At 45.8% G+C, this 121896-nt stretch overlaps 2 protein-coding genes across 2 annotated transcripts in view; both read left to right on the top strand.

Moving 5' to 3' along the window:
• Positions 1-1222: 1222 nt before the first annotated feature.
• LOC143775090 (uncharacterized) lies at positions 1223-68372 on the top strand. The gene is made up of 6 exons (XM_077262929.1): positions 1223-1391; positions 16832-16953; positions 66609-66698; positions 66797-67010; positions 67104-67263; positions 67375-68372. Exons 1-6 carry the CDS (start codon positions 1223-1225, stop codon positions 68345-68347), a joined length of 1728 nt encoding a protein of 575 aa, XP_077119044.1. The 3' UTR covers positions 68348-68372.
• Positions 68373-87853: 19481 nt separating this feature from the next.
• RBM27 (RNA binding motif protein 27) overlaps positions 87854-121896 on the top strand; it is a 107334-nt gene continuing 73291 nt past the window's right edge. Inside the window, exons 1-3 of the mRNA XM_077265831.1 lie at positions 87854-88158; positions 109459-109577; positions 114372-114508. Of these exons, the coding sequence (XP_077121946.1) occupies positions 88100-88158; positions 109459-109577; positions 114372-114508 (315 nt within the window). The 5' untranslated portion in view covers positions 87854-88099. The remainder of the gene's footprint in view (positions 88159-109458; positions 109578-114371; positions 114509-121896) is intronic.

Below are 121896 nucleotides of genomic sequence, written 5' to 3'. Positions count from 1 at the left end.
TTTATGTGCAAGTAAAGGATTTTATTCTGCACACTCTTCCATAAAGGCCACCTCTGCGGAGGGTACGGCTTATTGTGGTCGTATGCACAGATATTCTAGTCTCTTGGATTGCGCACAGGTGGACTTCCTTTCACTAAGCATGTGACTTATGAAAGTAATTGCTTACACCAGAAATTTTTAATGGCTTCATTGCAAAAGGGGTGAATACATATGCACATGCCAATTTTTAGTTATTTGATCCCATAAATTTAATTTATGCCTATATTTTTCTCATTTAACTTCAACTTAGACTTTAGTGTTGATGCATCACACACGTCAGATTATAAAAATACTTAAACACAGGTTTTAATGTAACAAAATGGGTAAAAAGCCAAGTGCAGGTGAATACTTTTGCAAGCCACTGTAGATTTAATCCTTTAGATATTTTGTTTCTTTTTTTATTTCATCACTGTTTTGCATAATTGTGTGTTGCATTATTTTCTTTATCTTTTTTTGTAACTACTGTACTTTTATATTAAAGTCTAAAACTTTTAAGAAATGTGGTCCTTTGTCTGCTCTAAAAGATCTGTAACCTTTCCGAGAGTATTTGACCTTTTTAATGTCTGAACTCAGTGTGTGTATTTTTGGATCTTCTCACCCCTATGTTTGGTGAGTGGTGGCAGCGTGTTGTGTATCAGGTATGTGGACTGTGACTGAGAGTTGAGTTTAAGATTGAGTGAGGGGAGATAGATTAACCTTTTGTAGTTGCAGTCATGTCATGTGCAGAGAAGTTTGTTCATGACATCAAATATATTTAAAAAAAAAAAAAAATGTAATTACTTTCTTTTCCCACACTGAAAATAATGAAAAAAGGCATATTTTTTTATCACTGCATCCATAAGTCTGATCAAAATATAAAACTAGTTAACCAGTAGTATAAACAATATAAAGGAAAAAAAAAAAAACCTAAACAAAATTGATATTTTTCAGTTTCAACACTTACCAAGAAAATGCAATAAAAAGCGATCCAATGATCAATTGTACTACTAAAGAAACCCACTACTTGCACAACTTCTTCTCTTACCCCTTACTTGGCCCCTATAACATAATAAAGTGTATACTCCCCTCCCGCGTCGGCGACGTTTCCATGGTGTCAGTCACTTTCCCTGGAGCTGTCGTGCGGTGTTATGCTGGCGCCCTATCAGCGCTGATGTCACTATCCTCGCCTTCGGACGTTTTGAGCATGAAGAGGAAGCCTGAGATCAACTACAGACCGGACTTCGTCTTCATCTTCAGAATGTCCAAAGGCAGAGGCAGTAACAACGGCGCTGACTGGGCACCGGTATCACTTGTCACAACACTGCACAACAGCCCTGGGGAGAGCAAATGCTGGAACGGCGCCAACACGAAAGGTGAGAATAAGCTTTAGGCTATGTGCCCATGTTGCAGAATAGCTGCAGAATTTTCCTGAGCTAAACATAACTCCCTGCACAGGAAATCCACTTGCGTTATTTTCGCATTTTTCTCACTTTTTTGTGCTTTTTTTTGCGTTTTTTTCTGGAGCTTCCCAATGCAATAATAGAGCCGCAAAACAGCGAAAAATCCGCAAAATTAATAAATGTGCTGCGTTTTTTTTCCGCGATGTGTTTTTTTTTTTTGCGGAAAAAAAACGCAGCATGGGCACAAAAATTGTGGAATGCATTAAAATGATGGGATGCTTAGTTTAAGCGTTTTTGCGGGGGAAAACCGCCCAAAAAATTGCTAAAAATCCTGAACATGGGCACTTAGCCTTAGTATGTTATCAGGGCCAAGCAAGTGGTATGAAAAGGGGTTGTCAATCCCTTTAAGCTGTCAGCTGTGTTTATAAAAAAAAAAAACATTCTTATTGTTATAAAGTTCAGATTTTTTTTTAAACCCACTAAAATAAAAGCCAGCAACATAAATTTAATGATGCCGTAATATACTGACCTGTAGAATCTACTTGCCATGTCAATTCTACAGCTCAGTGAGCGCTAATTGCGAAACCTAACAAACATTGGTGAAATTGTGTTGCTGTTTTTTTGCAACATGTCCCTTCAGGGACAGGAAACCTACAGATACAAAAGGGCGGCACCTCTTCCACGCATCAGTTGGTTTCCTGTCCCTGACGGGGACCCTGTTCCTACAGATACCAGTAAGGAGTCGTCGGATCCCAGGCCCAGCCGGTTGGTTCAGGTAGCGGGGGTCCCCTGCCTTGGCCGGTGCGGGGTCCTTGGAGGCGCCACGGTGGGGGTCCCGTGAGGATTCCATGGCAGTTAGCGGGCAGGTGGAGCGCTGTCCGAAGGATTACAGTCTCCGGAGGGCCAGTGCCGGAGGGTAAGTATATCCTTATGGTTCTGTGCGGTCTCCTGGGGGGCGCTGCCATGTGCTGCGGCGTTTCCGGTCCAGGGGCGGGCCGGGTGTGATGGCCGGGCATCCGGGAGCTCGGCTGTGGCACGGCCTGGGTGGTCTGACACGGCGGCATCCCCGGCTGGGGTCGCCGTAGCGGCGCATTGGGGGTGGAACCTGGGTGTGTGTCCGGATGCTGTGTACCGGTTGGCTTTTTGGAACGACGCTGTGGTCGCGTGCGCTCCACGGCGCCTGGGGCTGCAGCCGGTGTCGGGGTTGCCAGGGTCTGGGAGCGTGCCGGGTACAAGGGAAGAGAGCGCGCCCCAGGCCAGGACCTGCTGACCCGGATATTCCAGGGCGAGGAGATGCATTTATAGGAGCATGCACTTGCATCTGTGCTTCTGAGACATAGGTCATAATGCACATAGGTGAGCAGCAGCAGGAGAGCCCTATACAGTAGCATGCTACTCAGAAACCCCGTACTGCCCGGTGAAAGACCCGTGTTGAGATTATTTTCACAGCTTAACGTTATAAACTTCTGTGAAGCACCTGGGGGTTCAAGGTGCTCAATACACCTAGATAAGTTCTCTTAAGAGTTCTAGTTTCCAAAAGGTGTCACTTGTTGGGGGTTTCCACTGTTAAGGCACATCAGGGACTCTCCAAACATGACATGACGTCCGCTAATTATGCCAGCAAATTTTACATTCAAAAAGTGAAATGGCGCTCCTTCCCTTCCGAGCTCTACTGTGTGCCCAAACAGTAGATTTCCCCCACATATGGGGAAAAAATGGTTTTGCTAATTTTGTTGTAAAAATGGGAAATCGCTGGTCAACTTTTAACCCTTATAACTTCCTAACAAAAAAAAAGTTTCAAAAATTGTGCAGATTTAAAGTAGACATGTGGGAAATGTTATTAATTAACTATTTTGTAAGATATGACTCTCTGATTTAAGTATTGTAAAACAATGGGGAGACAAAAAGCGCATTTCCCTTTGAAGACATTATTTTCTCTGATTTAAGGACATAAAACATAAAAATTAAAAAGTTAGAAAATTGTGAACATTTTTGCTAAATTTCCGTTTGTTTTTTTTTCACAAATAAACGCAAGTCCTATCAAATAAATTTTACCTCTATCATGAAGTACAATATGTCACAAGAACACAGTCTCAGAATCAGTGGGATCCATTAAAGCATGAAAATAGGCTTTGGGGGCGAAGGGGTTAATTAAAGGGGTTGCTCCATGAACAAAGTACATTTTAATCAATAAATATTAATTTCCACAACTGTATATTTTAAAAAAATGTTCCTGTGCTGAGATAATCTTGTAAATGTGCCCTTGCTGTGTACTGTGTCTGACTATGCAGGAACATGGTCTGATCATACACCACCTCTATTGGATGGAAAACGCAGAGAGTATACAGACAGGACAGCATGGGATCGTATCTGATTCTTTCTATGATGTACAACTAGTTTTTAAACAGGCAGACAAATATTTTTCCTTACAGAAACCAGCAGCTGCAATCCCATGCTGTCCTGTCCGTATACTCTCTTTTACCTGCACCACCACTTTCCATTCTGTAGGCTGAAGGCCCCTTTAGGCACGCAGAATACCAGGGTCACGTACTGCATGCATTCTGGGTGGAGCGATGTGTAATCACTCTGATGTCCCGTCGGTCGTCAGCACCTTGCCAGGATATGGATTATGTGAGTATATGAAGTTAGTTTTATAATTTTATACTTGCTAACCAGTTTAGATAGGCTTGCTCATTTCTGATCATTGACCTATGAACACTTGTGACTTTTTTTTCATTCTCTTGGTTTTTCACGCCAAGTGGAACATGGTAAATTGATACTTTTCCAAGCATGAAATTTTGTGATTTCTGTTTAAATAAGCGCCTGTTTGCACCATGCTGAAAAAACAATGATTTTTAAAGCTTGTTTATAAATCGTCGCCCCTGACAAACAAGCGTTTTTATTGTTTGTCAGGTGTTTGCTCATCAGTTTAGATAATTTAGATAATCAGCTTATCAATACCTGTTCTCCGGTCTGGCTACCATCTGTCAATTATTTTGCAACTAAATGAAAAACGTAAATTTTCCCACCTCATTTATGTATTTTCTTCTGTTTAAAGTGGGAATGAAAACCAAACAAGTCAAAATATACAAAAACACATTTTAAATTTTTGATGTTTAACAGAAAAAAATCAATGACCAATATAGCCACACTTCTTTTAACCCCTGTCTGCCATTAGACATACTATTCCGTCCATGGGGGGTGGGCTCTACTTCCCATGGACGGAATAGTATGTCATAGGCGATCGGCCGCGCTCACGGGGGGAGCGCAGCCGATCGCCGCGGGGTGTCAGCTGATTATTACAGCTGACATCCGGCACTATGTGCCAGGAGCAGTCACAGACCGCTCCGAGCACATTAACCCCCGGAACACTGCAATCAAACATGATCGCAGTGTTCCGGCGGTAAAGGGAAGCATCGCGCATGGAGGGGGCTCCCTGCGTGCTTCCCTGAGACCCTTGGAGCAACGCAATGTGATCGCGTTGCTCCGAGGGTCTCCCACCTCCTTCTCCCTGCAGGCCCCGGATCCAAAATGGCTACGGGGCTCCTTCCGGGTCCTGCAGGGAGGTGGCTAGCAAGCGCCTGCTCTGAGCAGGCGCTTGCAAGCCTGCAGCACTGCCTGTCAGATCGCTGATCTGACACAGTGCTGTGCAAAGTGTCAGATCAGAGATCTGACACTATAACATGATGTCCCCCCCTCGGGCAATGTTATAAAGTTAAAAATATATTTACATATGTAAAAAAAATAAAATTCCTAAATAAAGAAAAAAAATATTGTTGCACTAAATACATTTCTTTATCTAAATAAAAAGAATAATAAAAGTACACATATTTAGTATCGCCGCGTCCGTAACGACGCAACTTGTAAAACTGTCCCACTAGTTAACCCCTTCAGTGATCACCGCAAAAAAAAAAAGGCAAAAAACAACGCTTTATTATCATACCGCCAAACAAAAAGTGGAATAACATGCGATCAAAAAGACGGATATAAATAAACTCTTGCCACCTCCTGTCGCCTCCAACTCAAAAATATTGCCAGAATCCGTTCCTTCCTCAGCCCTCAATCTACCAAAACTCTTGTGCATGCCCTCATCATCTCCCGCCTCGACTACTGCAACACCCTCCTCTGTGGCCTCCCCGCTAACTCTCTTCCACCACTCCAATCTGTCCTCAACTCTGCTGCCCGGCTAATCCACCTCTCTCTTTGCTACTCCCCTGCTTCTCCCCTCTGCAAATCCCTCCACTGGCTCCCAATTCCCCAACGAATCCAGTTCAATCTACTAACACTGATCTACAAAGCCATCCACAACCTGTCCCCTCCCTATATCTCTGAACTAATCCCCCAATATCTTCCTTCATGCAATCTCCGATCCTCCCAAGACCCCCTACTCTCCTCCACACTTATTTGTTCCTCACACAACCGCCTCCAAGATTTCTCCCGAATATCCCCCATCCTCTGGAATTCCATGCCTCAACACGTCCGATTATCCACCACCCTCGGATCCTTCAGACGGAACCTGAAAACCCATCTCTTCAAGAAAGCCTACAGCCTGCAATAACCATTCTGCCGCCTCGCCATCGCCAGAGCCGCCGCCTCGCCCCCTACCTTCTGCCTCTTCTCCACTATCCCATAGAATGTAAGTCCGCAAGGACAGGGTCCTCTCCCCTCTGTACCAGTCTGTCACTGTAAACTTGTTTACTGTAACCCCTTTCTCATGTACAGCACCATGGAATTAATGGTGCTACATAAATAATAATAAAATAAACATGGTACCGCTGAAAATGTCATCTTGTCCCGCAAAAAACGAGCCGCCATACAGCATCATCCGCAAGAAAATAAAAAAGTTAGTCCTCAGAATAAAGCGATGCAAAAATATATTTTTTTTATATATAAAACAGATTTTGTCGTATAAAAGCGCCAAAACATAAAAAATGATATAAAAGAGGTATCGCTGTAATCATACTGACCCAAAGAATAAAACTGCTTTATCAATTTTATCAAACGTGGAATGATATAAACGCCCTCCCCCAAAAGAAATTCACGAATTGCTGGTTTTTGTTCATTCTGCCTCACAAAAATCGGAATAAAAAGCGATCAAAAAATGTCACGTGCCCGAAAATGGTACCAATAAAAATATCAACCCGTCCCGCAAAAGACAAGACCTCACATGACTCTGTGGACCAAAATATGGAAGAATTATAGCTCTCAAAATGAGGAGACACAAAAACTATTTTTTGCAATAAAAAGCGTCTTAGTGTGTGACAGCTGCCAATCATAAAAATCTGCTAAAAAACCCCGCTATAAAAGTAAATTAAACCCCCCCTTCATCATCCCCTTAGTTAGGGAAATATAAAATTTAAAAAATGTATTTATTTCCCTTTTCCCGTTAGGGTTGGGGCTAAAGTTAGGGTTAGGGTTGGGCTAAAGTTAGGGTTGGGGCTAAAGTTAGGGTTGAGGCTACAGTTGGGGTTAGGGCTACAGTTAGGGTTGGGGCTACAGTTAGGGTTGAGGCTACAGTTAGGGTTGAGGCTACAGTTAGGGTTGGGGCTACAGTTAGGGTTGGGGCTACAGTTAGGGTTGGGGCTAAAGTTGGGGCTAAAGTTGGGGTTGGGGCAAAAGTTAGGGTTTGGATTACATTTACGGTTGGGATTAGGGTTGGGATTAGGGTTAGGGGTGTGTCAGGGTTAGGGGTGTGGTTAGAGTTGGGATTAGGGTTAAGGGTGGGTTGGGGATAGGGGTGGGGTTGGGATTAGGGTTAGGGGCATGTTCGGGTTAGAGGTGTGGTTATGGTTAGGGTTGGGATTAGGGTTAGCGGTGTGTTTGGGTTTCAGTTAGAATTGGGGGGTTTCCACTGTTTAGGCACATCAGAGGTTCTCAAACGCGACATGGCATCCGATCTCAATTCCAACTAATTATGCGTTGAAAAAGTAAAACAGTGCTCCTTCCCTTCCGAGCTCTCCCATGCGCCAAAACGGGTTTAACCCAACATATGGGGTATCAGCATACTCAGGACAAATAGGAAAACAACTTTTGGGGTCCAATTTCTCTGGTTACCCTTGGGAAAATAAAAATTTGGGGGGGCTAAAAAATCATTTTTGTGGGAAAAAAATGATTTTTTATTTTCACGGCTCTGCGTTATAAACTAATGAAACACTTGATTGTTCAAAGATCTCACAACACATCTAGATAAGTTCCTTGGGGGGTCTAGTTTCCAATATGGGGTCACTTGTAGGGGGTTTCTACTGTTTAGGTACATCAGGGGCTTTGCAAACGCAATGTGATGCCTGCAGACCATTCCATTTAAGGGTATGTGTCCACGTTCAGGATTGCATCAGGATTTGGTCAGGATTTTTCATCAGTATTTGTAAGCCAAAACCAGGAGTGGAACAATTAGAGGAAAAGTATAATAGAAACATATGCACCAATTCTGCATTTATCACCCACTCCTGGTTTTGGCTTACAAATACTGACGTAAAATCCTGACCAAATCCTGATGCAATCCTGAACGTGGACACATACCCTAAGTCTGCATTCCAAACAGCGCTCCTTCCCTTCCGAGCTCTGCCATGCGCCCAAGCGGTGGTTCCCCCCATATATGGGTATTATCGTACTCAGGACAAATTTTACAACTTTTGGGGTCCAATTTCTCCTGTTACCCGTGGGGAAAATGCAAACTGGGGGCTAAAATATTTTTTGTGGGAAAAAAAATAATTTTATTTTCACGGCTCTGCGTTATAAACTGTAGTGAAACACTTGTGGGTTCAAAGTGCTCACCACACATCTAGCTAAGTTCCTTAGGGGGTCTACTTTCCAAAATAGTGTCACTTGTGGGGGTTTCAATGTTTAGGCACATCAGGGGCTCTCCAAACGCGACATGGCGTCCCATCTCAATTCGTCAATTTTGCATTGAAAAGTCAAACGGCGCTCCTTCCCTTCCGAGCTCTGCCCTGCACCCAAACAGTGGTTTACCCCCACATTTGAGGTATCCGCATACTCAGGACAAATTGCACAACACCTTTTGGGATCCAATTTCTTCTGTTACCCTTGGTAATATAAAACAAATTGGAGCTGAAGTAAATTTTTGTGAAAAAAAAGTTAAATGTTCATTTTTTTTTTTTTAAACATTCCAAAAATCAAAAATTCCTTTGAAATACCTGAAGGGTTAATAAACTTCTTGAATGTGGTTTTGAGCACCTTGAGGGGTGCAGTTTTTAGAAAGGTGTCACACTTGGGTATTTTCTATCATATAGACCCCTCAAAGTGACTTCAAATGTGATGTGGTCCCTAAAAAAAATGGTGGTGTAAAAATTAGAAATTGCTAGTCAACTTTTAACCCTTATAACTACCTAACAAAAAAAAATTTTGGTTCCAAAATTGTGCTGATGTAAAGTAGACATGTGGGAAATGTTACTTATTAAGTATTTTGTGATTTCTCTGTGATTTAAGGGCATAAAAATTCAAAGTTGGAAAATTGTGAAATTTTCAAAATTTTTGCCAAATTTCCGTTTTTTCACAAATAAACGCAGGTAATATCAAAGAAATTTTACCACTAACATGAATTACAATATGTCCCGAGAAAACAGTGTCAGAATCACTGGGATCCGTTGAAGTGTTTCAGAGTTATAACCTCATAAAGGGACAGTGGTCAGAATTTTTAAAAATTGGCCCGGTCATTAACTTGCAAACCACCTTTGCGGGTAAAGGGGTTAAATAAGTCATAAATCATTCTTGATGAAAGGGGAGAAGCCAGCACTGCTTGTGGTCAGAGCACAATACAAAAGTGCACATGCACATATTAATTTCTAACTGTATATCAAAATGAGACATTTAGCAAACAATTGATCAATTCTTTGAGCCACCCCGCCACGCCAAGGCATTCTCATAATGGGGCAGTCCTACTCTACGATTTTTATATTCGCTGTGCCATTACGGCCTCCTGAATGTATTAAAAGCGGGACCATATTGAATGCAAACTGTACCTGTAGTGTTTCAGAATCACTATCACTCCCACGGCACCAGAAAGGGTACGCGCAGATAAAGGTTGACCAGGTCCAACCATAGACATTTCAGATCTGACCTCCACACTGCCTGACCAGCACCACAGGCTTCTCCCCTTTTATAAATCATTCTTCCATGGAATCTGTCAGTTTCTTAAAGGAATTGTCTGGCCTTAGGCTACAAGTCTGCAGTCACTGTAGGTGATGGCAGATTTGTAAATCCTCACATATGTTGCACTGCAAGTTGTGAGAATTCTCCGCTGGCGGGCATCTGACCGCAAGCGTGAGATTTGGATGCATGCGGCCATGGGCCGACTAGACTTGTCTGGGCTCACTCAATGCAAGTGTATTTAGTGAAGCCATACAAGTCTAGTCAGAATTTGACCGGAAATATGCTAATCACATACTTGCGGTCACATAACCTCCTTAAGCAGAAAAATCTTCACAGCGAGCAATGTGAGAAATCACATGTCCGCAGTCACATAGAATGACTACAGACTTGTAGTTTAAAGGGGTTGTCCACTACTTGGATGAACCCTTGTTGATCTAAATGTTTGTCCCCCCCGATAAAATAAAAAAAATAACCTGTACTTTTCTCCCTTGCTGACGCTGTTCCAACAGTGTCAGCACTCGGGGTTCTGGGGCTATCGTGCAGTTGCAATGACATGTTCACTGTGCCCGCCTTTGGACAAATTGAATTTTAGGATTATGTCCAGGCTGCAGTTTCTTTCTTATTTCCTCTTCATGCGCTGATTGTGCGCCTTGGTCATGTGTCACATCAGCACAGGAGCCCCGGGAAGAGCGAGTGCCGACACCACGGGAACAGCACCAGCACGGGAGGTGAGTTATAAGCCTTATTATTTTATCACGGCCAAGTGTGGAATATGAGATGAAGTTGTACAAGTAGTGGACAACCACTTTAATCAGTTGACTATCAACTTTTTGGGCAGCACCATCGTCTCCCAGACACTGATCAGAGAGGTGTAGTGTTTTCTTAACTGTAAATCTCCCATTTAAGAAGAGGTTACAAGTTCTAAATTGAGTAGGTCAGATTAGGAAGGGGGATATTTCACTATCCTTTCATCTTTCAGGCCTTTACTGACTAGCCAAGCAATGGAGTACTTCAATGCATGCGATGGAGCATTGTCCTGTATGAAAATATTGGTTTTCTTGAAAGAAACAGACTTTTTCCTTTACCACTGCTTGAAGAAAGTGTCTTCTTAAATCTAAAGAAAAAAAGCCGCACCACTCCCAACTTTCCATATAGTTTAAAAACCTTTGTCCTTTATTTCTTTCAATGTGGTATGGACATGGTTACAGAGGGCAGTACGTTTGCAGAAAATGCCGGTACAAGGAGAGGACTACGGCCGTTTCATGTATTACACGCTTCTACAGGTCCATTATATTTGATACATGGCGGCTTTTTTTCTTTGGATCTTTGTACATGTGTCTCCAAGCAACCACACCCACTACCGTGGATTCACCGGGCAAGGTGACGCTGACTCAGAAATTACCTTCTCCACCAGTTGTTTTTCTTTTTTCACTATGTCTTCTTAAATCTGGCAGTAGGTTTGGGAGTGGATTTTGACCCTATCTTCAACCCGAAAAGGTCCAGCTAGCTCATCATTAAAGGAGATATCTGAGACTTTGTAAATAAAAAAGTTGCTACCTGCCTGTTGTGCCCGGCATTGTTCTTCGCTGATAGAGTGGTCACATACTGCTCCTGTTGGAGATTCAGTTGATGTCCTGTCGACAGAGTAGCGACTTCTTTTCCACCTTGCTCTGCTTGCAAAGCTGGACTGCCAACATCATTCTGATAGACAGCCTGATCTCTGCTGCCTAAATGAGGGAGCCGGCTGTCAATTAGAATGAAGCTGGCAGTCATGCCCCATTGACAGAGCAAGGTGGAAAAGAGGCCCCTGCTCTACCAACATGACATCAGCGGAGGCAGCTGAATTACTGGTAGGAGCGGTCTGTGACTGCTTTGTGCTGGCGAAGAACTGTACCTGGCACCACAGGTAAGTAGCAACTACCTGCCTGTTAGTGCTTCTGCACTTTTTTTAATATAACCCAGCTTGTTTGCATGCTTGCTAGTTAACAGGTCTCCTGTTCTACTTTATCTTCCGGTACCTGCATGTGTATCTGCCAGTGTCCTACTTTATATCTGCTGTAACTGCTTGCACCTGCCAGTGCCCGCCTGTACACCAACCGCATCTGCCAGTGCCCACCTGTATACCAGCCGTACTTGGTGCACCTGCTATTGCCCATCTGTATAACAACTGTCTGCATCTGAAAGTGCCTGTCTGTACTCCAGCCTTCCCCATTCCAGCTTCTTGTGCCTCTGGGGGTCTGCTGCCTTGCATCCTAGACCTATCCTGGTGTAGCACCTGGTGTCCTTCTTGAGCCAAGACTAACTCTACCATAAGGGGCTCTTGCGAAGAGCCACGTGTTCACCTAAATATGCCCCTCCAGGCTCTCCTCAGACCACAGCACGGTCATTCCACCACCACTCCCGTTCAATGGGAAGAAATCCCAAATATTGACATCCCAGTGGCCAAGGTGGTAAAAAAGACACCCATGCCATTTGAAAACTCAAATTTAAAGCATCCTGTGGACCGGAAACGGGATGGTTTACTTAAGAGAACATGGGAGCACTTGCATTATCAAAATCAATATAGCCGTTGCTAAATCTATGTATCTGCGGATTGATGAGTTGGAAAATCATTTAAAGACCCTAACATGAGAAGCAAGACTAAGACTAAGTACAGTAGAATGAATCAATAAAAGGTTAAAAAAAAAACAGACAAAAGGAAAAATGGTCAGGATAGTTACTGTAGTAGCCCCAAGGAATGTCACAATGCAGATGGGTATGTGGAGCCCCCAAGGGCTAGGGGAACTCGGTACCAGGTCCTTCGGTTCACGGGGGGATGTCACGGTGGCTGACCCGGTCCGTGGCCCTCGGGAGGTCCGTTGTAAAAGGGAAAGGTCTTTAAAGGGATATGTTCGTGACGCCACCTGTGGTATTCGGTCAGGGTGACCGACGCTGCTTAGGGGTCCGCTGGGGTGATGTTATGGCAGCTAGATGGTGTACCTTCCCACAGGTGAAGTATGTCCCCAGGGCTTCCCAGTGTGTAGATGGTGAATGATGTAAGGCGCAGTGAAGAACGAGGACACAAGGTTGCAGTCTCTTTACCTTTTACTGAAGGTTCAGCATCCACAGTCCAGAGCACCAGATCACAGGGCAGGCAGAGTCCGGCCGGTTTGAAGGCAAATCCAGAGTCCCCTTATCCAGGTGGAAATCAGTAGCCTTCCTCTAGCGCCTGGGTGTTGTAGTACCTTACTGCTGAGCTTCTCATAAGGTCCTCACAACTGTGATATATGTTATGTCTTTCTCTCTGTCCCCCAGATGGATAGGAACAAACCCGTATGACTGATGGCCTAAGGCTTTTTACAGGGACTCTAGCACGCCCCAGTCCCCACAAGTTGCCACCATGCCTCCTGGGTATAGGGCGGATCAGTAACTTGGAATTAGCTGTCCTGCTGGTCTCTGGAGCAAGGCATGGATCCTGCGCCTCAGAAGGAGGCAGCCTATATCAGAGCAGAACTCCTTCTGGTTTCCTCTCCTTTTGCTATGATTTTGTTTCTCACCCTCTACAATACAATTTGCTGTTCGTGTCTCTTTCTTAGGATACTGCTGCACGTGGGGCAGGCGCAGCACCGTGACCTTCTGTCTAGGCCTCTGACAGGATTCCACCCCTATCAGGGACCACCCTGTCAGCAACTGCTCGATGTTCCTCCTTTCTCTCTGTCTGCCTGACAGGAACTGCCTGGGTGAAGCCCAGCCAGCTTCTGACTAACTTCCTATCCAGACCACCAGTTTTACCTAATTGTGAAGAGTGCCCTAATAAATAGGAGCATAGCTCCCCCTGGTGGACTGGAGTGTGATATGTGTTATGTGGTTTGTGATACCTGGTAGAGAGATCTCCTTTATTGCCTTCAACCGTAACATCACTCCCCCCCCCCCCCCCCCTAGAGGAGAATGATATTACTGCAACGACAAGGACCCTGGGGCGCCACATATGCATGAAGGAATGATGAATCCGTAAATGAAGTATATATAAATAAAAAAGGTGCAATAGTTGATTGAGTAATAATAAATGTAAAAAAGCAAGAGGAAAAGTCCTGAATGACAGGTATATGTCACCTAGGTGGCTGGTGATGTATGTCCCGGACTTGAAGGCTCCAACAACGGTAGGTTACTGAGGTTTTTATTGGAATCGGATTTTGGATTCTGGATTCCCATACCTCCGGTCTGGGCTTTACAGATCCTAAAAAAGGCAGCTGAAGTGGCTTAGGTGTACCTAACGTGGGAGATAAGGTGTGTTCCTTAGGGCTGTCCCACACGTCCAGATAATTCCGGTACCGGAATAAATCGGTACCGGAGTTATCCGTGTCCGTGTGCCTGGGAACTCACGGAGGCCATACCTGCGGCACACGTGTGCCGCCCGTATGGCGAGTGGGTACCACACGGAGCGTGTGGTACCCACTCTGCATGGTGCTGAAGCTGCGATTCATATCCTCTCTGCAGTAACGTTTGCTGCAGAGAAAATATGAAGAATAGTGTTAAAAATAAAGATTTAGGTGTCCGCCGCCCCCCCACCCCCTGTGCGCCCCCCCGCTGGTCAGAAAATACTTACCCGGGTCCCCCGTCGGCTGTCGCTCCTTCTTGGTCTTGCCGCGGCTTCTCCTGCATGCGGTCACGTGGGCCCGATCATTTACACTCATGAATATGTGGCTCCACCTCCCATAGGGGCGGAGCCGACTATTCATGATTGTAAATGATCGGCCCCACGTGACCGCATACAGTAGGAGGCGCGGCCAGACCAGGAAGGAGCGACAGCCGACGGGGGACCCGGATAAGTATTTTCTGACCAGCGGGGGGGCGCACAGGGGGTGGGGGGGCGGCGGACACCTAAATCTTTATTTTTAACACTATTCTTCATATTTTCTCTATAGCAAACGCTGCTACAGGGAAGATATGAATACCGGCTTCAGCACCATGTGGGGGGGACAGCGCTTACTGTAGCGCTGTCTCCGGCACGCACACGGACCCCAGACGGAGAATGTCCGTGTGAGGTCCGTGTTTTACGCGGACCCATTGACTCTATTGGGTCCGTGTAAAACGTGCGCTCCCACGAACACTGACATGTCTCCGTGTTTGGCACACGGAGACACGGTCCGCACACGGTCCGCAAAAAATCAATGACATCTGAACAGATGCATTGATTTTTATGGGTCTACGTGTGTCAGTGTCTCCGGTACGTGAGGAAACTGTCACCTCACGTACCGGAGCCACTGACGTGTGAAACCGGCCTTATCGCTGACCAAACTGAGGGAGAAAGCAGTGCCTGGATTCCTGCACAGGTGAGACGTGTATCTTTTGCCTTCTCAGAGAAGGGGCTGTCTTCTTCTTGTGAAATTATTCGTTTAAGGCTTTTATGTGAAATCATTGGTTTATGATGTACAAATAAACATAAGACTCTTTTAAACCAGAACCATGTGCCATTGTGTACCCAAACCGCTACCCAAAACCGTGAACCCCTACATAAGGTAAAAGTGTGTGTGTATAGTGTGCTGGCTATAATCAATAAGCATAAATGAAGATAGTAATGCTTGACATCCAACATATATAAATTAGTGACTGGAATCACATACAGAAGAGAAAAGCACCCAAAATATCATTTAATTTAAACTGTTAAAGTATGGTCAAATGCATGGTACTAACCAAAGTAACGGGACTCCTATTTTCTGGCCAACCCGATGTGTGTTTCACACAGTGTGCTTCATCAGGGGTCATGAAAAAGATGTCAAGAAAAGACATCTTGGAATCCTTACCTTTACTTAAGATGGCAACAGGCTTCACGGCAGACGCCTCAGTCGGTATGATATGCTGAAAAGCTGGTCGGGAGATAATCATTAAAAAACCAGCTCTGCTCAATTCCTTTTTCTGGTCTTCAGGTTTTAGTTTCTAGATGACATAGTGGAAAAAGCCTCTGATAACAAGAGGTTTTCCAGCTGAAAGACCTAGCAGACAGCTTTCCTTTTGTAATACCCATCTACATCAGAGACGGGACTATAGAGCAAAAGGAAAAAGTACAAGATAGAGCTACTCCAAAGTTGGTAGGGGAGGAGGTGTGTCACGCTGGTGGGTTGTGGACCTACTGTGCTACAGGCCGGGCTTACCCTGGAGAGCCATAACTAAGCAGTTACTTGGTCTTCACTAAAGATAATCGAATTTGTTCGGCTCCCTCCTTATTCGGCAAGCTATAGCACTTACTGAATAAGCTGCAGAGGGAACCCAACTACCTGGACCACTCCTGCTGATCAGCTGTTCTGCGCCGCAGCTGCATATGTTGCGGCTGTTTCACTGTCACAACACATGACACAACTGTGACAGGTTCACTTTAAGGGAAAAAGACATTTTCCTCATTCCATAACCAGATGATTTTCTGCTAGTTGCAAAATCGTGTCAGGAGCTACAGATCTATCTAAACACAACCATCTCCATGTTAAGACATGATGGATCATAAATTGGAAAAGTTGGATCTGGTGCTGGGAACACAGTTTTTCTAGGGGTTAACATTGGATTTGGATAGTTTCTTTTTTTTCCCCAAAATGGAAAGAGAAAGAAATCAGAAACCTGATACAGGATACAATACTTTCAAATGAAGAGACAGGGTTCCATCAGAGAATTAAGGATTCAAGGCTTGGTGATGTCCTGTATACCAATTGTGTAGTGGAGCCAGCTACACACAAGGGTTCTTCAACAGACAATTCCACCTTGGAACAGACAGCCTAGAAAAGAGAATAATGTTGGCAGCAGTAAAGAAATCTCTAGAGTGATGGATTTCAATTTTGAACCTTCAGAGGTGAAATCCATGGCCTTTATTATGGTACGTGATGGCCATTATGGATGCAAGCCACAGTGGTTTTGGATCCCATTAGGAAGGTTGATGCCTTCAAAGCACTTGCCAACACTAATTCGTCGAATGTCCTCAAACTACACAGCTGCTATCTGTGTGTGAAACATTGCAAATTTCATATTTATGTCAGGCAATGTGACAACAATATTCTTTCTTCATCACCAAGGAGGGCTGAAACATCTTCAGTCCTTGATCTCAGAAATATTCCTTTGGGCAGAGAGAATGGTTCTTTCTATTTCAGTAGTGTATTTGAGGTTTTAGGAGAATCAGGTTGTGGATTTCCTCAGCAGAGAAAAGGTGCACCCAGTGGAATCGACTGTGAACATAGAAGTATTTTACCAGTTGACTTAATGCTGGAGAACCACTTTGGTAGATCTTATTGCTTCCAGAAAGAATGCGAAGGCAATTTTTTTTTCTTTTTCACTAAATTAAGGAGACATTCCTGCTGAAGTTGATGCCTTATCCCAGAAATGGGGCAGGAACCTGGCATACGACTTTCCACCAATTCCCCTGATACCGATGGTGCTGAAGAAGTTTCAGAAAGATCAGGCCAGGGTAATTATGAAAGTCCCATTATGGTCAAAGAGAAGATGTTTTCCCTACCAAGAATGCTGGCTCTGGCAAGTCTTGTCCTTTTACTGCTAAGAAACGATCTTCTGTCCCAGGGTCCTTTAAGTTATCAGGATCTAAAGAGATTGCAATTGTCTCCTTGGATCCTGAGATTACAAGGTCTGTCTGAATCGGTTATATCTACCATACAGAAGAGCAGGTTACTTTGGCCATATCTGTAAAATTCCAGATGAAGTGTTGTTCACAGTACAGGGGGATCCATCATGGATCCCTCATGATGTCCAGACATTCATAAGATCTTTGACTTTCTCCAGTCAGAATTCTACAAAGGACTGAGGCTTAGTATCTTGAGGGTCCAGGTATTGGCCTTAAAGAAAGACTCCCATGAAAATGTTTATTCTCTTAATATATTGCAGTCATCATATTATATAGCATTGTGAACTTTCAATTGCTCATTTTGCCTTTCTACCCCGCTAATTCTTTTTTCCATTAGGTCTATGACAATAATAATAATAATCTTTATGTAGCGCCAACATATTCTGCAGCGCTTTACTGTTAACCAGTTTCAAACACAACAGTCATAAGTAACAGCGTTAACAATAATATAAGGATTAATAAATAAAATAACCCTGCTCGTGAGAGCTTACAATCTACAATGAGGTGGGGAGATACAAAGTACAGGTGTGTATTTACAATGATGTATTTACAGGTCCAGCCATCCTCGGGGTTGGGGATAGGTGGAGATAGTGAATGGACTACACACACACACTTGCACATAAATTACTTTGATTAGGGAACATGATGGGCAGCACTGATCAAATGTGTTTTAAGGGAGCGTCTAAAACAGTGCAGGTTGTGGCTGGTCCTAATTTCTTGGGGTAGAGCAATCCAGAGGATTTGTGCAATGCGACAGAAGTCTTGGGGTCGGGAGTGGGAGCTACAGATTAATGCAGAGGTTAGTCGAAAGTCGTTTACAGAGCGCAGCGATCGGCTAGGCCGAATGGCAGAAATTAGGGAGGAGATGTGAGGGGGTGCCGCACTGTGGAGAGCTTTGTGGGTGAAAACAAGTATTTTGAATTGGATGCTGTAATAAATGGGCACCCAGTGTAATGACTGGAAAAAAGCGGACACGCCCAAGTAACGATTAGCCAGGTGGATGACTCTGGCTGCTGCATTAAGGATGGACTGGAGAAGGGAAAGTCGAGTAGGGGGTGGGGGCAAATAATAGTGTTACAGTAGTCCAGGTGGGAGTGGATCAGGGTGACAGAGTTTTTGTTTCGATGGTGAGAAAAGGGCGGATTCTAGAGATGTTCTTTAGTTGTAAGCGGTAAGAGGGGGCAAGAGATTGTATATGGGATGTGAAGGAGAGATTGGTGTCAAACATAACACCCAGCGCCCGCTGCCGGTGCGTTATTATGGTGCCACCCACCGAGAGGGAAATGTCAGATAATTTAAAAACTGACTAGCTGAATCCTTCTAATCTACCATATATGTAGAAACACGAGGTCAATTTTCCCTTTGAGACATAAGTCACTGCAAACATCCTTGACAGGGGGAGGAGGGAGCAGATGGGTCAGGAGTTGAAGAGAGGGATGATGAATGCAGGGACAAGATACTTCCTGTTTCTATATAGTTCTGAGAAAAAAGAATTAGCTGAGTAGAAAGGCAAAATGAGCAATTGTAAGTACACAGTGCTACATAATCTGACTTTAATATATCAAGGGGATAAAACCTTTGATGGGAGTGCTTCTTTAGGCTCTCTCTTTGACTTTCCTCTGGCGAATCATTTCTGGATTTGGAGATTCATAAAGACTATCAACAGGCTTAGGCCCATAATAAAAAGTTGTATTCCACCATGGGATTTAAATTTGTCCCCATATGAGCTTCTCGGAGAAGCAAAACTGAATTTTTTCTCAGTGAAGACGGCATTCTAGATGGCTATCACTTCTGCAACACAAGTGAGGGAAATGCATGCTTTGTCAATCAGAGCTCCATATCTAAGGATACTGAAGGATCGAATCATACTATGGCTGGATCTCGCATTCTTTCCTAAAGTTGTAATGAAATTCCATAGAAATCAGGAGATTATCCTGCTTTTCTTCTGTCAGGATCCCAAAAACCAGCAATAAATTCTGTTACATTCATTAGATGTAAGAAGTGGAGTTCTGCAGTATATGGAAGCTACAAATAATGGTGATTGGATTCCAATCTTTTATCCAGTTTTGTGGAAGAAACAAAGGCAAATAAGGCTCAATAATCGATACTTACAAGGTGGATAAAATCTACAATCAGCCTGTCTTATACCTTGGAAGGAAGGGCTCATCCTGACAACATTATGGCCAGTCCAACAAGCGCTTTAGGATCAGGTCTGCAAAGCTGCAAAATGGTTGAGCTTAAAAATCTTCTGCAATATTACAAATTGCTGGTCCTTTTTTTTCTATTGAATCATAGCCTTTTGGACATGTGCACTCCCATTCCCATTCGCCACAGGTGATTTCAAGCAGGTACATTCCAGCCCCATAAATTGTTGGCTTTTTTGCTCAGGAGAGGTGACATAACAGGACAGGGACCCAACTTACGAATACACCTTGACTGGCAATTGGGCTCAAATAGATTGGCCAATCTATGCACAAAGTACCCTCCTTTTTTATAGCAATTTTTGCAGATGAATATTTCATTTGTACATAATATAACGCTTTTTTTCCTATGTCAGCGATGCAGTTTCAATGTTCTAGAGTAATCCTTCTTTGTATATTATGGTGCAACCTTACTATTTGTTGCTTATATGCTTTTTTTGGTTGGCGCCTGTTCACACTAGTTTAGATGTGCTGGTCCTTTTGTTCTATTGGATATTATGAATTGGACATTCTATCAAACCAACTATCTTTTGGGAGGAAAATCCTCCAAGCAGTAGTTACCGCTCTGAATAGTTTTAGGCTACGTTCACATTTGCGTTGTGCGCCGCAGCGTCGGCGCCGCAGCGCACAACGCAAACAAAAACGCAGCAAAACGCATGCACAACGCTGCGTTTTGCGCCGCATGCGTCGTTTTTTTCATTGAATTTGGACGCAGCAAAAATGCAACTTGCTGCGTCCTCTGCGCCCCGACGCGGGCGCCGCAGCGACGCATGCGGCGCAAAACGCAAGTGCGCCGCATGTCCATGCGCCCCCATGTTAAATATAGGGGCGCATGACGCATGCGGCGCCGCTGCGGCGCCCGACGCTGCGGCGCTGGCCGCAAATGTGAACGTAGCCTTATTTGGTATTGCTCCTGGTATGCTGTCAGAAGGGACTTCCTGTAAAGAGGAATTAGTCCTACCAGTAATTGTATTCATAGGAGTCCATTATGACAGCACCCTTACATTCCTTCCCTTGAATTTCTTTTTTGCTGTGTGAAGATCAAAATACAACTCTAGCAAAAATTAAGAGACCACTGCAAAATTTTCAATTTATTTGATTTTTCTCTTCATTGGTATACTTTTGAGTAAAATGTAAATTGTTCTTTTATTCTATAAACTTCAGACAACATGTCTACAAATTCGCAAGCAATACATTTGGTATTTTTTTCTGAAAAGGAGAAATGGTCAAAATTAAAAAACAAACAAACAAAGAGTGCTTTCAGACCTCAAATAAGGCAAAGAAAACAAGTTCATAATCATTTAGAAACAACTATAGTAATGTTTTAACTCAGGAAGAGTTCAGAAATCAATATTTTGTGGAATAACCATGATTTTTAATCACAGCTTTCATGCGTCTTGGCATGCTTTCCACCAGTCTTTCACACTGCTTCTGGCACAAACATTTAGGCTGTGTGCACACGTAGCATATTTTTCGCATTTTTTTCGCGTTTTTTCGCTATAAAAACGCTATAAAACCGCGAAAAAAACGCTAACATTAAGCATCCTATTTAATAGAATGCAATCCGCATTTTTTGTGCACATGCTGCATTTTTTTCCTGAGCGGAATCGCATTCCAGAAAAAAACGCAGCATGTTCATTAAATTTGCGGAATTGCGGCGATTCTGCACATATGAGTGCATTGATCTGCTTACTTCCCGCACGGGGCTGTGCACACCATGCGGGAAGTAAGCAGATCATGTGCGGTTGGTACCCAGGGTGGAGGAGAGGAGACTCTCCTCCACGGACTCGGCACCATATAATTGGTAAAAAATAAAAGAATTAAAATAAAAAATAGCGATATACTCACCTTCTGGTGGCCCGACCTCCTCAGCGACTTCCGTGGTGTGTGTGAAGGACCTGCGATGACATCGCGGTCTCATGACCGGTCACGTGACCGCGACGTCATTGGAAGGTCCTGAACACACAGCATCTATAGGAACGCAAGCCGCTGATGAGATCGGGCCACCAGATGGTGAGTATAACCATTTTTTTTTTTTTTTTTTTATTATTTTTAACATTATATCTTTTACTATAGATGCTGCATAGGCTGCATCTATAGTAAAAAGTTAATCACACTTGTCAAACACTATGTTTGACAAGTGTGACCAACCTGTCAATCTGTTTTCCAAGCGATGCTACAGATCGCTTGGAAAACGCTAGCATTCTGCAAGCTAATTATGCTTGCAAAACGCTAGTTTTCTGCGGGTATATGCATGCCAATTCTGCATGCGATATACCCGCGGCAGGAGGCGCAGAATTGCCGCAGAAATTTCCGCGGCAATTCTGCAACGTGTGCACTTAGCCTTAAGCAGTTCTTTGTTTGATGGCTTGTGACTATCCATCATCCTCTTGATTACATTCCAGAGGTTTTCAATGGAAGGTTTTTTTTGCACTTTATCTTGCAGGGCGTAGTCGGACCAAGATGGCTCTGTAAACTGTAGGCCTCTGTTCACACAGCATGCATTTTGTAGCACTGGGCAGCCCGCCTGTATGTGCGTTAGTATTAGGCTGTAGACCAGATGCTCTGCATTGCTTGTGTGAACAATGCCACATACAGACTATTATCGCTTATCTTTTTGTGCACTAATGCCAAACAACCAATACTGGATTGAAAGTGGTTGTTTCATCGGTATTTTTTGCACCTGTGTTTTTGCCATCATTAATCGGGTCCGATGCGCTCTGCTGGTGCATTTGTTTGGAGGCTTCAGCAGGTAACCATCTCTGCTTTTTTCTCTGTGATTTTTTTGTCAATTTTCTGGAGGATTTTTAAGTCCTCTTTGGTGCGTCTGTGAGCTTTTACTCAATGTTTGGCGTTAGGACCAGCAAAAATGTAAGGACCCTTGACGTGGGTTGCCGGCTTACGTATTGAGGCCCCAATATAAACTAATACCTTACATACATTGATATGTGTTTTTTTTTTTGCACTTTATCTTGCAGGGCGTAGTCGGACCAAGATGGCTCTGTAAACTGTAGGCCTCTATTCACACAGCATGCATTTTGTAGCACTGGGCAGCCCGCCTGTATGTGCGTTAGTAATAGGCTGTAGACCAGATGCTCTGCATTGCCTGTGTGAAAAATGCCACATACAGACTATTATCGCTTATCTTTTTGTGCACTAATGCCAAACAACCAATACTGGATTGAAAGTGGTTGTTTCATCGGTATTTTTTGCACCTGTGTTTTTGCCATCATTAATCGGGTCTGATGCACTCTGCTGGTGCATTTGTTTGGAGGCTTCAGCAGGTAACCATCTCTGCTTTTTTCTCTGTGATTTTTTTTGTCAATTTTCTGGAGGATTTTTAAGTCCTCTTTGGTGCGTCTGTGAGTTTTCAATGGGGTTCAGGTCTGGAGATTAGGCTTCCCATGACAGGGTTTTGATGTGGTGGTCTCTTAATTTTTGCCAGAGCTGTATGTAGAAGGAATTTCAATAAGTAAGTTACATCCATCCTTTTGAGATCCTTGGAAAAGACACGGGTGATGGTAAGACTGGCTATTTAACTTCTACTGTATTCCTGCCCCTATAGAGCAAGGGCATGGAACCTCTGGCCTGCGCTGTCCTTCTCTGCAGCTCCCGGGAGACCGCAGCATTTGGGCCGGCGGACACATTTTGTCAACTGTGAGCCCTTTAATTGCTCCTGCACAGCGTTCAGTACAGAACGTAGTGGCACCTGCATTGAAGATGCTGACATATTTTGGAATCCGTCCGCTCCTGTCCTACCAATGACCATGACAGCAGCGGCAGCTCCAGCCCTTCCTGAGATGCGTACATGCCCCCAGCCCTTCCTGAGATGCGTACATGCCCCCATCCCCTCCTGTGATGCGCACATGCCGCCATCCCTCCTGTGATGCGCACATGCTGCCAGCCCCTCCTGTGATTTGCACATGCCCCCAGCCCCTCCTTGATGCGCACATGCCCCCAGCCTCTCCTGTGATGCGTACATGCCCTCAGACCCTCCTGTAATGCGTACATGCCCCCAGCCCCACATGTGATGTGTACATGCCCCCAGCTTTTCCTGTGATGCGCACATGCCCCCAGCCTCTACTGTGATGCGTACATGCCCCCAGCCTCTCCTGTGATGCCTACATGCCCCCAGCCCCTCCTGTGATGTGCACACGCCGCCAGCCCCTCCTGTGATGCGTACATCCCACCAGATCCTCCTGTGATGCGCACATGCCGCCAGCCCCTCCTGTGATGCGCACATGCCGCCAGCCCCTCCTGTGATGCGCACATGCCGCCAGACCCTCCTGTGATGTGTACATTCCCCGAGCCCCTCCTGTGATGCGTATATGCCCCAAGCCCCTCCTGTGAGGTTTACATGCCCACAGTCCCTCCTGTGGTGCGTATATGCCCACAGCCTCTCCTGTGATGTGTACTATCATACCGCAACTGCCGCCTCCTCCGCCCTGTCATACTTACCTGTCTTCGGCGTCCTGGCGCGCCTCTCCTTCTGCAGCGTCTTCCTCTCTGCGCTCGCTCCCGGTCTCTGCTTCTTGTGCGCGCGCACTTCTAATCTTCTGTCGGCGCTCCTTATCGTCCTCTCTATGGTTCTGGAGGACTAGTACCCGGAAGTTGGCACTCCTTATCATCCTCTCTATGGTTCTGGAGGACTAGTACCCAGAAGTGCCACGCTGCATTAAGGTATTTAAACTGCTTCCTGCCGTCCCTCTGTGCCTGATGATCATTTATGCCCTCAAGTGCTCTTGGCCGCCCTTGGTCTCTGTGAGTTCTTTACCCTCTGACTTTCGGTTGTTCTTGTCTTTGCAGAACCCTGCCAGTCTCTGTGTTTCAGCAGTATCTCGCCAGGTCCTGTGTCTCTACAGCCTCTCTCCAGACCTTGTGTCTCTGCAGTCTTCCCGTCAGTACCTGTGCCACTGCAGTACCTCTGCCTTTGCAGTGCTTCAGCAGTGTCTGTGTTGCTGCAGTGTTCCCGCTATCCCTTTGTCCCTGTCATACCCGCCAGCTCTGTGTCTCTACAATACTCACCTACCCTGTGTTCCTACCGTCTCCGCCAGTACTTCACCTATCCTGTGTTCCTACCGTCTCCGCCAGTCCTAGGTCCTTTCCCGTCCCGGTTCTCCAGCTTCCGTGGCGATAGTCCCTCACGGGCCTGCCCTTAACTCTCCCTGTATAGGGGGCGGTCTATCTGGTCCGCTCGTCAGTGGGGGGTTCGTCGTCGCGGTCCAGAGGGTCCACTTTCAGTTTTCACCCTTTGCACAGTCACAGTATCATCAGGCCATGGACCTCGCTGGTGTCTCTGCCACTCAAAAGGAATTACTTTTCTTGCGAGAGAACCAGACAAGAACCATGTCCTTTCTAAAAAAAATATGGAATCTCGTCTCGTGGCTTTACAATCTTCTGATCCGGGTAACGCCTCACAGTTGGCGGCTCTTCAACAGGAGCTTGGTCAACAACGGGACACTCAATCCCATATTTTGACTTTTATGGCCTCTGTGGATAATCGGCTTTTCTCCCTTTAAGGTTCCGCCTCTGCTCCTATCCAGGCCTTTGCCCCACAACCCTCGCCCCATCTTGCCAGGCCACCTCGGTATGGTGGGGATCCTAAATTATGTTGCGGGTTTCTCAACCAGTGTCTTACTACATTTTGAATTGTCCCCGCTACTATACCCTACCGACTGAGCTAAAATAGCTTTTGTGGTTTCCCATTTGGAAGGTGAGGCTTTGGCCTGGGTGAACCCCTTTTGGGAGCGAGATGACCCGGTAGTTTCTCAACTTATTCTTTTTTTGGATACCTTTTGTAAGGTATTTGATGAACCCGGTCATTTGGTCTCCACTATAGAGTCCCTTTTTAACCTCTACCAGGGTACCCTCTCTTTAGCTCAATATGCCATCCGTTTTCAGACGTTGTCTTCTGATTTAGGTTAGAACAATGAGGCGTTGGTTGGAGCATTTTGGCAAGGTCTGTCTTCTTGTATTAAGGATGAGCTGGCAGAGTGGGATACTCCTACTGCTTTGGATGACCTTATCTCTTTGGCGACTCACATTGACCTGCGCTTCCAGGAGCATTCTCGTGAGGTTGTCAGAGAGAGGAGACCACCTCGTTTATCTTCAGTTACACGAGGTACTTCTTTTTCCCAAACCACTTCAGCTTCTTCCTCTTCTTCTGCTGAGCCCATGAGGGTAGATCGCCTCAAGCCTGCTGAACAACGCCATAAGGAGAGACTCGCGCAAGGCTTATGCTTCTATTGTGGCAGCGCTTCTCATCTTCTGCGTTCCTGCCCCCAGAAGCCAGGAAACGCCTCCGCCTAGGATAGGTAAGAGAGGCCTCCCTAGGTAGCTATGATTCCTCTCCACCTTTGATTTTGTCTGTCATTTTACACATGGGTTCCAGTCGCTTCTCTCTTGAGGCTTATGTAGACTCAGTTGGGCTGGGAATTTTGTTCAACTTAAGCTGGTCAAGAAGCTTGGGATTCCTGTCAGACCCTTGGAGGTTCCTACGCAAATAGCTTCTGTCGATGGTCAGCCTTTACGGGAGGTCGTTACTTCTGTCACCGAGGAGATTGAGATTCAAATTGGAGCTCTACATCGAGAGAAGTTTGCTTTTTATGTTTTACCGTCTTTATCCCATGTGTTTCTTTTGGCACTCCCCTGGCTAAGAAATCATGAACCTACTCTGAACTGGCGTACTGGAGACGTCCTATCCTGGGGACAGTTTTGTCAAAACAGATGCCTGCTTCCCGTCAAGCCTGCTAGTTTCTCTCCCTCGGCTCCGGAACTAGCGAATCTACCTGCGGCTTATCACTCTTTTTCGGACGTCTTCAACAAAAAGGAGGCAGAAGTCTTGCCTCCGCATCGCCCATACGATTGTCCGATAGATCTTGTATCCGGCTCTACTCCTCCTAGAGGTCGTATTTATCCTCTGTCACCTTCTGAGACTCAAGCCATGTCCGAATATGTTCAAGAGAATCTGGCCAGAGGCTTTATTCGGAAGTCCTCCTTACCAGCAGGAGCTGTTTTTTTCTTCGTCAAGAAGGACGGTTCCCTTCGCCCCTGCATTGATTACCGTGGCCTCAATAATATCACCATTAAGAACAAGTATCCACTTCCTCTCATCCCAGAACTCTTTGATCGTCTGCGTGGAGCACGAGTCTTCACTAAACTGGATCTCAGAGGAGCTTATAACTTGATCCGAATTCGTGCGGGAGACGAATGGAAGACTGCGTTTAACACCAGAGATGGTCATTATGAGTATTTCGTGATGCCCTTCGGCTTATGTAATGCTCCTGCAGTTTTTCAAGAGTTGGTGAATGATGTTTTTCGGGACCTACTTTACTCTTGTGTTGTGGTGTATTTGGACGACATCCTTGTGTTTTCACCGGATCTGCTTTCTCATAGGAGAGATGTGCGGCAAGTTCTTCGTCTGAGGGAGCATCGTCTGTATGCAAAACTTGAGAAGTGTGCCTTTGAACAGTCGTCCCTGCCATTCTTGGGTTTCATCATCTCCGATTCTGGTCTGTGTATGGATCCAGGTAAAGTTTCTGCTGTACTCAACTGGCCACGTCCGCTTGGGGTTAAGGCGATTCAGCGTTTTCTTGGATTCGTGAATTACTATCGGCAGTTTATTCCTCACTTCTCCTCCTTGTCTGCTCCCATCTCCTCTTTGATAAAGAAGGGCGCCAATCCTCATCTCTGGCCAGCAGAGGCTGAAGAGGCTTTCCAGTCTCTCAAAGAAGCATTCGCCTCCGCCCCTTTACTCCATCGCCCTGAAGCTAATAAACCCTTCTTCCTAGAGGTTGATGCCTCTATCGGGGCTGGAGCTGTGCTTTCTCAGAGGTCCTCTACTGGTCACCTTGTGGTTTCTTCTCCAAGAGTTTCTCATCTTCTGAAAGAAATTATTCCATTGGTGACAAAGAACTTTTGGCCATCAAAATGGCATTGGAGGAGTGGAGGTATCTGTTGGAAGGAGCCTTACATCCTTTTGTTATCTATACGGATCATAAGAATTTGGCATACATCTGTTCTGCGCACCGACTGAATCCACGGCAGGCCAGGTGGGCCTTGTTCTTTGCCCGATTTGACTTTGAACTTCGCTTCCTGCCTGGAGAGAAGAACTTCAAAGCCGACGCTTTATCCAGGTCCTTCTTGTCGGTGGACACTGAGGAGGAATCCACGCACATCATTGACCCCGCTAGAGTCATCACACTTGCTCCGGTCTCTATGACCTCTTTACCTCCGGGTAAGACTTTTGTTTCTGAGAGGAACAGGAGACGTGTGTTACTCTGGCGGGCCATGTTTGTTTCAAGAAAACTCTTGATCTAATATCTCGCTACTACTGGTGGCCGACTCTTTTGAAGGATGTCCGAGGTTTTGTCGTCTCCTGTCCTTCCTGTGCCAAGAACAAAGTGCCTAGGCAGCTACCTTTCGGGCTTCTACATCCTCTTCCGGTGCCTACTGCTCCATGGCAACATATTGCAACTGATCTGCCTCGTTCCTGCGGTTGCACCATCATCCTCGTGGTCGTGGACCATTTTTCTAAAATGGCTCTTTTCATTGCTCTCCCTGGTCTGCCTTCGGCTCCTGTGTTGGCGAAGATTTTTGTTCAACATATTTTCGCATTCATGGTCTTCCACAGCATATTGTTTTTGACCGTGGAGTTCAGTTCACCGCTCGATTCTGCAGATCACTCTGTAAGTCATTGAACATCTCGCTTGATTTCTCTTCGGCCTATCATCGTCAGTCCAACGGCCAAGTGGAGGGTACCAATCAGATCCTGGTTACTTATCTCCGGCATTTCTCCAACGCTCATCAGAATTATTGGTCTGACTTACTACCATGGGCCGAGTTTTCTTATAATAATCACACCAGCGAAGCTTCTACCAAATCTCCATTTTTTTGTCATCTACGGACAACATCCTGGTCTTCCTCTACCGGTTCCTCCTGTCTCTACTGTGCCGGCGGCAGATCTTCTGTCTAGAGAATTCTCCAGGGTCTGGCAGGAGACCCAGTCTGCTCTTGAACTAGCTCAGCTTAGGATGAAGAGACATGCAGATAAAAGGAGTCTCGATTCTCCTGTATTCCATCCTGGGGACAAGGTCTGGCTTTCTTCTAGATTTATTCGCCTTAAAATCCCTTCTCATAAACTGGGTCCCCGTTATATTGGTCCTTTTGAGGTTTTGGCACGTATTAACAACGTTTTTTACAAACTTAAGTTACCTGCCTCTCTTCGTATCCCTAATTCCTTTCATGTATCTCTCCTTAAGCCTGTAGTTCTTAATCAGTTTCATACCTCGACCCTTTCTTCACCTTCGCCTGTTTCCGCGGACAATGTTTTTGAGGTTAAGGACATTTTGGCCATGAAAAAATTTAGAGGGAGAACTTTTGTTTTTGGTCGACTGGAAGGGTTTCGGTCCTGAGGAGAGATCCTGGGAGCCTCAAGAGAACATTCGGGCTCCTCGAATTTTAGCTAAGTTTCTTTCTAGCCTAAAGAGGAGGGAGGGATGTAAAGACCGCCCTGTCATACTTACCTGTCTTCAACGTCCCGGTGCGCCTCTCCTTCTGCAGCGTCTTCCTCTCTGCGCTCGCTCCCGGTCTCTGCTTCTCGTGCGCATGCCAGGTTCAGAGCTGCACGCGCACACTTCTAATCTTCTGTCGGCGCTCCTTATCGTCCTCTCTATGGTTCTGGAGGACTAGTACCCGGAAGTCGACGGAAGCCTCTCCTCAGTGCAAGAAATATGAAAGCCCACATAGTTTGCTAAAAAACACATGAAGGACTCTCAGACTATGAGAACTATGAGAACTAAGATTCTCTGATTTGATGAGATGAAGATAGACCTTTTTGGTGATAATTCTAAGCGGTATGTGTGGAGAAAACCAGGCACTGCTCATCACCTTCCCAACACAATCCCAACAGTGAAACATGGTGGTGGCTCCAGAGTGCTCTGGACCTCCGACGTGGCCGAAGGTTCACCTTCTAACAAGACAATGACCCTAAGCACAAAGCTAAAATAACAAAGGAGTGGCTTCAGAACAACTGTGACCATTCCTGACTGGCCCAGCCAGAGCCCTGACCTAAACTCAAAATGGGAAAATTGGGAAAATGGCTGTCCACCAACGTTCACCATCCAACCTGACGGAACTGGAGAGGATGTGCAAGGAAGAATGGCAGAGGATCCCCAAATCCAGGTGTGTTGCATCATTCCCAAGAAGACTCATGGCAGTACTAGCTCAAAAGGGTGCTTCTACTCAATACTGTGCAAGGGGTCTGAATACTTATGACCATGCGATATTTAAGTTTTTCTTTTTTAATAAATTTGCAAAAATTATTACATTTCTGTTTTTTTCAGTCAAGATGGGGTGCAGAGTGTACATTAATGAGAAAAAAAAAAGAACTTTCTTTTTTGAATTTACCAAATGGCTGCAATGAAACAAAGAATAAAAAATTTAAATGGGTTTGAATACTTTCCGTACCCACTGTATGTAAATCTCTGACATGAGAGAATCTTGACAGTGTCCAGTGCACAGTATGAGAATTCAAAAGTCTGCAGTCACATAGAATGACTGCAGACTCATAACAAACCTGGACAACCCCTTTAATGTTCCTAACATAAATAAAAATATGAGCATTAGTATCACAAAACTTTTTTACATCCATATACCTTTTTAGATGAATGACTCCAGAGACAACGTCTTTCTTTTAATCTTCGTTTTGTCCAGACTCCATGATGACTCTTCTCTACCACAGCTCGTCTCCGCATACTTCCATCTTCTCTGGTTTCCTGCAGCACATCTCCACACGATGCCCTTAAAGATAAGTGTCATTATAATGATCCCAAATAAAAATATCTGCGGTACGCTGAGCCTCTGAATAAATGCCCCCTCACTATATTCTCTGCTCAAAATGACCCCCCACACTGTCCCTTTTATGGTACATGCCAGCCACACTGCCCTCTCCTCTCTATATTGGGGCTTCTCTTCACTGTGTACTCCCCAGTCTGTAATGATTATAGAGGATAACTCAGGAGACTCTTTGCATGGAACAAGACAACTACAGGACACAGTTTTATAAGTGGTAAAGTCTATATTATCACATGGTGATTCAAACAGGTGCAGAGCAAAGCTCAAGTCCACAACACTTGGTGTAAATATAAAATGCAGCTTAACAGTCTATAGGAACTTTAGAGGAAAAACGCAATCAAGCAGAAAGTCTATGAAGCACAGTTGTACTTGAGGAAACTTGACACGAATAAGTCCTTGTTTAGTCCAAACACAGATAGATATGCTTATAAGACAGTACAAGCAATGTCTTAGCTCAACCAGGAAGGCCTGGGTGATAATCTCAGGTTTAAGCAGAGCAGCAACAGCTTACATGTCCAGCAAATGCAGATGGAAACAAACACAAGCAGCCAGATGGAGGAGGATTACTGGAAACCGATGTATTCAGCAGAAACTCAGAGCTGAGTAGCAGGATCTCCACACAGGTTCACAGGAGCAGGTGCAAAGCCAGGGCGTCGCCAGGGTCAGGAGCTGGATGCAAGGCAGAATACTCTAGCACAGACTAAAGGCTGGGGTGGAGTTATATAGCAGGAAGACACAGTGCACATGAGACCAAAGACGCCATCTTGAAAAAGGGCAGTAATGCACAAAAGGTAATCAAAATGTTCAGAGTCCTGACACAGTTTCTATACTGTGGCCCCTCATTACCCTCCCCCTCCAAGGCTGTGACCTTACACTTTTCCCCCTTGCTACCTCCCCACACTACTCAGTCTTTATTCTGTGCCACTCACACTCCCCCCCCATACTGTCTCCTCACATTATTCCACTCAATAGTCTCCTCATTAGTGATGAGCAAGTGTACTTGTTGCTCGGGTTTTACCGAGCACGCTCGGGTGACCATCGAGTATTTGTTTGTGTTTGGAGATTGTTTTCATCCAGGGGTGGATTAAGGGTAGCCAGGGCCCCGGGCTGTTCAGACACTGTGCCCCCCCCTGGTCATGTGACGGGGGTCATGTTATACCCGAACCAGATTATTCCAGAAAAATGGCTCTACTGTAACCTATTAAATATTTGTTAAAATCTGCAATACAATTTAGGTATATTTTGACCAATAATATCACATACAAGGAACAAATACCACCGCACCATGTCAAGACCACATATTACCACCACTTGGTGACCAAATAGCACATTCAAGTCACAAATACCACAACACCATTTCCAGACCACATATTACCACCACATAGTGACTGAATACTACAATACTGATCAGTAATTTAAAAAAAAAAAACAAAAAAACCCCCACAATACTATCACCATAAGTGCCAGTATTCACAGGAGATCTGTACTTAGTATGCAGTGTCTGTGTAGAGGTAATACAGAGATCACTGCTGACATTATACACAGGAGCTCTGTATATAATGTATAGGTAATACAGTGATCACTGGTGACATTGTACACAGGACCTCTGTATATAGTATTCAGTGTATAGTGTCAGTGTAAAGGTAACACTGACTCAGCAGTGACGTCTCTAGGTGAAGTCCTTCATCTTTCATCCAGCACAGACAGCCATTATTTCTTCCAGCCAGGAAATAACAGTTATCTCGAGCTCTGCTTGCAGAACACATTACATAATTTTTCACAACTTCTACATTACACCACATGGAGAAAAAAAGGTGATATAGTGTCACTCTGCACAGTAACAGGACCGCCCCTCCATTTAAAACAGTGTCCTCAAAAAATAAAATAAATACATCACTGCAGTAATAATATCCCTTAATTAGCCCCTATGGTAATAATATTCCCCACCCTGGCCCCGTGTGTCTCATTCCTGGCTCCAGCCATATGTTCTCCCATCCTGAACTCATAAGTATCCATTCTACCCCATATGATCTCCCCATCCTGCCCCATCTGTCTCCATCGTATTTATCCTGCCCCATGATCCAATCCTGCCCCATGATCCAATCCTGCCCCATGTCTTTCATTCTGCCCCGTGTCTCCAATCATGCCCCGTGTCTACATTCTGCCCATGCCTCCAGTCCTGCCCCCAGTGTGTCCAGCAATCTGCCCCAGTGTGTCCAGCAATCTGCCCCAGTGTCCAGCAATCTGCCCCAGTGTGTCCAGCATTGCCCCCAGACAGTGTCTCCAGCAATCTGCCCCAGTGTCTGACTCCAGCATATTGCTCCCAGTGTGTCCAGCATTGCCCCCAGACAGTATGTCCATTGTCCAGTGTTACGACCTGGTGGGTACGGATCGGTACTGAGATGACCTGGCGGGCAAAACCAATCATGGACTCACTACGGAGCAGCACTGAAATGACCTGGTGGGTAAAACAAAAATAGGACTAGCTCTGAGGAGGTGGTAACTTTACTGACCGCAATCCCTACTCCTAACACCAACACTAGAAATAGCCGTGGAGCGTACCTAACTCTGCCTAGACGCCTCTGCACAGCCTAAGAACTAGCTACCCCTAAAGATGGAAACGGAAAGCTATCTCGCCTCAGAGAAACCCCCAAAGGAAGATAGCCCCCCACAAATATTGACGGTGAGTGGAGAGGGAAATGACAAACTCAGAAATGAAACTAGATTTTTTAGCAAAGGAGGCCAATACTATCTAAATAGACAGAGATAGGATAGGTTGCTGTGCGGTCAGTATAAAAACTAAAAGTCCACGCAGAGTTTACAAAAATAACCACCACACCGACTCACGGTGTGGAGGGACAAATCTGCGACCCCAGAGCTTCCAACTAGCCGAAACATTTCATAATGACAAGCTGGACAAAAAAGACATAAATTGAACTGAACAGAAGGTCATAAGCAGGGAAACACCCAAAAAGTAGCAGACTTATCTTAAGCTGAAAATGGACTGGCCAACAGAGAACTTCCAGGAAAGGACTGAATCCACAGGAAATACATTGACAGCTGGCATCCACTAAAGCCAAAAGCCCAGTTAAATAACAAGGCCAGGAAACCGATTAGTGAACGCAGCTGCTAAGTTCCACTTGAAACCACCAGAGGGAGCCCAAGAGCAGAACTCCCAAAAATACCATTCGCAAACACAGGATGGAGCCCAAGAACGGAATTCACAACAGTACCCCCCCCTTGAGGAGGGGTCACCGAACCCTCACCAGAGCCTCCAGGCCGATCGGGACGAGCCAAATGAAAAGCACGTACCAAATCGGCAGCATGGACATCGGAGGCAAAAACCCAAGAGTTATCCTCCTGGCCATAACCCTTCCACTTGACCAAATACTGAAGTTTCTGCCTTGAAAGACGAGAATCCAAAATCTTCTCCACCACATATTCCAGCTCCCCCTCAACCAACACCGGAGCAGGAGGGTCAACGGAGGGAACCATGGGCACCACATATCTCCGCAACAAAGATCTATGGAACACATTATGAATGGAAAACGAAGCTGGAAGGGCCAAACGAAAAGACACCGGATTGATAATTTCCGAAATCCTATAAGGACCAATAAAACGAGGTTTGAACTTAGGGGAAGAGACCTTCATAGGAACATGACGAGAAGACAACCAGACCAAATCCCCAACCCGAAGCCGGGGACCAACGCACCGACGGCGGTTAGCAAAACGTTGAGCCTTTTCCTGAGACAATGTTAAATTGTCCACCACATGAGTCCAAATCCGCTGCAACCTGTCCACCACAGAATCCACCCCAGGACAGTCCGAAGACTCAACCTGCCCTGAAGAAAAACGAGGATGAAAACCGAAATTGCAAAAAAAAGGCGAAACCAAAGTAGCCGAACTAGCCCGATTATTAAGGGCAAACTCGGCCAACGGCAAGAAGGTAACCCAATCATCCTGATCAGCAGACACAAAGCATCTCAAGTAGGTTTCCAAGGTCTGATTGGTTCGCTCCGTCTGTCCATTTGTCTGAGGGTGAAATGCCGAAGAAAAAGACAAATTAATGCCCATTCTACCACAAAAGGACCGCCAAAACCTAGAAACAAACTGGGTACCTCTGTCAGACACAATATTCTCCGGAATACCATGCAAACGAACCACATGCTGGAAAAACAAAGGAACCAAATCAGAGGAGGAAGGCAACTTAGGCAAAGGTACCAAATGGACCATTTTAGAAAACCGGTCACAAACCACCCAGATGACAGACATCGTCTGAGACACAGGAAGATCGGAAATAAAATCCATGGAAATATGCGTCCAGGGCCTCTCAGGGATAGGCAAGGGCAAAAGCAACCCACTAGCACGAGAACAGCAGGGCTTAGCCCGAGCACAAATTCCACAGGACTGCACGAAGGAACGCACATCCCGTGACAAAGAAGGCCACCAAAAGGACCTGGCAACCAAATCTCTGGTTCCAAAGATCCCAGGATGACCAGCCAACACCGAACAATGGATCTCAGAAATCACCTTATTAGTCCATCTATCAGGAACAAACAATTTCCCCACAGGACAGCGGTCGGGTCTATCAGCCTGAAACTCCTGAAGCACCCACCGCAAATCAGGGGAGATAGCAGAAAGAATCACCCCCTCTTTGAGAATACCAGCCGGCTCACGGACTCCAGGAGAATCAGGCAAAAAACTCCTAGACAAGGCATCAGCTTTCACATTCTTAGATCCCGGAAGATACGAGACCACAAAATCAAATCGGGAGAAAAACAAAGACCACCGAGCCTGTCTAGGATTCAAGCGCTTGGCCGACTCAAGGTAAATCAGATTCTTATGGTCGGTCAAGACCACAACACGATGCTTGGCTCCCTCAAGCCAATGTCGCCACTCCTCGAATGCCCACTTCATAGCCAACAACTCCCGATTGCCGACATCATAATTACGCTCAGCAGGCGAAAACTTTCTGGAGAAGAAAGCACACGGCTTCAACACAGAGCCATCAGAGCTTCTCTGAGACAGAACAGCTCCTGCCCCAATCTCAGAAGCGTCAACCTCAACCTGAAAAGGGAGAGAAACATCTGGCTGACGCAACACAGGGGCAGAAGTAAAACGACGCTTAAGCTCCTGAAAGGCCTCCACAGCCGCAGAGGACCAATTCACCACATCTGCACCTTTCTTGGTCAAATCGGTCAAAGGTTTAACCACAGTAGAAAAATTAGCAATGAAGCGGCGATAAAAATTAGCAAAGCCCAAAAATTTCTGAAGGCTCTTCACAGATGTGGGCTGAGTCCCATCATAAATAGCCTGGACCTTAACAGGGTCCATTTCAATAGCCGAGGGAGAAAAAATGAACCCCAGAAAAGAAACCTTCTGAACTCCAAAAAGGCACTTAGACCCCTTCACAAACAGTGTATTAGCACGAAGAATCTGAAATACCATCCTGACCTGCTTCACATGAGTCTCCCAATCATCGGAAAAAAACAAAATATCATCCAAATATACAATCATAAATTTATCCAAATACTCCCGGAAAATATCATGCATAAAGGACTGAAACACAGATGGAGCATTAGAGAGCCTGAAAGGCATCACAAGATATTCAAAATAGCCTTCGGGCGTATTAAATGCTGTTTTCCATTCATCACCCTGTTTGATGCGAACCAGATTATACGCCCCTCGAAGGTCAATCTTGGTAAACCAGCTAGCCCCTTTGATCCGAATCTATACAGGGCCTCAAGGAGCCATCCTTCTTGGCAACAAAAAAGAATCCCGCTCCCAACGGTGACGACGACGGGCGAATATGCCCCTTCTCCAAGGACTCTTTTACATAAGTCCGCATAGCGGCATGCTCTGGCACAGACAGATTGAAAAGTCGACCCTTAGGGAACTTACAGCCCGGAATCAAATTAATAGCGCAATCACAGTCCCTATGAGGAGGCAAAGGACTGGATTTAGGCTCCTCAAATATATCCTGGAAATCTGACAAAAACTCAGGAACTTCAGAAGAAGGGGACGAGGAAATTGACATCAGAGGAATGTCACTATGTATCCCTTGACAACCCCAACTAGTCACGGACATGGATTTCCAATCCAGCACTGGATTATGTACCTGTAACCATGGAAACCCCAGCACAACCACATCATGCAAATTATGCAACACCAAAAAGCGAATATTTTCCTTATGTGCTGGAGCCATGTACATGGCTAACTGTGTCCAGTACTGAGGTTTATTCTTGGCCAATGGCGTAGCATCAATCCCCCTCAAGGGAATAGGACTCTGCAACGGCTCCAAGGAAAAACCACAGCGCTTGGCAAATTCCAGGTCCATTAAGTTCAGGGCAGCGCCAGAATCCACAAATGCCATTACAGAAAAGGACGACAATGAGCAAATCAGGGTAACAGACAAGAGAAATTTAGGCTGTAAAGTACTGATGGTAACCGACCTAGCAACCCTCTTAGTTCGCTTCGGGCAGTCAGAGATAGCATGAGTAGCGTCACCACAGTAAAAACACAGCCCATTCTGACGTCTGAACTCCTGCCGTTCTGCTCTCGTCAAAACTCTATCGCATTGCATAGGCTCAGAACTCTGCCCAGAGGACACCGCCATATGGTGCACCTCCTTACGTTCACGTAAGCGCCGATCAATCTGAATGGCCAGAGACATTGATTCGTTCAAACCAGCAGGCGTGGGAAACCCCACCATAACATCTTTAAGAGCTTCAGAAAGACCCTTTCTGAAAATAGCCGCCAGGGCATCCTCATTCCATTTTGTAAGCACAGACCACTTTCTAAATTTCTGACAATATATCGCTACTGCTTCCTGACCCTGACACAGAGCCAGCAAAATTTTTTCTGCCTGATCCACAGAATTGGGTTCGTCATAAAGCAGTCCAAGTGCTTGAAAAAACGAATCTATATTGAGCAATGCAGGATTCCCTGGCTCAAGGGAGAATGCCCAGTCCTGCGGGTCGCCACGCAGCAGAGAAATAACAATCTTCACCTGCTGAATGGGGTCACCAGAGGAACGGGGTCTCAGAGCAAAAAATAATCTGCAAATATTTTTAAAATTCAAAAACCTAGATCTATCCCCAGAAAACAAATCAGGAATAGGAATTCTAGGCTCAGAAACAGGAGTTTGAACAACATAGTCTTGGATACTCTGTACCCTTGCAGCGAGATGATCAACACGCGCAGACAGACCCTGAACCTCCATATCAGCACCAAGCTCCTGCACCATCCAAAAATCAAGGGGAAAAAAAAGGACAAAACAAGCAACACAAACAAAACAAAAAAAAAAACATGACTCAGAACTTTCTCTTCCCTCTTTTGAGATGCATTTAACACATTGTGGGCCAGCTGTACTGTTATGACCTGGTGGGTACGGAGCGGTACTGAGATGACCTGGCGGGCAAAACCAATCATGGACTCACTACGGAGCAGCACTGAAATGACCTGGTGGGTAAAACAAAAATAGGACTAGCTCTGAGGAGGTGGTAACTTTACTGACCGCAATCCCTACTCCTAACACCAACACTAGAAATAGCCGTGGAGCGTACCTAACTCTGCCTAGACGCCTCTGCACAGCCTAAGAACTAGCTACCCCTAAAGATGGAAACGGAAAGCTATCTCGCCTCAGAGAAACCCCCAAAGGAAGATAGCCCCCCACAAATATTGACGGTGAGTGGAGAGGGAAATGACAAACTCAGAAATGAAACTAGATTTTTTAGCAAAGGAGGCCAATACTATCTAAATAGACAGAGATAGGATAGGTTGCTGTGCGGTCAGTATAAAAACTAAAAGTCCACGCAGAGTTTACAAAAATAACCACCACACCGACTCACGGTGTGGAGGGACAAATCTGCGACCCCAGAGCTTCCAACTAGCCGAAACATTTCATAATGACAAGCTGGACAAAAAAGACATAAATTGAACTGAACAGAAGGTCATAAGCAGGGAAACACCCAAAAAGTAGCAGACTTATCTTAAGCTGAAAATGGACTGGCCAACAGAGAACTTCCAGGAAAGGACTGAATCCACAGGAAATACATTGACAGCTGGCATCCACTAAAGCCAAAAGCCCAGTTAAATAACAAGGCCAGGAAACCGATTAGTGAACGCAGCTGCTAAGTTCCACTTGAAACCACCAGAGGGAGCCCAAGAGCAGAACTCCCAAAAATACCATTCGCAAACACAGGATGGAGCCCAAGAACGGAATTCACAACAGTACCCCCCCCCTTGAGGAGGGGTCACCGAACCCTCACCAGAGCCCCCAGGCCGATCGGGACGAGCCAAATGAAAAGCACGTACCAAATCGGCAGCATGGACATCGGAGGCAAAAACCCAAGAGTTATCCTCCTGGCCATAACCCTTCCACTTGACCAAATACTGAAGTTTCTGCCTTGAAAGACGAGAATCCAAAATCTTCTCCACCACATATTCCAGCTCCCCCTCAACCAACACCGGAGCAGGAGGGTCAACGGAGGGAACCATGGGCACCACATATCTCCGCAACAAAGATCTATGGAACACATTATGAATGGAAAACGAAGCTGGAAGGGCCAAACGAAAAGACACCGGATTGATAATTTCCGAAATCCTATAAGGACCAATAAAACGAGGTTTGAACTTAGGGGAAGAGACCTTCATAGGAACATGACGAGAAGACAACCAGACCAAATCCCCAACCCGAAGCCGGGGACCAACGCACCGACGGCGGTTAGCAAAACGTTGAGCCTTTTCCTGAGACAATGTTAAATTGTCCACCACATGAGTCCAAATCCGCTGCAACCTGTCCACCACAGAATCCACCCCAGGACAGTCCGAAGACTCAACCTGCCCTGAAGAAAAACGAGGATGAAAACCGAAATTGCAAAAAAAAGGCGAAACCAAAGTAGCCGAACTAGCCCGATTATTAAGGGCAAACTCGGCCAACGGCAAGAAGGTAACCCAATCATCCTGATCAGCAGACACAAAGCATCTCAAGTAGGTTTCCAAGGTCTGATTGGTTCGCTCCGTCTGTCCATTTGTCTGAGGGTGAAATGCCGAAGAAAAAGACAAATTAATGCCCATTCTACCACAAAAGGACCGCCAAAACCTAGAAACAAACTGGGTACCTCTGTCAGACACAATATTCTCCGGAATACCATGCAAACGAACCACATGCTGGAAAAACAAAGGAACCAAATCAGAGGAGGAAGGCAACTTAGGCAAAGGTACCAAATGGACCATTTTAGAAAACCGGTCACAAACCACCCAGATGACAGACATCGTCTGAGACACAGGAAGATCGGAAATAAAATCCATGGAAATATGCGTCCAGGGCCTCTCAGGGATAGGCAAGGGCAAAAGCAACCCACTAGCACGAGAACAGCAGGGCTTAGCTCGAGCACAAATTCCACAGGACTGCACGAAGGAACGCACATCCCGTGACAAAGAAGGCCACCAAAAGGACCTGGCAACCAAATCTCTGGTTCCAAAGATCCCAGGATGACCAGCCAACACCGAACAATGGATCTCAGAAATCACCTTATTAGTCCATCTATCAGGAACAAACAATTTCCCCACAGGACAGCGGTCGGGTCTATCAGCCTGAAACTCCTGAAGCACCCACCGCAAATCAGGGGAGATAGCAGAAAGAATCACCCCCTCTTTGAGAATACCAGCCGGCTCACGGACTCCAGGAGAATCAGGCAAAAAACTCCTAGACAAGGCATCAGCTTTCACATTCTTAGATCCCGGAAGATACGAGACCACAAAATCAAATCGGGAGAAAAACAAAGACTACCGAGCCTGTCTAGGATTCAAGCGCTTGGCCGACTCAAGGTAAATCAGATTCTTATGGTCGGTCAAGACCACAACACGATGCTTGGCTCCCTCAAGCCAATGTCGCCACTCCTCGAATGCCCACTTCATAGCCAACAACTCCCGATTGCCGACATCATAATTACGCTCAGCAGGCGAAAACTTTCTGGAGAAGAAAGCACACGGCTTCAACACAGAGCCATCAGAGCTTCTCTGAGACAGAACAGCTCCTGCCCCAATCTCAGAAGCGTCAACCTCAACCTGAAAAGGGAGAGAAACATCTGGCTGACGCAACACAGGGGCAGAAGTAAAACGACGCTTAAGCTCCTGAAAGGCCTCCACAGCCGCAGAGGACCAATTCACCACATCTGCACCTTTCTTGGTCAAATCGGTCAAAGGTTTAACCACAGTAGAAAAATTAGCAATGAAGCGGCGATAAAAATTAGCAAAGCCCAAAAATTTCTGAAGGCTCTTCACAGATGTGGGCTGAGTCCAATCATAAATAGCCTGGACCTTAACAGGGTCCATTTCAATAGCCGAGGGAGAAAAAATGAACCCCAGAAAAGAAACCTTCTGAACTCCAAAAAGGCACTTAGACCCCTTCACAAACAGTGTATTAGCACGAAGAATCTGAAATACCATCCTGACCTGCTTCACATGAGTCTCCCAATCATCGGAAAAAAACAAAATATCATCCAAATATACAATCATAAATTTATCCAAATACTCCCGGAAAATATCATGCATAAAGGACTGAAACACAGATGGAGCATTAGAGAGCCCGAAAGGCATCACAAGATATTCAAAATAGCCTTCGGGCGTATTAAATGCTGTTTTCCATTCATCACCCTGTTTGATGCGAACCAGATTATACGCCCCTCGAAGGTCAATCTTGGTAAACCAGCTAGCCCCTTTGATCCGAATCTATACAGGGCCTCAAGGAGCCATCCTTCTTGGCAACAAAAAAGAATCCCGCTCCCAACGGTGACGACGACGGGCGAATATGCCCCTTCTCCAAGGACTCTTTTACATAAGTCCGCATAGCGGCATGCTCTGGCACAGACAGATTGAAAAGTCGACCCTTAGGGAACTTACAGCCCGGAATCAAATTAATAGCGCAATCACAGTCCCTATGAGGAGGCAAAGGACTGGATTTAGGCTCCTCAAATATATCCTGGAAATCTGACAAAAACTCAGGAACTTCAGAAGAAGGGGACGAGGAAATTGACATCAGAGGAATGTCACTATGTATCCCTTGACAACCCCAACTAGTCACGGACATGGATTTCCAATCCAGCACTGGATTATGTACCTGTAACCATGGAAACCCCAGCACAACCACATCATGCAAATTATGCAACACCAAAAAGCGAATATTTTCCTTATGTGCTGGAGCCATGTACATGGCTAACTGTGTCCAGTACTGAGGTTTATTCTTGGCCAATGGCGTAGCATCAATCCCCCTCAAGGGAATAGGACTCTGCAACGGCTCCAAGGAAAAACCACAGCGCTTGGCAAATTCCAGGTCCATTAAGTTCAGGGCAGCGCCAGAATCCACAAATGCCATTACAGAAAAGGACGACAATGAGCAAATCAGGGTAACAGACAAGAGAAATTTAGGCTGTAAAGTACTGATGGTAACCGACCTAGCAACCCTCTTAGTTCGCTTCGGGCAGTCAGAGATAGCATGAGTAGCGTCACCACAGTAAAAACACAGCCCATTCTGACGTCTGAACTCCTGCCGTTCTGCTCTCGTCAAAACTCTATCGCATTGCATAGGCTCAGAACTCTGCCCAGAGGACACCGCCATATGGTGCACCTCCTTACGTTCACGTAAGCGCCGATCAATCTGAATGGCCAGAGACATTGATTCGTTCAAACCAGCAGGCGTGGGAAACCCCACCATAACATCTTTAAGAGCTTCAGAAAGACCCTTTCTGAAAATAGCCGCCAGGGCATCCTCATTCCATTTTGTAAGCACAGACCACTTTCTAAATTTCTGACAATATATCGCTACTGCTTCCTGACCCTGACACAGAGCCAGCAAAATTTTTTCTGCCTGATCCACAGAATTGGGTTCGTCATAAAGCAGTCCAAGTGCTTGAAAAAACGAATCTATATTGAGCAATGCAGGATTCCCTGGCTCAAGGGAGAATGCCCAGTCCTGCGGGTCGCCACGCAGCAGAGAAATAACAATCTTCACCTGCTGAATGGGGTCACCAGAGGAACGGGGTCTCAGAGCAAAAAATAATCTGCAAATATTTTTAAAATTCAAAAACCTAGATCTATCCCCAGAAAACAAATCAGGAATAGGAATTCTAGGCTCAGAAACAGGAGTTTGAACAACATAGTCTTGGATACTCTGTACCCTTGCAGCGAGATGATCAACACGCGCAGACAGACCCTGAACCTCCATATCAGCACCAAGCTCCTGCACCATCCAAAAATCAAGGGGAAAAAAAAGGACAAAACAAGCAACACAAACAAAACAAAAAAAAAAACATGACTCAGAACTTTCTCTTCCCTCTTTTGAGATGCATTTAACACATTGTGGGCCAGCTGTACTGTTATGACCTGGTGGGTACGGAGCGGTACTGAGATGACCTGGCGGGCAAAACCAATCATGGACTCACTACGGAGCAGCACTGAAATGACCTGGTGGGTAAAACAAAAATAGGACTAGCTCTGAGGAGGTGGTAACTTTACTGACCGCAATCCCTACTCCTAACACCAACACTAGAAATAGCCGTGGAGCGTACCTAACTCTGCCTAGACGCCTCTGCACAGCCTAAGAACTAGCTACCCCTAAAGATGGAAACGGAAAGCTATCTCGCCTCAGAGAAACCCCCAAAGGAAGATAGCCCCCCACAAATATTGACGGTGAGTGGAGAGGGAAATGACAAACTCAGAAATGAAACTAGATTTTTTAGCAAAGGAGGCCAATACTATCTAAATAGACAGAGATAGGATAGGTTGCTGTGCGGTCAGTATAAAAACTAAAAGTCCACGCAGAGTTTACAAAAATAACCACCACACCGACTCACGGTGTGGAGGGACAAATCTGCGACCCCAGAGCTTCCAACTAGCCGAAACATTTCATAATGACAAGCTGGACAAAAAAGACATAAATTGAACTGAACAGAAGGTCATAAGCAGGGAAACACCCAAAAAGTAGCAGACTTATCTTAAGCTGAAAATGGACTGGCCAACAGAGAACTTCCAGGAAAGGACTGAATCCACAGGAAATACATTGACAGCTGGCATCCACTAAAGCCAAAAGCCCAGTTAAATAACAAGGCCAGGAAACCGATTAGTGAACGCAGCTGCTAAGTTCCACTTGAAACCACCAGAGGGAGCCCAAGAGCAGAACTCCCAAAAATACCATTCGCAAACACAGGATGGAGCCCAAGAACGGAATTCACAACAGTACCCCCCCCTTGAGGAGGGGTCACCGAACCCTCACCAGAGCCCCCAGGCCGATCGGGACGAGCCAAATGAAAAGCACGTACCAAATCGGCAGCATGGACATCGGAGGCAAAAACCCAAGAGTTATCCTCCTGGCCATAACCCTTCCACTTGACCAAATACTGAAGTTTCTGCCTTGAAAGACGAGAATCCAAAATCTTCTCCACCACATATTCCAGCTCCCCCTCAACCAACACCGGAGCAGGAGGGTCAACGGAGGGAACCATGGGCACCACATATCTCCGCAACAAAGATCTATGGAACACATTATGAATGGAAAACGAAGCTGGAAGGGCCAAACGAAAAGACACCGGATTGATAATTTCCGAAATCCTATAAGGACCAATAAAACGAGGTTTGAACTTAGGGGAAGAGACCTTCATAGGAACATGACGAGAAGACAACCAGACCAAATCCCCAACCCGAAGCCGGGGACCAACGCACCGACGGTGGTTAGCAAAACGTTGAGCCTTTTCCTGAGACAATGTTAAATTGTCCACCACATGAGTCCAAATCCGCTGCAACCTGTCCACCACAGAATCCACCCCAGGACAGTCCGAAGACTCAACCTGCCCTGAAGAAAAACGAGGATGAAAACCGAAATTGCAAAAAAAAGGCGAAACCAAAGTAGCCGAACTAGCCCGATTATTAAGGGCAAACTCGGCCAACGGCAAGAAGGTAACCCAATCATCCTGATCAGCAGACACAAAGCATCTCAAGTAGGTTTCCAAGGTCTGATTGGTTCGCTCCGTCTGTCCATTTGTCTGAGGGTGAAATGCCGAAGAAAAAGACAAATTAATGCCCATTCTACCACAAAAGGACCGCCAAAACCTAGAAACAAACTGGGTACCTCTGTCAGACACAATATTCTCCGGAATACCATGTGTCATGGTTCTCAATGGCAAGAGAACATAGTAAAGCATACAAAAAGGACTAGCTCTTGGAAGATGGGAACTCGAGCTGACTGTGAGCTAAACCTACCGCACAACTAACAGTGGCCGGGTAGCGTGCCTACGTTTTAACCCTAGATGCCCAGCGCCAGCCGGAGAACTGACTGACCCTAGCAGAGGAAAATACAGACCTGGCTTACCTCTAGAGAAATTTTCCCCAAAAGGCAGACAGTAGCCCCCACATATATTGTCGGTGATTTCAGAGGAAATTGACATACGAAGTATGAAGATAGGTTTAGCAAATTGAGGTCCGCTTACTAGATAGTAGGAAGACAGAAAAGGGAACTTCACAGTCAGCTGAAAACCCTTTCAAAACACCATCCTGAAATTACTTTAAGACTCTAATATCAAATCATGACACCAGAGTGGCAATTTCAGCTCACAAGAGCTTCCAGCCTCAGAAATAAACAATCACAGAGAACTGGAACAAAAATGCAAAACAAACTTAGGACTACAAGTCCAACTTAGCTGATAGTAGTCTAGGAGCAGGAACATGCAACAGAAAGGCTTCTGGTAACATTGTTGGCCGGCATAGAAATGACTGAGGAGCACGGTTAAATAGAAAACTCCCACATCCTGATGGAAACAGGTGAACAGAGGAGATGAAGCACACAAGTGCAGTACCACCAGAAACCACCGGGGGAGCCCAGGAACCAAATTCACAACAGTACCCCCCCCTCAAGGAGGGGGCACCGAACCCTCACCAGAACCACCAGGGCGATCAGGATGAGCCCTATGAAAGGCACGGACCAAATCGGAGGCATGAACATCAGAGGCTGTCACCCAAGAGTTATCCTCCTGACCGTAGCCCTTCCACTTGACCAGATACTGAAGTCTCCGTCTGGAAACACGGGAGTCCAAGATCTTCTCTTTCTTTCAACGTTCTTTTTATTAAGTAAAAGATAACAAGGAACATAGAAAATACAGTAATATTGATCATAACAACAGAGGATTTTAAACAATTGTGGAGAAAGTGTCAGAGCAAAGTCCTCCTTAAAAAGCTCTAACATCCATTATAGGTCCAGGAGTTATGAAAACCAGTAGTATCAAAGGAAGTTGATTAGATTTCCTGGAACAGTTGGTGATATTAATGGTAATATATAACAAGACATTCAAGAGGTAAGGGTAACGAACAGGGAGTAAACAGATAAAGAAAGAAAGGGAGGTAAGAAGGGGGGGGGGAGGAGGAAGACAATAGGGGGGGGAGGGGGGAGGGGGTAGCCCGGTGGAGAGTAATCAGGAACCAGGTAAAGGTAGGGTGAGAGATTTTAATTATCAGAACAACTATCAGATATAGCTAGCATAAAGTTAGGATGGGATCTGAATTGGGTCCAGGGTTCCCATGTTTTGCGGAAGAAGAATGATGATTCTTGTGTGAAGGCTACTAATTCAGCTGTGTGGAACAGTAGATCAATTTTTTCCAGTACTTGTTTTTTGGAGGGGGTTTGGGTTGATTTCCATCTAGTGGGAATTAAGTATTTGCCGGCAGCTATAATAATATTAGCCATCTTGGAAGCTGAGGGATTTTCTGGCCATAGAGGTAGATTGAGGAGAGCAGATTGAGGTGTCAACAAAGGGGTACGGCCAAGAACCTCCATAATTATTTCACCAATCAGTTTCCAAAAGGTCATAATCACTGGACATGTCCACCATATGTGAAAATAGGTGCCTACGTCTGCCTTGCATCTCCAACATTCATCCGAAATGGAGGGATGCCATTGATGCAGTTGAGCTGGTGTACGATACCACCTAGTTACAATTTTATAAGAATTTTCTTGAATTTTCACACACTGGGAAGGGCCGTGAGACCTCCTATATATAGAGGCTATTTGATCTGGTGTAAAATGAACATTCAAGTCATTTTCCCAAAGTCCAACAAAAGCTCTCTTAATGTCGGCTTTTGAAGGGTCAGAATTGGAGAAAGAGGGGGGGTGGTTTTAGGGAATTCTGTCCTCCATAATTTAAGTGTTGCCAGGGTGATTTCGTTTGTAACTAAATGAGGTAGTTTAATGTAGTCATGCAGAAGAGCCATAGATCTCAGAGGTGCAGGAGCTAGATGTTCCTCAATAGATAGCCAAAGTTTATTGGGTGGGTTCCTGATCCAATCCACAATCCTAGTTAACATTGCAGCTCTGTAATATTTAAAAATGTCTGGAACCCCCATTCCGCCCTCAGATCTGGGAAGAGTAAGTGTTCTGGTGTTTATTCGAGGGCGTTTATTATTCCAAATGTAGTTAACAAAAAAGGAGTTAATTTTAGATAAATAATGGTTGGGGATGTGAATGGGGAGCATCTGGAAAAGGTAAAGAAATTTGGGAAGTATTATGCTTTTTAATAGGTTTTTTCTCCCCATCCAAGATAGGAAGGGAGCTCTCCAGGAGCCAATTGTTGAAGTTGCCTTGTTTAGCATAGGTATAATGTTGAGGTCAAGAAGCTCGCCTGCAGATCTTCCAATTTTAATGCCTAGATTTGTTATGAATTTGGGCGGCCAATTAAATGGATAGAGTCGTTTCAGATTGTCTATTGCAGACATAGATATGTTTAGGCTAATTGCTTCAGATTTAGATGGATTCACCTTAAAGTTAGAAACTTTTCCATAAGCATCTAATAGACGGACGAAGGCAGGGATCCCTCTATGAGGTTCCGAGAGGAATACAAGGAGGTCATCAGCAAACGCTGCAGATTTGTGGTGGAGACCACCTATTTGAACTCCTTTAATCTCTGTGTCTTGTTGGATACTCTGAATAAGAGGTTCCATGGCAAGCACGAAAAGAAGCGGGGATAGAGGGCAACCCTGCCTCGTGCCGTTTCGAATTTGAAAAGGTTCCGATAACATATTATTAATTTTTAGACGAGCTGAAGGACAAGAGTACATTTGGAAAATAGCATCGGCAAATTGTCCAGGTATTCCAAATCTGATAAGCGTTTCATACAGATATATCCAGTCCACCCTGTCGAAGGCCTTCTCCGCATCAGTTCCGACCAATACCAGAGGTGTTTTATTGATTTTTGCGTATTGAATCAGGTGTAAGATTCTACTAGTATTATCTTTCCCTTCCCTTCCAGCTACAAAACATGTCTGATTGAAAGAAATAAGGTCTGGTAGTATTGCGCCAATCCTCTTGGCTACAAGACCTGCATAGATTTTTAAATCGACATTCAGCAAGGAGATAGGTCTGTAGCTTCCACAGCGTCCAAGATCTTCTCGACAACGTACTCCAACTCACCCTCAACCAACACCGGAGCAGGAGGCTCAACGGAAGGCACAACCGGTACCTCATACCTGCGCAACAATGACCGATGGAAGACATTATGAATAGAAAAAGATGCAGGGAGGTCCAAACGAAAGGACACAGGGTTAAGAATCTCCAATATCTTGTACGGGCCGATGAACCGAGGCTTAACTTAGGAGAAGAAACCTTCATAGGGACAAAACGAGAAGATAACCACACCAAGTCCCCAACACAAAGACGAGGACCAACACGACGACGGCGGTTGGCAAAATGCTGAGTCTTCTCCTGGGACAACTTCAAATTGTCCACCACATGCCCCCAAATCCGATGCAACCTCTCCACCACAGCATCCACTCCAGGACAATCCGAAGACTCCACCTGACCGGAAGAGAAACGAGGATGAAACCCCGAATTACAGAAGAAAGGAGAAACCAAGGTGGCAGAACTAACCCGATTATTGAGGGCAAACTCCGCCAAGGGCAAAAAGGCAACCCAATCATCCTGATCCACAGACACAAAACACCTCAAATAAGTCTCCAAGGTCTGATTAGTTCGCTCGGTCTGGCCATTAGTCTGTGGGTGGAAAGCAGACGAAAAAGACAAATCAATGCCCATCCCAGCACAGAACGCTCGCCAAAATCTAGACACGAACTGGGTTCCCCTGTCAGAAACGATACTCTCCGGAATACCATGCAAGCGCACCACATTTTGAAAAAACAGAGGAACCAGCTCGGATGAGGAAGGCAATTTAGGCAAGGGAACCAAATGGACCATCTTAGAGAAACGGTCACACACCACCCAGATGACAGACATCTTCTGAGAAACAGGGAGATCAGAAATAAAATCCATGGAGATGTGAGTCCAAGGCCTCTTCGGAATAGGCAAGGATAACAACAATCCACTAGCCCGAGAACAACAAGGCTTGGCCCGAGCACAAACATCACAAGACTGCACAAAACCTCGCACATCTCGCGACAGGGAAGGCCACCAGAAGGACCTAGCCACCAAATCCCTGGTACCAAAGATTCCAGGATGACCTGCTAACGCAGAAGAATGGACCTCTGAGATGACTCTACTGGTCCAATCATCAGGAACAAACAATCTACCAGGCGGGCAACGATCAGGTCTATCCGCCTGAAACTCCTGCAAGACCCGTCGCAAATCTGGGGAAACAGCAGATAATATCACTCCATCCTTAAGGATACCTGTAGGTTCAGAATTACCAGGGGAATCAGGCTCAAAACTCCTAGAAAGGGCATCCGCCTTCACATTTTTAGAACCCGGTAGGTAAGAAACCACAAAATTAAACCGAGAGAAAAATAACGACCAGCGCGCTTGTCTAGGATTCAGGCGCCTGGCGGACTCAAGATAAATCAAATTCTTGTGGTCGGTCAATACTACCACCTGATGTCTAGCCCCCTCAAGCCAATGACGCCACTCCTCAAAAGCCCACTTCATAGCCAAGAGCTCCCGATTACCAATATCATAATTTCACTCAGCGGGCGAAAACTTACGAGAAAAGAACGCACAAGGTCTCATCATGGAGCAGTCGGAACTTTTCTGCGACAAAACCGCCCCAGCTCCGATTTCTGAAGCGTCGACCTCAACCTGAAAAGGAAGAGTAACATCAGGCTGACGCAATACAGGGGCGGAAGAAAAGCGGCGCTTAAGCTCCCGAAAGGCCTCCACAGCAGCAGGGGACCACTCAGCAACATCAGCACCCTTCTTAGTCAAATCAGTCAACGGTTTAGCGACATCAGAAAAACCAGTTATCATACCTCCCAACTTTAGGGGAAGGGAAAGAGGGACAAAGTCAGCGGCGCGCGTAGCGCGCCGTGGCAAATTTTAGGCCACACCCATTTCACAACTAGCCACGCCCCAACCACACCCATTTAGCACTTCTGATCACAATGTTTCGTTAACAATAATTATGAACAAAAAAATATGGCCACACACGACGCTCCATACTGTACAATGGCCATTGGCCACATTATGCTCCATACTGTATAATGGCCCCACATGATGCTGCGTACAGTATACTTGCCCCACGTGATGGTCCATACAGTATAATGGCGCCACATGATGCTTTGTACAGTATAATGGCCCCACACGATGCTGGGTATAGTATAATGGCCACACAATGCTGGGTACAGTATAATGGCCCCACACAATGCTGGGTGCAGTATAATGGCCACACATGGTTACCCCACCCCCATCATTGCCTTCTCCATCAGTACACACAAACACCTTTCACCGCGCTCCCTCGCAGCAGCCGGCAGCTTCCACTCCCACGGCGCTGAATGGTGTCATCCAGCTGCGCCGCTGACTGCTGTATCCAGCATTACAGCTCAGTCCCCATAGAATGTAATACAGCACAGCCCCATAGAATATAATGCTGCACAGCCCCCATAGAATGTAACGCAGGCAGGTGGCAGCCCCCATAGAATGTAACGCAGGCAGGTGGCAGCCCCCATAGAATGTAACGCAGGCAGGTGGCAGCCCCCATAGAATGTAAGGGGTGCTGCACCAGGTTGGTGGAGAATCCGATGGATGGGTACCAGGGGGAGAGTGGGAGCGGGGTGCGCGCACCATGGGGAGACAAAGTTTAGTTTGTCAGTCCTCCTATGCTGTCAGAGTCTCTGCTGTAACCGCAGCAGGGCAGCGCTGCATGGAGAGGGGGAGAGACACATACATTCACTTACAGTCTGGAGATCCGCTCGCTGCTCCCGCGGTCACACAGACACGGAGTGTCTCACAACTCTGCCCCCGTGCCAGAAACCAGTCCGGGTGCTGCCGCTCTGTCCTCAGAGTCCGCCCACGTCTATAGTTGAGGAGGAAGCCGGAGGCGGGCGGTGAGGCAACTCAAGGGGGCGTGGCTACAACGCAGTCCCAGGGAACGGAACGAACAGCGGGTACTAATCGGGCTCTCTCTACGTCCCGGAAGTGGGCGGGGCTTCACCGGCGGCCGCAAATTCGGGATTTTAAATGCCCGAAGCGGGACAGCGGGACCCCGGTGCCAAAGCGGGACTGTCACGCTGAAATCGGGACGGTTGGGAGGTATGAGTTATAAATCGACGATAAAAATTAGCAAAGCCCAAAAACTTCTGAAGGCTCTTAAGAGAAGAGGGTTGCGTCCAATCACAAATAGCCTGAACCTTGACAGGGTCCATCTCAATGGAAGAGGGGGAAAAAATGTACCCCAAAAACGAAATCTTTTGAACCCCAAAAACGCACTTAGAACCCTTTACACACAAGGAATTAGAGCGCAAAACCTGAAAAACCCTCCTGACCTGTTGGACATGAGAGTCCCAGTCATCCGAAAAACTCAAAATATCATCCAGATACACAATCAAAAATTTATCCAAATATTCACGGAAAATGTCATGCATAAAGGACTGAAAGACTGAAGGGGCATTTGAAAGACCAAAAGGCATTACTAAATACTCAAAATGGCCCTCAGGCGTATTAAATGCGGTTTTCCACTCATCCCCCTGCTTAATTCGCACTAAATTATACGCCCCACGAAGATCAATCTTAGAGAACCACTTGGCCCCCTTTATTCGAGCAAACAAATCAGTAAGCAGTGGCAAAGGATACTGATATTTAACCGTGATTTTATTCAAAAGCCGATAATCAATACACGGCCTCAAAGAGCCATCTTTTTTAGATACAAAGAAAAAAACGGCTCCTAAGGGAGATGACGAAGGACGAATATGTCCCTTTTCCAAGGACTCCTTAATATACTCCCGCATAGCAGCATGTTCAGGCACAGATAGATTAAATAAACGACCCTTTGGAAACTTACTGCCCGGAATCAGATCTATAGTACAATCGCACTCTCTGTGCGGAGGTAGTGAACCAATTTTAGGCTCCTCAAAAACGTCACGATAATCAGATAAAAATTCCGGAATCTCAGAGGGAATAGATGACGAAATGGAAACCAAAGGTACGTCCCCATGAGTCCCCTGACATCCCCAGCTTAACACAGACATTGCTTTCCAGTCGAGGACTGGGTTATGAGATTGCAGCCATGGCAATCCAAGCACCAACACATCATGTAGATTATACAACACAAGGAAGCGAATAATCTCCTGGTGATCCGGATTAATACGCATATTTACTTGTGTCCAGTATTGTGGTTTATTACTAGCCAATGGCGTGGAGTCAATACCCTTCAGAGGTATAGGAACTTCCAGAGGCTCTAAATCAAACCCACAGCGTTTGGCAAAGGACCAATCCATAAGACTCAAAGCGGCGCCAGAGTCGACATAGGCATCCGCGGTAATAGACGATAAAGAGCAAATCAGGGTCACAGATAGAATAAACTTAGACTGTAAAGTGCCAATTGAAACAGACTTATCAACCTTCTTAGTACGTTTAGAGCATGCTGATATAACATGAGTTGAATCACCACAATAGAAGCATAACCCATTTTTTCGCCTAAAATTCTGTCGTTCGCTTCTGGACAGAATTCTATCACATTGCATAATCTCTGGCGCCTTCTCAGTAGACACCGCCAAATGGTGCACAGGTTTGCGCTCCCGCAAACGCCGATCAATCTGAATAGCCATTGTCATGGACTCATTCAGACCTGTAGGCACAGGGAACCCCACCATAACATCCTTAATGGCATCAGAGAGACCCTCTCTGAAATTCGCCGCCAGGGCGCACTCATTCCACTGAGTAAGCACAGACCACTTACGAAATTTTTGGCAGTATATTTCAGCCTCATCTTGCCCTTGAGACAGGGCCATTAAGGCTTTTTCAGCCTGAATCTCTAAATGAGGTTCCTCATAAAGCAACCCCAAAGCCAGGAAAAACGCATCCACATTGAGCAACGCAGGATCCCCTGGTGCCAAAGCAAATGCCCAGTCCTGAGGGTCGCCCCGGAGCAAGGAAATTACAATCCTGACCTGCTGTGCAGGATCTCCAGCGGAGCGAGATCTCAGAGACAAAAATAATTTACAATTATGTTTGAAATTCTGGAAGCGAGATCTATCCACGGAGAAAAATTCAGGTAAAGGAATTCTAGGTTCAGATATAGGAGCATGAATAACAAAATCCTGTAAACTTTGAACCTTCACAGCGAGATTATCCAAACCTGTAGCTAAACTCTGAGGATCCATATTAATCAGGTGAAATCAGAACCATTCAAGGATTAGAAGGAGAGCGAGACGAAGGCTGTAGTAACAGAGATGCAAGTGAATCAACTAATGAGCAAACTCAGGAAAAAAAAAAAAAATTCTCTGCAGAGTTCTTTTCTCTCCTTTCTTCTGCCAATTATTTAACCCTTGGCCGGCCAAACTGTCATGGTTCTCAATGGCAAGAGAACATAGTAAAGCATACAAAAAGGACTAGCTCTTGGAAGATGGGAACTCGAGCTGACTGTGAGCTAAACCTACCGCACAACTAACAGTGGCCGGGTAGCGTGCCTACGTTTTAACCCTAGACGCCCAGCGCCAGCCGGAGAACTGACTGACCCTAGCAGAGGAAAATACAGACCTGGCTTACCTCTAGAGAAATTTTCCCCAAAAGGCAGACAGTAGCCCCCACATATATTGTCGGTGATTTCAGAGGAAATTGACATACGAAGTATGAAGATAGGTTTAGCAAATTGAGGTCCGCTTACTAGATAGTAGGAAGACAGAAAAGGGAACTTCACAGTCAGCTGAAAACCCTTTCAAAACACCATCCTGAAATTACTTTAAGACTCTAATATCAAATCATGACACCAGAGTGGCAATTTCAGCTCACAAGAGCTTCCAGCCTCAGAAATAAACAATCACAGAGAACTGGAACAAAAATGCAAAACAAACTTAGGACTACAAGTCCAACTTAGCTGATAGTAGTCTAGGAGCAGGAACATGCAACAGAAAGGCTTCTGGTAACATTGTTGGCCGGCATAGAAATGACTGAGGAGCAAGGTTAAATAGAAAACTCCCACATCCTGATGGAAACAGGTGAACAGAGGAGATGAAGCACACAAGTGCAGTACCACCAGAAACCACCGGGGGAGCCCAGGAACCAAATTCACAACAACCATGCAAACGAACCACATGCTGGAAAAACAAAGGAACCAAATCAGAGGAGGAAGGCAACTTAGGCAAAGGTACCAAATGGACCATTTTAGAAAACCGGTCACAAACCACCCAGATGACAGACATCGTCTGAGACACAGGAAGATCGGAAATAAAATCCATGGAAATATGCGTCCAGGGCCTCTCAGGGATAGGCAAGGGCAAAAGCAACCCACTAGCACGACAACAGCAGGGCTTAGCCCGAGCACAAATTCCACAGGACTGCATGAAGGAACGCACATCCCGTGACAAAGAAGGCCACCAAAAGGACCTGGCAACCAAATCTCTGGTTCCAAAGATCCCAGGATGACCAGCCAACACCGAACAATGGATCTCAGAAATCACCTTATTAGTCCATCTATCAGGAACAAACAATTTCCCCACAGGACAGCGGTCGGGTCTATCAGCCTGAAACTCCTGAAGCACCCACCGCAAATCAGGGGAGATAGCAGAAAGAATCACCCCCTCTTTGAGAATACCAGCCGGCTCACGGACTCCAGGAGAATCAGGCAAAAAACTCCTAGACAAGGCATCAGCTTTCACATTCTTAGATCCCGGAAGATACGAGACCACAAAATCAAATCGGGAGAAAAACAAAGACCACCGAGCCTGTCTAGGATTCGAGCGCTTGGCCGACTCAAGGTAAATCAGATTCTTATGGTCGGTCAAGACCACAACACGATGCTTGGCTCCCTCAAGCCAATGTCGCCACTCCTCGAATGCCCACTTCATAGCCAACAACTCCCGATTGCCGACATCATAATTACGCTCAGCAGGCGAAAACTTTCTGGAGAAGAAAGCACACGGCTTCAACACAGAGCCATCAGAGCTTCTCTGAGACAGAACAGCTCCTGCCCCAATCTCAGAAGCATCAACCTCAACCTGAAAAGGGAGAGAAACATCTGGCTGACGCAACACAGGGGCAGAAGTAAAACTACGCTTAAGCTCCTGAAAGGCCTCCACAGCCGCAGAGGACCAATTCACCACATCTGCACCTTTCTTGGTCAAAGGTTTAACCACAGTAGAAAAATTAGCAATGAAGCGGCGATAAAAATTAGCAAAGCCCAAAAATTTCTGAAGGCTCTTCACAGATGTGGGCTGAGTCCAATCATAAATAGCCTGGACCTTAACAGGGTCCATTTCAATAGCCGAGGGAGAAAAAATGAACCCCAGAAAAGAAACCTTCTGAACTCCAAAAAGGCACTTAGACCCCTTCACAAACAGTGTATTAGCACGAAGAATCTGAAATATCATCCTGACCTGCTTCACATGAGTCTCCCAATCATCGGAAAAAAACAAAATATCATCCAAATATACAATCATAAATTTATCCAAATACTCCCGGAAAATATCATGCATAAAGGACTGAAACACAGATGGAGCATTAGAGAGCCCGAAAGGCATCACAAGATATTCAAAATAGCCTTCGGGCGTATTAAATGCTGTTTTCCATTCATCACCCTGTTTGATGCGAACCAGATTATACGCCCCTCGAAGGTCAATCTTGGTAAACCAGCTAGCCCCTTTGATCCGAATCTATACAGGGCCTCAAGGAGCCATCCTTCTTGGCAACAAAAAAGAATCCCGCTCCCAACGGTGACGACGACGGGCGAATATGCCCCTTCTCCAAGGACTCTTTTACATAAGTCCGCATAGCGGCATGCTCTGGCACAGACAGATTGAAAAGTCGACCCTTAGGGAACTTACAGCCCGGAATCAAATTAATAGCGCAATCACAGTCCCTATGAGGAGGCAAAGGACTGGATTTAGGCTCCTCAAATATATCCTGGAAATCTGACAAAAACTCAGGAACTTCAGAAGAAGGGGACGAGGAAATTGACATCAGAGGAATGTCACTATGTATCCCTTGACAACCCCAACTAGTCACGGACATGGATTTCCAATCCAGCACTGGATTATGTACCTGTAACCATGGAAACCCCAGCACAACCACATCATGCAAATTATGCAACACCAAAAAGCGAATATTTTCCTTATGTGCTGGAGCCATGTACATGGCTAACTGTGTCCAGTACTGAGGTTTATTCTTGGCCAATGGCGTAGCATCAATCCCCCTCAAGGGAATAGGACTCTGCAACGGCTCCAAGGAAAAACCACAGCGCTTGGCAAATTCCAGGTCCATTAAGTTCAGGGCAGCGCCAGAATCCACAAATGCCATTACAGAAAAGGACGACAATGAGCAAATCAGGGTAACAGACAAGAGAAATTTAGGCTGTAAAGTACTGATGGTAACCGACCTAGCAACCCTCTTAGTTCGCTTCGGGCAGTCACAGATAGCATGAGTAGCGTCACCACAGTAAAAACACAGCCCATTCTGACGTCTGAACTCCTGCCGTTCTGCTCTCGTCAAAACTCTATCGCATTGCATAGGCTCAGAACTCTGCCCAGAGGACACCGCCATATGGTGCACCTCCTTACGTTCACGTAAGCGCCGATCAATCTGAATGGCCAGAGACATTGATTCGTTCAAACCAGCAGGCGTGGGAAACCCCACCATAACATCTTTAAGAGCTTCAGAAAGACCCTTTCTGAAAATAGCCGCCAGGGCATCCTCATTCCATTTTGTAAGCACAGACCACTTTCTAAATTTCTGACAATATATCGCTACTGCTTCCTGACCCTGACACAGAGCCAGCAAAATTTTTTCTGCCTGATCCACAGAATTGGGTTCGTCATAAAGCAGTCCAAGTGCTTGAAAAAACGAATCTATATTGAGCAATGCAGGATTCCCTGGCTCAAGGGAGAATGCCCAGTCCTGCGGGTCGCCACGCAGCAGAGAAATAACAATCTTCACCTGCTGAATGGGGTCACCAGAGGAACGGGGTCTCAGAGCAAAAAATAATCTGCAATTATTTTTAAAATTCAAAAACCTAGATCTATCCCCAGAAAACAAATCAGGAATAGGAATTCTAGGCTCAGAAACAGGAGTTTGAACAACATAGTCTTGGATACTCTGTACCCTTGCAGCGAGATGATCAACACGCGCAGACAGACCCTGAACCTCCATATCAGCACCAAGCTCCTGCACCATCCAAAAATCAAGGGGAAAAAAAAGGACAAAACAAGCAACACAAACAAAAACAAAAAAAAAATGACTCAGAACTTTCTCTTCCCTCTTTTGAGATGCATTTAACACATTGTGGGCCAGCTGTACTGTTATGACCTGGTGGGTACGGAGCGGTACTGAGATGACCTGGTGGGCAAAACCAATCATGGACTCACTACGGAGCAGCACTGAAATGACCTGGTGGGTAAAACAAAAATAGGACTAGCTCTGAGGAGGTGGTAACTTTACTGACCGCAATCCCTACTCCTAACACCAACACTAGAAATAGCCGTGGAGCGTACCTACCTCTGCCTAGACGCCTCTGCACAGCCTAAGAACTAGCTACCCCTAAAGATGGAAACGGAAAGCTATCTTGCCTCAGAGAAACCCCCAAAGGAAGATAGCCCCCCACAAATATTGACGGTGAGTGGAGAGGGAAATGACAAACTCAGAAATGAAACTAGATTTTTTAGCAAAGGAGGCCAATACTATCTAAATAGACAGAGATAGGATAGGTTGCTGTGCGGTCAGTATAAAAACTAAAAGTCCACGCAGAGTTTACAAAAATAACCACCACACCGACTCACGGTGTGGAGGGGCAAATCTGCGACCCCAGAGCTTCCAACTAGCCGAAACATTTCATAATGACAAGCTGGACAAAAAAGACATAAATTGAACTGAACAGAAGGTCATAAGCAGGGAAACACCCAAAAAGTAGCAGACTTATCTTAAGCTGAAAATGGACTGGCCAACAGAGAACTTCTAGGAATGGACTGAATCCACAGGAAATACTTTGACAGCTGGCATCCACTAAAGCCAAAAGCCCAGTTAAATAACAAGGCCAGGAAACCGATTAGTGAACGCAGCTGCTAAGTTCCACTTGAAACCACCAGAGGGAGCCCAAGAGCAGAACTCCCAAAAATACCATTCGCAACCACAGGATGGAGCCCAAGAACGGAATTCACAACAGTCCAGCAATCTGCCCGTGTCTCCAGCATATTACCCCTAGTGTGTCCAGCAATCTGCCCCAGTATGTCCAGCATTGCCGTCAGTGTGTCCAGCAATCTGCCCCAGTGTGTCCAGCAATCTGCCCCAGTGTCTCCAGCATTGCCCCCAGTGTGTCCAGCAATCTGCCCCAGTGTCTCCACTCTCCAGCATTGCCCCAGTGTCTCCAGCAATCTGCCCCAGTGTCTCCAGCAATCTGCCCCTGTGTTTCCAGCAATCTGCCCCAGTGTGTCCTCCAGCGTTGCCCCAGTGTGTCCAGCAATCTGCCCCAGTGTATCCAGCATTGCCCCAGTGTGTCCTCCAGCATTGCCCCCAGTGTTTCCAGCAATCTGCCCCAGTGTGTCCAGCAATCTGCCCCAGTGTGTCCAGCAATCTGCCCCAGTGTCTCCAGCAATCTGCCCCAGTGTCTCCAGCATTGCCCCCAGTGTCTCCAGCAATCTGCCCCAGTGTGTCGTCCAGCATTGCCCCAGTGTGTCCAGCAATCTGCCCCAGTGTGTCCAGCAATCTGCCCCAGTGTATCCAGCATTGCCCCAGTGTGTCCTCCAGCATTGCCCCCAGTGTGTCCAGCAATCTGTCCCAGTGTCTCCAGCATTGCCCCAGTGTGTCCAGCAATCTGCCCCAGTGTCTCCAGCAATCTGCCCCAGTGTCTCCAGCATTGCCCCCAGTGTCTCCAGCAATCTGCCCCAGTGTGTCCTCCAGCATTGCCCCAATGTGTCCTCCAGCATTGCCCCAATGTGTCCTCCAGCATTGCCCCAGTGTCTCCAGCATTGCCCCAGTGTCTCCAGCATTGCCCCAGTGTCTCCAGCAATCATCTGCCCCAGTGTGTCCTCCAGCATTGCCCCGTGTGTCCAGCAATCTGCCCCAGTGTCTCCACTCTCCAGCATTGCCCCAGTGTCTCCAGCAATCTGCCCGTGTCTCCAGCAATCTGCCCCAGTGTGTCCTCCAGCATTGCCCCAGTGTGTACAGCAATCTGCCCCCCGGTGTCTCCAGCATTGCCCCCAGTGTGTCCAGCAATCTGCCCCAGTGTCTCTAGCATTGCCCCAGTGTGTCCTCCAGCATTGCCCCCAGTGTGTCCAGCAATCTGCCCCAGTGTCTCTAGCAATCTGCCCCAGTGTCTCCAGCATTGCCCCCAGTGTGTCCAGCAATCTGCCCCAGTTTCTCCAGCATTGCCCCCAGTGTGTCCAGCAATCTGCCCCTGTGTATCCAGCATTGCCCCAGTGTCTCCAGCATTGCCCCAGTGTGTCCTCCAGCATTGCTCCCAGTGTGTCCACCATTAGCTTATAAAAAAAACAAACAAAAAAAAACAGAGTCTCCTCACCTGACCAGGGCTCCAGGCGGCGAGCTCCCTCCAGCAGCGCACACTCGTCGGCGACTGACAATGACGTCAGACGCCGGCGACGTGTGCGCTGCGGCCGACTTCAGCTGCCAGCCTCTAATTGGCTGGCGGCTGTTGTTAACGATTGACGTGCGGGCACGCGCCCGCACGTCAATAGGAAACCACCGCAGCGCCGGAAGGGGCCCAGTGAGCAGATGAGAAGGGGCCCGATGCGGGCCCCCTCTCTCTGCCCACCGGGTCCGGGGGCACATAAATGCCGGCATTCACAGTCACACTGGGGCGGATTATCAGAAGGTCAATCTGTGCGGTAGCCCAGGGCCCCCCCACACCACTGGGCCCTGGGCTACCGCCCATATTGACCCTCTGATAATCCGCCCCTGTTTTCATCACCGCAGCTGAATGATTTACAGCTATTAGCCAGGCTGAGTACATGTGGGGGTTGCCTGGTTGCTAGGGAATCCTCACATGTAATCAAGCAGGCTAGTAACTGTAAATCATTCAGCTGAGGCGATGAAAAATAAATCTCAGAGCAGTCATAAATACTCAGAAACCACCCAAGCGTGCTCTAAAAAACTCGAGCAACGAGTACACTCGCTCATCACTACTCCTCATACATTTCCCCTTGCCTCCTTATGCTGGCTCCTCTCACATCTCCCCCTGCTAACCATTCTGTTGCCTCACAAATCCCTCTAACTCCCCATACAGTCTGCAATCATCACCCCCTTCCCATACTGTGTCTGCACCTATCTCTCCCAATCACCATACCGTGAATGCACTCATCCCACCCCCCATACTGTTTCCTCATACATGTCCCCATCTCCCCACTTGCCCCTCAAATCTTTACCATTTTCCATATTGTGTCTGCACCTGTTATTCCCTTGCAACCCAAACTTGTGTCCTCAAATCTTCCCCCGTTACACTAAATCTTCCCCCACAGAATAAATCCTCACAGATTAAATCCTCCTCACAGAATAATTTTCTCCTACAGAATAAATCTCACCTACAGAATAAATCCTCCCCCACAGAATCCTACTCACAGAATAAATCTTCACCCCCCACAGAATAAATCATCCCCCTGACAGAATAAATATTCCCCCCACAGAATAAATCCCCTTACAAAATAAATCCCCCCCATAGAATCCTTAGAGAATAAATCATCCCTCCACAGAAAAAATCCACCCACAGAGTAAATCTTTCCTTCACAAAATAAATCCTCCCCCACACAGAATAATTCCACCCTCAGCGTAAATCTCCCCCCACAGAATCCTCCTCACAGAATAAATCTTCCCCCCCACAGAATAAATCTTCCCCCCTACAGAATAAATCTTCCCCCCCACAGAATAAATCTTCCCCCCACAACAGAATAAATCCACCCACAGAGTAAATCTCTCCACACAGAATAAATCTTTCCCTCGCAGAATAAATCTTTCCCTCGCAGAATAAATCCACCCACAGAGTAAATCTTCCCCCACAGAATCCTCCTCACAGAATAAATCCTCCCCACATGATAAATCTCCCAGCAATCTTGACAGCCGGCTCAGGGAACTGCCGACTACCAGTCCGGGGGCGGCAGAATGCAGCTGCCGTGGGAGATACTTCGGATGGCTGCATTAGGCGGCCTTAGGCTACTTTCACACTAGCGTTAACTGCATTACGTTTCAAAACGTCTTTTTTCAGAAAAAACGCATCCAGCAAAACTTTTTGCTGGATGCGTTTTTTTCCCATAGACTTGTATTGGCGACGTATGGCGACGGATTGGCATACGTCGTGTACGTTTTACGACGGATGCGTCGAAATTTGGCGACACGTCGTCTCAAAAAAACGTAGATTGTAACGTTTTTTGTCTCCGCCTAAAAAACGTGTCGCGACGCATCCTGCGGCATACGTCGTTGGCTGCAATGGAAGCCTATGAGTGACGGATGCGTCGGGACACGTCGTACGACGCAATACAGCGCTGCAATACGTTTTTTTTACACTGAGCATGCTCAGAAGCTGGATTTTGTTGCCAATTGGCCAGACACCCCCAAATCTATATAAACCTGGCCTGGGCCTTCAACCCCACATATGCCTGCAAGACCCAGAGAGGAGAAGACTGCCAGCAAGACCCCAGCCACAAGACCCCAGCCTGACACAGGAGCCAGCCACTGGAAGGAGCCAGCCACAGGAAGGAGCCAGCCACAGGACTCCAGCCATAAGACCTCAGCCACAAGACCACAGCCTGACACAGGAGCCAGCCACAGGAAGGAGCCAGCCACGGGACTCCAGCCACAAGACTCCAGCCACCATAGAGCCAGTGTGAGTATTGCAATTTTTGTGTGCATCTGTGTGCCTGTGCATTTGTGTGTGTATATGAGGTACTGACTACTGAAAGAGCTTAAAACCTGAAGAGAACCTGAGGCCTGCCATCGTCCTGCACCAGCCAGTGCCATGCTAGAGTCCAGATCCACCATGATGCCAGCCACTGTGAAGACCTGCAGCTTCAGCCAAAGGATTGTCAGCCTTTTGTATGTGTGTGTGTGTGTGTGTATGCGTCTTCTGATTGGGTTCACCTTTCTGCCTTTGTTGTACATATGTGTATTTGCCTAAAGCTATGTGCGTGCATGTGTGTATTTTTGTACGGCTGTGTGCTTTTGTATCATGTGCCTGCACCATATTATGCCTTTGCCAATTTTATGCCTGTTCATGTGGGAGGGTATGTGTCCATGTGCAGGATTGCATCAGGGTGTGGTCAGGATTTTCCATCAGTATTTGTACGCCAAAACTAGGAGTGGGTGATAAAAGCAAAAGTATGCCTTTTTTCGTGTTATACTTTACCTAATTTTTACACTCCTGGTTTTGGCTTACAAATACTGATGGAAAATCCTGACCAAATTCTGATGCGATCCTGAATGTGGACACATACCAGGCATGTTTTTTGTGTGCGTCTTGTTGATTGCATGTGCATTTGTCCATGCTGTAATTGGTTATTTGCCTTTTTCTGATGTATTGACTGTATAGTGGTCTGTGCAGCATGTGGTTTTATTTTTTTTTTTTTTTAAATCTGATGTGTTTTTTAAAAAAGTCTAGCGGTCTGCAGCTTGTGGTTTGAATGTGAGTGTGGGTTTTTTCTATTTAATAAAAGTGTTGATTTTTTTAAAATTACAGTTATAACCATTTGCAGTTGAAGTACTTGTATTTAAAATAAAGAGCATGTCAGCTCCTAATTGTGATTTTAAAAAAAAAAAAAGAGTGAAAAAAAAATTATAATAAAATGTTTATTAAAAAAATGTCCGTAGTATTATTTCATAAAGGTAAATTTAAAACTGGTGTATGTACCAATGGTTACACATGCAATACAGGGTTGGTTGAGGGCTAATTTTTTTAATAAAGGTTAACCTGTAAATTTTTATTTTTTTTTTGGGGGGGGGGGGGGGGGGGAGGTTATTTTTTTCACATAAAATGTGTCAAATATATTTTTTCTTGGTGTTAAAATTAAAAAAATTTATTTTATGGGACATGGAAATGAATGGTATAACGTGCCACTTTTTGGGGGGGTTTTGGTGTTCACCTGTATGAACATTTCTGACATCATTTTAGTAGGGTGTTTATCATTGAGCATTACCTAGTTCAGGGGGTGGTCTAACTATAGATCCATTATACATATTAACAGATAAACCAGGACCGCTGCCCACCAGGACACAGCCGCTGCCCACCAGGACACAGCTAAAGTGCTAGAAGTAAGTTTTGAAGACCCCAAATCTGCTACTTCAATGTGTAGAGCAGATTGCAAGTGTCTTTTTAACTTACAGATACACCAGGACCACAGCCGCAGCAAGCCGCCTCTAGTCCCAACCAGGACCACAGTCGCAGCAAGCCGCCTCTAGTCCCAACCAACCAGGACCACAGCCACCAATCTTTTCAAGTAAGTTTTGAAGACCCCAAATCTGCTACTTCAATGTGTAGAGCAGATTGCAAGTGTCTTTTTAACTTACAGATACACCAGGACCACAGCCGCAGCAAGCCGCCTCTAGTCCCAACCAGGACCACAGTCGCAGCAAGCCGCCTCTAGTCCCAACCAACCAGGACCACAGCCACCAATCTTTTCAAGTAAGTTTTGAAGACCCCAAATCTGCTACTTCAATGTGTAGAGCAGATTGCAAGTGTCTTTTTAACTTACAGATACACCAGGACCACAGCCGCAGCAAGCCGCCTCTAGTCCCAACCAGGACCACAGTCGCAGCAAGCCGCCTCTAGTCCCAACCAACCAGGACCACAGCCACCAATCTTTTCAAGTAAGTTTTGAAGACCCCAAATCTGCTACTTCAATGTGTAGAGCAGATTGCAAGTGTCTTTTTAACTTACAGATACACCAGGACCACAGCCGCAGCAAGCCGCCTCTAGTCCCAACCAGGACCACAGTCGCAGCAAGCCGCCTCTAGTCCCAACCAACCAGGACCACAGCCACCAATCTTTTCAAGTAAGTTTTGAAGACCCCAAATCTGCTACTTCAATGTGTAGAGCAGATTGCAAGTGTCTTTTTAACTTACAGATACACCAGGACCACAGCCGCAGCAAGCCGCCTCTAGTCCCAACCAGGACCACAGTCGCAGCAAGCCGCCTCTAGTCCCAACCAACCAGGACCACAGCCACCAATCTTTTCAAGTAAGTTTTGAAGACCCCAAATCTGCTACTTCAATGTGTAGAGCAGATTGCAAGTGTCTTTTTAACTTACAGATACACCAGGACCACAGCCGCAGCAAGCCGCCTCTAGTCCCAACCAGGACCACAGTCGCAGCAAGCCGCCTCTAGTCCCAACCAACCAGGACCACAGCCACCAATCTTTTCAAGTAAGTTTTGAAGACCCCAAATCTGCTACTTCAATGTGTAGAGCAGATTGCAAGTGTCTTTTTAACTTACAGATACACCAGGACCACAGCCGCAGCAAGCCGCCTCTAGTCCCAACCAGGACCACAGTCGCAGCAAGCCGCCTCTAGTCCCAACCAACCAGGACCACAGCCACCAATCTTTTCAAGTAAGTTTTGAAGACCCCAAATCTGCTACTTCAATGTGTAGAGCAGATTGCAAGTGTCTTTTTAACTTACAGATACACCAGGACCACAGCCGCAGCAAGCCGCCTCTAGTCCCAACCAGGACCACAGTCGCAGCAAGCCGCCTCTAGTCCCAACCAACCAGGACCACAGCCACCAATCTTTTCAAGTAAGTTTTGAAGACCCCAAATCTGCTACTTCAATGTGTAGAGCAGATTGCAAGTGTCTTTTTAACTTACAGATACACCAGGACCACAGCCGCAGCAAGCCGCCTCTAGTCCCAACCAGGACCACAGTCGCAGCAAGCCGCCTCTAGTCCCAACCAACCAGGACCACAGCCACCAATCTTTTCAAGTAAGTTTTGAAGACCCCAAATCTGCTACTTCAATGTGTAGAGCAGATTGCAAGTGTCTTTTTAACTTACAGATACACCAGGACCACAGCCGCAGCAAGCCGCCTCTAGTCCCAACCAGGACCACAGTCGCAGCAAGCCGCCTCTAGTCCCAACCAACCAGGACCACAGCCACCAATCTTTTCAAGTAAGTTTTGAAGACCCCAAATCTGCTACTTCAATGTGTAGAGCAGATTGCAAGTGTCTTTTTAACTTACAGATACACCAGGACCACAGCCGCAGCAAGCCGCCTCTAGTCCCAACCAGGACCACAGTCGCAGCAAGCCGCCTCTAGTCCCAACCAACCAGGACCACAGCCACCAATCTTTTCAAGTAAGTTTTGAAGACCCCAAATCTGCTACTTCAATGTGTAGAGCAGATTGCAAGTGTCTTTTTAACTTACAGATACACCAGGACCACAGCCGCAGCAAGCCGCCTCTAGTCCCAACCAGGACCACAGTCGCAGCAAGCCGCCTCTAGTCCCAACCAACCAGGACCACAGCCACCAATCTTTTCAAGTAAGTTTTGAAGACCCCAAATCTGCTACTTCAATGTGTAGAGCAGATTGCAAGTGTCTTTTTAACTTACAGATACACCAGGACCACAGCCGCAGCAAGCCGCCTCTAGTCCCAACCAGGACCACAGTCGCAGCAAGCCGCCTCTAGTCCCAACCAACCAGGACCACAGCCACCAATCTTTTCAAGTAAGTTTTGAAGACCCCAAATCTGCTACTTCAATGTGTAGAGCAGATTGCAAGTGTCTTTTTAACTTACAGATACACCAGGACCACAGCCGCAGCAAGCCGCCTCTAGTCCCAACCAGGACCACAGTCGCAGCAAGCCGCCTCTAGTCCCAACCAACCAGGACCACAGCCACCAATCTTTTCAAGTAAGTTTTGAAGACCCCAAATCTGCTACTTCAATGTGTAGAGCAGATTGCAAGTGTCTTTTTAACTTACAGATACACCAGGACCACAGCCGCAGCAAGCCGCCTCTAGTCCCAACCAGGACCACAGTCGCAGCAAGCCGCCTCTAGTCCCAACCAACCAGGACCACAGCCACCAATCTTTTCAAGTAAGTTTTGAAGACCCCAAATCTGCTACTTCAATGTGTAGAGCAGATTGCAAGTGTCTTTTTAACTTACAGATACACCAGGACCACAGCCGCAGCAAGCCGCCTCTAGTCCCAACCAGGACCACAGTCGCAGCAAGCCGCCTCTAGTCCCAACCAACCAGGACCACAGCCACCAATCTTTTCAAGTAAGTTTTGAAGACCCCAAATCTGCTACTTCAATGTGTAGAGCAGATTGCAAGTGTCTTTTTAACTTACAGATACACCAGGACCACAGCCGCAGCAAGCCGCCTCTAGTCCCAACCAGGACCACAGTCGCAGCAAGCCGCCTCTAGTCCCAACCAACCAGGACCACAGCCACCAATCTTTTCAAGTAAGTTTTGAAGACCCCAAATCTGCTACTTCAATGTGTAGAGCAGATTGCAAGTGTCTTTTTAACTTACAGATACACCAGGACCACAGCCGCAGCAAGCCGCCTCTAGTCCCAACCAGGACCACAGTCGCAGCAAGCCGCCTCTAGTCCCAACCAACCAGGACCACAGCCACCAATCTTTTCAAGTAAGTTTTGAAGACCCCAAATCTGCTACTTCAATGTGTAGAGCAGATTGCAAGTGTCTTTTTAACTTACAGATACACCAGGGCCGCAGCAAGCTTGAGCAACAATGTCCTCTTCTGACAGCCCTCCTCCACAGCAACAGCGTGTATCGGTAAGTTAACACAAAACTTTTTTTTTTTTTTTTAAATTTCTTTAAATTACATTTTTATGGATAACTACATGCATAAATTATGTTTCAACAGGAAGCTGAATCAGATGAGGAGCTGTCAGAAGGGGGCGAGACGGGTGGAGAGATGCTAGTGGAGGAGGAACCAAGTGTAAGTAGTGGGGAAACAGTTTTTTCGCACATCACACTGCACCATACACAAAACAGATTTTCATACATAACTAAACACAGAAAATATATGCCTACATTACTGAGAATTTGTTTCCTTTATTTCAGGCTGCTGCTGCTGCTGCTCCTGCTGCTGCCGCTGAAGGTTCTCCCAGACAATCCCAGAGTCGGCGGACTCGTCGCCGCGGTCGGCTATCAGTGAGTTTTTTTTTTTTTGGGGAGGGGTATTCTATTGGTACTTTAGTGTTTCAGTGTACTAATTTGTTTGTTTTCCTTTTTTTTTTTTTTTGGCACAGGCTTCACAGCGTGCTCCCGCAGAAGAGGATGATGATGATGACGACATTGATATCGAGAATCTCATCGAGGAGGTTCGCGAGCGGGAGCCGCTGTGGAACATGGCTGACCGCAGGCATGCTGATACCGGTGTCACCCGTCGGCTCTGGGACGAAGTGTGTCGCAACCTGTTTCCAAGGCGGGAGAGCCTTCATCCTCAGCAGCAGAGCAAACTAGGTAAGTATTCACTTTCCAGTGATGTTTTGAGCTGACTGTAATGTATTGCATTTACCAATTTTTGGTTTTTTCTTTTGATTCTTGTCTTCACAGTTGGAAAGATTAGGAAGCGGTGGCGGTCACTGAGGGATCGCTTTAAGAGGGAATTCAATGATGAGATGAAGGCCCCGAGTGGCTCTGCAGGAAGGAAGAGGAGCAAATATAAATATGGCCAGGCCCTCTCCTTCCTGAGGCGAACCATGCTAAGCAGAGTGTAAGTATTCTACAGCCCACTAATAACCATGTTAACCTGTCTACTTAGTTTGCTTTCAGTCAGGGCTTTTTCATTCCAATGTATTAATTTCATTTGTTTTTTCTTTCACAGCACCTTCTCCAGCCACCGGGCGCCTGCATCTTCCTCTGCGCCCTCTGGAGCGATCCCTCCTGAGTCCGCCACTGAGGGCCACGTCGGTAGGCCCCACACCTCTGTCCCCTCCTCTGACCCCTCTGTCCCCTCCACTTCATCCGTCCCAAGCAGTGGAGCATTATTGCAGCCTTCATTGCTCGCATCTGATGCTGAACAGATAGCGTTTCCTTTACCCCACCCCTCTGATCCTGCCACCTCGACACCACCATTAGGTTCGTGGCGGCAGCGACAGAGGGGTCAGGAAAAGAGCTATGCTCCTGAGTTCTTGCACCTGAATGCATCCTTCCAAGGCTCTTTCAAAATTTTGGGAGAGCAAGTGACTGCTGGTTTCAACATGGTGCAGTCACGCATCAGTGAAACAAGCCGTGAAACCAGCAGTCGCTTGGATAGGCTGCATTCAGCTGTAAGTCCCGATCCGGCCAATATTTTTTTTAACTCCATGCTCAGGACCATGGAGAAACTATCTTTTGAGCAACAGATGCGGGTAATGAATACCTGCCATAATGCTCTACTGCAGGCCGTTAACGAGTCTACCCACACACCTCGCCACACCTCCACTCCAATTCCACACCATACCCCCCATTACCAAACCCAGCCCCAATACCCACACCAGCACCATTACCAAACCCAGCCCCAATCCCCACACCAGCACCATTACCAAACCCAGTCCCACTACCCTACCCAGTCACAATACCCAACCCAGTCCCCACAACAATCCCGGCCCCCAGACCAAATTACTTCCCCAATGTTTTCCTTACTCAACTTTTCTCTTCCCCCTACCCCAACACCACCCCCCTCTGGTCAGCCTCTTGGTTTACCCCCCCCTTCCACTGCACCCCAAACAAGTAGGGTTTCCCCACCTATCGACGTGGTCCAACCTTCCTGCCCCTCCTCCTCTCATATCTCCACCCAACAGTTTCAAGATTTGTAAATACGATGTTTAGTTTTTTTTTGCAAAATCTTTCAAAAACAAATTTGATATTAAAAAAAAATATTTTTTGTTGGCAAAAAAAAAAAAAAAAAAAAAAAGAGTTAAAATAAAATTCTGAATATAAAATTATAAAATTCTACTCTGTGTGTGTGTCTGGATTTATTAAGGTAATATAATAAAAAAGGTTTTAATAAAAACAAACACCGAACATTTTAAAGGTATAACAAAACGGTTTTACTAGCAAGAAAACCATGCTTTTTGGCCCATTTTTTTTTTTTTTTTTTTTTTGGGCAGAAACACATTTTTTACATAAACAAAACACATGGGAAACTGGTTACACAATCATGTCTTGCCACGGGATCCGCCCGACAGGTGAGACAAAATAATCGGCAAACTGGTCCCTCATCCTTGTAACTGAACTTGTAGAGCGAACTGAGCTGCTGCGGTAGTCCCACAAGGTGGTCTCCAACTCTTCATCATCCAAGGAAACGGGCTCCTTTGAAAGGACAAAGTTGTGGAGCACCACACAGGCTTTAACGACCTCGTCTATAGTTGTTGTTTTCAACTTGATAGCCGTCAGCAGAACCCGCCACTTCGCCGTCAATATGCCAAAGGAACACTCCACGACTCTTCGTGCTCTAGTAAGCCGGTAATTAAAGACCCGCTTGGTATGGTTTAAGTTCCGGCTACTGTACGGTTTCAGTAGGTGCGGCGACAGTTGAAAGGCTTCATCACCTACAAAAACATATTCCAGGGCTGGGTCATTGGTTCCTGGCAGTGGTCTGGCTGGCGGTAAATCGTAGCTCTCTCCATAAAGGCAACGACCCATCGGAGAGTTTTTAAGAACTTGTGAATCGTTGGACCGTCCATACGCTCCTATGTCCACGGCAAGGAACCTGCAGTTGGCATCTGCAATAGCCATAAGGACGATGGAGAAATACTTCTTATAATTATAATACTCCGATCCTGTTCCTGCCGGTTTCGCAATCCTTATATGTTTCCCGTCAACTGCACCCACACAATTAGGGAAATTGCAAATTTGCTGAAACTCTTCAGCACTTCGCAACCAGATTTCCATGGATGGTTGGGGGATATACTCTGGTTGCAAAGTGGTCCAAACAGCCCGACATGTGTCCTTCACTATTCCAGAGATAGTTGAAATGCCCAGCCTGAACTGATAATGGAGCGAAGTCATAGATTCACCCGTAGCTAGGAAACTTTAAAAAAAAAAAAAAAAAAAAAAACATGTTAGAAAAAATTGCACAGACCAACAAGTTTTAATATGGCACTGTTAATTTTTTTTTAAGGACGGGACACCCAATAAAACCAGCATGAAACCGGTGTAAAAAAACAGTGGAATGTCCGCCAAGAAAACCCAAATTACATGCTGCAGAAAATAGTGCGCAATATGTCAGCGCAGTATTGTCTGCAGCATGTAATATAACATTCAAAATGACCAATGACAGAAAAAAAACAGTTGCATGTCATCAAACCCCAAAAAAACAAACAAAAAAAAAAAAAAAAATGCAGAAAATGCAACGCAATATTTCAGCGCAGTATTTTCTGCAGTCTGTTATCTAACATTCAATATCAGCAATGACATTTAAATAAAGCAGTGGACTGTCCGCAAAGAAAACCAAAATTACATGCTGCAGAAAATAGTGCGCATTATGCCAGCGCAGTATTGTCTGCAGCATGTAATATAACATTCAAAATGACCAATGACAGAAAAAAAACAGTTGCATGTCATCAAACCCAAAAACCAAAAAAAAAAAAAAAAAAACTGCAGAAAATGCAACGCAATATTTCAGCGCAGTATTTTCTGCAGTCTGTTAACATTCAATATCAGCAATGACATTTAAATAAAGCAGTTGAATGTCCGCCAAGAAAACCAAAACTACATGCTGCAGAAAATAGTGCGCAATATGCCAGCGCAGTATTTTCTGCAGCATGTAATATAACATTCAATATCAGCAATGAAATAAAAAAAAGAGGCTTACCGCAGGGTCACCATCAGCCGCTCCGCCGGTGTGATGGCAAGCCTCATCCTTGTATCCTGTCTTCGGATGACATCCTCCAGTTTTGCAAGCAAAAAATCGAAATGTTCAATCCTCATCCGCATGTAGTTGTGGAATTTGTGTGGATTGTGCCGCAACTCCAGGTACAGAGTGGACTGGACACCCCGGGTCATCCGTAGTTCATTAATCGGATGAATCCACAGTCGCCTCCGTCTCCGTTGCTGCAGAAGCATCCTACGCCTTTCCGCTGCCGCCTCCTTCTCCCGCACTATGATATCCAGGCGATTTGTCTCAAAGATAACGTCGGTAACCAAACTAGCAATCCTCCCAAGAACACCTTCCATCGCTGCCACAAAACTAAAACCCACAAAGATGGGCTGTAAATACAGTACTATATAGTTTTCAAATTTTCCAGTAGCCAATCAAATTTTGGGAGCCTCCCCTTTTAAAAACGGATCCGTCGGAAAAACGGATGCAACGGATGGTAAAACGTATGCAACGTATATAACGCATCCAGTATTTTCGACGGAAACGTTTAGCGGATTTGCGACGGATCCGTCGAAATGCTGGATGCGTGGCATACGTTTGTCACCGTTTTTCACTTTTTTGACGCATCCGTTTTTTCGGCAAAAAAACGGATTTGCGACGTAATGCAGTTAACGCTAGTGTGAAACTAGCCTTACTGTGCCCCCCTGCCCCCTCCTAGATACACCTCTGATGCCCCCGGCCCCTCCTGTGATGCATATATGACCCCAGCATCTCCTGCAATCCGTATATGCCCCAGCGTCTCCTGTGTTCATAACTTACTGCTGTAAGTTCTTTTCAAAATTCATCACAAAGAGTTGACTCCAGACCAATACAAACCTGGAAAAGCGGTTGTGAGTAGTAGCATCATCACTCCCACCTAACATCACACGTCTTGCCAAAGAGAAGCCATTCCAGTCATCATATTAAGGGTGAGTTAATTGTATTACCAAATATAGCAGAATAAACTTCAAATTGATAATTTTTTACGGCTCACGAATGATGGTATAAATATCCAAATGGCCCGCAGCAGAAAAAAGGTTTCTCACTACTGCTAAGTAGGATAAGAAGGGCTACCTCCTGGTGTTCTGTCATGATGGACTTCAGGAAATACAAATACTGGTAGGTCTATTTCCCCTTTTTGGTCACCTCCCATCCATAAAAAATTTAATAATAAGCAATCAAAGCACTGACATTTGTTTCAGTAAAAACATCAGCTCACCATTCAAAAAAAGCTCTCACTCTGCCCCATCAATAGAAAAATAAAAATGTTACATGTCTCACAAAGCAAAAACATTTTTTACAATATTTGATATTTTTTTCAGCACTTAAATAAAAAAAATGCATGTTTGATATCACTATATCGAACTGACCTGGATAATTATTTTCTCTAATCTCCTCCACAACACCACAGGACGTTGCCTCCCCATCCTAATTAGGGACACTAAACACAAGAGGTTTAAATAGTCCCTCCCTCCATCCCTCCTTCCTCAGTGTTTTTCCTGTCCCTAAGGGATGAAGAGGTTTCTTTCCGATAGGCTGGGACCGGCGAACAGTCTCTCTATTAGGGTACCTTAAACTGGGCACCCTAGGTCTATTGTCCCTTACCTTCCTACTGGCGTTGCTCCCACCCCGGAGCAGAACCGCACCATCCTCTGGTGCTGACAAGCAATGCTGGATGGTGAAGAGTGTCTGAGGGGCTTCCTATAACTCCCCAGCTGGATACGTCATCTCCCATCTCTTCAGTGAGATGTCACTGCTGCTGGGTGTCTTCCGGAGCTTCTACGGCAGGCCAGGGCGCGCATAGGAAATGACGTGCACTTCCGGGATGTGTTCCTGAGTGGACTCACCGCTATTTTGGCTGGCAATGTGAAATCTGGAAAGGCGCCCAAATGATAGGACTGGACGTCAGAAGAGGGGAGATCTCATCAAGAGGAAAAGCGCTAATCACGGTTTCCTGTACAAATGATCCTGACTGAAGACACCATAAGGTAGGGCTGAGGTTTTGATGATAGATGTCTTCCCTTAGAGCTGCTTCTGCCCAGCACTAACCTTGGTCCAGTGAGTATACCTGGTAAGGGTGGGTCCTTTTATTACAGGATCTGTCCTTATGGATTTTCCCTCCTTTTTTTATAGAGACAAGGATCCTGCACCAGAGTCGAAAGAAAAATACAAAAAGCAAATGTCCCATTTGCAGTAAAAAAAAAACTTCCATTCACTCGCAAAAAGGCTCTAGCCAGACGTGTACAGAGAAACTCATCAGAGAGGAACAGCCATCCCTAATGGATAAAATTAGAGGAATGGTGCGACAGGAGATCCAGTTGTCCCTAGCCACTTTTTCCCAGTGGTTTTCAGGAGGCCCCTCTGTGTCCAAAAAGAGGAAGTACGCCCTGGAAGATAACTCTGACTCAGATGCAGAAATGTCAGTTCCCGAATAATGGTTGGAGGAAGGGGGCGTTACTCCAAGTTATACCGAGTAGGATGATAAAAAATACTCTCGTATCGTAAGGTAATTGTCTATGCTGTGAAGATACGAGATGTGCAGCATCTGAAACAATGGATACTGGAAACCTGTGCTAGCATTTCTTCTGCGGTGTTGTTATCAATGTGTCAAGAGTGGAAGAAGAGGGTTGCATTGACAATCCAACACAATGGGCAGCACTTTAAACACATTTTATAAGTGGTCATAAACTTGTAAATAACTCATGAAAGAATAAAGTTATGTTAAAAACAAGCACACCATTGTTTTTTTTGTAAAATTCTCAATAAGTTTGATGTCACACGACCCTCTTCCCATTGGAAAAAATAAAGTTGGATCCAAAATGGACGACTTCAAAATGGCCGCCATGGTCACCACCCATCTTGAAAAGTTTCCCCCGTCTCCCATATACAAATGTGCCACAAACAAAAAGTTGATATCACCAACCATTCCCATTTTATTTAGGTGTATCCATATAAATGGCCCAGCCTGTAGATATCCAGATAGCCAGGGTAGCCAAAAACTCTACCTTACCATTTGAGAACTCCTCCCAACTTAAAGATCCACTTGACCGCAAGATAGATAATCTGTTGAGGAAGTCTTGGGAGACATCAGCGGCCTACTTAAGAACGAATGTCGCATCCACCTGCGTCACGAGGGCGATGTTTTGTTGGTTACAATAGATGGAGGATCACATCAAGGGAGGTACCCCTATGGAAGGTCTTCTGGCTTTGTTACCCCTCTTGCAGAAAGCAGCAGGATTCCTAGCAGATGCGTCTGTTGAATCTGTCCGGATTGCAGCAAGAGCTTCGGTTCTTTCTAACACCACGAGAAGAGCACTATGATTAAAGATGTGGAATGGAGACATCCTATCCAAGTCTAAGTTATGCTGTATACCTTTCAGAGGGGAATACATGTTTGGTCCAGCTCTGGACAATTTGCTGGAGAAAGTGATAGATAAAAAAAGGAATCTTCCCAAATCTAGATTTGTCAAAAAGAGACCATTTCATCTCCCACAAACACAAAATCCTCAATATAGAGAGAAATGTAAATTGGGACGTTGGAGCTACCCGAAAGGAGGAAGAAAGATAAGTATTTTCCAGAACCAACATTCTGAAAGGCAATGACGCCAAACAAGTAGGGGGCAGTATTTCAAGCTTCTTCCCACTGTGGCAGGAAATAACATCAGACTGCAAAATTCTGGACTCGGTCAGGACAGGAATAAAAATTTAATTTTCCTCCATCCCTCCGCAGAGACTAGAAGTAACAGCTCTTCCATCAACAAAGTTACAGAACTTCTTAGAAGCAGAACTCTAACAGATGTTGCCCTCAGCAGTAATCTCTCGTGTTCCAAAAGTCGAACAGGGCAAAAGCCATTACTCTCGTTTGTTCCTTATAAAAAACAAACAAACAGAACCTACCGAGTCATTATCAACTTGAAGTGACTAAATCAGTACATAGTATATTGAAGATTCAAAATGGAATCCGTAAAATCTACAGTCCCATTAATCGATACGGACTTTGTCATGGTTACTATAGATCTCCAAGATGCATACTATCATGTACCTATTCATCCAGACTACCAACAATATCTGATATTTGGAGTCACACTAAGGCTTCTTTTACACTTACTGTGTTTTATTGCGGGCCGTATTGCCTCAATTTTCACGGTCTGCCGCAATAACGGACCACAAAAAACTTGCGGATCGACGTTTTTTGGGTTTCCAATACTATGGAAAAAGTATTGGAAAAAAACAGCTTTCCACAAAAACGGTATTCACGGTGATAATATGGAAAAAGTATTGGAAAAAAACAGCGTTCCACAAAAACGGTATTCACGGTGCACCGCAAAAACAAGCATCCATTGTTTTTGCGGCCCCATTGATTTTCAATGGGGACCGTGTCCGTAAGCTGTGAATAATATCGAGCAGGCTCGATATTTTTTCAGGGCCATAAATACGGCCCTCACAGCCATACGGCGCTTCTTGGAATTATTGTGGCCCCATAGAAATTTATTGGAGCTGCAAAACCACGGTAAGTGTAAAAGAAGCCTAAGTAAAAAAAAAGTGTACCACTTCCAGTTCAAGGTCCTTCCCTTCGGCATTTCCTCAGTTCCCTGAACCTTCACAAAGATCATGGCAGAGGTAGTAGCGATTATCAGAAAAGAAAACCTCTACATCGTTCCCTACCTGGACGATTTTCTCATCATAGCTCCCTCGGTTTCTGGTCTCAAAAACCAACTTGTTGGTCCTACATATTTTAACATCCGTTAAAATCCAACAACATCTGATCTGACCCCGTCAACCAAGAAGGTCTTCTTAGGGATACTCTTAGATTCTCAAAATCAAAGATCTTCACTTCCAGTAATCAAGCAGTTGTATGTAAGATCAAGAGTCTGGATCATAAAGAGCCAAAAGAAGGTGTCCATAAGATTTGCCATGTCGGTCCTGGGATCAATGACAGTATGCATTCAGGCAGTTCCTTGGGCTCAGGCCCTTCTGAGGCTCCTGCAGAAATGTATCCTCTCTCACTGGGACAAAACTCAAGCTTCACACAGCATGAGAATCTGCCTTCCTCACCACGTAAAGATATCCCTCAACTGGTGGCTTATCCAGGAAAACTGGAGAAAGGGAATACCTTGAATTCAACACCATGTATCTTCTGTGAAAACGGATGTAGAGGAAGCCCTGAGAACAGCAAATTCTATACTTCAAGGAACTCCTGTCTGAATTTACTCCGACAATATGACCTCAGTGGCTCACCTATGTCATCAGGGCAGCACAAGATTCGACAGCCTACAACAAGTCTCTGCAAGAATTTTCTTTTGGGCAGAACATCATCTCCTATCCTTGACAGCCCTTCATCCAAAGGGATCCGACAATATCTAGGCAGACTTCCTGAGCAGGACGGATCCAAATCCATGGGGAATGGAGCCTCAGTACAAAGGTGTTACAATCAAAAACCAAGAAATGGGGTCACCCAGATGTAGACCTGTTTGCGAATTGGCAAGTATATCATTGTTTCTCCATAGGTCCAAACAAAACCCAATCAAGGGTGGATGCCTTCTCTGACCCATGGAAACTTCAGGTTGGCCTACGCGTCCCCTCTCCAATTCCGTTATTACAAAGGACTTTGCAGAAGGTCGGAATGGACAGGGTCAAAACCATTCTGATCACTCCTCTCTGGCCAACGAGGAGCTGGTTTGGGGCTCTGAAACTTCTGAAGTCAGAGAAACCTATTACCCTTCCTCCAGACCACGACCTGCTACATCAAGGTCCAATATGTCATCCGGCTCCCCTCAGCTTATGATTGTCAGCCTGGCTTCTGAAGCTTCAATCCTGAAAGTCAGAGGTCTCTCAGATGCCGTCAGAAGTACCCTGAAAAACAGCAGGAAACAGGTCACTAATTTAATCTATTTTAAGATATGGAAGACCTCTGTGTGGTATGGATCTAACCCCATCAATCCATTGAATCCTGAGGCTGCCAGAATATTAGATTAGCTACAGGACGGCCTATCAAAAGGTTTAAGACCTAGTACCCTGAAAGTCCAGGTGTCAGCCTTGACTTTCTTCTTTGACCAAAACCTGGCAGACCATCGATGGATAAAGAGGTTCATTACAGCTGCCTCTAGAATTTGTTCAAGGTGGTACAATATAGTTCCATCTTGAGGCCTGAATATAGTATTGAGGGGTCTGACTATCCTGCCCTTTGAACCTATGGACCAAGTCCATGTGGACAAGATATCCTTGAAAGCAGCTCTATTGGTAGTCATTACGACTAGATATAAGCGAACATCGTCGGCTCCCTCCTTATTCGGCTTGCTAATAGAGCTTACCCAATAGCTGCAGCGGGAACCAGGATACCTGGATCGCTCCCGGTAATCAGGTGTCCGTTTCCGCAGCTGCATGTGTCGCCGCTGTGTGACAGTGACAACAGAGTGAACAGATATTCCCTCAAAAGACTATTCTTTAATGATACAATATTAAAAACACCAATACCAAAATTACAAAATATGACCAAAAATATCCTACAATAACCCTGCAGTAAGCCTAGGTTACAAACCTGCCTGGCTGTAGAGGTTGGCACCTTAAAGAGAACCTGTCACCCCCTCAGGCATTTGTGACTAAAAGAGCCACCTTGTGCAGCACTAATGCTGCATTCTGACAAGGTGGCTCTTTTAGTTATGCTCCCTGCACACGCTGAAATAAACGTTTATAAAATGTGCCACCTCATACCGTGAAATCGTCCCGGGGACAGGTGTTTTCCCCCTAATCAGACGCAGCACAGTCGTCACTCCGGGCCTGTGGGCGCCGCCTCCTCTTTCTTCATTAGCGTCCCTGGCACCTGCGCTGTAAGTTTGAAGGGCAGCACAACTGCGCATGCCCGGAAAAAAATACAGCATAGGCGCTGGGAACGCTAATGAAGCTAGAGGAGGCGGCGCCCGGGGCACACAGGACCGGAGTGACGGATGTGCTGCGTCTGATTAGGGGGGAAAGACACGCCCCCGGGACGATTTCACGGTATGAGGGGGCACATTTTATAAGCGTTTATTTCAGCGGGTGCTGGGAGCATAACTAAAAGGGCCACCTTGTCAGAATGCAGCATTAGTGCTGCACAAGGTGGCTCTTTTAGTTACAAACGCCTGAGGGGGTGACAGGTTCCCTTTAAAGAAAGATTTTTTTGGCGCCCCTCAATGAGGACTATCCCTCACTACCCTATTGCTTCCCTAGCATCATAGGTGGGAAAACAATATTGACAAAGAAAAGAGATGAAGAAAATTATAACAACACCCAAATTAATAAACCTGCAGGTATCTTGTAGGAAAACAACAATATCAAAATAAGATCAATAGATCCCATCCAACATCATGACAATAGCTCCAGATATAACATATTTGCCCCACATGAACAGGGCAAGTACACGCAATTTAAAGATACAAAAATAGGAGTAGGACCTTATCACGAGTAGCGTACATCCCAGTATATGGAATTAATGGTGCTATATAAATAAATAATAATGATGATATTGTATCATTAAAGAATAGTCTTTTAAGAGAATATATGTTCACTCTGTAGTTTTTCTTTTATAATATTGGTTTTTGGTGCACTCCTGGACAGTGACAACACACAGACTCTCCATGCATATGTTGTGACTGTGACACAGCCTCAACACATGCAGCTGCGGCGCCGGACACCTGATTATCGGGAGCAATTTAAGTATCTGGGTTCCTGCTGCAGCTATTCAGTCAGCTCTATTAGCGAGCCGAATAAGGAGGGAGCTGAGGATGTTCGCTCATGTCTAATTACGACGGCAAGGAGGGTTGGCGAGATACAGGCCCTATTCATTAGGGAACCTTATTTAACCCCTTAAAGGGACACTGTCACCCCCTCCAGCCGTTATAAACTAAAAGAGCCACCTTGTGCAGCAGTGATGCTGCAGTCTAACAAGGTGACTCTTTTAGTTTTTGTTGCTGATATTCCCACAATAAAGGTATTTATAATTTTGCTCAAATACCTATCTTTGTACCTGGAGGCAGGTCTGAAGCCTCCTCTTTGAAGCGCCCAACTGCCGTCAGTCATCCCTTTAAGCCCCGAGGGTGGTTTGCACGTTAATGACCGGGCCAATTTTTACAATTCTGACCACTGTCCCTTTATGAGGTTATAACTCTGGAACGCTTCATTGGATCTTCGTGATTCTGACACTGTTTTCTCGTGACATATTGTACTTCATGATAGTGGTAAAATTTCTTCGATATAACTTGTGTTTATTTGTGAAAAAAAAAAAGGAAATTTGGCAAATTTTGAAACTTTCGCAATTTTCCAACTTTTAATTTTTATGCCCTTAAATCACAGAGATTTGTCACACAAAATACTTAATAAGTAACATTTCCCACATGTCTACTTTACATCAGCACAATTTTGGAACCAACATTTTTTTGTTGTTAGGGAGTTATAAGGGTTAACAGTTGACCAGCAATTTCTCATTTTTACAACACCATTTTTTTTTAGGGACCACATCTCATTTGAAGTCATTTTGAGGGGTCTATATGATAGAAAATACCCAAGTGTGACACCATTCTAAAAACTGCACCCCTCAAGGTGCTCAAAACCACATTCAAGAAGTTTATTAACCCTTCAGGTGTTTCACAGGAATTTTTGGAATGTTTAAATAAAAATGAACATTTAACTTTTTTTCACGCAAAATTTATTTCAGCTCCAATTTGTTTTATTTTACCAAGGGTAACAGGAGAAAATGGACCCCAAAACTTGTTGTATAATTTGTCCTGAGTACACTGATACCCCATATGTGGGGGTAAACCACTGTTTGGGCGCATGGCAGAGCTCGGAAGGGAAGGAGTGCCGTTTGACTTTTCAATGCAAAATTGACTGGAATTGAGATGGGACGCCATGTTGCGTTTGGAGAGCCCCTGATGTGCCTAAACATTGAAACCTCCCACAAGTGACACCATTTTGGAAAGTAGACCTCCTAACGAACGTATCTAGATGTGTGGTGAGCACTTTGACCCACCAAGTGCTTCAGAGAAGTTTATAATGCAGAGCCGTAAAAATAAAAAATCATATTTTTTCACAAAAATGATCTTTTCGCCCCCAATTTTTTATTTTCCCAAGGGTAAAAGAAGACATTGGACCCCAAAAGTTGTTGAGCAATTTGTCCTGAGTAAGCTGACACCACATATGTGGGGGTAAACCACTGTTTGGGCGCATGGCAGAGCTCAGAAGGGAAGGAGCGCCATTTGACTTTTCAATCCAAAATTGACTGGAATTGAGATAGGACGCCATGTTGCGTTTGGAGAGCCTCTGATGTGCCTAAACATTAAAACCCCCAAAAAGTGACACCATTTTGGAAAGTAGACCCCCTAAGGAACTTATCTAGATGTGTTTTGAAAGCTTTGAATCCCCAAGTGTTTCACTACAGTTTATAACGCAGAGCCGTGAAAATATATATTTTTTTTTTCACAAAAATTATTTTTTAGCCCTCAGTTTTGTATTTTCACAAGGGTAACAGAATAAATTGGACCCCAAAAGTTGTTGTCCAAAATGTCCTGAGTACGCTGATACCCCATATGTGGGGGGAACCACCGTTTGGGCGCATGACAGAGCTCGGAAGGGAAGGAGTGTCATTTGGAATGCAGACTTAGATGGATTGGTCTGCAGGCGTCACGTTGCCTTTGCAGAGCCACTGATGTACCCAAACAGTAGAAACCCCCCACAAGTAACCCCATATTGGAAACTAGACCTCCCAAGGAACTTATCTAGATGTGTTGTGAGAACTTTGAACCCCCAAGTGTTTCACTACAGTTTACAACGCAGAGCCGTGAAAATAAAAAATCTTTTTTTTCCCACAAAAATGATTTTTAGCCCCCCAAATTTTTATTTTCCCAAGGGTAACAAGAGAACTTGGACCTCAAAAGTTGTTGTTCAATTTGTCCAAAGTACGCTGATACCCCATATGTTGGGGTACACCCTTGTTTGGGCGCACGGGAGAGCTCGGAAGGGAAGGAGCACTGTTTTACTTTTTCAACGCAGAATTGGCTGGAATTGAGATCAGACGCCATGTCGCGTTTGGAGAGTCCCTGATGTGCCTAAACAGTGGAAACTCCCTAATTCTAACTGAAACCCTAATCCAAACACGGCCCTAACCCTAATCCCATTGGTAACCCTAACCACACCCCTAACCCTGACACACCCCTAATTCTAATCCTAACCCTAATCCCAACCTTAAATGTAAAACAAACCCTAAACCTATCTTTAGCCCCAACCCTAACCCTAACTTTAGCCCCAACCCTAACCCTAGCCCTAACGGGAAAATGGAAATAAATACATTTTTTTAAATTGTATTATTTCTCCCTAACTAAGGGGGTGATGAAGGGGTGTTTGATTTACTTTTATAGCATTTTTTATAGCGGATTTTTATGATTGGCAGCCGTCACACACTAAAAGACGCTTTTTATAGCAAAAAAGTTTTTGCGTCTCCACATTTTGAGACCTATAATTTTTCCATATTTTGGTCCACAGAGTTATGTGAGGTCTTTTTTTTTGCGGGACGAGTTGACGTTTTTATTGGTAACATTTTCAGGCATGTGACATTTTTTGATCGCTTTTTATTCCGATTTTTGTGAGGCAGAATGACCAAAAACCAGCTATTCATGAATTTCTTTTTGGGGGGGGCGTTTATACCGTTCCACGTTTGGTAAAATTGATAAAGTAGTCTTATTCTTTGGGTCAGTACGATTACAGCGATACCTCATTTATATAATTTTTTTATGTTTTGGCGCTTTTATACGATAAAAACTATTTTATAGAAAAAATTATTATTTTGGCATCGCTTTATTCTGAAGACTATAACTTTTTTATTTTTTCGCTGATGACGCTGTATGGCAGCTCGTTTTTTGCGGGACAAGATGACGTTTTCAGCGGTACCATGGTTATTTATATCTGTCTTTTTGATTGCGTGTTATTCCACTTTTTGTTCGGCAGTATGATAATAAAGCGTTGTTTTTTGCCTCGTTTTTTTTGTTTTTTTTACGGTGTTCACTGAAGGGGTTAACTAGTGGGACAGTTTTATAGGTCGGGTCATTACGGACGCGGCGATACTAAATATGTGTACTTTTATTGTTTTTTAAAATTTATTTAGATAAAGAAATGTATTTATGGGAATTTTTTTTTTTTTTTACACATGTGGAATTTTTTTTTTACTTTGTCCCAGGGGGGGACATCACAGATCGCTGATCTGACAGTTTGCACAGCACTCTGTCAGATCAGCGATCTGACTTACAGCACTGCATGCTTACCAGCGCCTGCTCTTAGCAGGCGCTTGGTAAGCCACCTCCCTGAAGGACCCGGATGCAGCCCCGCGGCCATTTTGGATCCGGGGCCTGCAGGGAGAGGAGGTAAGAGACGCTCGGAGCAACGCGATCACATCGCGTTGCTCGGAGGGTCTCAGGGAAGCCCGCAGGGAGCCCCCTCCCTGCGCGATGCTTCCCTATACCGCCGGAACACTGTGATCATGTTTGATCACAGTGTGCCGGGGGCGGTCCGTGACCACTCCTGGCACATAGTGCCGGATGTCAGCTGCGATAGTCAGCTGACACCCGGCCGCGCTCCCCCCATGAGCGCGGCCGATCGCATATGACTTACTATCCCGTCACTGGCAATTAAGTCCCGGGTCACCTTGACGGGACAGTACGTCATATGGGATTAAGGGGTTAAAAATACCAGACGGCAGAATAATCCTTCGCCTAGACCCTTCCTTCCAAAGGTAACATCTGACTTTCACATGTCCTAGAAAGTAATTCTTTCTTATTTTTGTGAGAACACAAAGGACAATAGAAAAGCAGAATTTCATTCTCTAGATGTTTGGAGAATGATCCTCTTTTACTTATGAGTCAAACAGGACCTCGGAGAAAAGATCTTTTGTCCTTTTCGTCCAAAAGTGTGGACCAAATAAGGGGAAGAAAGCCTCCAAGAGCTCACTTACAATCACAGAAACATATAAAAATCAAGATTTATCTGCTCTTAAATCACTAAGGGCACATTCCACTAGAGCCGTATCCATCTCTTGGGCTGAAAGGGCCAGTGCTTCCATCGAGCAGATCTGCAGAGCTGCTATCTGGTCCCCAGTTTATACCTTTTACTAAGCAGTAGAGATTAGACCTAATACCTGTAAGAGATCTAGCCTTTGGCAGGAAAGTCCTCCAGGCTATTGTCCCTCCCTAAACATTATTCATTGGCATTTCTCCTGTGGTGCTGTCCTGGAGGGAATAAAAGAAAATAGAATTACACTTACTGGTAACTCGGTTTCTAAGAGCCTCCACGACAGCACTGGTAATACCCCCCTAAGAACGTTACATTCATTTGATTCCAGGGTGTGAATAAAAATTCAAGCATTCATTCTGTGTGGTCCTTGGGCAAAACCTCTTGCGTTTCCTGTCCCTAAATTGGATGTGGAGACAACCTCCTGTGGTGCTGATGTGGAGGGTCTTAGAAACCAAATTACCGGTAAGTATAATTCTATTTTCAGGTCTTTTTTTTTTTTTTTGCACAATCAATGCCATAAAAACAAAACCCAAAAAACAAAGTTGAAGCAATGCTGAGAAGACTAGTGGCCCCAGGGAACGTGAGTATGGTGCAGTTTCTTGTCTGTGAACAAACTGCAACAGAGACAGAACACTGCGTGAACGTGGCCTAAAAGAGACATTCAGTATTTAGTGAGTTTTACCTCAGTATCTGTAAGGCTACTTTCACACTAGCGTCGGGCTCGGCCCGTCGCAGTGCGTCGGGCCGAGGTTACCAACGCTAGCGTTGTATACGCCGCACAACGGGGGGATCCGCTGCCCCATTGTGAGGTGCGGGGAGGTGGGGCGGAGTTCCGGCCGCGCATGCACGGTCGGAAAAAGCGGACCGTCGGCGGCAAAACACGTTACATGTAGCTTTTTTTGTGCCGACGGTCTGCCACAACACGGTGCAACCGTCGCACGACGGTTGCGGCGTGTGTCAATCTGTCACAATACGTCGCTTAATGTTAGTCTATGGGGAAAAAACGCATCCTGCAAGTGCAGCGCCCCAGAGTCCTGGTCGTTGCAGTACTGTGGCTCCACCACTAAGGGGAGCTATGGTACGTCTGATGGCACTGAAGGAGTTCATCTGACCAGGTATCACAGACACCAATACATTTCACAGTCGGGCCTCCAGGGGGAGCTAAGGGTTCTATTCATTAGGCCACTCCCCACCATTGTGGGTAAACTGGGGGTCAGGCAGGAAGTTAGTTCAGAAAGCTGACTGGGTTGGAACCAGGCAACACCTTGTGGCAGAGGGTGTTGTGGGAGAAGATTCGGTAGGGTTCCTGTCAGGGGTGGGATCCTGACAGAGGCCTGGCTACAAGAAGGAATGTAACGGGACCGTGCCTGCTCAGCATAGCGGCGGTGCCCAAGGAAGGATTAGAAGCGAGATAGATTGTGCTGAGTGAGAAACGAGATCAAAGCAAGAAGGAGAATACCAGTAGGAGTCGTGCTGTGAGACCGAGGCAACATCCTACTGAGGCGCACAACCGGCGGCCGGAACGCCGAGGGAGTATTACAATATTCAGCTTCAGGCAATACTCTAAACCAACGGCAGGACAGTCAGTCTAAGGCGGGCTGTCTCACCCAAATCACCTATGCAGTCTTGGGGGGCAACTTGTGGAGAGGGGCGACTCTAGGGTCCCGGAAGAGCTCCGAGCCTACCCGTCATACGGGTGCCATCCTAACCGCAACATCAGGGAGGGACGGAGGATTAGCAGAACATCATCTAATCGAGTTGTGAGGGAACTGGATTCCGGACTGAGGACCCAGAGATCTTCAGTAAAGAGGTAAAGAGACTGCAACCTGGTGTCCTCGTTATTTACTGCACCGCACCACCACCACCACCACCATTCCATATCTATTATTCTCTGTACGCCCCTCGGCAGGGTCACGGACCGGGCCTAGCCACCGTGACAACCCCAGAGCAGAGACTCAGAGGACGGGTACCGGGTACCCCTCGGCCCTGCGGCAGTGGGGGCGCTACAACTTGGCGTCACGAACAGGATCTACTTATGCCTGAAGAATCAGGTCATGTGTGCCTTGGAACTGTGATTTATTATACTTGGACTGTGACTTATTGCAAAGACTGTGTGTTGCCACTTGACGCCAGAAGTTCCCGCCAAAACCGCCGCCATTGCAGCGCTAAGGAGAGCGCAGGAGAAGAAGAAGGGCGTGGACCAGCTGAAGAGCGCGAAAGACAATGGCCGCCAAGTCTAAGTATTTCTGTGCCGTGAGGACGTGTCCGTCAGCAGCCGAGATCCGCCTCCTAATCCTTAATGGAGGGCGGAGGCAAAGAAAGCGAAACCGCCCACGAAGGAGAGAGCGGGAAAAGGACCAGGAAAAAGAAGTCAGCGACATGGAGGACGCCATGGCCAGCCGCCTGGAGCCGGAGCGTGGGGTCGGAGCCGAGGACTCCCCCAGCTACCCGGAGAGGCACCGCAGCCAGACCTCCACAGTTGACGCTGCCCTCCTGCAGACCGGAGCGGACGAGCTGGTTCACCAACTCCTGCGGACGCAGCTGAGCACTGAGGCCGGGAGGAAGAAGACCATCAACGGGAGCCTCACCAGACATCTGTCGGCAGCCTCATCTGGCCCGGAGCAAGAAAGAAGTTCCAGCGCTCCGAAGCCAGAAAGCAAGGCCCTGCCGGAAAGCGAGATGCTGCAAACGGAGATGACAGCGCCGCAGCGTAAGGCCCTGCAACCAGCGTTCCAGACACCAGCGGAGACGGAGCAGACCGGCACCGGAGGGACCGCATCTGAAGCAGGTATGAAGGACGACCCTGCCCTGACAACCGACACCACTCCAGTGACTGCTAGTGCCACAACTGCTGACTCCATTCCAGTGAATGATCTTGCAGCAGCCGCTACCTCTGCTGCAGCAAATGCCCATACTCAAGCTGCGCAGACCTCCATCGCTGCGCATGATTTAACTGTAAAGGAAAGACGGATTAACGGCGTTTGTCCAGCACTGGGTGTAACCCTGGACCTCACTTTTCCCAGGCCAAGAAGGGTTAAGTGCCAGGTACAGCCCTGGAAGCCGTCCAACTAAACCTCGGAAACCTGAACATGTAAATAGTTAACTGTTTGTTTCTCTGCTGTTTTGCTGCTAAAACCCGTCCAGGGTTGACTCTTAAAGGGATCCCTTTGTTGACCCGGGATCCCTATTGCTCTTTGTTTGTTTTTCTACCTTTTGCTCCGTTACTAAGAAACTGCCGCCATCATGAACAGTGCATGATACAAACTGCTTGTAAATAGTTCGCACCTTATTAAAGGTGCTCCCTACTGGTTTTACTTAAAGAGAGACTCTTTGCGAAGATACCGCACCGGAGCTTTTGCTGAGTATGGACTGGTAGCTTGAGAAGATGTGCTACCTAATAAAGACTTGGTCCCCTCTTAAAGGGGATGTTCACGTATTGCGCTGATGAACCGTATTGCCTTAAGACAGTTGGGTGGCAATAATGTCTTGGAAAGAGGAAGTAATAATGTTGATATGAACACGTTAAATGTACCTAACTAGTTAAATGTGAAAAGTGTTTGATAATGTTGATGGAAGAACGAGGACAAGAAGTGAACCCGTAGGGGTTAGTGGTGAGTCCTCTTAGGAGCCAGATAGAGATAGCTCAGTGATTTCAAACTGAAGGTAAATGTTATGTTCTATACTGTGTATAGTAGTTGAAAAGGCAGTAGGCCCGGGCTGAAAGGGGCGGTCCTGTAAAGAAGGAGAGGCAGTAGGTCTGGAGCCGTTAGGACAGGCGGTCCTGCAGATTTAAAGAAGGGGAATGAAGTTAATTGCCTTATAGTGTGTTATAAGGTCTTTAGTGGATTCAGAGTGTACATCCTTAAAGGCAACGTTGAATTAATGTCTAAAAAAAAAAGAGTTATTTATAGAAAAGTTATTTAAAAGTATTTAACCATGTTTGTAACGTTCAAGTGTCCTCACCTCCCATAAAGGGAAGCTCTGTTCAAGTATACTTATTGTTATTGCACTCAACAAAATTGTATGTCTTTTTGCTAACCTGTATTGTTGTTTTCTTCCCAGTCCAGGAGTACTGGATTTAACCGGGGGGGAGTGCAGCGCCCCAGAGTCCTTGTGGACTTGTGCAACTTGTGGAGAGGGGCGACTCTAGGGTCCCGGAAGAGCTCCGAGCCTACCCGTCATACGGGTGCCGTCCTAACCGCAACATCAGGGAGGGACGGAGGATTAGCAGAACATCATCTAATCGAGTTGTGAGGGAAGTTAAGAAACGGACACAACAGTTGTGGGGACTTTCCGTAAGCACAGCAGGGAAGGACCGCAACACCTAGCGCTAGAAGGAAGGCACAGATTTCCACCTGTTAAGAAAACTCTGGAGGTGCCATTGGACCGGCCGGACTTGCGCAGCCTGGTTATCTGGATTCCGGACTGAGGACCCAGAGATCTTCAGTAGAGGTAAAGAGACTGCAACCTGGTGTCCTCGTTATTTACTGCACCGCACCACCACCACCACCACTACCCATATCTATTATTCTCTGTACGCCCCTCGGCAGGGTCACGGACCGGGCCTAGCCACCGTGACAACCCCAGAGCAGAGACTCAGAGGCCCGGTACCGGGTACCCCTCGGCCCTGCGGCAGTGGGGGAGCTACACAAGCACTTTTGCAGGATGCGTTTTTTCGGCCAAACGACGCATTGCGACGGATTGCAAAAAACGCTAGTGTGAAAGTAGCCTAAGCCAAAACCAGGAGTGGGTGATAAATACAGAAGTGGTGACGTGTTTCTGTTCTACTTCTCCTCTCCTGGTTTGGGCTTACAAATAGTGAGGTAAAATACTGACCAAATACTCACAGTGTGACCGTGGCGCTAAGGAATGGGAGCGCGGGCGTGCGCTGCGCCTCTGCCTGTGGCGTTACCCCAATAAGGGCGTGCAGTACAGTTATAGTGACATTCACGCACTAGTGATGCGCTGGACAGGTGGGCTTCGCCATGCTCAGTCCCAGTGTCGCCCATGTTGGGTGGGCTGGCAGGGACAAGTGTAATAACGCAAACTTCGAGCTGGGCAATACTGTTGCAACATGTGAAAGTGTTGGACGTGAGAAAGCTGCTGCCCCTCCATGAACGGGTCCCACATGTGCAGTGAGGGCACCTAGCCTAAAGCATTGGGTGCCCGGGTACGTGTCCTGCAATGGCCAAGTGTGAGCATGGCGGCAGTAAGCGTGTATTGTCATTGGAGCCCTCTCGCCACACCAGGACTACTACCACAGCAGTGGCCGCCGCCGCGCGTGTGCTGGCTGCACTCTGGCACCATGCGGTACTACAACCCTTTCTGCCGTGGCTCCGCCCACTAATGGCTGAGCGCCTGTAGTCCCGCCCCGCCAGAGCCCATTGGCCGGCGTACGTCACGTCCAGCATTGTGGTTGGCTGCTTGGAGCTGTCCGTCTTCCGGTCCCATCGTAGGCCCTAATGCCTGCCTAAGTTGTGCCGTGCTTGGGACGGGAGTTGAGCCGGTAATTGGCGTGCGGTCAGTGCGGAGACTGGCTGCCGGGCAGGAAGCGTCTCAGGGACGTGTGCGAGGGACCAGGCCGATTCCGGCGGGAGACGAGGATGAGCGCTGCGCTCGCGCTGCTGGCACGCTAGTGGGCCCCCACACCCCCAGCCCTGCCTCCGCCGCCGACATGCTCATAGAGAATGTGGAGGCCTTCAAGACGTGGCTGGCCAAGTTACTAGAGCCCATGTAAGTGCTAGCAGCCGAGTGGTGGGGACTGGGCCTGGTGGCAACAAGTCTGGGGGAGGGGGCGGTGCTGCATGGCTTTGTGCCCGGAGGGTGACAGCTGGGGGCACCGGGGAGCCTGGCTGACCATGTATGCAGTGGGGTCTGTGTGTGCGGGCATGTGCTGCCCAGGCACCAGGAGGTGCACACAGGGTTAATGGCGGATGTGTAGCAATGAATGAGAGCAAACTGTTGAATATTTGATGTGACCCCACTTGTCTATCAACTCCGCATCATAGAAGGCACTGGGCAGGCAGGGAGGGTCCAAACATCTGGAGAAGTGACCACTGATCTATGTCTTCATGTAAGACGGACTCTATGATGCTGAGATCAGGGCTCTATGGCGGCTGTGTCATCACTGCCAGGACGGCTTGTTCTTTACTACACTGGCTCGGTCCATGCTATGTTCCTGCTGCGCTCCAAGTATGCACCCGACAGTGTGTACAGCCAGTATGGCGACTTAGGCGCCCGTCAGTGTGTACAGCCAGGATGGCCACATAGCACCCGTCAGTGTGTACAGCCAGCATGGAGACTTAGGCACCTGTCAGTGTGTACAGCCAGTGTGGAGACTTAGGCGCCCGTCAGTGTGTACAGCCAGGATGGAGACTTAGGCGCCCGTCAGTGTGTACAGTCAGGATGGAGACTTAGGCGCCCGTCAGTGTGTACAGCCAGGATGGCCACATAGCGCCCGTCAGTGTGTACAGCCAGTATGGAGACTTAGGTGCCCGTCAGTGTGTACAGCCAGGATGGCAACTTAGGCGCCCGTCAGTGTGTACAGCCAGGATGGCCACTTAGGCGCCCGTCAGTGTGTACAGCCAGGATGGCATATAGCGCCCGTCAGTGTGTACAGCCAGTATGGAGACTTAGGCGCCCGTCAGTGTGTACAGCCAGTATGGAGACTTAGGCGCCCGTCAGTGTGTACAGCCAGGATGGCCACATAGCGCCCGTCAGTGTGTACAGTCAGGATGGCCACATAGCGCCCGTCAGTGTGTACAGTCAGGATGGAGACTTAGGCGCCCGTCAGTGTGTACAGCCAGGATGGCCACATAGCGCCCGTCAGTGTGTACAGCCAGGATGGCCACTTAGGCGCCCGACAGTGTGTACAGCCAGGATGGCCACTTAGGCGCCCGTCAGTGTGTACAGCCAGGATGGCCACATAGCGCCTGTCAGTGTGTACAGCCAGGATGGCCACATAGCGCCCGTCAGTGTGTACAGCCAGGATGGCCACTTAGGCGCCCGACAGTGTGTACAGCCAGGATGGCCACTTAGGCGCCCGTCAGTTTGTACAGCCAGGATGGCGACTTAGGCGCCCGTCAGTGTGTACAGTCAGGATGGCCACATAGCGCCCGTCAGTGTGTACAGTCAGGATGGAGACTTAGGCGCCCGTCAGTGTGTACAGCCAGGATGGCCACATAGCGCCCGTCAGTGTGTACAGCCAGGATGGCCACATAGGCGCCCGTCAGTGTGTACAGCCAGGATGGCGACTTAGGCGCCCGTCAGTGTGTACAGCCAGGATGGCGACTTAGGCGCCCGACAGTGTGTACAGCCAGGATGGCCACTTAGGCGCCTGTCAGTGTGTGCAGTCAGGATGGAGACTTAGGCGCCCGCCAGTGTGTACAGCCAGGATGGCGACTTAGGCGCCCGTCAGTTTGTACAGCCAGGATGGCGACTTAGGCGCCCGTCAGTGTGTACAGCCAGGATGGCGACTTAGGCGCCCGACATTGTGTACAGCCAGGATGGCCACTTAGGCGCCTGTCAGTGTGTACAGTCAGGATGGAGACTTAGGCGCCCGCCAGTGTGTACAGCCAGGATGGCGACTTAGGCGCCCGTCAGTTTGTACAGCCAGGATGGCGACTTAGGCGCCCGTCAGTGTGTACAGCCAGGATGGCCACTTAAGCGCCCATCAGTGTGTACAGCCAGGATGGCCACTTAGGCACCCGTCAGTGTGTACAGCCAGGATGGCGACTTAGGCGCCCGTCAGTGTGTACAGCCAGTATGGAGACTTAGGCGCCCGTCAGTGTATACAGCCAGGATGGCCACTTAAGCGCCCGTCAGTGTGTACAGCCAGGATGGCGACTTAGGCGCCCGTCAGTGTGTACAGCCAGGATGGCGACTCAGGCGCCCGTCAGTGTGTACAGCCAGGATGGCCACTTAGGCGCCCGTCAGTGTGTACAGCCAGGATGGCCACTTAGGCGCCCGTCAGTGTGTACAGCCAGGATGGCCACTTAGGCGCCCGTCAGTGTGTACAGCCAGGATGTCCACATAGCGACCGTCAGTGTGTACAGCCAGGATGGCCACTTAGGCGCCCGTCAGTGTGTACAGCCAGGATGGCCACTTAGGCGCCCGTCAGTGTGTACAGCCAGGATGGCCACTCAGGCGCCCGTCAGTGTGTACAGCCAGGATGGCGACTCAGGCGCCCGTCAGTGTGTACAGCCAGGATGGCCACTTAGGCGCCCGTCAGGATGGCCACTTAGGTGCCCGTCAGTGTGTACAGCCAGGATGATGACTTAGGTTCCCGTCTACTCAAGGGGCCATTGATTCCTTGTATAGGAAACTGTACATGTATGCAGGTGAACAAATAGTTATTTGATTTTGATTTCTTTTGTTCATTCACTTTGCATTTTGTTAATTGATAAAAATAATCTAACACTTCTATTTCTGAAAGGCTTTCTTGCATTGCAGCATTTTTCCTCACTTGCCTAAAACCTTGGCACGGTCCTGTAATGTGGTGACATCTCCAAGTATACTAAGTACATGTGGCAGCCACATATGAAGATCCCATGCGGTGACATGGCACACCTTGGCGCCTTCTGGACTGATAGCGTGATACAATGTAGCCCTTCATCAAGCGCCTGTCTAGTTTTCACATCCCAAGTCCTATGGATATAGCTGGAGAATGCCCACTCCTGAAGCTCAAACCAGATGTGGCTCATTCCTTAATGATCCATAAGTGGCTTGTGCTTCCCCCTTGGGCTTCTACTACTATTCTATGCTTATGCTTTTCTCTACAACTTGTGCATTGGAAGGTTAGTCTGGTGTGAAGTGAGACGTCTGCAGTCCTTCTATGTCACTACAGACTGTTGAATCATGGCATTGTGCAATATGCACACTGTCACGATTCCCCTGCATTGGGCCATCACTCGAACATGTGGATGTAATTTCCATACCTGCAGAGCAGACCTTCATTGCACATCAGACAACCTCTTATAAACCTGACAGCGTGGTGCCCCCCAATTTCGGGATCAGCCTGATGTGTTTAGACTCATTTCGGTGGGTAACATTTAACCCCTTCACCTCCAGCCTGTTTTCACCTTCCTAACCCGGCCAATATTTTTAATTCTGTCCAGTGTCACTTTATGTGGTCATAACTCTAGAACGGATCCTACTGATCCTGAGATCTTATTTTTCTCGCGACATATTGTACTTCAAGATGGCAGTAACATTTGTTCAATATGTCTTGCGTTTATTTGTGAAAACATTGGAAATGTGACATAAATATTTTAAACGTTGCAATTTTAAAATTTAATTTTTATGCCCTTAAATCATAGAGATATATCACACAAAATAGATAATATTTTCCACATGTCCCACAATTTTTTTTTTTCTTTTTTTCTAGTTATGGACTTTATAATGGTTAAAAGTTGACCAGCGATTTCGAATTTTTGCAACAAAATTTCGAAAATCCTTTTTTTAGGGACCACCTCACTTTTAAAGTGACATTGAGGGGTCTATATGATAGAAAATACCCTAAAGTGACACCATTCTAATAACTGCTCCCCTCAAGGGGCTCAAAACCACATTCAAGAAGTTTACTAATCCTTCAGGTGTTTCATAGGAATTAGTGGAATGTGGAAGGCTAAATGTTCATTTTTTCATATGTGCATACGTTCCAGATTTTTTGCACTTTTTTTCGGCGGTTTTCCGCTGCAAAAATGCTTTAAAAAGCTTATATTACGCATCCCATCATTTTTAATCCATTCCGCCATTTTTGTGCACATGTTGCATTTTTTTTCAGTGATAAAAATGCATTGCGGAAAAAAACGCAGTATGTTCATTAATTTTGCGGATTGTTGCGGATTTCCCGCTATATTATTGCATTGGGAAGCTCCGGGGAAAAACATGTAAAATCTGCAAAAAATACGCGTGCGGATTTCCTGCGAAAGTGGTTCTGATTTGCTCAGGAAATTTCTGCACACTTTCCTGAACGTGTGCACATAGCCTTAGGCTATGTTCAGACGTTGAGTAATTGACAGCACTTTGGACGTAGCACATGTCGTCTGCATCCAAAGCGCTGCTGGGTATTGAACGCAGGTGATTCCGCATGTGATCACTGAACCATGCGGAATCACCGTGTCCAATACATTGTACGGGTGAAATTTCTCTTCTGGAGGCTCACGTCTCCGCAAGAGAAATTGACATGCTGCCGTCTGGAAAGACGCGTGTCTCCGGATGCATAGTGGGCATGGGGTTTCTTGAAATCGCATCCACTATGCTGTAACATCTGGACGCTTCACAAGTATGCAGCGTCCAACCTGCAATGTTTACTGACCGTGTGCACTTACCCTTAACTTTTTTTTTCACAAAAAGTTTACTTTAGACACCATTTTCTTTTTTATTTTCACAAGGGTAATAGAAAAAAATGGACCCCAAAATTTGTTGTTCAATTTCTCCTGAGTAGTGTTGAGCATTCCGATACCACAAGTATCAGGTATCGGCCGATACTTGCGGTATCGGAATTCCGATACCGAGTTCCAATACTTTTGTGATATCGGAAATCGGAATCGGATCCATCTTCATGTAAAAAATAAAGAATTAAAATAAAAAATATGGGTATACTCACCTCTCCGGCGGCCCCTGGACCTTACCGATGTAACCGGCAGCCTCCGTTCCTAAGAATGAGCGCGTGAAGGGCCTTCGATGATGTCGCGGCTTCTGATTGGTCGCGTGACCGCTCACGCGACCAATCACAAGCCGCGACGTCATCGCAGGTCCTTCACGCGCTCATTCTTAGGAACGGAGGCTGCCGGTTACAGCGGTAAGGTCCAGGGGCCGCCGGAGAGGTGAGTATATCCATATTTATTATTTTAATTCTTTATTTTTTACATGAAGATGGATCCCACGGCCTGAAGGAGAGTTTCCTCTCCTTCAGACCCTGGGAACCATCCAGGATACCTTCCGATACTTGAGTCCCATTGACTTGTATTGGTATCGGGATCGGCGATATCCGATATTTTTCGGGTATCGGCCGATACTATCCGATACCGATACTTTCAAGTATCGGAAGGTATCGCTCAACACTACTCCTGAGTACTCCAGTACCCCATATGTAGGGTAGTACTACTTTTGAGGCACAGTGCAAAGCTCATTAAGGGAAGAATCGATATCTTACAGCTCAGATTTTGCTGGACTAGTTTGAAAGCGCCATGTCACATTGGCTAAGACGCTGATTTGCCAGAACAGCGTAACCCCTTTTTACAAACTACACCTCTTGATTAATCTAGGGGTGCAGTGATCATATTGACACCACAGGTGTCACATAATTTGATACCATTGGGCAGTGAATAAAAAATATATACATTTTTACCAGCAAAATTTTGTTTTAGCCCCAGTTTTTGCATTTTCACACAGATAAATGGGTAAATATTTTCACAATTTCTGCTGAATTGCTGAATGTGGCAATACCCCAAATGTGGCTGTATAGTACTGCTTAGCCATATGGAGACACTCAGGAGAGACGGAATGTTATTTGCCTTTTGGAGCGCAGATTTTCCTAGACTAGTTTGCGGATTCCATACACAGAGCCCCTATGTGCTAGTAAAGCAGAATCCCCCCTCAAGTGACCCCATTTTGGAAATTATACCCCCTTGAGAATTTATCTATAGGTGTAGTGATGATTTTGACTCCATGGGTGTTTTCCAGAAACAAGCAGCAGTGGATGTTGCTGAGTGAAAATTGCAAACTGCCGTTGTAGGGACCAGTAGTACATTGTAGTCAGTTCTGCGGTGTCAGAATTGATATAAAGTGGACTGACTCAGACTCTGAAAATATATAATACATTGGGTACAGTACTATAATGCAGGATGTGCTGTAAATGTTTTCATAAGAATTTGGGCAAGTTATGATAAGTCCTATAAGGGTATGTTTCCACGTTCAGGAAACGCTGCGTTTTTGACGCTGCGTTTTTCCGCAGCGTCAAAAACGCAGCATCCAGATGTTACAGCATAGTGGATGGGATTTCATGAAATCCCGACTCCACTATGCGTTAAAAAACGCATGTGTTTTTGCAGCGAAAACGCATGCGCGGTGCGTTTTTTCAAAACGCAGCATGTTGCTACAATGAGCAAAACACGCAGGTACACCGCAGGTGACCTGCCAGTGACCTCAGGTGCAGTTTTGGTCAGGATTTTACTTGCATAAAATCCTGACCAAAGCCTGAAGCAAACCTGACCGTGGACACATACCCTAAATGTCTGTTCTGTTCCTGATCCAAGGATCTTGGCTTTTAGTGGAGATGAATCGCTGCACTTTATGTACATGCTCAGTGGTGAGGCAGTGCTGTGGAGTGAGATGACAGACCTGAGTGGGGACTTGCTTTTTTGTGAATTGAGGTGAAGCTTTTGTTGGGAACATTTTACATAACATTAGGGATCACATTTATCCTGTGCTTTACACTGAGCACTTTTTATTGCCTAAACCAGTTTTTGAATCTCCATATTTTGAGAGCTTTAACCCCTTAAGTCCCGAGGGTGGTTTGCACGTTAATGACAGGGCCAATTTTTACAATTCTGACCACTGTCCCTTTATGAGGCTATAACTCTGGAACGCTTTGACGGATCTTGGCGATTCTGACATTGTTTTCTCGTGACATATTGTACTTCATGTTAGTCGTAAAATTTATTCGATATAACTTGCGTTTATTTGTGAAAAAAATGGAAATTTGGCGAAAATTTTGAAAATTTTGCAATTTTCCAACTTTGAATTTTTATGCCCTTAAATCACAGACATATGTCACGCAAAATACTTAATAAGTAACATTTCCCACATGTCTACTTTACATCAGTACAATTTTGGAACCAAAATTTTTTTTTGTGACGGAGTTATAAGGGTTAAAAGTTGACCAGCAATTTCTCATTTTTACAACACCATTTTTTTTTAGGGACCACATCTCATTTGAAGTCATTTTGAGGGGTCTATATGATAGAAAATAGCCAAGTGTGACACCATTCTAAAAACTGCACCCCTCAAGGTGCTCAAAACCACATTCAAGAAGTTTATTAACCCTTCAGGTGTTTCACAGGAATTTTTGGAATGTTTAAATAAAAATGAACATTTAACTTTTTTTCACAGAAAATTTATTTCAGCTCCAATTTGTTTTATTTTAACAAGGGTAACAGGAGAAAATGGACCCCCAAAGTTGTTGTACAATTTGTCCTGAGTACGCTGATACCCCATATGTGGGGGTAAACCACTGTTTGGGCGTATGGCAGAGCTCGGAAGGAAAGGAGCGCCATTTGACTTTTCAATGCAAAATTGACTGGAATTGAGATGGGACGCCATGTTGCGTTTGGAGAGCCCCTGATGTGCCTAAACACTGAAACCCCCTACAAGTGACACCATTTTGGAAAGTAGACCCCCTAAGGAACTTATCTTGATGTGTGGTGAGCACTTTGACCCACCAAGTGCTTCACAGAAGTTTATAATGCAGAGCCGTAAAAATAAAAAATCATATTTTTTCACAAAAATGATCTTTTCGCCCCCAATTTTTTATTTTCCCAAGGGTAAGAGAAGAAATTGGACCCCAAAAAATGTTGTGCAATTTGTCCTGAGTACGCTGATACCCCATATGTGGGGGTAAACCACTGTTTAGGCGTATGGCAGAGCTCGGAAGGAAAGGAGCGCCATTTGACTTTTCAATGCAAAATTGACTGGAATTGAGATGGGACGCCATGTTGCGTTTGGAGAGCCCCTGATGTGCCTAAACACTGAAACCCCCTACAAGTGACACCATTTTGGAAAGTAGACCCCCTAAGGAACTTATCTTGATGTGTGGTGAGCACTTTGACCCACCAAGTGCTTCACAGAAGTTTATAATGCAGAGCCGTAAAAATAAAAAATCATATTTTTTCACAAAAATGATCTTTTCGCCCCCAATTTTTTATTTTCCCAAGGGTAAGAGAAGAAATTGGACCCCAAAAAATGTTGTGCAATTTGTCCTGAGTACGCTGATACCCCATATATGGGTGTAAACCATTGTTTGGGCGCATGGCAGAGCTTGGAAGGGAAGGAGCGCCATTTGACTTTTCAATGCAAAATTGACTGGAATTGAGATGGGATGCCATGTTGTGTTTGGAGAGCCCCTGATGTGCCTAAACATTGAAACTCCCTACAAGTGACACCATTTTGGAAAGTAGACCCTCTAAGGAACTTATCTAGATGTGTGGTGAGCACTTTGATCCACCAAGTGCTTCACAGAAGTTTATAATGCAGAGCCGTAAAAATAAAAAATCATATTTTTTCACAAAAATGATCTTTTTGCCCCCAATTTTTTATTTTCCCAAGGGTAAGAGAAGAAATTGGACCACAAAAAATGTTGTGCAATTTGTCCTGAGTACGCTGATACCCCATATGTGGGTGTAAACCATTGTTTGGGTGCATGGCAGAGCTTGGAAGGGAAGGAGCGCCATTTGACTTTTCAATGCAAAATTGACTGGAATTGAGATGGGACGCCATGTTGCGTTTGGAGAGCCCCTGATGTGCCTAAACATTGAAACTCCCTACAAGTGACACCATTTTGGAAAGTAGACCCCCTAAGGAACTTATCTAGATGTGTGGTGAGCACTTTGACCCACCAAGTGCTTCACAGAAGTTTATAATGCAGAGCCGTAAAAATAAAAAATCATATTTTTTCACAAAAATGATTTTTTTGCCCCCAATTTTTTATTTTCCCAAGGGTAAGAGAAGAAATTGGACCCCAAAAAATGTTGTGCAATTTGTCCTGAGTACGCTGATACCCCATATGTGGGTGTAAACCATTGTTTGGGCGCATGGCAGAGCTTGGAAGGGAAGGAGCGCCATTTGACTTTTCAATGCAAAATTGACTGGAATTGAGATGGGACGCCATGTTGCGTTTGGAGAGCCCCTGATGTGCCTAAACATTGAAACCCCCCACAATTGACACCATTTTGGAAAGTAGACCCCCTAAGGAACTTATCTAGATGTGTTTTGAGAGCTTTGAACCCCCAAGTGTTTCACTACAGATTATAACGCAGAGCCGTGAAAATATATATTTTTTTTTTCTCAAAAATGATTTTTTAGCCCCCAGTTTTGTATTTTCACAAGGGTAACAGGATAAAGTAGACCCCAAAATTTGTTTTCCAATTTGTCCTGAGTACGCTGATACCCCATATGTGGGGGGGAACCACTGTTTGGGCGCATGACAGAGCTCGGAAGGGAAGGAGCGCCATTTGGAATGCAGACTTAAATGGATTGGTCAGCAGCCGTCACGTTGCATTTGCAGAGCCCCTGATGTACCCAAACAGTACAAACCCCCCACAAGTGACCCCATATTGGAAACTAGACCTCCCAAGGAACTTATCTAGATGTGTTTTGAGAACTTTGAACCCCCAAGTGTTTCACTAAAGTTTATAGCGCAAAGCCGTGAAAATAAAAATTCCTTTTTTTTTTCACAAAAATGATTTTTTAGCCCCCAGTTTTGTATTTTCACAAGGGTAACAGGATAAATTAGACCCCAAAAGTTGTTGTCCAATTTGTCCTGAGTACGCTGATACCCCATATGTGGGGGGGAACCACTGTTTGGGTGCATGACAGAGCTCGGAAGGGAAGGAGCGCCATTTGGAATGCAGCCTTAAATGGATTGGTCTGCAGGCGTCATGTTGCATTTGCAGAGCCCCTGATGTACCCAAACAGTACAAACCCCCCACAAGTGACCCCATATTGGAAACTAGACCTCCCAAGGAACTTATCTAGATGTGTTGTGAGAACTTTGAACCCCCAAGTGTTTCACTACAGTTTATAACGCAGAGCCGTGAAAATAAAACATATTTTTTTTCCCACAAAAATGATTTTTAGCCCCCCAAATTTTTATTTTCCTAAGGATAACAAGAGAACTTGGACCCCAGAAGTTGTTGTTCAATTTGTCCCGAGTACGCTGATAACACATATGTTGGGGTAAACCCCTTTTTGGGCGCATGGGAGAGCTCGGAAGGGAAGGAGCACTGTTTTACTTTTTCAACGCAGAATTGGCTGGAATTGAGATTGGACGCCATGTCGCGCTTGGAGAGCCCCTGATGTGCCTGGACAGTGGAAACTCCCCAATTCTACCTGAAACCCTAACCCAAACACACCCCTAACCCTAATCCCAACGGTAACCCTAACCACACCCCTAGCCCTGACACACCCATAATTCTAGTCCCAACCCTAATCCAAACCGTAAATGTAATCCAAACCCTAACCCTAACTTTAGCCCCAACCCTAACTTTACCTCCAACCCTAGCCCTAACCCTACCCCTAACCCTAACCCTAAACGTGACTGAAATATGTGGCACTGAAATACGTGGCACTGAAATACGTGGCACTGAAATACGTGGCACTGAAATATGTGGCACGTGGCACTTAAATACGTGGCACTGAAACACGTGGCACTGAAATACGTGATACGTGGCACTGAAATACGTGGCACTGAAATACGTGGCACTGAAATACGTGGCACTGAAATACGTGGCACTGAAATACGTGGTACTAAAATATGTGACACTGAAATACGTGGCACTGAAATACGTGATACGTGGCACTTAAATACGTGGCACTGAAATACGTAATACGTGGCACTGAAATACGTGGCACTGAAATACGTGGCACTGAAATACGTGGCACTGAAATACGTGGCACTGAAATACGTGATACGTGGCACTGAAATACGTGGCACTGAAATACGTGGCACTGAAATACGTGGCACTGAAATACGTGATACGTGGCACTTAAATACGTGGCACTGAAACACGTGGCACTGAAATACGTGATACGTGGCACTGAAATACGTGGCACTGAAATACGTGGCACTGAAATACGTGGTACTAAAATATGTGACACTGAAATACGTGATACGTGGCACTGAAATACGTGATACGTGGCACTTAAATACGTGGCACTGAAATACGTAATACGTGGCACTGAAATACGTGGCACTGAAATACGTGGCACTGAAATACGTGGCACTTAAATACGTGGCACTTAAATACGTGGCACTATGACTGTCAGAAAATGTTCATTAAACGGTTAGGGGTAGAGTTAGGGTTAGGGTTTGGATCCCTTTATCACCTTGATGGTGGTGGGTGGCTTTTCAGTGTGTTTTCTGTTTTTTTCCAATAAAAACGCATGCGTTTTTAACGCAAACAAACGCATGTGCTTAAAAACGCAAGAAAATACTGCAGGTTGTATTTCTGAAAATGAACGCATGCAGAAAAAAAACGCATGCGTTTTCAATGTTAAATATAGGGAAAAAACGCATGCGTTTTTTTGTGCAAAAAACGCTGCAGACAAAAACGCAAGTGTGAAACCAGCGACGCTTTTTATAGCAAAAAAGTTTTTGCGTCTCCACATTTTGAGACCTATAATTTTTCCACATTTTGCTCCACAGAGTCATGTGAGGTCTTGTTTTTTGCGGGACGAGTTGACGTTTTTATTGGTAACATTTTCGGACACGTGACCGTTTTTGATCGCTTTTTATTCCGATTTTTGTGAGGCAGAATGACCAAAAACCTGCTATTCATGAATTTCTTTTGGGAGAGGCGTTTATACCGTTCCGCGTTTGGTAAAATTGATAAAGTGCTTTTATTCGACGGGTCAGTACGATTACAGCGATACCTCATTTATATCATTTTTTTATGTTTTGGCGCTTTTATACGATAAAAACTATTTTATAGAAAAAATAATTATTTTGGTATCGCTTTATTCTCAGGACTATAACTTTTTTATTTTTTTGCTGATGATGCTGTATGGCGGCTTGTTTTTTGCGGGACAAGATGACGTTTTCAGCGGTACCATGGATATTTATATCAGTCTTTTTGATCGCGTGTTATTCCACTTTTTGTTCGCCGGTATGGTAATAAAGCGTTGTTTTTTGCCTCGTTTTTTTTCTTTTTTTCTTACTGTGTTTACTGAAGGGGTTAACTAGTGGGGCAGTTTTATAGGTTGGGTCGTTACGGACGCGGCGATACTAAATATGTGTACTTTTATTGTTTTGTTTTTTTTATTTAGATAAAGAAATGTATTTATGGGAATAATATATATTTTTTTTTTTATTATTTATTTAGGATTTTTTTTCTTTTTTTTTTACACATGTGGAAAAATTTTTTTTTTACTTTTTTACTTTGTCCCAGGGGGGGACATCACAGATCATTGATCTGGCAGTGTGCACAGCACTCTGCCAGATCTGCGATCTGCTGTGCAGGGCTGCAGGCTTACCAAGTGTCTGCACTGAGCAGACACTCGGTAAGCCACCTCCTTCCCTGCAGGACCCGGATGCCGCGGCCATCTTGGATCCGGGACCTGCAGCCAGGAAGGAGGTAGGAGACCCTCGCAGCAACGCGATCACATCGCGTTGCTCCGGGGGTCTCAGGGAAGCCCGCAGGGAGCCCCCTCCCTGCGCGATGCTTCCCTATACCGCCGGTACACCGCGATCATGTTTGATCGCGGTGTGCCGGGGGTTAATGTGCCGGGGGCGGTCCGTGACCGCTCCTGGCACATAGTGCCGGATGTCAGCTGCGATATGCAGCTGACACCCGGCCGCGATCGGCCGCGCTCCCCCCGTGAGCGCGGCCGATCGCGTATGACGTACTATCCCGTCACCGGGAATTAAGTCCCAGGTCACCTTGACGGGATAGTACGTCAAACGGGATTAAGGGGTTAATTACCTCATATTTCTGTTAACTGTTATGTGACAACCTTTTTTTTTCTTTTTTTTTTTGCAGGGCTAGTTGACTTTTTTTTTTTTTTTTATTGGTACCCTTTTCGGGCACATGACATTTTTCTATTCCGAGTTTTGGGAGGCAGAATGAACAAAGACCAGCAATTGTTGTTTTTATTTTTATGCCGTTTTTGCATGTGTAAAATTGATAAGGCAGTTGTATTGTTTTGGGTCAGTACGATTACAGCGATACCCCATTTATATCGTTTGTATATTTTGGCGCTTACACAATAATACCTATTTTATGGAAAAAATAATAATTTTTGCATTGCTTTATTCTGAGAGCTACAACTTTTTTTTTTTTTTTTCCGCTGATGGAGCTGTATGGTAGCTTTTTTTGCAGGACAATATGACGTTTTCAACGATAGTATTTTTATTTACATTAGTCTTTTTTTTATTGCGTTTTCTACTTTTTGTTGGTATGATGATAAAGCATAGCTTTTTGCCTTTTTTAAAATTGTTTTATTTTAAAATGTTAAATTAAGGGGTTAACTAGTGGGACCGTTTTTTATAGGTCGGGTCATTCCACATTCGGCGATACCAAATGTGTATTTTTTTATTTTATTTTTAATAATAATCTATATACAGAGCCAACATATTTTTTTCATAAATGTATTTTTTGGTTTCTAGATTACTTGCCCTCAAGCGTGGTTTCACTTATTTTCTTGTAGCTTTTCCACTAACAGAATTGGCACCCTCTCTGTTGTGATTACAGCTGCTGAGGGGTACTTTTGGTGGGAAGCGCCAGTGTTTGTTTTTCTTGTATTTATTGGATTTTTTTTTTTTGTTAATATTATTAATAGCTTTTTAAACTTTTTTACAGGATGGGACATCAACTTTCCAATGACTGATTGCTGATATGTAGTGCTTCTTCATTGCAGGGTGTTTGAACAGTGCATTGCTTTACTCCGAGCAGGAGCTTACAGATCCCTTACCATCCCTGGGTGAAACCCCCCCCCCCCCCCCCCCCCGCTGCCGCCTTCTGGCCAGGGCTCACCACGGAGACCATTGGCACAACATGATCACGTTGTGCTGACTGGAGCACAGAGGGAGCTCCCTCCTTCTGCGATGCCCCTCGATGTCGCTGTCACTATAGTTAAAAGAGGGGTTAACAGTCCACGATCGGTGCTAGCACAGATAGCGGGCGTTACTTTAGAGTTTCAGTTCTCATAGAGCTGACGCCCGCACTTGATCATGGCGGCGCTCAGAGTGAGCCTGCGCGATCATGGTGCCGTATATATACGGCGCTTTTCAGGAACGCAGCTGCCGCAGCGCATGTCATGAAGCTTTGTAAAGGTATGTTCACGTTGTGGTGTTTTTGCAACTAAATCCTTAGTAAAACCGCAGCAAATTGCTGTCTCAGGAGGATTACTTGTGATGTGTGTGCAGTACAGGTTAACAAGTTGTATTCACCACAAATGCAGCACAAATGTTATACTGTTCACATTCTTTGCAGCATTTTTGCACTTTCTTATTTTCTGTAGGTGAAAGAATTGACATGTTGCAGATTTTCAAGAACGCTGTAGTGCTCAAATTTTAAGCTTAAGTGTCAGTGACCGTGTACTTCCTCATCTGAGAAAATTGGGCCGATTTTATGCACATTGGATGAGGTGGAGATGGGGGGGTGGGGAATATTTCCCCATCTTCTTAAATCTGTCATCTGTGAAAATCAGACTGCGCTCAGATGTCATCCAAGTGCAGTCCAATGTCAGTGGACTCCTTGCATGGCCGAGTGCGATTTGATAATTCAACTCTGCTATGCTATTATTTATTCCTCAGATTGGCTTGGAACAAAGAGAAAATCTGACATGTTCACAGCCCCATAGACTAACACTTGGAAAATGCACTCGGACCGAAAATATGGCCTTGGGCAAGAGCCCTTTGTCAGGAAAAAGCAAAGTGTGTGCAGGAGAATTGTGAAATCCCAGCTTTTGCTGGTAATGTAAAACGCTTTTTCTGTGCAGAAAAAAATGCCATGTGTGATCATAGCCTAAGCGGCTCTCTTAATCTGGGAGATTCGCGCTGCCAGATTCCAAAAACGAGCTTTCATCTGGATGTTCTTTATGATGGCAGCTGCTGAAGAAATGTCTGGCCACAAAATCAGCCCTTTCCTTGGCCAATCATCTGATATCTGTGGGCAGTGTAAGGTTAATAACTACAACCCCAATTCGAAATCCCTGGTTACTTTCTGCACAACTATAGTCCATGGTATTGCCACTGAATGACTGCTTTCTACGTATGCACAGTTTAGGGTGATAGCTGCTAATTAGGGTATGTGCGCAGTTTGTTGGCGTGAGTTTTTTTTATGGGCCTAATGGGAAAGAAAGTAAGCCTATGTTCACATGTGTTTTTTTTCTGCAGCTAAAGCCTAATCTCTTAGCCGTCAATAAATAAAAAAATTGCAGCCAAAACACTGCTTTAGCTGTTATTTGCTGATTTTCTTGGTGTTTTCAGGATCCCATACTTCAGCTTTGCATTGCAAGAATAAACCATACAAGGTTTTGAGCCAACAGTGCAAGACTTATGTGAAATCATAAAACATTTTTGGGCAAAATGGTGATTTGGCCAATTATTTAGGGGAATAAGTTTAAGTCTGAAGAAAATAGTGACTTTTCTGAACAATAAAAGCTGACAAGAACTATGGTGACGAGAAAAAAAAAAATGCAAATGTAAAAACAGCAGAGGGAAGTTGAATTGGTAGGGCGTTGATCACTTTAACACATTGGTTTGCAAAAAAGAACAGATTTTAAAAAACAGAAGTTTTCCAATTCGGTCAAGAAAAAAGTGTGTGCATGAGATTTCTGAAACGTCATCACTTTTGCTAGTACTGTAAAGAGCAGCTTTTAATTGGCATAAAAAGCTGCAAAACACACAGTGTTGATATAGGCTAACAGTGTGTATCTTTATACTGCTCCAAGATGGCACAGCCCAAGTCATCAGTTTATCATTTTGTCTGGCATGAGATTCTGCTGGATACGGTTGTGAATGTAGTTGTCAGGCATATGGGTACGGTTGTGAATGGACAGGTGCTTCTCACAAAATTAGAATATCATCAAAAAGTTATTTCAGTTCTTCAATACGAAAAGTAAATCTCATATATTATACTAGATGGTGGCCCGATTCTAACGCATCGGGTATTCTAGAATATGCATGTCCACGCAGTATATTGCCCAGCCACGCAGTATATTGCCCAGCCACGCAGTATATTGCCCAGCCACGCAGTATATTGCCCAGCCACGTATGTCACAGGATAAAAAATAAACATATACTCACCTTCCGAGGGGCCCCTTGTAGTTCTGTCGCCTGTGTTCGGTTAAGGCGGCAGCTTCCGGTCCGAGGGTGTGATGACGTCGCGGTCACATGACCGTGACGTCACGGCAGGTCCTTCTCGCGCAGGGCCTGTAATGAGGTCGCGGTCACATGACCGTGACGTCATGGCAGGTCCTTGTCACACACCAACCTTAGCACTGAAACCTGCCGCTTGCATGGACCGGTCACCGGAGCGTCACCGGAGCGTCGGAAAGGCGGCGGAAGGTGAGTATATAATTTTTTTTTTTTTTTTTAATTATTTTTAACATTAGATGTCACACAGGGTTAATAGCGGCGGTAACGGAGTGAGTTACCCGAGGCATAACGCGGTCCGTTACCGCTGGCATTAACCCTGTGTGAGCCGTGACTGCGGGGAGTATGGAGTGGGCGCCGGGCAGTGACTGCAGGGGAGTAGGGAGGGACTAATCGGACTGTGCCCGTCGCTGATTGGTCGCGGCAGCCATGACAGGCAGCTGGCGAGACCAATCAGCGAACGAATAACCGTGACGGAAGTTGCCGACAGAAAGACGGAAGTACCCCTTAGACAAATATATATATATATATATATATATATATATATATATATATATATATATATATATATATATATATATATATATATATATTATTCATTACAAAGAGTGATTTATTTCTGTTAATGTTGATGATTATGGCTTACAGCCAATGAAAACCCAAGTGTCATTATCTCAGTAAATTAGAATACTTTAAAACACCAGCTTGAAAAATGATTTTAAAATCTGAAATGTTGGCCTACTGAAATGTATGTTCAGTAAATGCACTCAGTACTTGGTCTGGGCTCTTTTTGCATCAATTGCTTCATCAATACGGCGTGGCATGGAGGCGATCAGCCTGTGGCACTGCTGAGGTGTTATGGAAGCCCAGGTTACTTTGATAGCAGCCTTCAGCTCTTCTGCATTGTTAGGTCTGGTGACTCTCTTCTTCCTCTTGACAATACCCCATAGATTATCTATGGGGTTAAGGTCAGGCGAGTTTGCTGGTCAATCAAGCACAGGGATAGTGTTGTTTTTAAACCAGGTATTGGCACTTTTGGCAATGTGGACAGGTGCCAAGTTCTGCTGGAAAATTACATTTCCATTTCCAAAAAGCTTGTCGGCAGAGGGAAGCATGAAGTGCTCTAAAATTTAGTGGTAGATGGCTGCGCTGACTTTGGTTTTGATAAAACACAGTGGACCTACACCAGCAGATGACATCGCTCCCCAAACCATCACTGATTGTGGAAATGTCACACTAACTAGACATTAGCTTGGATTGTGTGCCTCTCCACTCTTCCTCCAGACTTTGATTTCCAATTGAAATGCAAAATTTACTTTCATTTGAAGACAACACCTTGGACCACTGAGCAACAGTCCAGTTCTTTTTCTCCTTGGCCCAGGTAAGATGCTTCTGCCGTTGTCCATTGGTCATGAGTGGCATGACACAAGAAATGCGATACTTGTAGCCCATGTCCTGATATGTCTGTGTATGGTGGCTCTTGAAGCAATGACTCCAGCAGCAGTCCTCTCCTTGTGAATCTCCCCCAAAATATTTGAATGGCCTTTTCTTAACAATCCTTTCAAGGCTGCAGTTATCCCGGTTGCTTTTGCACCTTTTTCTACCACACTTTTTCCCTCCAGTCAACTTTCCATTAACATGCTTGGATACAGCACTCTGTATCTTTAGCAATGACCTTTTGTGGCTTACCCTCCTTGTGGAGTGTGTCAGTGACTGCCTTCTGGACATCTGTGAAGTGAGCAGTCTTCCCCATGATTGTGGATCCTACTGAAACAGACTAAGGCTACTTTCACATTAGCGTCGTGCACAGACGCATACTGTGGAAGCGCCGCACAACAGGGGCAGTGGATGCTGTTTTTCTACGCATCTGCTGCCCCATTGTGAAGTGCGGGGAGGAGGGGGCGGAGTTCTGGCCGCGCATGCGTGGTCGGAAATGGCGGACACGACGCACCAAAAAACAGTTACAAGCAACTTTTTTGGTGGTGACGGTCTGATGCAACCGTCGCACGACTGTTGCGACATGGGGCAATGCGTCGCTAATGTAAGTCAATGGAAAAAAAACGCATCCTGCAAGCACTTTTGCAGGATGCGTTTTTTCTCCAAAATGACGCATAGCGACGTGCAGTGCACGACGCTAGTGTGAAAGTAGCTTAAGGGACCTTTTTAAATGCTTAGGAAGCCTTTGCAGGTGTTTTTTTGTTAATTCTAATTTACGGAGATAATGACTTTTGGGTTTTCATTAGCTGTAAGCTATAATCATCAACATTAACAGAAGTAAACGCTTGAAATGGATTACCGTACTCTGTAATGGCTCTATATAATGAGATTCACTTTCTGTGTTGAAGAACTGAAATAAATGAACTTTTTTGATATTCTAATTTAGTGAGAAGCACTTGTAGTTGTCAGGCATGTGGGTACAAGAGCTTCTGTCACGTAGTGGGAAGAGCTACAATATCTGCAGCTTTAGGGCACAAAAAAAACAGCATCCTGAATACAAATTTGCAGAATCCTGTTTTTTTCACAAACAGACGTATTTCGACTTGTGGAGAAAGACGGAAGTGTGAAAGAGACCTTACTCTTTGCCACATGGGTTTATTTTTTGCCTTCCTCTGGATCAACATGTTGGGGCATGTTAGGTTAGGCTATTGGTTGAACTAGATGGACTTAAAGTCTTCCTTCAACCTAAATAACTATGTTACTATGTAAATCTGCAAACATAGAATAGACCTTCTACAAAATGTAGACCTGCATAGAAAAGCCGTAACAGTAACAGATGTGCTATGCAGATCATACGCTTCTGATCTGTGGTGAAGATGTGCTTGAATCTGCTGATCCGTACCTGGTAAGGTTGATGGTGCAGATAACTAGGGCTGAGGTCACATGTCTGATGGTATTATTTAGTATTTTCAAGCCTAGCCTTGGATCGGACAGTCCTCTCTTGTCATAGCTTCCTCTACTGCTGTTTCCATTGTGATGGTATTGAGGTTAGCAAGATGCATAGATGTACTGCTGGTGACATATTGTACAATTATTTAACATCACGACTTATGTACTAACCAGTGGTAACAGACCTGCCTCCATTGTACCTCCAATTATAGAAACCTGCTATACCTCTACAGAATGATAGATCATGCGATCGTGCCCCTTTTGGGTTCTGGTACTTTTCTGCTTCACGCTTCAGAAATGATGACTTTTGTCTTATAGAGCTTATGTCTCATAAGGAGATGGTGTATCACCAGTACATGTCATCACTGGCCTCATGTTGCCTGGCCTATACTGGAAATTAAGCGGTTGCACCCCTTCCCTCTTAGGTCTGTGGGTGTCTCCAAAATATTAATGGAATGCCATCTCCTTATAAGATAACAATAGTCTATTTACAATTGACAACTTTTGAGGGGGATCTTGTATGAGATCTTCTCAAGAGTGGAGACATTACTATAGACAATAGGAGCCAATCTGAGCACTCCAGGTGCCAATTTGAACTTTCTAAGATGTTGGAAACCTCAAGGCTGGACAAACAAAAAAAAAGTGTTATTCCTTCGTTGCCGACTGAGTACTTCTACCTGGTACCAAGTGCGGAGAAGACTTCTGTGATTAGTGGTCTGCCTGCATTAATCAGTGGGGATGAGGAGAGTCAGAAGTGACATTTTTACTACTACGGGGCTATGGCCTCAGTAAAGGTACCGTCACATTTAGCGACGCTGCAGCGATCTAGACAACAATCCTGATCGCTGCAGCGTCGCTGTGTGGCCGCTGGAGAGCTGTCACACAGACAGCTCTCCAGCGACCAACTATGCGAAGTCCCCTGGTAACCAGGGTAAACATCGGGGTACTAAGCACAGGGCCGCGCTTAGTAACCCGATGTTTACCCTGGTTACCAGCGTAAACGTAAAAAAAACCAAACACTACATACTTACATTCCGGTGTCTGTCCCCCGGCGTTCTGCTTCCCTGCACTGTGTAAGCCCCAGCCGGAAAGCACAGCGGTGACGTCACCGCTGTGTTCTGCTTTCCGGCCGGCGCTTACACAGTGCAGAGAAGCACAGCGGCAGGGCACAGACACCGGAATGTAAGTATGTAGTGTTTGGTTTTTTTCACGTTTACGCTGGTAACCAGGGTAAACATCGGGTTACTAAGCGTGGCCCTGCACTTAGTAACCCGATGTTTACCCTGGTTACCAGTGAAGACATCGCTGAATCGGCGTCACACGCCGATTCAGCGATGTCTACGGGAGATCCAGCGACGAAATAAAGTTCTGGCCTTTCTGCTCCGACCAACGATGGCACAGCAGGATCCTGATCACTGCTGCCTGTCAAACACAACGATATCGCTAGCCAGGACGCTGCAACGTCACGGATCGCTAGCGATATCGTTCAGTGTGAAGGTACCTTAAGTCAAACATCTGACTCCTCAATTTGCCTCATTGACTCCACCGCACTGGTCACTACTGAGCATGTGCATAAAGTGCAGCACAGATTCATCCCCACTAAAAGCCGAGATCCTTAGATCAGGAACAGAACAGACATTTATCATTTATAGGATATTTCCGAACTTTCCCAAATCTGAAAATATTTACAGCTCATCCCTGAGAACAGAGTTTTCTGGATAATCACTCCTCTTTTGGGATGTAAGTTCTCGGTCCTACAGCTAGTAGTTGGTGGTTTCACAGTCTGGTGAAGATTTGTGTAGTCCTGGACCTTCTGGGTCCTAGGATTTCACCACCTATAATAGGAAATATGAAGTATTTAAGTATTTGTAAAATGAAAAAAAAAAAAAAAAAGAGTAGAATCCATTTTTTTTTTTACAGATCAGTTTGTCCCTGTGGATGCTGGGACTGTGTGTGGCCGTGTAATATTTGTTTTATCTGTGACTGAGATTTTTTATGTTTTAGATTTATTTTGTGTTCTTTACTGTAACCAATAATTTCCTTTTTAACAGATGTGATGCCGACCCATCAGCTTTAGCGAACTACGTTATTGCTTTGGTACGAAAAGACAAATCGGAGAAGGAGTTAAAGGCCATATGTGCTGACCAGCTGGATGTTTTCTTACAGAAAGGTATAAAATTATTTTTCAATGGGTACCTTGGATGTGAGGTCACTATAGGTTTGGGTGGATCCACAAAAAAGAAAAAGTATGCAGGATAATTGTTATATCCAAAATTTGGATATGCAATTCCATCCAAGGTTAGAGGAGTTCTTAACTATTTTTTATAGCTGATTTTTTTCTCTGTGATAATCGCACTAATTTTAAATGCAGTGATTAGACTGAAGAATGGTAAGAGGGCGGTGTCATCTAAAGTCCATAGGACTAGCCAGGATCAATCAAAAGATGCATCTTTGATTATCACAGATCTCTGTGATTGATCCTGGCTAGTTTAAAAAGACTTGTTGTTCTTTCTATACTATAAGGGCGTCCTTGACACCAGAAACGCGTCAGTTTTAAACCCTGCATGTCTTTTTAAGGCTTGCTAAATAAAATCCTTTTTATTGAGCTTAAAGTGCGTGTTTTTTTTTTTTTAAATTATATATTAACCCCTTACTGACATCGGACGGGATAGTACGACCGAGGTCAGCTCCCCTGCTTTGATGCAGGGCTCCGCGGTGAGCCCGCATCAAAGCCGGGATATGTCAGCTGTTTTGAACAGCTGACATGTGCCCGCAATAGCGGCGGTTGAAATCGCGATTCACCCGCCGCTATTAACTAGTTAAATGCCGCTGTCAAACGCAGACAGCGGCATTTAACTACTGCATCCGGCCGGGCGGCCAGATATGAGCGCATCGCCGACCCCCGTCACATGATTGGGGGTCAGCGATGCTTCTCCATTGTAACCATAGAGGTCCTTGAGACCTCTATGGTTACTGATCGCCGGTAGCTGTGAGCGCCACCCTGTGGTCGGCGCTCACAGCACACCTGATTTTCTACTACATAGCAGCGAACAGCAGATCGCTGCTATGTAGCAGAGGCGATCGTGCTGTGCCTGCTTCTAGCCTCCCATGGAGGCTATTGAAGCATGGCAAAAGTTTAAAAAAAAGTTAAAAAAAATGTGAATAAAAAAATATAAAAGTTTAAATCACCCCCCTTTCGCCCCAATCAAAATAAATCAATTAAAAAAATCAAACCTACACATATTTGGTATCGCCACGTTCAGAATCGCCCGATCTATCAATAAAAAAAAGCATTAACCTGATCGCTAAACGGCGTAATAAGAAAAAAAATCGAAACGCCAGAATTACGTTTTTTTGGTCGCCGCGATGCAATAACAGGCGATCAAAAGAACGTATCTGCACCGAATTGGAATAATTAAAAACGCCAGCTCGGCATGCAAAAAATAAGCCCTCAACCGACCCCAGATCATGAAAAATGGAGACGCTACGAGTATCAAAAAATGGCGCAATTTTTTTTTTTTTTTTAGCAAAGTTTGGAATTTTTTTTCACTACTTAGGTAAAAAATAACCTAGTCATGTTAGGTGTCTATGAACTCGTAGTGACCTGGAGAATCATAATGGCGGTCAGTTTTAGCATTTAGTGAACCTTGCAAAAAAGCCAAACAAAAAACAAGTGTGGGATTGCACTTTTTTTGCAATTTCACCGCACTTGGAATTTTTTTCCCGTTTTCTAGTACACGACATGGTAAAACCAATAATGTCGTTCAAAAGTACAACTCGTCCCTCAAAAAATAAGCCCTCACATGGCCAAATTGACTGAAAAATAAAAAAGTTATGGCTCTGGGAAGGAGGGGAGTGAAAAACGAACACGGAAAAACGAAAAATCCCAAGGTCATGAAGGGGTTAAAGTTCAAATCGCCCCTCATTTCTCCCATTAAAAATTCAGAAATCAAAAAAGTCATGAAAAATACACGTACTGCTAGTTTGTGAAAGTATGATTTATCAAATTATAAAATTTATTTAACCCAATCAGTGCAGTGTAACGAGAAAAAAATGTCTTTTTGGCAGAAAAATGCAGTAAGAGACAATCAAAACAGCATATCTAATCCCAAATGGTATAAATAAAACCATTGCTTCGGGGCGAAAAAAGACAAGCGCTCTCTCTCATAGTAACATAGTTATTAAGGTCTCTGTCACTTGAAAATTGAAAGCATCTTGAAAAATGGCGACACCAGAAATTTGTAAAAAATAAAAAAAAATCGCGTCACATTTTTTTCACCACTTAAAAGAAAAAGAAAAAAAAAATTGTGTCCCCAAAATCATACTGACCTGTATAATCATATTTCCACTTTTACCATATGATGAACAGTTTAAGGCTGTGTGCACACGTAGCAGATTTTTTGCGTTTTTTGCTATAAAAACGCTGTAAAACCGCGAAAAAAACACTCACATTAAGCATCCTATTTAATAGAATGCAATCCACATTTTTTGTGCACATGCTGCATTTTTTTCCTGAGCAGAATCGCATTCCGGAAAAAAATGCAGCATGTTCATTAAATTTGCGGAATCGCGGGGATTCCGCACACCTAGGATTGCATTGATCTGCTTTCTTCCCGCAGGGGGCTGTGCACACCATGCGGGAAGTAAGCAGATCATGTGCGGTTGGTACCCAGGGTGGAGGAGAGGAGACTCTCCTCCACGGACTGGGCACCATATAATTGTTAAAAATAAAGAATTAAAATAAAAAATTATGATATACTCACCTTCGATGGCCCCTGGAGTCCTCCCGCCTCTCAGCGGTGCACGTGGCCGCTTCCGTTCCTATAGATGGTGTGTGTGAAGGACCTGCGATGATGTCGCGGTCACATGACCGCGATGACGTCGCGATCACGTGACCGCGACGTCATGGAAGGTACTGCACACACACAGTCTATAGGAACGGAAGCCGCTGAGGATATCGGCTGTTTGCGGAAGGTGAGTATAACCATTTTTTTAAATTATTTTTAGCATTCTATCTTTTACTATTGATGCGGCATAGGCTACATCAATAGTAAAAAGTTGGTCACACTTGTCAAACACTATGTTTGACAAGTGTGACCAACCTGTCAGTCAGTTTTCCAAGCGATGCTACAGATCGCTTGGAAAACGCTAGCATTCTGCAAGCTAATTATGCTTGCAAAACGCTAGTTTTCTGCGGGAATATGCATGCCAATTCCGCATGCGATATACCCACGGCAGGAGTTGCAGAATTGCCACGGAAATTTCCGCGGCATTTCTGCAACGTGTGCATGTAGCCTAAATAAAAAGCACAAGAAGCAATTGCAGAATTGTTTTTTTTTTTTTTTTTTTTTTTTTTTCTAACGGCACACTTGATTCTTTTTTTTTTTTTTTTTTCTCTCCCCTCGTGTTCCAGTACGTTTATGTGATAAAATGTATTGTGTAATTCAAAAGTGTAACTCGTCCTGCAAGAAAGCAAGCTCACAGCTACATTGATGGACAAATTAAAAGTATTCTGGTTCTTGGAAAAAGGAAAGCGGAAAAATGGAAAACTGCAATGTCAGAAAGAGGTTGAAGAGGATCTTACAACAGTTTCTATACCTGGCTATATCGTGGGATAGTGGATGCAGAGCTGAATAAAACACTATTTTTACTTCAGAATTTCTTCTCTCAATTGCAGGGATATTAGCTTGTAAAGTTTAGGTTAACGTTTAGTTCATCTGGGTGTTACCAGAGATTTGTACCTGTGGGGTCTACTTCTTCTCCTGCATGAGTTTGACCAGTCATATGCAGGCAGCATCACACAGGGGAAAAGAAGATGCTCTCCTCACTAATCTCTGACGCTACTGTGTAAAGACACAGCTCCTTCCTCACAGCAGTCAGTGTGGGGGGAGGTGAGAGCTGACAGGACAGTGAGATGATATCTGGAAGTGTTTGTAATGATGCATAACTCTGCTCAGCTGTATTGCTTAGACAGTAGCTGCACCCAATAGTGAGGAAAGCATGTTTTTTCTTGTCTTCCGTATGCCTGCTCATGATTGGTCAATCTCATGCAGGGGAACGAGTACACTCCCACCAGAGATGAACCTCTGGTAACATCTAGTTGAGTTGAATTTTAACAAATTACAGCACAAACTTTACAAGCTAATATCTCCACAATAGAGAGAAGAAATTAAAACCTGTTTTACTGAGCTCTGCAGCATCTATTTCATGAAGTGGCCAGTTCAACATGAATAAACAGTTCTTTCTCTTGATTGACAGCTGGCTCACCATAGTTAGGCAGTGGGAAGCCGGCTGTCAATCAGTGTGACATTGGGAATGTCAATAGGATCAACCCTTTGAAATCATTTACATAGGCATGCAGATCATGAAGTTGAATACAATGATACCTTGATATCTGCGATCTGATATCTTACTCCAGATAAATGTACCCTTTTCTTAATCTGTAAATGAGCTGTTAAAATCTATGGGCTGGACACATCTTCCTGAGAATCTGCCTCCTGATCTTATTTTAAATGAAATGGCGCATTACCCATGTGGGACAAGTATAGACTGACATGTTGTTGCCATAATCACACACCGCTCTGCAGTGAGATCCGAACTAACACAGTACAGCAGAAGAGAACTTTGTCTCATTACAAACACATTTGCAGCAGCACTTGTCCTCTCATAGTGCTGTCGAGCCGTGTGATTACAACTAACACAGTACAGCCTATTTACATATAAGAAAAATGTGGATTTCTCTGGAATAAGACGTCTGATCGCAGATATCAACCTATCATTTTATTCAGCGTCCCGTGACCTGCATGCCCATCTAGATGGCTCAGGTGGGTTTATTCTACTTAAAGATTCTCTTTAAAAATCTAAAAAGGAAAAAAAAAAAGTCATGCGTTTTCCAGCCTAGCCAGATAATACCAGTTTATTTTTCCATCCATATATAGCTTACATAGCCTTTTTACTTTTTCAGAAACAAATGACTTTGTGGATAAACTTTTTGAAAGTTTGCACACAGGAAGCTATCTTCCACCTGAAGAAACTGTAAAAGTTGAAGAAAAGGAGGAGATATCAGAAAAGCACCATCTATCTGTGGCTGGAACAGGACAGGTGAGTTTTTGTGTTGCTTGGTGTCTTTTGCCCTGTACTTGTATTATTAAAATAATTTCTTTTACATGCTGAACGATGATATATATGAACAGTGGTCTGTCTCTCACATTGTATTAGCGTAACTCCCAGGTTTTAGAGGGGATTACCCTGTAATGAAGCAGTTGGAGAACATCACACACGTCTACCATTTGGTTTGTGCCCTTTCTGAGAAGCTCCACCTTGGTTTGAATAGTCTAGCCTGTATCATTGCCCAGTGCAGACTGCGTGTAGCAGCTAGTTTACCAGTGATGCTTTTCCTGTTTAGTTGGCTACTATCAAAAAATGTGGCTTGTGAAATTATTGTTGAATTTATAAATCCTATTTTCATGTGTTTTAAAGAGGTTGTCCTCTACTTGAACATAGGCCATCAGTCTTTAGGATAGGCCATCATTGTCTGATCTGTGGCGGTTTGACACCCAGTACCCCGCCAATTAATTGTTCTTGGTGCCAGTCAGCTGAAAGCGCTCGGTTGCGTAGCTGCTCCATCTGATAGTGGCCGTGACAGAGTACTGCACATACCCCCCCTATTGATTTTTATATGTGGCGGATGTGCAGTACCCAGTTGCGGCCGCTAAGATCCAACAGCCAGGTGTAATACCACGGCCGGTCAGACATTGATTAGGTCATCCGTGTTAAAGCAGTGGACAACCTCTTTTTAATAGAGCAGGATCCTCTGTTAAGAGTCCTTATTTCTTGGCCAGGGTGGAAAAAGATTACAAAGTAGGCCCCTCTCTGTAGGAACTGTGATGCGTTACATGGACACCCTATTGATCTGAATAGTCACTTTTTAAGCTTGGTCTCACCTGTGGTGGCTTTCCAGTGGATTTCATCATTGTACTCTCAATTTTCCCTTCCGATGAGTCATTTGGGGCCTTAGCATGGGGAGACGTCTTTTAATTGGCTTATTTGCTAGGGACTTGGCTAACAAGTGTTGATTGTCCAATGTTGACAACTCCTTTAATATATTCTGTCTGCACTATTGTATCTTGTGCTGAAGAGCCTAAAGGTACCGTCACACTAAACGACTTTATAACGATATCGCTAGCGATCCGTGACGTTGCAGCGTCCTCGCTAGCGATATCGTTTAGTTTGACACGCAGCAGCGATCAGGATCCTGCTGTGATGTCGCTGGTCGCTGAATAAAGTCCAGAACTTTATTTGGTCGTTTGATCGCTGTGTATCGTTGTGTTTGACACCAAATGCAACGATACCAGCGATATTTTACACTGGTAACCAGGGTAAACATCGGGTAACTAAGCGCGGGGCCGCGCTTAGTAACCCGATGTTTACCCTGGTTACCAGCGTAAAATGTAAAAAAAACAAACAGCACATACTCACATTGCGTCCCCTGCGGTCTGCTTCCTCCTCTGACTCAGCGCCGCAAAGTGAAAGTGAAAGCAGCACAGCGGTGACGTCACCGCTCTGCTCTCACTGTACGGCGCTCAGTCAGTCAGGAAGTGGACGCAGGGGGACGTGAATGTAAGTATGTGCTGTTTGTTTTTTTTACATTTTACGCTGGTAACCAGGGTAAACATCGGGTTACTAAGCGCGGCCCTGCGCTTAGTTACCCGATGTTTACCCTGGTTACCAGGGGACCTCGGCATCGTTGATCGCTGGAGAGCGGTCTGTGTGACAGCTCTCCAGCGATCAAACAGCGACGCTGCAGCGATCGGCATCGTTGTCGTTATCGCTGCAGCGTCGCTTAATGTGACGGTACCTTAAATAATGGCTCATACTATTTTATGAAGTTGTGTGTGTGCAGGCAGACTCATATTAATCAGTCACAATTTATTGCACAAGTAGAATAACATAGTAAGGCTACACGTAAACTTGTGTTGTGCGGTAATTAAACATTGCTTTTAATGATTTCTTATGGTGTTGGTTTTGATCTGTGACATGCTACAACACAAGTCACTGATGTTTCCAAGTGTGTTGGATTTTCTCTCTCTGGTCACAATTCATACCAATCACACTTGCATAGACGTCAGTGTAAGTTGCACGCTATGCGCGACTTATCTGCAACTTGGATGTTTTATTTCCACAGCAAAATCAGAGCTCTAAAATTTTAGACAATTGCTTTTTTGCGACTCGTCGCTGTGTAGCTCCATCCAAATTGTGTGCACAGACATTGTATAAGTAAGGCTACTTTCACATTTGCGTTTACCTGATCTGCGAACCGCATGCAGAGGTAGGTGGAGCTAGCGGCGGAGGTGCGGCCGAGGGCGGGGCTTCACGGAGGAAGTCCGCAGATCAGGTAAACGCAAATGTGAAAGTAGCCTAATGCAGCATTTTCTCAGACACAGCATTAACAGCCCCGTTCACACTGTCCCTTGTTGTTCATCTGGATAAAGAAGGAACAGAATGCATGAACAGATAAAGTAGAAGCCCGGAAGATTAAAGAAGCAGTTTTGAATCACTGTTGTCTCGGCCCATTTTCATCACCAGTTATCCGATGCCCCAAACATCCCATCCCCCAACAGAGGTTTCAACATTACCTCTGAGCAATTTATAGAAATAACCTCATTGTTTTCTAAACTTAGCTACTGCCCCTCTATTTCTACTCCTTTTTTCAAAAGGATTGTTAAATTTACTTCTTTAACCCTTTTCACAACATGGCAAATGAAATTGCCTGAAACTTTTGAAGTCCAGCTATGATTGGTCTGTAACATCCCCGAACATGGGCTGGAGCTAGACAACGGCAGCGTCAGCAGCTCCTGCACTAATTGAGAGATCTGACGATGACGTCTGATAATACCAGTGAGCAGGCATGCAGTTTCACATCACAGTAACCGCTCTGCATCGCCTCATTCTAGCTTGGAGATGTGTTCAAAGCAGTCACCGTGTCATTCTGCTGTGGATTTGCTGGGCTTCTGTTGCTGCTGCTGACTGAAGACCTGAAGAAAAGAGAAATCTCTTCCTCACCTGTTCCTGTCCTTTGCCTAATCCACCATCGAATACCCCCCCACCCACCTTCTGCTGCCGAGTGCTGATCAGCACTTGATCACTCTATTATTTATTTATTTTTTTTACGTGTTTTTATTTTTCTTCACCTCTGTGCAGCAGTGACGCACTTCACTGATCAGCATCTGTGCTCGCTTTTGTCCAGGGATTTGTTTTCCTGTCCATTTTTTTTACCCCCTCCCCTTACACCACCACTGTGCGTGCGTTCATCCTGCAGCCATCAAGCGCTGATCAGTGACGCACGTCACTGATCAGCATCCGGTGATTTTGTTTTTTAAATATCAAATACAAGTAAATCTAGACTAGTTGATAGGGCTAGATTAGGGACAGTAGAAAAATACGGACGTAATCAACTTATATTGGAGTACTTATTTTTCACAGAAATATAACTAGGAATAGCATCCAGATAGTGAAGTGAAAAAAATCTAATATAAAATATTTTTATTAGTTACATTTACATGATGTGGTACAACAAGAACATGAGGATGTTGATCTCTCTGATCAAATCCTCCAGCCCTACAGTGCCATGGGTAAAGCGAAGTTGTGGCACAAGAAGCTGGCTTTGCACATCTGACAAATGGCAATTTATAATGCTTACGTGCTAGCACTATCTGCAGTACAGACTGGCACATTCAGTTTCAAGGGTGAATATTTGGAAGGGCAATTGCCCAGTACCTCTAGAACTGAACATGCCCATATAGTACCAGGGCAACATTTCCCCGATGAGGTCCCCCAATCTGGAAAGAAAGGAAGGTCCCAAAAATGGAGCAAAGTGTGTTACAAAAGGGGGATAAGTAAGGACACCATTTTTTAGTGAGACCTGCCCTGAAAAACCTGGCCTGTATATAAAAGACTGTTTCAAAGTCTACCACTCATCCATGGTGTAACAACTCTGCTGGCATCACGGCATGGCCTTGCAATTCTCACACTATCTTACCCACTGCTCCAGGTCATGATGTGGTTTCTGTTTCTTGCCAGCTCCATGTTCTGTGTCTCTGCTCTCTGCATGCTTCATGGTTCTGTGTATAGAGGGCCGGCGCCTGAACTCTCTGGTTCTTATAGGAATCAGGTGCATCTGTCCAATCTGTTCCTGACCAATTGCCAGGAGACCTCCAGTATTTAGTTCAGCTCCACCCAGTGGTCTGGGCCTGTGCAATGTGTTAGCTCAGTTAGTGTCTTGCTTCTGAGTTTGCCTGGCCTTTCTCTGAGTTTCTCCCTCTCTGGAGGATTCTCTGTGTTATTTCCTTGGTCTTGTCCGCCCACCAGGAGGCAGAATATCCTGGTCCCAGGATTTCCTTGTGTCTTGTTCCATTGCCTTGTCTGTACTTAGTCTTACCTCGGTCTCCTAGTTTTTGGCTTCCTTCCCTGTTGTCTTTCCTTGTATTCTCAGTCTGCTTACACTCCGCTCTCTTGCAAATCTGCCTGCTCTGAACCTTTGTGACCTTACCTCTGCTCCTCACTTCTGCGTTTCTGCTCTTTTCTACTCAGCTTATCTTCTGCTGTTGCAGTTATCCCTTGCTGCAGCTTCTCTCCACATTCCTTGTGGCTCTGCTCAGCTTTGCTGCAGAGACCTCTCCCGCAGCTCCTCTCCGCTCCTTGTGGTTCTACCTGGCTCCGCTCTTTGCGGTTCTACCTGGCTCCGCTCCTTGCGGTTCTACCTGGTTCCGCTCCTTGCGGTTCTACCTGGTTCCGCTCCTTGCGGTTCTACCTGGCTCCGCTCCTTGTGGTTCTACCTGGCTCCGCTCCTTGCGGTTCTACCTGGCTCCGCTCCTTGCGGTTCTACCTGGCTCCGCTCCTTGCGGTTCTACCTGGCTCCGCTCCTTGCGGTTCTACCTGGCTCCGCTCCTTGCGGTTCTACCTGGCTCCGCTCCTTGCGGTTCTACCTGGCTCCGCTCCTTGCGGTTCTACCTGGCGCCGCTCCTTGCGGTTCTACCTGGCGCCGCTCCTTGCGGTTCTACCTGGCGCCGCTCCTTGCGGTTCTACCTGGCGCCGCTCCTTGCGGTTCTACCTGGCTCCGCTCCTTGCGGTTCTACCTGGCTCCGCTCCTTGCGGTTCTACCTGGCTCCGCTCCTTGCGGTTCTACCTGGCTCCGCTCCTTGCAGTTCTACTTCTCCTGCACTTGGCTCCGCCGCCAGCTCTTGGCTCCGCCTCCTGCCTGTCTGCACTTGGCTCCGCCTCCAGCTCTTGGCTCTGCCTCCTGCCTGTCTGCACTTGACTCCGCCTCCAGCTCTTGGCTCCGCCTCCTGCGGTTTTGCACTTGGCTCCGCCTCCTGCTCTTGGCTCCGCCTCCTGCATTTCTGTTCTTGGCTCTAGCTCCTGTGCTTTCGCTCTGCATCCGCTCTTGCGGTCTTTATCTACTTATTCCTAGGTCCTCGTGTCTGAACAGGTTCTTACCCGTTCTACATACCTGCCTGCAGACCGGTCCCTACCGGTTCTTCCAGTGTACCAGTCTTGTCCACCAGTCCTGCCAGAGAGCCAGCCGTGCCCGCCTGCCTTTCCAGAGAGCCAGCCGTGCCTGCCTGCCTACCTGAGAGCCAGCCGTGCCCGCCTGCCTGACAGTGTTCCTGTTGTACCCGTCTGCCTGCCTATGTGCCAGCCGTGCCCGCTTGCTTGTCTATGTTCCGTTCCCCGGTGGGATCAGCAGCCACAACCAGACTCCACCCTGGAGTGGTACCTGGTAGCTCCCTATTGCACAAGTCTGACCTCACCATCAGAGGCTCCAGCGAACACCTAGGAAGCTACTTAGTTACGCCCCTTCCTGGGAAGTTTGGTCTGTGGTCCAGTGGGGCCACTCCCCCGCACGCCCGCGCCAACCAGTCTGGGCGCGAGCATGACAGTTTGCACAGGCCATGGTCCCCGCTGAGTCCCATGTGCCTTTGCTCTCGGAGCAAGATGAACTCTCTTCTTGCCAGTATTGGCCTCCGAGGAGAATATTTACCCAGTCTGAAAGCCAATCCTTCACTGCTCCATCTCCAATTGTCATCTCCAATGAGCTGTTGGATCAACTTCAAGCCTGCGCTCCTAATGACGAATCCATGCCAGCAGATCCTCCATGCTACTATGGGGACCCAAAGCAATGTCGTGTGTTCTTGGAGCGGTGCTTGCGTTATTTCAAGGGGCATGCTCCCCAATTCCCCACTGACTGGTTGAAAGTAGGTTTCTTAATGGCCTACCTAAGAGGAGATGCTTTGATGTGGTGCGACCCCCTTTGGGAAGCAGGGGACCCCATTATCTTGAATCTGCCGGCCTTCCTGGTGGCCTTCTGTAAAGCCTTCGATGAGCCAAGTACTGCATCTCCTGAAAAGTCTTCCCCTCCAAGCTCACAGAGATGGTCCAGACGAAAGAAACCTGTAGGTACTCCGTCGCTTCCGTCCATGACCGTCCAAGACTCACCTGTTCCACAACCTGCCAAAGCGGCCACCCGAGCAAGATCCAAGAGGTCTAATAAGAGGGGGCTGGCAAATCTGCAGCCTGAATCTGGTGCTGAGATTGAAATATGGTATCCCTGTGGTTGTATGAACATTCAGGTGGTCTTTGCCCTGTGAAGCCTGTACTCCAAAACCCTGGGCCAGTAGGAGAGGCTGCCCCTGGCGAGAGTACTCCCTCTCCATCTAAGTTAATGACTGTTTCTCTGCCTTCTGGGAGCTTTGGTGTGTCTAAGCCGCCTGTCATACGGAGTCGGTGTATGGCCTCCGTTCTACAGTTCCAGAACCCGGTGTGGGCATTGCCTGATAATGGTCGAGCCCTGCTAAAGAGCAGTCTAGTCCTGCAAGGACAACTACAGCTCCAAGTTGGAGCCTTATACACGAAGAAGTTTGTCTTCCACATGCTGTCTGTTATGCCCATGGGTCATTCTGAGCCAAGGACTCTACCACCCGCTCTGGTCAAGGGTTCCAGCAAAGTGCTTTGTTTGAACTTACCCAGTCTTGAGAACTATCTGGTTCCCATGCGTCAAAGACACTCAGCAGTGTCATCTTCTTCAGCTGGTCTGCTAGTCGACGAGTCAAGGTGTGCTGACGTCACCGAAGATGGGGAAACGGTGACTATGTCTCCACACATCTCCAGCGACTATACCAGTAAACACTTAGTAGTCGAGTCAAGGTGTGCTAATGTCACCGAACATGGGGAGGCGGTGACTATCTCTCCACACATCTCCAACGACTATACCTGTAATCCGTTCCTAGGAACATCCCCGCCGCTTGGAGGATTTCTTCTGGATAACGGGCACAAGATGGTTCCTATGTTTATACCTTCTGCGTCCTTATGGCCGGCTGGTGAAGACTTCAAAACAGAAGTTTGTTCACCTCAATTGTTCTCTGACCCGGTGGAGCTGATGCTCTCCACACTCATCTCTAGTGACTTTTCCTGTATTCAGTATCCGGGAGCTT

The sequence above is a fragment of the Ranitomeya variabilis genome, chromosome 5 (assembly GCF_051348905.1).
Source record: "Ranitomeya variabilis isolate aRanVar5 chromosome 5, aRanVar5.hap1, whole genome shotgun sequence".
Classification (NCBI taxonomy): Eukaryota; Metazoa; Chordata; class Amphibia; order Anura; family Dendrobatidae; genus Ranitomeya; species Ranitomeya variabilis.
This window is presented reverse-complemented; position numbering and strand designations above follow the sequence as displayed.

Excerpts from the sequence above, each read along its gene's own strand:
- LOC143775090 (XM_077262929.1), top strand. The coding sequence starts at position 1,223 with ATGAAGAGGAAGCCTGAGATCAACTACAGACCGGACTTCGTCTTCATC. Across the intron at positions 66,699-66,796 it reads GTCGCCGCGGTCGGCTATCA|GCTTCACAGCGTGCTCCCGC; the intron begins GTGAGTTTTTTT and ends TTTTTGGCACAG. Across the intron at positions 67,264-67,374 it reads CGAACCATGCTAAGCAGAGT|CACCTTCTCCAGCCACCGGG; the intron begins GTAAGTATTCTA and ends TTTCTTTCACAG.